Source organism: Ammospiza nelsoni, chromosome 6 (genome assembly GCF_027579445.1).
Source record: "Ammospiza nelsoni isolate bAmmNel1 chromosome 6, bAmmNel1.pri, whole genome shotgun sequence".
Classification (NCBI taxonomy): domain Eukaryota; kingdom Metazoa; phylum Chordata; class Aves; order Passeriformes; family Passerellidae; genus Ammospiza; species Ammospiza nelsoni.
This window is the reverse complement of record NC_080638.1, coordinates 2181227-2325405: the sequence shown is the minus strand read 5'-3', so window position 1 is coordinate 2325405 and position 144179 is coordinate 2181227. Positions and strand designations below refer to the sequence as shown.

General features: G+C 39.1%; 1 protein-coding gene across 4 annotated transcripts; it reads right to left on the bottom strand.

Annotated features, from left to right (window-relative positions):
• Positions 1 to 47575: 47575 nt before the first annotated feature.
• On the bottom strand, positions 47576 to 132210 carry METTL15 (methyltransferase 15, mitochondrial 12S rRNA N4-cytidine). 4 transcript variants are annotated; one of them, XM_059474540.1, is made up of 7 exons: positions 132131 to 132175; positions 131552 to 131657; positions 130447 to 130726; positions 99722 to 99858; positions 58552 to 58743; positions 55821 to 55999; positions 47576 to 48147 (listed from the first exon to the last, which is right to left on the bottom strand). In XM_059474540.1, exons 3-7 carry the CDS (start codon positions 130708 to 130710, stop codon positions 47702 to 47704), a joined length of 1218 nt encoding a protein of 405 aa, XP_059330523.1. In that variant the 5' UTR covers positions 130711 to 130726; positions 131552 to 131657; positions 132131 to 132175; the 3' UTR covers positions 47576 to 47701. The 4 variants fall into 4 exon arrangements, 2 of the variants coding, with proteins under 2 accessions (XP_059330523.1, XP_059330524.1); XM_059474541.1 differs by lacking the exon at positions 131552 to 131657 and having other exon boundaries at positions 132131 to 132210; XR_009418619.1 differs by lacking the exons at positions 47576 to 48147; positions 55821 to 55999; positions 58552 to 58743; ... (1 more) ...; positions 131552 to 131657; positions 132131 to 132175 and adding exons at positions 87613 to 88001; positions 88704 to 88775; positions 116069 to 116109.
• Positions 132211 to 144179: the final 11969 nt, after the last annotated feature.

Sequence of the window (144179 nt, the reverse complement as noted above, 5' to 3'; positions counted from 1 at the left end):
AGTCTCCCCTGCCATCTGCAGGGATGGGCAAAACAAAACAAAAAAGAATTAGTGACTTTCACTTGTGGCATGATGAACAAATTGTAATAAATCACCACTTTCTGAAACATGCATTTCTTTTTTTCATTTAATAAAGTGAGTAATTTACAATTACTGGTTCTGTTTAGTGGCTAGACACCACTATCAGTGCCAGTGTTTAAATGACAGTACCTAGCTTAAAACTGATTCTAAGAATCAATTTTTTAAATTTTTAGCAAAGTGGTTGAAATAGGTAAGGTGCAACTAACGTTAAACATACAAACACAAAATCAAAGCAACACAAGTCTGTCATGAGACCAGTCCAGAAGCCTTAAAACTTGGAAGATTGCTTCCAATGATAATTCCCAGCCTTTTATTGACCAAACCATAACAGCATTCATCCACTTGATACACATTCTTAAATGACATAAAAACAATGAATGCCCAAAGCACTGAATTACAGAGAAATCAAGGGTACCTCTTTTCAAAGGAAAGCAAGAGTACTTTCTAGTCAAATCAACTGGAAAAAGATTCAAACATTGCAGCGAGGTATATTTGGCCTTCAAGGGCAGAGAAGATCAGAGTCTGGCTAGCTGAGGTTAAGGCCAACACCTCGCTGCACAGTCTGCCAGCGCCCCTCGGCGTCGTAAGCCTCGGGCTGTGCTGGTTGCGGACTGGATCGCTGCTAAACAACGAGAAGGAAGGAGCTGGACACTCGCTGGGGGCTAAACAGGTTCATTGGAAAGCCCACAATGTATCAGCGAATGACCCAGAACAAAGGGCGCCTCAGGGTTATAAAGGGAAGAGGTGGACCCGGGAGGGGTTACAGAAGACCAATAAGGGGAGAAGAGGGGATGAGCTTAACACAAATGACATAGTGGAGAGCCCAATAGGTACCAGGTATGGGAGGGGCCCCGGGACCACAGCCAACCACAACCCCCAAAGAGGAGAAGCTTCTGGAATACTGGGTGGAGTGGAGGGGGTGATTGACTTGGCCCAGGGAGGAGAAAAAGCATACATATAAGGGAAAAGGGGAAGGAGGAATTATAGAACCTAACAGATTGATAATAGAACTGGCAGGGCTGTGGCGGGAAAACTGAGGAGAGCAGAACCATTTTACACAAAATGGGAGGGAGCAGATACATAAAATGGGGGAGGAATTAAATGAACTTAACGAACACACTACAACAAAACATGAATATTTTTTGTCAGCAAGGGGTGGAATCAAGGCAAAGCAATGACAACAAACCTAATGCAGCACACCAAGAGGTCAGACATGAGGAGCTGGCCACACACCTAAAGAAAGGGAACAGCCACAGTTATTTCTTCAGTTAAGTAAGTACAGCTATTCTCCAACTTAAATTTCTTTACTAGAACCATCCTGTTCCCATAATAAAACTAGTTATCTGTCTGGGAAACACTGTCTGAGCCAGCCTGCATTTTCTGGGGGCTGCACAAGGGCTGGAGCACCCAGCTGTCTGGATGTCAGCTCTTGCCCTCTCAGCGGCACACGTCCCTGCACAGCCTTCTTCTCTTCCAGGGCTGAGGCACAAAAACTCCAAATGAGTTCATTTCTGGCTCAGGGATTTTAGTCTGAACTTGGGGGAAGTTTGAGGCTCTTTGCTTTGTTTGGCTGGGGGAGCTTACCCTCTCTAAAGCAAAAGCTGCTGTCAAATAATAACCAGTATAAAATTTCACAAAAGCAGTTGGGTCAAAGAAAAAACTTTCATTTCATGTCAATTATTCTCATCTCCTTCAGCTAGCTCTAAGATCTTATAAGACACTCCAGACTCAAATATTTGGCACAGAAGGACAAAGAATTACATTTGACCTACCAACACTTTCCAGACTCACTCCTGTCCTTACTTTTAAATCATTGTTCCCTTATATTATAGTATTCCTACCTAGTTTCTACAAAAACTGCTGCACTGACAGCACCTGGCAGCTGCTCGGCAAGGAATTTATAAAGCCACAGAAAGGAGCCTAGTGCCATCAGCTGTGATAGCTTTTAGAAGGGCAGGCTGCTATGTTAAGCAGAAAAGCAGCTAAGTCTCAGTGGAGTATCTGACAAATATTAACCTTGGTGAATTGGGCTATGGATACGTACATTTTAAGATGCTGTTGGATGTTTTACTGGAGATTTGCATTTATAATACATTTATAATTTATGATAGATAACAGCTCATCCTTAATGTTTTATATGATATTCAATATATACCTTATATATAATAATATATATTATGCACGATATATTATATATTACATAAATATATACTATATAATATTCAATATATACTTTATGATAGATAACAGTTCATACTTGATGTTCAATATAATATTCAATATATACTTTATATATAATATATAATATATAATAAATATATAATATTATATTATTATAACTATGTTACTGTATTAACTATATTATTATAGTTCTATTATTATATAATAATAATATAACATAGTATATACTATATAACATATTAATATATATTATATAATATATAAAATAATATTATATATACAATTATATAATAATATCATATAGTCTATATAATATATACTATATAATATTCAATATATACCTTATTATACATAACAGTTCATTCTTAATGTTCAATATTCAATATATACTTTATATATGTTATATATTATAGTATATAATATTCAATATATACCTTGTTATACATAACAGTTCATTCTTAATCCACCTGGCAATTATAGGACCAAGCAATGATAGGACCAAGAAATAAAAATATAAATTTGCAGTGACTGCTGGCATGTGACCAAGCAATGTAAAAGAAGGAGCCTTGCTAGCAGCAGAAACAGCAGCTCTGGCTTCTCTGCACAGCCAGCAAATGTGCTCTGGAGCTTTTTGTTCTCAGTATGGGACAGGCTCTGCCTCTGCATTCCCCCACTCTGCAATCCCCCTTTTACCTATCTGCCCTGTCAGTTAAATTCTCTGATGCTGCCTTTACACTAATGAGGAGGAGAGCAGCACTTCACGGCTCAGGCAAGTTGGCAAGGGAGTTGGTTTGATCAGAAATACTTTCAAACAAACTGTGAAGTAAATGATCCTCATCCTGAAATAAATAAAATACGGCCTTCCCCTAACACATGTTCAATTGACAAACTTCAAAGCAATTTTGATGTCTTTACCTTAAAGTCTACTTGGATAGTAATCACTATGCTTACTTCTTAAAAATCAGATTTTTTTTTTTTTTCCCAGTTTCGGAAACCCCAGCTGAACTTCAAATTTCAGATTTTGCCAGATTTTGTCCGTCCTTTAAAACAACTGCTAAGGCATTACAGGTGACATCAACCTGCCTGGTGTTTCATTCCTGAGTCTATCTCAGGTCCATAATAATAAACACTATATTCATTTTTCCTGATCATCAGATGTTTTATTTGGACCTACTACAGATCATAGAAAGGCTGACAAACACCTCTCAATTTTTCTTTTTTTTTTTTTTTCCCCATTTCCCTCTGTACACCAGAGCACTCAAAATTGGGATTGCAAAGATGTCTGCTCAGTGAATTGAATCCACTTCCTATGATAATCTGAAGGATTATTTTTGAAGCTTCATTTCATCCCCTTCTGATAGTGATAACTTGCTTCTTAAACTGGGCAAAATACCTCCCTCCATAAAAATAGCACTTACATTGATTTTCTGCCTCTCATTTCACATCTTGTTTTCAAGCTTATGACATGGGAATATAATTTTTCATTAGCCTACATTAAAAATAATCCCCCATCAGTAGAACACAAGGTTGCTGTTTGGTCAGGAGCTCCTTCTCCTTATTTCAATTTCTCCCAAGATGGGCAATGAAGCAGTTCCTACCACACATCACCTGGATTTGGCCTCCTCCATCTTTTGAAGTGTTCCCAGGCTTAAAGCTGTTCAGAATTTGTATAGGCAGGAAAACTCACTGTAATCAATGTGCCAGAGTCAAAAATCAATATTGAGAATTTGAATAAAGATGGTGATGTGGGTGGTGCTCCCACAACCTGTAGTTTTATTCCCACCTCTTAATTGTGGTCACTCCACTCTACTCCCCATCCACACTCAGCTTCCAACTTGTCAGCATCTTAGTTTCAAAAGGTTAGGACTTCAAGGGAAAAATAATGCTACTACTTGAATTCTTTCTAACTTTTACTGTTTAGGTCAACTAAAAAATTGTGTTTGTCTAGCAGAGAAAAGTATTAATTCCAGGAAAGAGTGTAGATCATACAGACAGCTCTCAAACTAGCACAAATCCGTAATTAACAAAACCTCCCCCCATCCAGACTTCCTCACAGTAATCACCAGAGACATGCCCAGGAAAAAACCTTCAAATACAAATGTTCTCCAACAAGAAATCCAAAAAGAAAAAAAATTAATATATCCATTAGCAGAACAGACTTTTACATCACCCATCTTCATATGAAGGAGAAAGGCCTAATGCTGTTTTCAGCTCCTCCTCAAAGCAACCTATTTCCTTTGGTCACTTTAAAAAATATTTTTGATACAATCAAAATTATTTTTGAAGCACAGCGTGCTTCAGCAGGCATTTTTCCAGGTTCAAAAGGTGTCTGCAGTTCAATATTCTGTTATGTAGATGCACCAAAAGTTTGCATTTAATTTCTGCTGCTTCACAGTCTGTCAGAAAGTCAGCGCAGGAAGCATTGTCTCCAGCCAATTAATCCACCACTTACCATCACATTTTGTGTAATATCCTGCAGTAGAAATTACATATACTGGTCCAGCTCCCTCATAATTTTAAGATTTGCTCTTTCAGATACCTGTCAGGAGAGAGATTTCTTAACCAGTAAAGAATACCCATTCTGAAGAACTATGATGCGCTGTCTCCGGGGGGGATTTTTTGCCAAGAGTTCAATTCTTTTTTCTTTTAATTCAAATAGTTATCACTAGACATGCAGTGTTGCACCCAAAGGAGTACAAACAGAAGACAGATAAAACTTTTTTGATAAGCACTAAATGTTTAGTTAGGCCCTTGGTCCTGTCCTACTGTGCTGTGTAACCCTAGATGCAGAGCTTGAATGTCACAGACATATTTTATGAGAAATCCTTTCATTAGAATCTTTTCTCCTGAGAAGCTGAGAGGCCTCAGAAAGTAAATGTAAACAATGATTATCTGCTGCTGTGGAATGCAACAGGTGCATATGTGATTGGTCTCATGTGGTTGTTTTTAATTAATGGCCAATCACAGTCCAGCTGTCTCGGACTCTCTGGTCAGTCACAAGATTTTGTTATCATTCCATTCTTTTTCTATTCCTTGCTAGCCTTCTGATGAAATCCTTTCTTCTATTCATTTAGTTACTTTAGTAAGTTTTAATAGATAATTGTCTTTTATATACATTATATTTTATGATATATAATAGATATCATAAAATAATAAATCAGCCTTCTGAAACATGGAGTCAAGATTCTCATCTCTTCCCTTTTCCTGGGACCCCTGTGAACACCACCACACCTGAGTAACTGCTGTGTAAAGCAGAACAATACATGCCTGTCTCAGCACACCCTGCTCACTTCAGAGAGGGAACTCTTCTGTGCAAAGTCCTCTCCTGACTGAGTTCATCTTGAACTCCCCCTCTCAGAGCAAGCATGTCAGCAGCACTCACAGGATATTGCATTACAGGGCAGCACGGTGGGATCCAAACCTCAATCACCAATGCAGAAATGGCTTTAAGGAGCTTTTCTCAAGTCACCAACATTGTTCTCCGGTCACAGGGGGGAAAACCAAGCTGAAGAAAGGAAATATCATCTCCTTTAAAAGGTCACTCCATGTGTCACTGGCAAACTTGTGCAGACACTTGGGCAGCACCCACTGCTGTGCTGCAGGCAGTACTGATCACGATCACATGGAGAACAGCCTTAGCCATGCTCACCAGACTGAAAAAGCAGTGCTCCCCCAACACAAAAGTCTAGCAGGGAGCAGCTTACATCACAGGATAGGAGTGACTAACAATGAAAACACTGAAATCACAAAAATAGGCTTTGCAGCAATAAAGAAAGTCCATCGATATTTTAACATTCGTGCATTCTACTTGAGACATTTCTAAAAATAATCATACTGTTGTCACTGCTTTTCTTGACTCATGGGGTGCCAAGAGAGACATATATAGATAACTGAAGCATCAGCTGGGATGGTACCTTTAACTATTGATTTGGTATGATTTAACTATTGACTATGATTTGACTATTGATTGGGTGTGATTTGACTATAAAATAGGATTTAGCTATTGAGCGTGATTTAACTATTGAGTACAATTTAACTACTGAGTATGATTTAAATATTGAGTATGATTTAACTACTGAGCAGGATTTAAATATTGAATATCATTTAACTATTGAGCATGATTTAACTATTGAGCGTGATTTAATTATTGATGCATGATTTAACTATTGAGTAGGATTTAACTATTGAGCAGGATTAAATTATTGAATATGATTTAACTATTGAGTACACTTTAACTATTGATTTAACTATTGATGTGTGTTTGTTACTTCTCAAAGCTCACGGCCAGTATTACCCAGGACAGGATTTATCCTGCAGACAAAGTGTAGAAATGTCACTAGTTCATCAGGATCCCTTCATAGCCACAAGAGTCCAACTCAAAATGCTTAAAATTAAGGACATTACAGTCACAATAACTGTTTGTGGGTTACAGATGAGAATATTCATGATTTCCTAATTCCACCATCAAATGCTTTGCAGAGACCTTTGACTATAACTTTGTGTGGGAGTAAACTGAAGAGTTATTTAAATAGCAGTACCAAACTGAACAGCTCAGCAACCTGTGAACATTCTTTAATCTTGATCCAATAGTCAGCTCATGGCCCAGATAACAGCACCATGGGTATATTTTGTATTCATTTAGGGGTTTTACCCCAGTACTGGAACAAAGCCACTCACAGTACTCTATCATCAGCACCTTCTTTCTCTCTTAGTCTCAATGTTCACCTCTCCCAACTCCCTGAATTTCCAGACACAAAGGCAGAAGTTGCATTAGATGTCAAGGGTGAGGCCCCAAAAACCTCCATCTGGTCCAGTGTGAAAGCCAAAGCGATGCTGTGGCTGTAAATAGAAATGCTCAAAGAGCTGATCCACAGAACATAATGTGTTGAGAAGGAGAGCAAGGCAAATACAAAAAGAAAAAAAACCCAAATCAAATAAACCGCCCCCCCCCCAAAAAAAAAAAACAAACAAAAAACCACCCAAAAAATAAACAAAAAAACCACCAAACCCCAAGACCCACCTCCACAAAAATCCAAACGAAACCAAACAAAACCAAACCAAAATGAAACCAAACAAAACCAAACCAAACCAAAAGGTGCTCACCATCTTAGTCTGCAAACAGCAAGGACAGCTCTTCTTGCTAGCCAAGCCTGGCACTTGATTGTGGCTGCTCATGAGCTGTCAGTTCACAGCAGGACTGTGGTAAGTGGCAAACATGGGTTGGTTTATCCCAGCCATGGTGCACAAAGGGGGATCTGGAGCACAGCACCATTAAGTGCACTCAGCAGAACACTGACAGGCTGCTTTTCTCATGAGAAAATGGTGAAAATGCCAGGCCCTAAAAAATGTTCCAAATGGTTTCACTTTTCTTGCATTCATAAGGCAGCGCATCTCAGCACTATCCTATTACATAACAATGTCTTTTAATAGCATCCTCTTGTCCAGCCTCATGAGAAAGGACACATTCCTTTATAGGACAGTGGAATGCCAGTTATTAGCTCACATCAAAACCAAAAGTTGATGATCAGTTGGTAAAAAGCACGTGGCTTTGCACTGCATATATATAAGAATACAGTAAATTAAAGGAAAGGCTGCATTTATTGCAAATGTACTACCCCAGTCCTATTTAATGAATTAGTAATTCTAAATTCTCAGCTAAACTGCAATGCTATATTTCACTGTTCCAGGCCAGATAATCAATATTTCAGAGTACGCACAAGAGATGATGTAATATTACAATACAAACATCTCAAATATTAAGTAAGAGATATACATTTATTTTTATATTACCTGTTTCCATTCCTTCATATGTTTTTCTGCATGTTATTGGAATAGTATTAGACCTACATTCAAGCTTGTCTTACAAAAAATATATTCATTTATGGGATCTAGTTCTTTCAATGGCAACAACCTTTCATGTGAGAAATAAGGGATGTATGACCTAATACAGGTGGATAGGCACAGAAAATTTGAGACAGAGAGGATGGTCTAAATCTGCCTAGCCCCTAATCAAGAATTGTCATTAAATTCTGTAAAACAATGGCTTTGCTAAACAGAGAAATAGAAGTTCCTTTTCTCATGTTCATTGCTCAACAGCAATAAGTTAAAGCATGATACGCAAAACCAGAAAACATTCCCCAGTTTATAGAAACAATATAAGAAAACTTGACATCCCACATGCTTTTGTGTACTGTCATTTTAGCCAGCATTAAAAATCAGTTCTCCCATAAAAGCACTCCACATCAGTGAAAGTCACATCAGTGTTTCAGGTGAAGCTGCATCTCCATGCACAGCCCACCAACACCTCCTGAAAATGAGGAAAATGGGCTATTCCAGCTCTTTCCAAAGCCCACTCTTCCTCTTTGCTCAGTTCCATTTATCCAGGGGCTGCCTGGCAATGCAGACAGGAGAAGGCAAGTGCAAATCCCAGGCACTGCCAACCCCACCTCAAGCACAAGGGAACTCCTCCAAAGGAGCAGTACCTACAAACTGAAAAAAATATCAGTGTATTTCAGCTACAAACTGAAATAAACCCGTGGGAAGCTGCTAAATCAGTGCTCTGAGGAGGCAGGTGTGTAAAATATTGATATAAATAGTCAATAAATAGAAAGGTGAGTGCTAAACTGCTAAATATTTAGAGAAACTCACCTGGGGAAGAGAAGGCTCCAGGGAGACCTCTAGCACCTTTCAGTGCCAAAGAGGGTCTAGAGGAAAACTGGAGAGGGACTTTTGACATGGGCATGTGATGGCAGGACAAGGGGTGAAGCCTTAAACTGCCAGAGGGAAGGTTTCTATTAGACATCAGGAATAAATCCTTTACTCTGAGGTTAGAGGTGGATCTCTCCATCTCCTCCTGGATCTGTGCATCCCCCCTGGATCCCCACGGGCTGGGGGTGGATCTCTGCATCCCCCGTGGGTCCCTGCATCCCCCCTGGATCCCCAGGGGCTGCAGGGGCTCAGCTGCTTCACCCTGATCATCCCCAGGGTCTGCAGAGGAATCCCAGCTCTGCCCCTGGAGCACCTCCTGTCCCTCCTTCCCCACTGCCCTTGGTGTCTCCAGGTTCTTTCCCTCTCGTGTTCTCACTTTCTCCTCCTCCTCCTCTCCTCTGGCCCCCAGCTTTGCTTTGCTTTTTCCTTCACTCTGTTATCCCAGAGGCATTCCCAGCACCTGTCCCTGTCCCAGCATCTGTCCCACAGCAGGGACTGGCTCTGCTGGGCACGGGGGAGGCTTCCAGCAGCTCCTCACAGGAGCCACCTCTGTGCCCCCCACTGCCCAAACCAGGCCATGCAAAACCAACATGAGCATATTTACCTGTAGGACCATGTAGTTGTTGAAAAGCAATATTATTTTAATAAATTTCTTTTTTCAAGGGTAAAATTTGGAACTGAATGCATGTGTCCTTGTTGTTTGCAATGGACTGAAACCAGCCCTGACCAGCAGCCCCAGCCCCAGTTCAGATGGTACCAATGCCTTGTTTCCAGCCCAGGCCCGAGATACTGAACTATCTTACAGGAAACTGAGAGAAGTTCAACTTCATTCCCCAGCACCTTGGTTCAGTAAAGATGAAATTTCCAAAAGCCTGGATTGACCTAACTCCAATCTCACACTAGACAGTATCAGCTATCAGGAATTGTAAAGCTGTGCCACAAAACTGTTGTAAAATACTCAATAAATTTCCCCAAACATACAATTTTACTTCAAAAGCATTCATTTTCCCTAATGCATGAGGGGGGAAAAAACTCACAATCATTATCTTCACAAACTTATAATCATTCTCTTTAAATAAGCAACCAAACTCTGAAAGGAAACCACTGTTTTCCTCCTGCATTTTGTGTGTAATCCCAGGCACAGTTATCAACACATTTCATCACACAGAAGATGAAGAGAATAAAAATACAGAGAAATTCAAATGAAGAGTTTTCAAATTTTCTGTTTTAGAATTTTGCTCCTCTCATGCCTGTGGAAGGTGAAAATAAAAGCTATGTAAAAAGAAAGAAGCTGTTCAGCATCCTCCCCCACAATATGGGAAAATGATATGTTTCTTCTGAGAGCAGTGTTTTAGCACAGTAGGATGTTCTTGTGTTGTGACAAGATAATGTGTGTGTAAAGCACTCCTGTAATTTAGCTGTCACACAGGCACAGCTACTCAGAGCATGTGTGCCGAGGGAGAATTAGCTTTGATCTGAAAAATGCATCAGATGGTTCCCTTTCCTAACACCAAATCAATTCTGCTGGGTAAGAAGTTAATCTGGCCATCTCACACACAGCCCCTGTCAGAGTGTTTGATGATGCTGGGACTGCACGGAGCTGTTTACACGGGGAAAAAAACTCATGTCAGTACAGATAAAAACCACTTTTTAAGGGTTTTTATCTGAGTACTTCCACTTTGGAGCATCCTAGATATTTAAGGGCCATCAGGGTAACAATCTACCCAGTAAATTTTTCTGTGAAGGAAAAAAAAAATGGAGCACTTCATCTTAAATAGATACTAAAGCTGGGAACTGAGAAACACATTTTCTGTAGCTTTTGTAACTTCAATATTAGAGATACAGATGTGAAAACAGAATTTTTTTCACAATTGTGCCTGCCAACATTATAAAGACCGACTGCAACTTGCTGTAGTTTAAAGTGTTAAACAGCACAGCTGGTTTTAGGTTTTTTCACTAAAACAACTCTCCCAAAAACGATTTCACTTCAGCCTCTGAGTTTTTCAGCACATGCCTCTTCAGACAAACAGAAACCAAAAGTAATTCTAATTTCACCTCCTGCACATGCTCACTGGAAAGCACAGAGCCTTTCAAAGAAGTCCCAGAGTTCTTTCTACACTGAGAATGCTTCAGCCTCTCAAGTTTAGCTGCTGCCACAATTTACCTGTCACTTTTCCTTTGCCACATGGGGAAAAAAGGCTAAACACCAGATCAGAAAAAAAATATCAAATAAGGCCTGACTCTCCAGCATTCCTTTCTGCCATATACATCTCAGCTGCCCTGAGTCTCACCTCCAGGCATGGACACATCTTTAATTCAGAACCAGAGACTGCCCACAGCCATTTAATGCAGCACCAACAATGTAGGAGCCAGCACAACAAATGAAAATTGCACCCAAAATCGTCCCTCAGTAAGTACAAGTTCGGCTCTTCCAGTTTCTGACTGGTTTCTGTTTCTAAAGACTGCTCTGATGGAGTGAAAACATCTCTCTTAAGGAATTCAGTCTTTAATGCCAGTGCTCCCCTGCTGTAAATGGGTATCCCTCGCTTGCTTTCCTCAGTTAATGAAAATAAACAGGGAATTTGTGCACACAGATGGGTTATTTCAGTGTTCAGGGCAACTCAGGCAGCAGGGCAGGCCAGGGGGAATTTGCAGTGTTTTTTAAACCTTGCAGCTGATAGAGCAGGAGTGTAGGAAAGAATGAGGGCCTTGGTGAGCAGCCCAAACCAAATAATTTCACAGGATTTTACATCTCAGTATCTCTGACTGTATACATGTATGTGGCCATGAGCTGTACTCCTGAACAAATTACACCCTGAGCACTGAAAGCCCCATACTCACACTGCTTTCCAAGAATTATTCTTGAATGTGGAGTGAACACACATTAATTGGGCAACGACAACACATTGTCTGCGTTTGTCCTTTCAGCCAGAGCAGGGAAGGCAGAGCAGTATTTCACAATCCAGCCCATGAGATTATTTTTCCAAGCCACAGGAATTAACAGCTCTGCCACCAATCCTTCTTTCAGAGGATCAGCTCTTTGCTGGTGTTCTCTAGGAAAATGCCATTTATTTTCCCCAGTGACACCATTTTCTATTAACTACTTATCTGCTTTCCCTCAGGTACCTGTGTTCTTTCTTCCTCACTCTGCAGCAAGAACAACCTCTTTCCCTGCAGGAAAAACAAAACAAAACAAAACAAAAACATTCATATAAGTAAAATAAAGTAAAATTTCAAAAAAAATCTCTGAACAGAAGAAAAAAAGGAACTTTAAAAAACTGTGTATGCAGTAACAGGTGTACATAGAACTATGGTAGAAACAGCTTTTTCCTTTTTTAAAATTTTTTATCTCTGAACAGAAGAAAAAAAAGGAACTATCAAAAAACTATGTATGCAGTTTTGGGCCAGTTAAAAATGTAGCATTTGTATCTCCAAAAGTTTATTCTATATAAGCTGAAAACCAGAAAATGACAAAGTCAGAATCTGAATCAGAAATCAGAATCTGAGTAGGCAGAAAAACCTCACCAGCTCTGTCCACATTAGACATCCAGAAACAGAGTTGTTGTTTTTACCTTGTTGTACAAAGGGTTTAATGGCTTCTAGACACACAGCACTGCCTTGTAATCAAAGAGAATTAAAGTGTAATTAATTACACCCATTGAAATAAATCTATCAGTTGCTCAATGGTACCATTTCCATCCCTAATATTCTGTGAGCTGGGTAACTGAAGCAGGAATTGTAACCCCAGCACGACTTGCTCTATGCACAGTGACCATCAGCTGCCTTTAATGGTTTGCACACCAAGAAAGGGCTGCAAGTATTCAAATAGCACACTACAATGAAGCTGGAAACAGGCATTCCCTGCTCCCTGGTGGAAAGGCAACTGCAGGAGCTGGAGAAAAACAACTTACAGGACAAGAGAACCTGGGCTAACTCACTAAGCATGGAGAACATTCAATAACCAGTGTTTGGTGAAGGTTTGAAGTGACCAGCCAGAAAAGAAACCAGTCATTATTTGCTCCAGAATGCAAAGTTTGTTTACTTATTTTTTTGTTATTTTTAAGTAAAACAACACAAACACTCATGCACACATGGATGGATCTTTTAGAGTCAGTAGAGAGTAAAGGATGGTGTTGAGATTCCCAAATGATAATTCTTATATTAGCAATCTTATCAATACATTCTAAAGCACCTGCTCAAACAACAACTTCAGAAGCAGCACCAATTCTTCCTTGCAGGGAAAGCTCTACCAAGCAGTTTGCAGTAAAACATATCTCAGGAGAGTGAAAAGATTTCAGTGCTCACGAGTGAGGGCTCAATGCTCATTTGGGAGAGCACTGCATATTCACAGCTCTCTGGAACCACCCTAGGAAATTCTGGAGGGCTAATCACATCAAGCATCTCATTTAAACAAGCACCTAGGGAAGGAATTCCTGTTCCCCTGCCCTGGGCAGCTCATGGCAGTGGTGTCCTGCTGAAACCATCACACATCTCTCCACCAAGCAGGAATGGCGCTTGTTTATTTGCAACGTGCAGTCATAACCTCACCAAAAACCCCACCTTTCCTGATTTCCTGTCTTTTGACCTTAAAAAGCCCACCCCTAAAGGGCTGTGGCTATGATTTGGTTATCCACATTACAAAGGACCAAAGAAGTTTCAGGGCTTTTCCCTCTGCCTTTTCAGAGGCTCCTGAAATGCTTGAGCCGATGCCTTGTGTTGAAACCTCACATCTTGAAAAGTTTTGTTTTGTCTCTATAAGTTAAAAGAGTAATTTTAATTTCTTCCTTCCCAGCATTTATGTTCCCTGTCTATTTGTTATAATGGCATTTCAATGTGTACATCAATAGATTAATTTAATTTTAGTGTCTTTCCCATGGCACAATCAGTAAAACTTTGCAGCCAGTGCCAATCCTAGAAAAAACCTGCATTTCCTATCTGGCAAAATTGTCCAATTCCAGGAAGAGCTAAGGGCTTACCACTTAAAATGGGAACTTTTATAAAAGACTTCCATAACTAAACAAAATATTATCTGGGCTTGCTGTCTGCTCCCCATGGCCACTGAAAAAGTCTTCCTGCTTTTGTACTATTTAACTTCCTTTTTCTGAAACAGTTGGGAGAGATCCCTTACCTAAGGCAGCTACTTTCTGTCCCAGGAACTACCAGGGAAAATACTGTCTGAGCAGGCCAAGTAAAACAGGCCAGGAATACTTCAGCAGGAAATAGCTTAGGCAATTGAGATTCCAGTTTTGGGAAAGGTTCCCTGTTACTGCTGGACAGGATTTACATCTTGGCACTGCTTGTAAGCCATAAATCCCCATTTTGTGCACAATCCCTTTCCACTACGTTTTTGAGGCCCAGATAGGCGCTTTTGTAAAACTGACACATGAAATGCTTCTCCTTTCATTAGCATTGCAATAAACTAATATACAGGGGAAAAAAAAATATTATTACTTCCTTTTAAGTGGACTTTTCTCTGGATCTAGGACTCATGAGATCTCTGAACTAGCTCTTCAGATGTGCTGTTTGCAGCCTTACATTATTCTCCGTTATACAGCAGAGCAGCTTGTACCATCTCATTCTTCAGTTACAGCTCTTCAAAAGGACCCAGAAAATTGGGTGGAACCATGGGGGACTGAATGGCAACCAGATCCTTCAATATATTAGCAGCGTGATTTTCTCTGACTAAAGCTATAAAAGACATACATACACACAGATATATAAAAATATATAAATGCATCATGCAAATGCAAATCTTAGCACCAATGAGAACGTTTTTAACCCACTGAGCAGGCATGCACCTGGTTGAGAGGCCCACATTACACATTCAATATTTGGGATCTCCATTACACCAGCACATAACCTAATCCCAATTTTGTTTATAAAACCCCTAATAAAAAGCCAGGAGGTTGCTCCTCTGAGTCTGCTGTTCCACCTTTTATCCTTTCCTCATTCCTCTCACTGCAAGCCAAATAAAGAGCCATGATTTCATACCTGCCTGCCCCTGGTGGGTTGCCACCTGCTTTGCAGCTGGTGGCTCTCTTCCTTTGCATGGAACAGTTCTCAAACCAGCCCTTCCTTCTGGCACCACGAGGCAAATTTCAGTCCCACTACAACTTCGTGTCCAAGTGCCTTCACATAATCACAGCCACAACCCCAAGCCGTCCTGTAATTATTGCAAAAAGACGAAAAACCTGCAGCAGTTTGAGAACCTGCCTTTTTCGTCCAAGATTTAATGGTCTGTTTGCTCCTTCCGGACACTGCATATTGTGACATTTTGCTCAGTCTAACAGATGCTACAAACAACTCTTCTTAAAGCTGTGACCCTTATTCTTATTTACTGCTTTTGCATAATGTGAAAAGACATATTAACAGTCCCTCCAGTAACTGGGAATTACTGCAATGTATTTATTCTTTACCTAAGTGTTTTTCCACATGCACAAATTTCCAGTGAACCTCAGCCCAATTGTAATGGAAACTCAGACTTATACCCTTGTATTCCTCCTGACTGTTGCATGATTTCACTCTTATTTTTATTACAGTCCTCTAACAGCAAATGTATTTTATTTAAGAACCTGAGAGGAAAGCAAGTGTCTTTTCAGAACAAAAGAATAAGGGCATTTCAGAGAAGATTTTACTGAAGAATCTGTTGTTACCATGATTAAACCTTCATTTAAGAATTAATGGGTATGCCAGCAGGACAAGTTCAGATATCATGACATACACTGAGATATTCAATTTCAGTGCATTAAGAGAATCTATATAATTCAGATTTGTTGCTTAGTATGTTCCAGTATGGGGGTCATTTTACACATGATTTCTAAAGTTTGCCGCTAAGATTTTCTTCCTCAAAACAAAACACATTAGCACCTTTTGGATTTCACCAAAGAAATAATTTAAACTAAGAGGGCAATTTAATTGTTTTAAAATTAAGATGGCAAATCTTGTTCCTTGCACAAATGCACTAAATAATGATGTGCAACTTGGACTTAAAAGCACTTTGTAACAATTATCACCTTCAGCCTTGCTCACCGTATTTTGCACTTGTTGCAGCTGAAGTGCTTGAAGAGGCATCTCCAGTTCTGCTGTGATAAAGGCTGGAGATAAAGCTGGAAATAAAGCATGCTGATAAAGGAGGAGAGGTGCTGACACAGCCTGCTTAGCTGATTCTCCTCTCTGCCCCGCACCTGCAGCACCCACTTTATCCAACAAGAAACACCAGACTGGGCAGAAGCAGTCAAATGAAGTTCAGTCCACTGAACTCTTGAGAGAGCAGAGCACACAGCAAAATCCAGCTCTCCATACCTATAAATGTACCCCTTTACCCTCTTTGTCTTGCAGTCTCTTTCCTCTGACAGTGCTGTTGCTAAAAAACACTGTTTTGGTGTGGAATCTGCAGGAAAAGCTGCATTGTGCCCAGAGGAACAGATCCTTGAGCCACAAAAGCCCTCTGGAGTCTCCCTCTGCCTCCTGCAGCACTGAGGGATTCTCCAGAGTCAGCCAGGCTGAGGAGATCTCAGCAAATTTTTGTATTGTACCAACTGCAGCAGCTTCAAGGGGATTTTCATGCTAATGATTCTCTTTAATCTCCATATAATTCAGGCCAGCTAAAAATAGACCTTTCCAAACAATGAATCATCACGATTCCAAGCGGATGCAGTCCTGCCACAATAAAGTTGAAATCTCTGTTCCAGAGCACTTTTCTTCACTCCCTGCATGTAACAGCCACCCAACAAGCCACTGACAAAAACCAACGCAGGTAATTTTTCCTCTCCCCTCTCACTTCAGATGTCAGAGACAAATAAAGAAACAAATCCAAGTACCATACTAATTTGCAGGCTAATTCCAGAAACTAAACAGGACTTCAAATTTTCTTTTAAATTAAGAAAATTAATCATGAGATTGTCAAATCTCACAACAGTAGCCATGGTAATTTCTTTTTTGAAAGGAAAGAAAGGAGTACCTAGCCCCAAAGCAGGCTTTAGAGCCACTTTTGCTGCTGTTTAACCCTCCTGGAATGTGTAAGACCTCTGAGACACACAGAGCAGCTGATTACGTGTGATTAATTAGCATCCATCTCACGTTAATTAGATCTGTCTCACAAGGTTTTGCACTGTGTAAATACACAGATATTCCACGTGCTAAGATATCTCCTAGTGTCTCACTACCAGGAGACAAACAGCTTTGCAAATCTATCTCCAAAGGTCAAGCAGGCCTGTGCAGGAAAGGGTTAATTTTGTATCTGTTGTCCACAGCCCATTTTACTCAAAATACTATCTCCAAAGGAAGCAGAAACAGTCATGTTGAAATCCTAAACACAAATTTAACAGAAATTTTAAAAAATGAAAGACAATCAATTGGTTGCCTTACACAATTATTGTAGATGCTTTGAATTTTGCCAACACCCTTAAGGAATTCCCTTAAGACAAGTGCATAAGATAAAGGATTGAGTGCAATTTTCTTAGAAAGAAGGTGGAATAAATGAGCAACTGCAGAGCAAAGGCCAACTATTAATATCAGAGGTTTAAGGCTAAGGGAGATCCAGGCATTGGCTGATGAAAAGTAAGCATGAGATAAGCTTAAAGATGGTTTCCTGGACTTTTAAAAGCTTTCATGCATGAACTTCTCTGACATTTGCTTTTGGATCTTATTATATTTTATTTTGTTCATTTTCAATGGAAGTGAGCAGTGTGATCCCTGGGTTAACTCATGTACCTTGCTAGCAGTGAGACATATCTCTCAGCTTAGCCAAATTTCAACCTTCATGCTTCTTTAAAGGGTCAGTGTGAAAGGATGCCAGTGTCAGGTTTGGGTAGCAGGGTGGAAACAAACCCCCAGCAGTGTCCTGCAGCCTCTCACACACAGGATTGTGACCCACAGTCTGAGCTGAAAGGGACCCACAGGGACTCCCACAGTGAGTGTCCCACCTGGAGATGGAGCCCACAGCCTGGTGTTATCAGCACCATGCTCTGAGCAGCTGAACTCATCTCAGACTCCCTGCATAAGGAGGAGTTACAGACATTTCTAAGCCCACTCTGTTTTAAAATCACTTTTGAAAAGATTGCATTATATACACCAATGAAAGCAATGGGCACAGATGAAAATCACCAACCAGGAGACAGATGTCACAGCTGTGACACCTCAAACTAAACCAATTTCTACACATTCCTTTGAGTTTTCTTTCTCTGCATTACACATATTATTCACATATAATTCCCAGGTAAAGAAACACATCCTAAAGGACACCAGGAACAGTGAAGCCCCCAAATAGAGGGCTTGCTACATCTCCCATAATGAAAAATGAAGCTTCCTACTGAAACTAGAGGAGGAGAGATTGGCATTCACAAGTGTTAGGAAGAAATTCCTCACTTGTGGGTGGTGGGGCTGTGGTCCAGGTTGCCCAGAGAAGCTGGGGCAGCCCCATCTCTGGAACAGCAAGCTGCTGTGGTGGGTGGCATCCCTGCCCCAGGCAGGGGATTGGAGCTGGCTGACCTTAAGGTTGCTTCTAACACAAACCTTTCTATGTTTCTGTGGTTTCTGGTCAAAAGGAGCCCATTTTCTGCTCAGCCATTTTTCCCAGTCCAGAGCAGAGTGGTCAGGGAGAGGTGTTAAGATCCAGTTGTTCAAATTGTCTCCGCCCAAATGAGGGTGCAAAAAAACCTGATATGCTGAAGGCAATACTAAAGATTTATATCTAACAGTAAATGGGGAGTGGGGAGGGAGTGATAGAAAAAAAAAAAGAGGGGAGAAGAGAAAGAAGGTGACAGAGGGATAATCAGTGGGTCCTGGCCGCATCCCACTGGAGCTTCCAGCCCTCTCAGTGTGAGGGTGGAAGGGATGGTCAGTGATCCACCTGGGGCTGGAGAAGGCTGAAAACACAGAGTGCCCTGGGTTTACACTCACATGGGAATGCCCAGCCACCTCCTCTGGAGAGGCAAGTTCTTCTCTGGATGATTTATCCTTTGGATCAGGGCACACCTGGGGAGCTTTGATGGTCTATGACACCATGTAAAACATTGCAGCTGCCTCTTACAGCATCTCATAGGGGAGCTAAAATAATCCAGCCTGCACACAAAATATTCCAAACCCCTTACGTGCCTTTCCCCTTTGCAGCTATTTTGGCTTTCAGCTTTAGTTTTTTCCTCTTTCCTCTTCTAGTTTTTCCTTTCCAATTATGGTTTCTTTCCTTTCTTCTTACTACCAAACACTGTTCTCTCTCCAAGCCAACAGTTACCAGTTCATGGAATTCATACAATTCATGTCACATTCATAGAAGAATTAACATTGAAGTTTGACTCCAAATTTTTGAGTTCCCCCAGACATTACTGCAGAGAACACCCAAGGAAGTGCAGTCACGTAGCATACCCCAAAGGCCTGAAGTAATCTGGCCTGAAGAATTCCCACTGAAGAATCCTTATTGGGCCTTACTGAGCCTTGGCACAGCCCCTCTAGAAAGGTTGCTCTTACATGAATAGCACACATAGGGACACACATCTCAAAGTCAAGTTCCAGCTGCAGGCAAAGAAGGGTAACAGTGAGTTCCTTCTGCCTTTCTGAAGGAGCAAAGACACCAGGGCTTCACTTTGCTCACCAGCAACTGAAACAAGGATTATGTGAAATGTGGAAGAATTTAAGGGCCACCTAGTGCTTAGATGCACCTCCCTACTTTCAATTTTGTTTGTAATTTCTGAGGACCAAGAAATCCTCAGAAGGTAGGTATTCTGATGGTTTCCTGTTGTGTAAGATATAGGAATAACCATTTACAGAGTATGACCATAGGAATGACTCTTTAGACTCCCTTGGCTCAGACTAAGGATGATAATTTTAAAATTTCCAGATATTATGGCCACAATGAGTCAGAAAAAGCCTATGTGAGGTGGGTTAAGTTGCTTTGTGTGTGTTGCACCTCAAGCACATCAGCACAGGGACCTAGCTTAGAAAATTCTGGTGAGCTACCATGTGCCTTTACCTCAGATGCCTTAATTTCTACATATTCCTTTGAGTTTTCTTTTTCAGCATTACACATATTATTCCCCTGCATTACTTAAACCTGCTTACAAATTTAAACTCATGCCAGGAAAGTCCTTCCTTACAGGTTTTTTTTTCCTTTCCAGCTTTGTGTACTTACCATATTCACACCATGATGTCCACGGATCATGACTGCAGAGATGAGTGGTTTGAATTTACTGATTATTTTCCATAAAAATGAACACTATCCTCATCATAGCCCTTTGGTAAATGATGTTCCATGGTTTTTTTCAGCAGCATACATATCCCAGAAAAACACTAGAACACAAAAGATGCCCATTTCTTTCTCACCTTACATTCCACTTTTCTTTCGTGGCATTTCCACAGTGCTGTAAGAAAACAAGATGCATTTTCCAGATTAAAAATTGTTTCTGAGTTGTGTCCCCCAATGGATGTTCCACTGTGCAATGTGTCACAAACAATCTTACAAGTAGCCCAAGAGAGAGAGAGGGAAATTCTACAGTACCTTTGTCTAGATTAAATTATTTGTAATGGTGACATCTGTGTATAGACCATCTTAGGAAATATTAAAAATCAATCCACTTTGGTGAATTACTAATAAACATAAATAAATTACTCCATTCTAAATGAACAGAAATGCAAAAGAAAAAGGATTAGCCCGCCCTGCAGTACTTTGATTCCTCCCTTGTGCTCCATTGCTACCTAAACTGGATCAATTTAAGGATAAACCTCCTCCAACTGAAGGAAGAGCAAGTTCCTTTCCCTCCCTCTCCAGAGGGACAGCACAGCAACTGTGATGAACTGAACACAGCTCTTCCCACAGAAAATTTTGCTGGACATTGTCATTGATTCCTGGATTTGTAGAAAACCATGGTGCCAAAATAAATCATATTAAATCTGCTATTAAGGCACTTTCACTAGGAATGCTGTGAATCTCTCAGTCCATGGGGTGTAAAGAATAAACTCTAACAAAGATTTCCCAGAGCTGACCAGCAAAGAGGGATGTAATAGCTCTGGGACAACACAAGTAGTCTCCATCAGCATAAGTGCACAAACATATTAAAGATGCCTGAAATATCCCTGGTTTGCATCCATATAGACAATATCTATGTGAAATTATCAAGTTTTTACTTTTTCCTGCAAAAGTATATTCCTATTTTTTTTTTAACATAAGAATGACATTTTTAAGCAATTTAAGATTTTAGGCTTCAGAAATCTGTATTACAAAACCAGCTCACATAATGTGAATGGAGTTTTAAAGCCCCTGATGAAAATTTCATAACTTGATTCCCTTTTGGAGGTGTTCCTACTACGTGCACAAATGAATACTGACAGTTTGATTAAAAATCAGAATAACCTTTTTCAAAGCATTCTGGTCTTAGCAAAGGTGAACAAATGCCTTGAGATGGTCAGAAAGCCACCTTCTTCCTTCTTGTCCATCCAAAATAAATGCAGCTTGCCCATTCTGAGTTTATTTTAATAATGCACTAACAAGAGCACTGGTGTGGGGAGCAGAAGCACAGTTTTGAGTGGTATTTCACACCAAGATACTACTGGTGGCTGTTTCAGATGGCCCTGTTGAGAGTTCCATACACCAGGGCATCTTTATCCGGTTGGCCTGCTAGAACAATGCTATTTCTGGGGGGGGGGAAGGCAGGGGGAGGAAGAAATCTATTTTTCAAGTAACAGATGGATAAACAGATGGGTGGAAAAGTCCACTGAATAGTGTGTTGGCTGCCTGTCACTGCCTGTAGGACAGCCAATAAATATCATATGGATTAAACCTGTAAACTAACATGTCCCTATTTAATGAGTTCTTGCAGAACAGTGGGTGTCTTCTTGCCAATACCCATAGAAATGAAATGCCACCTTGGATAAGGGGAATTTTTGCAAGAAGACCAAACACCTAGGCACAGTTTGTTCTAAGATGAATAACCAAGAGCAAACAGGGAAGGAAGCCCCGTGGTGAAGTGTGTGCATTTTTACAGACTGGCTGTGAGGTGCTCCTTTTGCACATCTGGAACAGATTCCAGCAAATAACTTCACTTTCAGGACACAGTTTATACTTAGCATAATGTTTTCATCCTCCTTACACCTCTTTTTGTGAGGATTTTACCCTTTTTGTCTCAGGCTTGCATGAAGTGTTTAATTCAGTAGCCAGCCATGGAGGCAGCACCCCAGGCCAACAGCAGAGCACAAATTTCATCCTCTTCTGGGAGATTCTCTCTACTTTGTGCTAAGACAAAATTAATGGGAGAAAAGTGCTGAGGTGCCACAAAAATCCAGGTTTTCTGGCACTCAGGCTCCTCAGAGCCCTTGCACTGCAATGATGACAATTTGCTGTGAGGGATGGGTGGCTCCTGCTCACCTTAGAACGTTCATCAGCACGTGGATCATTACGTGTAAGAGCAGCACCTTTGCTTTTCTTCCTGCCTAATATTCACTCAGTCATTTATAGGTCCTCTGAGACACAGCTGATAATTCTTTCCTCATTCAACAAACCATCCCTGATTTTACAAAGACTATCCCAGGCTCAGCTCCACTGGCTGCAAAATGAGAGAGAGAGAGAAAAAGGCTGCACTGGAAAATCTGCCTTGAGAAGGAGTTCAGCTCTCCTGAGCAACGCCTCCCCACATTCAATCTGGTTCCTGAAGTTTTTCAGAAAATACAAAAGAAAACATTCAGGAACAATAACCACATGTGAATTTAAGCATTAACATCACTTTCAGTAATTTTTCATGATTTGCTGATTTTCAAAAGCTTCCTTGAAGACAGTATTCTTGAAGAGAAAGTGCAGGGCTCGTTGGTGCCATAACACATAAAATATTTAGCTGTGCCTAGATGGAAAAATATAGAAAAAGAAAATGCAAAATATTTTTGTTCTGAAAATATAATCTATAAATTCACTACCAAGAGGTGGGGTGAATTTCATTAAAAATTTCTAAAAATGTATGGACAGTTGCAAAATGCTGAGAACAGTATTTTGCAGCACTATCAGATGTGAAACTCTGGATGCACCCAACAGAATGTTTCATGACAGCAGGATACTGATTATTATTGGAAAAGGGAATAAGAAATAAGTCCAAAAATCCTGAATTGGTGATAAAAAAGATTTGACCTAGGGTAGATGTGGTGTATATTATCTTTGAAACTCAGAAGTACATTTTGGCATATGAAAGTATCAGCATGAAAGCTTCTTTGCCTTTACACATCACCTTTTCCTTGAGGAGCTCCAAATCCTGTAAAGAGGTTAACAGCTTTGTGACATTAATTAGTTTAATATTACTCTATTTATATGAAATGTAAAAAGTGTGACATAAGAGGAAAGAAACCATCAGCACTTTAAGACAATAACTTAAGAACTTTTTAAAAAAGCATAAAAAGACCTGATCAGTTTAGTGTCCCAAAGAGCTTGGAAAGGAGAACTGTGAAGAGCTCAGAGGAAGACTTGGGCTCCAGTGTTTGTCCTGCACCATCTGTTGGAGAGCCCAGACAAAGCCAGGGGCTGAGGGGTGCAGCAGAAGACTAAAGACAAAACTGCTCCAAGGTCAGCAGGTTCCTGTTGCCTACAGAACCACAGGGACACTGCCACAGGGTGCCCCTGGATCCCTGGAAGGGTTCCAGGCCAGGCTGGATTGGGCTATGAGCAACCTGGTGCTGTGGAAGGTATCGCTGCCCACGGCAGGGGCTTGGAACGAGGTGACCATGGAGGTCTGTGCCAAGCCAGGCCATTCCATGGTTTTGTGCAAGGAAACACAAAGCACTGAAGTGATGCCATGGGGAGTGATGTGACCAGTCCCTGCTGAAGAAACTTCTCCTGACTCAGGTTCCTGATAAACCATGCTGAGAAAACCCCACATCCCCCCTGCCAGCTCTAAGGCACTCCAGGAGATCTGTTGGGACATTGGGGACTCGGAATTTGTTTGCATTTTTAAAAACAGTCTTATAGGTGCTTTTGATTGTTTTGTTATTTTGCGTTGATTGAGTTGATCCTTCAGAGAAGCTTTCTTAGTAATATAAAAAACAGGGAATTGTGGAGACCCTGGGTGGGCATTCCCTGGTTGAGGGAGACACAAGAACTTCCCTCAAAAAGCTGTTAGACCCCATTCCTTCCCCTGTTCCTATGTCCCTGAGCCACTCTTTCCCTATTCCCTGACTGATCCTCATCTTTGCACTGCCCTGAGACCAGGGTCAGCCCCCAGGCCCCTGGGGAGAGAAAGCTGCACCCTCCTGTGGTGGTGTTCACAGGACTCCCAGGACAAGGGGAGAGATGAGAATCTTGACCCCATGTTTCAGAAGGCTGATTTATTATTTTATGATATATATTATATTAAAAGAAAAAGCTATATTAAAACTATACTAAAGAAAGAGAAAGGAGATATCAGAAGGCTAGCAAAAAAAGGAATGGAATGATAATAATCTTGTGACTGACCAGAGTCCCAACACAGCTGGACCTGTGAATAGTCATCAAGTAGAAACAATTCACATGAGACCAATCAAAGATGCACCTGCCACATTCCACAGCAGCAGATAATCATTGTTTACATTTCCTTTCTGAGGCCTCTCAGCAGAAAAACCCTGGAGGAAGGATTTTTCAGAAAATACGTCTGTGACACCCTCCATGTGTGTGTGCCTTGGACCTGATCATCTCACCACATGGCTGAATTCAACATCTGTGGATACCATGCAAAGGTGCTTTTTGCTTCCTTACCCTGGACCATGCCAGCAGCAATTCAGCCTGCTGCAGTGATGCCATGAGCAAACACATACAGGAGATTTCTGATCAGGATTTCCTGACTTTTCCTCCTCTGCCCCAGGAGCTTGCCCTAAGCAGAGGCAGGGGACAGCAGAGGATTTGCAGCCCACTGGTGCAAGGTGACCCTCACAGTGGTGCTGAGCCCTCAGTTAGAGCTGATGCCTGCTCTAACAGCCTGTGAAAATCCCTTTTTAGCTCCAGAGCCTTGACAGGGCTCCAGTGCACCCCCAAACAGGTAACTCCAGCTTTTAAAAAACAGCTTTCATTTTTCTTGCCTCTTTGGGCATGTGAGGCATGTGCTTGGATCCAGTCTTGCCCTAGGGCTGGAGAGTTCTTCAGTAGCTGGGTACATTTCCTTAGGCACTCCAGCAGCCTTTGAGTGGCTGCACACCTGAAGGGGTGAATTAAAAGTAAAATATTCTCTTTTAGTGGAATGTAGCATGTAACCATGCATCTTGCTGTACATTTAGTCATCCCTCTATGTGTGAATAAGCCCTCCTGTGAAAGAGCTGCTCTACTCTGGGCATATTATTATGATTGACAGGATCTGTCAAAAACCATGGTGAGGTTTTTGGCCTCTTTTCCTTAACTTACATGTAGCAGAAAATGACTTTTTTTAAAGTAGTAGAAAAGTTAATAAAGCCACTAGAAAGATAGCTGACATAAAGAAACACAGGCACTATATTTTACCTCTCAGTACTGGAGAGTCTCAAATTTGGCCAAGCAAATCTTTGTCCAACTCATTCTTTTTTAAACAAAGAAGCTTTACACATCTGAAATAACTAAATAATTCCATAGAAGCTTAGATTAAAACTAAATGAGGCTTAGATATGTTTCTGAACTGATTTTTTTCTCCTCATCTGGTTAGTATCTGGAGTCTTAGAAATGTCCATGTCCCAGTTGCTTAAGGCAATTCCAAGTCCCCACATTTTGACAGCATCCAAGATTTCAAGCCACAATCATAGAGTAGGAATTTATTCTCCTGAATAAGAGCAACATGAAGCAATCAAGTGTTCTCAGCCTGCTGGGTGCATACAGATTTAAAGCTACTTCTGCCTTGGAATTTTTGTGTCCCAGCAAGGATGGGTTATTCCATAGAACATCAGCCAAAGCAGGGCATGAAGAAATTGTTCACACCAAAGCACACACAGTGAAGATTATTGCTAGCCTTTCCATAGTCTTCTCCTTCGTTTTGATTGATTTTTTTTTTCTCAAGATCTATAGCTTTGTTTTCTCAGCTATCAGGATTTTCTCAGGTTTTTTGTCACTTGGCTACTTCAGGCTTACCTTTTCAGCGCATTGGGCGCCCCCAGTTTCTCCACCTCTGCAGCTTTCAGCCCAATGCCTGCTCCCAGCAGATGAGACCGAGATAATTCAGCTAACAGGTGATGAGATTGTTGTACAGGTTGATGCCATCTGCAGCTGAGCTCACCTGTGAAATTATTTCCCCAGAGACGTGAGGAGTCCCTCTGAAACTCAGCCACAGAACACACAGGCACAGCACAATTCACAGAATATTCTGAGTTGGAAGGGACTCAAAGGGAGTCCAGCTCCTGGCCCTAGGCAGGACACCCCAAGAGTCACATCTTGTGCCCAAACACTTGGCATTGTCCAAGCCCTTCCAGAGCTCTGCCAGGCTGGTGCTGTGAGCTCTGCCCTGGGCAGCTGTGCCAGTGCCCAAACACCCTCTGGGGGAAGAACCTGTTCCTGATATCCAATCTGAACCTGCCCTGCTTCCAGGCCATTCTCTGGGTGCTGTCCCTGTCCCACAGAGCAGAGATCAGTGCCTGAACCTGCCCTGATTCCAGGCCATTCTCTGGGTGCTGTCCCTGTCCCACAGAGCAGAGATCAGTGCCTGAACCTGCCCTGAATCCAGGCCATTCTCTGGGTGCTGTCCCTGTCCCACAGAGATCAGTGCCTGCCCCTGCCCCTGCCCCAGCCATCCCTGGGTGCTGTCCCTGTCCCACAGAGCAGAGATCAGTGCCTGCCCCTGCCCTGTCCCACAGAGATCAGTGCCTGCCCCAGCCCCAGCTCCAGCCATCCCTGGGTGCTGTCCCTGTCCCACAGAGCAGAGATCAGTGCCTGCCCCTGCCCTGGCCCTGGTGAGGATGCTGAAGGCCACCATGAGCTCTGGCCTCAGTCTCCTCCAGGCTGAGCAGACCCAGGGCCCTCAGCAGCTCCTCACACTCTGCCCCCTCAGGGCCCTTCCCCATCCTCGAGGCCTCCTTGGGATGTTCTCTAATGGCCTCATCTCTTGTTTATGTTGTGGCACCCAAAACTGCCCCAGCACTCGAGGTGAGGCCACCCCAGCTCAGAGCAGAGCAGGACAATCCCTCCTTGTCCTGCTGGCCATGCTGTCCCTGATGTCCCCAGGTCAGGGCTGGCCCTCCTGGCTGCTATGGACCAGGAGCCCCAGGTCCCTTTCCACAAGGCTGCTCCCCAGTTTACACATCCAGCCAGGGCTGTCCCCACCATGTTGTCTTATAGAGCATTTGTTGTCTTAGATATCAAGGGTTCTATTATCATTATAGTGCAAGGATTCCATATCCTCAGAGTTTTGTACCTCTAGATGTTTCTTGCAGTCATCTCCTCTAAGCACTGACTGCTCATGATCCTTACAGCAGCTGGATCGCACTCTTTTACACCACTGTTCTTATTGGCTACAGGTGTGGCCTGTTAAGATCAGGCCTGCTCCTAATCTTTAGTAATTAGTCCAGCTGCAACTCACTGGGGGATAAGATTACATTCTGTATTACCTTAATTTACCCATACTGTATCCCCCTACACCACAGAATCACAGAAGTTCAAGACTGGAAGAGACCTATAAGATCATCAAGTCCAGCCAATGTTCTAACTGTTCAACCAGATCATGGCAGCAAGTGCCACATCCAGTCTTTTTTTGAATTCTTCAAGGGATGATGACTCCACCACCTCACTGGGCAAATGATTCCAGTATCTGACCACTCTTTCTGTGAAATATTTCCTTCTTAATTCTAACTTACATCTCGCTTGACGCAGCTTGAGACTGTGTCCTCTTTTTCTATCTGTTGTCGCCCGGAGAAAGAGGCCGACCCCCAGCTCACCACAGCCACCCTTCAGGAAGTTGTAGAGAGCGATGAGGTCGCCCCTGAGTCTCCTTTTCTCCAGGCTAAACAACCCCAGCTCCCTCAGTCGCTCTTCGTATGGCTTGTGTTCCAAGCCCCTTATTAGTCTCGTTGCTCTCCTTTGGACTCGCTCAAGTAACTCGATGTCCCACCAGGCGCAGAAATTGGCACTGTCCTTGCTGAACTCCACATGGTTTGTGATTGCCCATCTCTTCAACACCTTGAGGTCTCTCTGCAGGGCGTCCCTGCTTTAGGAGAGTCAGCAGCTCCTTCCCATTGTGTGTCATCTGCAAACTTACCTGGTTTCTCTCCGAGTCCTGTGTGCAGCTCTCCCCAGCACTGCCAGCAGAGGGTCAGGGCCAGGGTTCCACACACACCATCAGTGCCCATGTGGATCCTCTTCATGCACATCTCTCAGCACCAGGCTAGAGCTGACCAGCTCTGCAAGTGGTCTGGAAGACAGACAGCAGGATTTGTGTGTCTGTGGTCACCCTGCTTTTCAGAACCCAGGACATTGCTCTGGCTGCCCTGGAGGACTCGAGACCCTGGCAGGGGGCTCAAAAACCTTAGCATGGAGTCACAAACACCTGTGCCTTTGATTTTAACCCATGGAAACAATTACCAACTTTGTGTGAGGAGTTACAGGCCACAAGGGTTTGAATAGAATGATAGTGAATTTGTCACAAAGTAAAAAAGTAGAATTTTAGAGTTTTAGAAAGAAAGTTCAAAAAGCAAAATAAAAGAATCTAAGTGTCTCCTGCCTTGTTCTTGTCCTCCATCTTCTGCTGTAATGGTGGCACCTTTAGATTAGTTTAAGATAGAGACAAACTATTGGGAAATTATTGTAAATAAAGTACAGTTTTAGTATAAAAAGTTTATAAGTAAGTTTTAGTATAACAAGATAACACTGCCCCAAGGGCGGTCAATGTGCCTCAACCCACCCTGCCAGACAGACCTCCATAAGTCTGAAAAAGAATGTATTAAAGAAGAGAAAATAAACAACCTTGAAAACCAAAGCTGAAGAATCCCAACTTCTTCAGATGCAAAGCTAAGAAAAAAAACTCTTTAATACCTCGAGAGCCACTTCCAGCAATAACAAACCCAAGACCTGCTGTCACACACAACTCCCACCTGAACCTGCCAGGAGTGTCCAGGAAGGACCTGGGCCAGGTTCTGTGCAGACACATCCAGGGAGGCTCCAAAGCAGCAGCTAGATCAGGCACAGCCTCACCACGTGAGGCTCCTGCTGTCCAAACACAGTCTTTTCATGTGTTTGACCCTGAAACATCAAAGCTGCATTGCTGCAGAGACCACCCTCACCAGAATATTTGGTTTTTAAGGTCTACTTTAAACACAATATATGCTAGCGCCATCAGTGCCTTGCAAAGGTGCGCAAGAGACTCTTATAATTTGAATGATCATAAAAAATACTTTCAAAAGTGTGTGTTATCATTTAGGAAAATTTTAAAAAGCCAACAAAACAAAAAGACACAGAAGAATGAGGTTGTAGTAATATATCAGATTATATCATTTAGTAATAATATACTATCTTACCATTGGATAAAATAAAAACCCTGATCAAAGTAGTCTTTGAAAAACACTGCTAAAAAGTTTGGCATTTAAAGTGACAGTAACCCCCAACATTGCTGGTTTTATTCCTACACATTTTTTTTCCTCTTAAAGCCATTGCAAATTTGTAGGACAAGATGGGAAGAACCTGCAGGAAAATACTTTGTAACATATGAGCAATGCAGGCTATGTAGGCTGATTTCATGTCTCTTATTTTAAAAGTCTTAGTGATTCACATTAGATTACTTTCTAAATTTATTTGTTGATAGAAGAAAAGCTAAAAAATCTCCAGAAAACAGCCTGCCACTCAAACACCTAAAAATGAAGATAAGAGCAAGTGTGGATCATCAGGGTATTTAATTCTTAGTTTTTACCAAACTTTTGCCAATAAAATTTTAAAAATTCCAGCTCTTCCTTTATTTCACTTCAGGTTATTTAATGCTGAAAAATCATGACTGGAAGGTTTCATGTAGAGTGTTTCTTAACTTAATCAAATCAGCTAATGAGGAAAACATCCCATGTAAGTCTGAAACAAATTTTTGGGTTACGAGAAGTTCGACAGAAATTTTGAACTTCTGTGGTTCCTGTAAAGCTGAACCTCTGAACGAAATTTCCAGATTACATTTTCAATGTACCAATAACAAATGTGTTTAAAGGAAAGTGCCCATTTAAGAATTGCACCTGAGATTACAAGCACGGTGCAGCGTGGTCTCCTCAAGCATCGCCCCGAACACATCCTTCCCTGTTCCACAGCTTTTCTGAGTCCAAGCTGTGATTCAGAAAGAGAAGAATAGTTCAGGGGCAAAGGCAAGGCCTGAGTCATGCAGGCTCTGTGGAAAGAGTTGGTGTATCATTAAGCAATAGAGGAGGAAAGAATAATTGATACAGCCATGGGAGGACAGAGCCCACATCTGTGCTCTGTGACTCAGCAGCGGCAGCGCTGCACACAAACAGCTCCAAAACAGGTGGGATCTGTCCAGAGGAGATTTGGCAATTTCTTACAGCCCAGAACATCTCTGCAGCATCACTCACATGTCAGGGGAAGTGATTGCACTACAGGAGGGAGTTTGAGAAAACATAGGGCCTCTTTGTGACTTCTGTGTGCCATGCAGACTACAAACTTAGCACTACATAAACAAAAATCACCTCCTAAAGGGGAAAGAAAATTTGAAGCATCACAGACAAAGAAGCTGGAGTTTAGCAATGCCATTTGCCACCTCAGTTCTGCCATTTTAGTTGCAATAGTTCCATTATTTTCTCCACACCCCTGTTCACACATGGCTCTTTCAAACCACGGGCACATCACACGGCAGCAGAAACACAGACATTGACTCATCTTGATTTCAACTAAACATCAGCTGAACATGGACAGGAAACATAACAAACTCCTTGGCTTTCTGGAAAGAAAATGGGTGTGCTGGTTCCCACTATTTTCAAAAGAAAACCCCAACAGAACACGGCTGGGAAGAAGAAGGTGACTCTACCAACATTTTCCATTTCCAGCTACTGAGGAATCAAACATAAATATGGAGGTCAACGCAATCTAATGACCTAAAATGAGAAATTGTCTTCTTTTATTTCATCCCCCTGTAGTACAGAAGAAATCTTTACATGATAGTTGCCATTTCTTCATCAAGTCTGACTGGAAAAGCCACCTATGCATCACCTTCCGAAAAACCTGGGCAGTGACATAACATTCACCCTTACATCTATTTATGCTATTTTTTTTTGCCTTCAAACCACCCCAGATTTGCTTCCATCTCTCTCTTTTTCCACGTTCCAATTATTTCTATTCCAACATCACAAATCTCTGCAATGGTCATTTGTGAGCCAGTCTCTCAGCTGTCACACGGGTACAGGTACAAGACAATATTGCAATAAATGGATTTACAAGTGCAGTCCATTACTGTTGTTAGTGGCTTGTAAGCCCTTACATTTAAGGGCTTACAAGCCACTAATATAGGAACTTTCCTTCATTAGCCTGGCTTCTTCCTCTTGAACTAAGGCCTTGTCTTCTCAAATACCCTAAGGATGGCCATGGTAAATAATGACAGTCACATTCATATTTTCTGAAAAATCCCTTCACCCAGGATTTTTCTCCTGGGAAGCTGAGAAGCTTCAGAGAAAAGGGAAAACAACAATTATCTGATTTGCTTCTCCTGTGTTTCGCTGCTTTGGAATGTGTTTGGAGATTGTTTCATGTGAATTGTTTTGACTCTTTGGCCAATCGTTGCCAAGCTGTGTCAGGACTCTGGAAAGAGTAATGAGTTTTCATTATTATCTCTTTAGCATTCTCTAAGTATCCTTTCTGTATTCTTAAGCATAGTTTAGTTTAGTATGCTTTAATATAATATAGTCTCATAAAATAATAAATTAGCCGTCCAAGAACGTAGCCAGATTCATCATTCCTTCCTGCCACGGGGCACCACACAAATACAACAAATGACAAAATATTTATTTATGGTGTGTGTATATGTATGCACATATGTCTGTATGCATACCACACCTGCATACACATACCATTAGTTTGGGTAAAACAGCACAGATATATGAACTTTGTGTCAGGTAAACAAAAAGTGCAGAATTCATCCAGAAAAAAATGAAACAGAGATGGAGGAATGGCCAAAACCTCCTCCACTTATTTTTCCTGTATCTTCATTTTGGGGTACAGAAAAAAACAGCAGAATTTTCTTTGCTTCTACTTAAAATCTGAAAAAAACCCCATGCTTGTTTTCAAATACATAGGCAACTCTATTTCAGCATTCTGACTGAAAGTATTTCACATTTTCCAATGGTCATCATTTGGAAGAAGTGCAATATTCTCATTAGCGACAAGCTAAGAATTTCCAACAAGCTCTGCCTTAATTCAGTGGCATGAAGGGAAGAGAGAAATAGAATTTATGCAGGGAAAAAGGAGAATTTGAGAAAAAATGCCCTGCCTCTTGGCAGGCAGCAACTAAATGGTACAACCACGTGAAAACTGCTTTGTGTAAGACAAAGTGTTTATCCCCTCAGTTTGCATCTAAAGACTTTAGCACCAATAAAGACTTTAAGAGTGGCAATTAGCATAATTTCAAATGAGTTACTTGAGCTTGCATTTCACTGCCTAAGTGATGCTTTACTCAACAGAAGGTGTTTCATACACACACAAACCAGAGTTTTATTAGAAATGTGGTGGGTGTTTTATATTACAGACAAAGTAACATGCTAATAAAGCTGGAGTTAGAGCTATAATACCATTTTGAGACTGTGCTGGTGCCACAAGAGTTTTGCAGCAGAAACTATATTGTAACTATATTAATAACAGCTCTGCTGTCAGTTAGCTCTCTATGTGCTTGCCACTTGTAAATAGCTGTAGATACGTGTAAGCCTACCCATATTTATGATCACTACATATTTCTGCTATTTACCCTTTTTCCTCATCAGAAATGACTAAAAGGTTAAGGAGATAAAGTGCACCAGAAGTTTCCTCATCCCCCTAATAAACACCGGAAGGTGAGGGAATTTAAAAATACTCTGTTTGCTATTTCAGATAACTCCAGCCCTGTGCAATAATCAGTACCACTTTTAGCAATGCCTCTCCACAGATTTTTTCCTCAATCTGACAACTTGACTTCCCCTGTGAGAGGAGGACAAGCCCCATTACAGAGCACTGGAAATATCTGCAGCAGATGGATTGTTATTAATGGGAAGACCAGAATTTGTTTATACAGGCAGAGGTGGCACAACTCTATTTTTAAATACAAATTTAATTCATTTAGAAAAGAATACCTGAAAGTTTAAAGAAAGTAGACTGCTGAAACAGGTGATAACACTGTTAGTTTTAAGACCTGGAAAACGTTAAATAAAGAAAGATACAGTTACTTAAACTCTGCCAGTATGATAAAAGAAAACAATAATAAATTTCTGCACGAACATATTAAACCCACACATGAACTACATTTCAAGGAAAGGAATCTTTCCCAAAACAGCCACTTAGGTTAAATGGGAGGAAATTATGAAACTGAATCACAAATCTGTAGGCCTCATGTTCATATTAAAAAGAAAAATAATAGGAACCAATCACCCACTCTTTGCTTTTTGTGATTGCTATTGCTTATTTATTTTTTTTAAAACCTAAGCAGGGAAAATTAAATTTTTCTACTAATGAGTATGTGTTGTCTCCTGTGAAACTCTAGTGAGGACTTCTCACAAGTGTTCACCACAGCTATTTTAAATTTACTGCGTGGGCTCAAACATCCTGAATGACCCCTTGAATGACCAATGAAAACACTCATTCTGAAAATACTTTTTAACAGTTTCAGCTTCTGTGCATCTTTAACACCCAGATAAGAGAAGCTTGCTAATAAACCTTTTTCCTTTTCCAATTTTCTCTTCACCAAATGCCTTGCTGTGGGTTGAGCGAATTACTGCCACATTTAAGCCACCTGCAGTACTGGGCTGTACTTGAACAGCAGCACCTACTTACCCTGGCTGTTAACACCACTGAATATCATCATAACGCTCTTGGAAATGTCAGTATTTAACCTAATTTATCCATTTGTGCAGAGATAGAGATGGGGACCTTTTCACAAGTCCCTTTCAAAGACCTGTGTTCATCCCAATGAAGTTTTTTAATTGATTCCCTGCAGAAAGCCAAATAAGGAACAACCACAGGCAAAACACTCACCAGAGCCCAACCTGCATTTTGCAAGCAGAACTGGTTACTTCTAGTAGAAAAATTGGGTCAGCAAAGGTCTGGATGGACAAGGAGAAGGAGAGGATGCCTGGGTGAGCAAAACAGCCACAGGCAGCCTGCAGCGCAGAAAAGAGAGCTCATAAAAATAAAACCTGACAAAATGCATTAAAAAAGGGCTTAAAATTTTAAATAATATGCTTATTTTTGCATGCAGACACACATTTCATAAACTGCTTGTTGAGCATCAGATAGAATCTTGCATGGGTATTGAATTAGATTCTGAATATTTTTCCCTACACATCTGGAACATTTCCAAAATATTGAGATTATCAGGTATATATATGTATGGATATTTGGATATTTTTGCAAGCAGGATTTTCATCTCATTTTTTCTGCATGATGGGCCTTGCCATGGACCCACTGGTGGAGAGATACACCTTCCATTTATTTTTGCAACTTGTGCAGCTCATTGTGACAATAAAAACCAGCACGGCTGAGGGCTTTCATCCCTCCATAACCCTGGGTGGATTTCTCCAGGCCAGTGGTTAATTTTTTTTACTGAGACTTTGATACGTCTTAAGGATCTGTACTTTGTCCCTTAGAAACAGCTTTTTAATTAACTTATTTATTTATTGGTGAGTGTAGATGAGAGGAAAGAAGCAAGGGTAATAAGGGAAGCACACACTCCCAGCCTATTAACCTCTGCTATTGAGAAATGCTCCAAAACCCTCTTAACTTTCATCTTTTCTCTCTCTAGATAGAAAAAAACCAATGTTTTACATTCTGTATGGAGGAGAACTGACATCTTTGCCAGCTAATATCTGCATAAAATGAACCCTAGATCAATAGGGTTTTCTATTTACAGACATCTCTCCCAGATGACTGATTCTCCAGCAGATAAAACTCAGGAGAGATGAGAAATAGTTGTTGAGATGCTGCTGGAGAGGGGCTCCATGGCCATTTCACATGAAAGACTACAGGGTTCTAACAGTCTTTAACCTTCTTGGACCAAGGCCTAAATCCCCGCATTTGCCAAAACTGTGCCTGTCAACTTCTTTCTGATTTATTTTAACGTGGTGCGCTCCTCTGCTGCTCATCACACACTATAAATCATTCTAAATAGAGGGATAGCTGCCATGACTGCTATAAAAAGACAACTGCAGGCATTGCAAAGAAAGCAGTTGAGGATAAAACATGAATTGGTATTTAATGACATTTTGACACACTTGAAAGTCAGCTGAGGAGCTATTTGAGTAGAACATCACTGGTGGAAACCCAAGCTGCCCCAGTCAGGTTAGCCTGTTCAGGAAAAAAAGGTTGTGAGGGAGACATGGTTTCCCCTGCTGCAACATAGCCAAGCTAATAATTTTTTGTTGAATAAGGATTAACAGCTCTGCTTTAACTAAATTGCTCTCATTTCCAGGAGTAACATTCATCTGCGCAGCTTTTACTAAATGAGCTATTAAAACAAATTCACATCAAGTAATTACAGATTGTGTGTATTTAAGATCATTATTTTAAGTGAAATCACAGCTTTTCCTGTCACATTCAGGCATCTCAAAACCCTTCAGGCCTGCCTAAGCTTTATCCCTGGATTTTGCTGCAATAAGGAAAATGTTATTGTTGTGCCATTGCCCATTTTTGCCACCAAAAGCTGTCAGGGCATGCAGTGGGCTGCAACTCCCTTGGGATTTGGAAAGGCAGCAGTGGCCGCAGTGAATGCAAATAGAGGTAATAAGAATTATTAAAGCCAACTGGATACCAGTCACACACATTCTAACATTTCTCAATTTTTCTCCCAACAACACTTGAAAGCCTTAGAGCATTTCAAGCTGCTGGATTTAACACAGGGACAGATCCCATATAATTGCCAACTGCCCACCAGCATAGCATGATTTGGGGGAAAAAATGGCAGCATGACTCAGGCAATTTGAATTCTGTCTCTGGAAGAGATATTCCCAAAGAAGCATCTTTCAAGTGAAACATTTCTCTCCACTGCAGAAGATATACCCCTGCAATTTACCCTGCCCAGGAAAAGCTGAGTAATGGACACAGCTTTTCCTGAGAGTGATGAAATGATCCTCCTCATCCAACAACAGCCCTCAGCCTTCATGGCTACCCAAGGCAACTGTAAATTGCACAATCACCAATTGCACCACGTCCTGCCAGAGGGATCCTCAGCACCACTGAGCAGTCCTGGCAGGCTGCGGCTGTCTCTGGCATTTCCCTGCTTTGCCATGCAGGATTGCTTCAGGGACAGCGTGAGGGGCTGCTCAACTGCAGACCCCAAATCTCCAGCTGTCCCCAAAGCCAGTCTGGTTCTGGCAAAGTGCCTCCCGTTGTGGTCACCAATTGTTGTGGTGTTGCTGAGGGTCCCCAGGACGAGGCGAGAGATGAGAATTGACTCCAAGTTCTCAGGAGGCTGATATTATTATATTATATTATATTATATTATATTATATTATATTATATTATATTATATTATATTATATTATGTTATGTTATGTTATGTTATGTTATGTCATGTCATATCATATTATATCATATCATATATCATATGGAAATGCTATACTAAAACTATACTAAAGAAAGAGGAAGGAAACATCAGAAGGCTGGACAAGAATTAATAATAAAATCCCATGACTGACCAGAGTCCTGACACAGCTGGGCTGGGATTGGTCATTAAGTAAAAACAATTCACATGGAACCAACCAAGGATGCACCTGTTGGTCAGCAACCTCCAAACCACACTCCAAGCAATCAGATAATTATTGTTTACATTTCTTTTCTGAGGCTTCTCAGCTTCTCAGGAGCAAAGGGATTTTTCATAAAATATCACAGTGACATCCTATCATTCAGCAGCCTCCTCTGGAAATGGATTGACCTAGCACTCAAGACTAAGGAAATTGCTCATTGGGAAAAATTGTGATTACAAAGCTGGATTGATAAATCTTTTCACACAGTCCTTTAAATTCAACAAGAACCTTACTAGGATATTGTTGGAGTCTGAAATGCAGGGAACTCTCAGAACTTTGGGCCTGTAAGCCAAAGCTTAGAATTAAACCCAGGATTTGACCTGAGACCTTGGAAAAGGCTTGCAAAGCTTAGAATAAACACAGGATTTGATCTGAGACCTTGGAAAAGGCTTCCAAACTCAGGGGCTGGAAAGGATTTATAATTTAAAGCAGAAAGGTAAGAAGCTAAGTAAAGGAAAATTTAGAGTTTAAGATATAGAAAAAAGTAGTTACAGAGGTAAACAAGGAGTTTAGCACTGTAGGTTTGTGTGCCATAACATGACTGGCTAAGAAAGCTTACACTGTAACATGGGCCCATAAGACGAAATTTTGGTGGATTGGGTCAAAAGTATAAATATCCTTGTTGGCAGTGTTTTATTGATCAATAAATCCTTAAAAGGTCCTATAGCTGAAGATCTTGTGACCTTCTGAGCCATAGAGTGAAGTTGTGAGCCTTCCTGCCTATGTGGAAGGTAAGAAAAATAAATCCCATAATCTAAAAAACTCAGAGGTCCTGTCTCGAATTCTTTGAAATCTCCTCACAGGATACAAAGTATAAGAAATACTTTCAAGGATGCATTTGTAAAGGCTTACATTTAAGAGAGGCTTTTATGCTTCAGAGAGCAAAAATTGGTGTGTTGAAGATGAGCTGATCAGCTGATAAATCACACATAAGCAGGATGTAGCAATGAGCCTTTTTCCTCCAGTTCAAACCTTTGCATACGTCTCCTGGAGTGGAAAACACAGGGCAGGGGAGGATGGAAAATCAGAAGAAAGGGGCCAAAAATCCTAAAAATCAGAATCAAGGGGCCAAAAATGCCTTGGCCATCCTGAGGGAAGCCAGAGGGGATGGAGGGTGGAAAGGAGTAAAGTGAAACTTAAAGGAGGGAAGGACAAAGGGGGAAAATAGAAAAGGAAAATGCAGAAAGATTCTACTTGACTATCACACATAGTTCTGGGAAAGATAAAGGGCTTCAATTTGCATGGTTTTCTCTGCTGCCATGAAGGCTGGGATTCAGCTTTAATGTTTCAGGAAAATTGATATTCTCATGCCCAGGGGAAAATGTGGAGCACCATTAACAACAAAGGTAATGAGTGGTGTCAGCACTGAATCTGATGTGGCGACTTGAACACAGCAACAATTCATAACTTTACATGCAAGAATAAGCAGAATTACAAGTGAGGCTTTTTCTTAGAGAAAAGAAAAGCCAAGTTCAGCACAGATACTGCACAGCATCACTATCAAACAAAGGGGAGCAAACTGTGAGTGCCTGCTGAGGAATGCCTGATATTCTGTAGGCTGTGGGGAGTGCCAGGGATCAATGGCAGGGCAGGTGGCACCCTGTGTGAGGGGGAACATGAATGACAATCACTATTGAGCAGGCAGCATTAATTCTGCATCCCTAATACAAATAATGAATTACTTCAAAGGAGAAACCACAGCACGAATTCTTAGATGTTTATTTCTTCATCAAAGTTAAGAAAAAAACAAAACCCCAAACAAACAAACAAACAAACAAACAAACAAACAAACTAACTAACTAACTAACTAAACTAACTAAAAAAACCCCAAGCACTAAACAAAAATGTGCAAAGTTTTCTTTGCTGAAGACTGTATTTGGAAAAAAAATGAACTGTCTAATTGTCTTTTCTCTGGAAACCCAACCACTTCGTAACATTTTATTCTGTACAAAGAGTGCTCAAATGAAACAGAATCCTGAAAACAGCTAAAACTTGACTAGGTCAAATGAAATATTTGCCAACTGCAACTATGGGAGTGTATAAACTGTGAAAGGGCATTTTAAATATGCTGTTGAATTACTGAGCTATTGGGAAATGTGGTATTTAGGGAGGGCTGTGCTCCCTTTGGAGTACAACTGGATCTAATGGTCACTGCAAGTAGATTCATTAATTATTTTTGTCTCAGAGACAAATGCTGACTGCTGCTGATTGTATCACTTAATTTCAATAGAACAATAGCCAGCTTGCCTGGAGGAACGCAAGTTACCAGGTTCAACCAGCAACCAGAAAATGCCCCCTATGCTGATCCTGCCTTTTCCAAATAATTTGAGATTTATTAATAAAGCCTAAAGTCAGCGCTCTGAAAAAGTAAGATACTGGCCCACTGTAGGGGAGGCTGGGATTTTAATCCCCCAGTCAGTCAGGCAGGCAGTCAGCCATCACACGGATGGCTCCAGCAGTGCTCCTGCCCAGGTGTGCAGGCTGCAGCCCAGAGCTGCTGGGTTTGCTTCAGACACAGACCTGAACAACGGGCAGGGTGCTGGGGAAAGGCTGGTGTGACAAATCCCCAGCCCTCCCTTCATCACCTTGGCTTCTCCAGTGCAGTACAAATACATGGCAGGGCATTTGCCAAGCTCATTTAATTCATCTGCTGTGGTGGTGTTCACAGGGGTCCCAGGATGAGGCAAGAGATGAGAATCCTGACTCCATGGTTCAGAAGGCTGATGTATTACTTTATGATATATATTATACTAAAACTATACTAAAAGAATAGAATAAAGGATTTCATCAGAAGGCTAGCAAGGAAAGGAAAGAAATGGAATTATAATAAAATCTTGTGACTGACCAGAGAGTCTGAGACAGCTGGACTGTGATTGGCCATTAATTAAAAACAACCACATGAGACCAATCACAGATGCACCTGTTGCATTCCACAGCAGCAGATAATCATTGTTTGCATTTCCTTTCTGAGGCCTCTCAGCTTCTCAGGAGAAAAGATCCTAACAAAATGATTTTTCATAAAATGTGTCCATGACAATCTACTATTTTACAATTTCACATCCCCTGTTAGTTTTTAACAGCCTGAGTAACAGTGATAACCACAGGATGTGTGCTGCTGAGGTACAGACCTCATGTTTTTTACAACAGTGGAAACTTCTCCTATCTGTAATAGGTGCAGCAACACCAGAGACTAAATACCCTTTTATCTCAAATAATTTTTCTGTCATACTCCTGCTCTTCCAAAGAGAGGCAGGAAAAAGAAATATACAAGCTTCAATTCCAAGGAATTTTTAAATTATAACTTTCCTAACTTTAGTTTTCTAAAACCCACGAAGCCATTCTAGAATGCACTATACACCTGTGAACCTGCCTCCACATCCAGAACTGGTTCAATTCAGCATCATCACGTTCAGTCACTATCACACACGTGCTGGCAGTCAGCCTGCACTGCCCCATTCTCAGCAGAGTTTGTTTTGCAGAGTTCCAAGTCCTTTCTGCTTCCAGAGAAGCCCAACATCAGCCTACTGACCTTAACCCCTGCTCTGCCAGCTCTCACTGCTCACCAAGGTTCCAATTTCCACTTTAGAAAGAGGCATTCACATTGCCAGGCACTGGAGCAGGCTGCCCAAAGGAGTGGCTGAGGGATTTAGAGACTTGTCACACCTGCTGTGGCACTGGGGGGACACGGTTTGGGGATGGACTGGGCAGTGCTGGCATGACTGAAAGGTCTCCTCCAACCTCCACAGCTCCATCATTCCACAGCAAGGCTGCACCCACAGCTGTGAGCTGTGCAGGTATTGACAGGCAGGCGTGTCTCATTTCTCCTGACAATGTGACTTCTGCACTGCATTTCAAAACAGTTTCATGGAATCTCCATTTTCAGACACTTATCAGCCAAGACTGTCAATACTCATTTCAGTTCTTAGCAATGTCTACAAGAGATGCTCTTCAGTGTGAAACTACTTGATGAAAAAAAAAAAAAGTATATCTATAATTTACAAGAAAGATGTGGAGAGATGAGCTTAAAATACTGTTCAAATTAAAAAAGAATCTTTCCTGGCCTGAATTGTTGATGACTAAGTGATTACTAAGCTTCCACAGATTTTAGTGTACAAGCTATCACGATGCTTTGAGTTTTGTTTTTTTTACAGCTACTAACTTGTGCTATGACCTTGTTAATGCTGTGTTTCTGTGTTAATATCCTTAGTATAATTATAGCTAATAGAAAGTTCTAATAACATGGTAAGTCTAGCAGAAACCTATTCTGAGCTCTGGTGTACCTTCAGTACAAATATATACCACAGACAGATAATATTTTCTATAGTTTTTTTGCCAGAATCACATCCACAGACTGGAACTGAAGAGATGACAATGGAGTACATAAACCCTAAGTTTTTATTTAGGTATTCCAGCATGTATAAATTTTAAGATGTGATTTATTTAGTGTCATTTATTTTCATTCCAGTTTCTGTCATATTCAATAATGTTTCACTAATGTTTGGGCATATTTTTTAAATGAATGGTCAAAACCATGAAATGTATTTGCCACTGTTATGTCTGCAAAAATTGTATAGGCACTAAAGAATAGACAAAAGTTTTATACATACATATTTCATTCTAATAATAATAATCTTATTATAAATTTTGAGAAACTGCACAGGTTTCTTTTTCTGTGTTTTGAATTAGGCACCTCCATTGAAGTATTTTCAGCTAAGAACACGACCCTTTTGCTCTTTTAAAATTCCAGTTAAGGTAACTTAAAACAACTACAAACTTGTAAAACAAAGTTATCCCCATGTTGTTGTCATGTTGGCAATAAAGATGCTCCCCCTGTGACCATTTGCAGGTGCTCTCAAAAGACACCAGAGGCACTCCCAGGACAGACAGAGGGAGCTGTATCTCCAGTTTTCCCCTTTAAAAAGACATCTGTACACAAGCTGTCAAGTTTGAACTTGCAACCATAAAAACAAATTAAAAAACACCCTCTGGCTTGTTTTTCACCATTACAGCCAATCAAATTAAACTTGTAAAAGCAACAGGAAGAATAAGATTTGCCTAAAGATCATGGTACAATGAAGAAAAGTTTAGCTTTTGTAAATATTGCTATGTCATTAAGAAATTTAGACAACTGATGACTTGCTCTGTTTTTTTAGCTTTGATTTCCTATGAACAAATATTTGCCTCTTTTCCTGATTTAATGATGTAATGGCAATACTAAAACACATGGCATGTCATCAGTGAAACATGTCAAGTACAAAAGTATTATCTAGCATTAGTTTGAATAAACTTCTAAGGACAGGTTTTATGCTTCACCAAAAAAAAGAAAAGCCCTTCCCTCTCATTCACCTGAAACAAGCTTAAAGAGGATCCAGAAAGGCAAACACAACTCTAACTACAGAGGAGACAGAGGGAAAACACAGAGATCATATTTAGAAGCATGTATCCCTTGCCACTATTCCATCTTTGTGCATGAGGAGCCATGCTCTGCAGACACTGAGCTCTCCCACTGCTGCTCTTTGTCCCCAAACAGGCAAAACCCAGCAATGAACAGAAAAACTAACAGAATACTGCATATGTGAATTTCTGTTAAAGTTGGAGATCAACCTCATAAAGAAAACTTTTAAAGACTTTTCAACTTTACTGCCTATATCTTTCAAATTCAACATACTTTTCCATTCTATCTTCTACACGGTCTGGGTGAAGGGGAAGGGAAAAAGCTGTTCTACATTCATTTAAATTATTTGCAAGATTCACTTGTAGCAATGAAGTCTTAATTAATCCCCAAAATCCTGCTTTAATTGCAGTATAACTCCAGTGTAAAATGGCCTCTGCATTTAATTATATTTCTGAAAGATTTATAAACTTAATTTCAGATTATTTTAACTCACAGATAAGTTTTAAGCAGGTGCTTTATGAACAAGGAAATGTGTGGATTTAAAGACTGACTTCTATCCTCTTGAAAACCCTGCTGTAAATGGTATTACATCTACTGAAGGGCTCTTTCTTGAGAAGAGCACAAGGAAACCAGGCCTGAGCTCCTTTCTTGCTGTGCTAAAGATGTTAAGTAAGGTGGACAGCAAAAAACTGACTTATGAGTTCATTAGTTCTCTGTTTATTCAAATTTGTCTCATTTTTCACCAGTACTTTTGCACTAAAACCAGTGAGTCACAACTGATTACTTAAAACAACTAAGTTATTTTAAAATTTAAATTAATCAAATCACCAACAATCTGTGTCTTGGGCTTCTTATTGCCACACTCCCACCCCCTGCACATCAAATTCCCTATGCTGCCCTTTCCTGAGGGCACAGCTCTGGTGTTGCACAGCTCTCCAGCTAACACCATGCCTTCGCCTGCACAAAAAGCAATCTCAGAGCAATTAAATGAATCATTAATTACCACAGACACGCTGCTCTAGGAAGCAGAATGCCAAACACCTGATAGAACACTTGCTGCTGGAGGAGGCGCTTGCTGAGGGCGCTCACTGAAGTCAGCATTTTCCCATTTGTGCCCCATTAGGAATCCTTCCCCTCCAGCTTCCATTGCTCAAATACCTCCACTCATCCTCACAGAAACTCACCTTCCAGACTGGGATTTTGTTCAAGTCAAGTGGCAATCATAACTGTAAAAGACACCTGATAAAATACTGAACTGTGAAAGCTAAAAATAAAAAAAACCCAAATAACCCAAACTGAAGAGATATTAATTCCTTCTATTACTTGCATTATGAAACAATGAAACTCATTCTTTTTCTTCAGGAAGCAATAATTGTCAGTAGGCCTTCACTGGCTGTAAATGCAGACAGTTGTGTTTATACTGTTAAATTATGTTTTAAATGTACTGATTTTTTATTTTAAATGTCATAGTCACAGGATAAATGTGCCTACTTTTCAAATAATTATTCTGTGCCAATTTCTTTACCAGGCAGGTACTTCTGATGGCATATCAACTCCTACAATAACTTGGATTAACTAATTAAATCCCATTATCTAGTAAATTCAATAGAAAGCATGTTTGCAATGTATACAAACAGTTTTATAGCTGGGTTTCATCCTTTTAATTTTTTTTTCCCACTCTTTTAAAGTACTAACCTGAAAAGATACACTCTTCAGCAAAGTGCTCTGCATGCATATATTCAATGGCACCAGAGCTGCCACATGATGCTCTCCACAATTATTGCATTTTTCTATATTATAGAATATTGCATATTCTGTATTATAGAATATTGGATATTTCTACCCTTCTTGTTGTGTACAGGACCACATTCTTGTCACATTCCCTGCAAACACAACCTTTTTTTTCTTGATAGATAGATGACCTTGCATTTAGCTGTATGAAAATGTGCATTGCTTAGGTGGGATGGAAGTTTCTAGAAATGATCACCTGTACCTTGACAGCAAGCCTTGGATTCCAGCAAGACATTTTAAAAGAAAATTATATTTAAGGATGCTGTCTCCTCCTTAAATATAATTTTCAACTGTGCCAAAAAACCAGTTAGTTTTAGTAACATGACATTCACACACAACATTAGAGAAATTTAAGGTGTGCTCTGCAGACTTGTGTTCTGCCAGCAGGATCAGTGTCCAATACCCTGCACAGAATTTCATGTGGCTCACTAAGTCACACCATCACAGAGTGGTTTGGGTTGGAAGGGACCTTAAGGATCATCCATTCCCTGTCCCCTGCCATGGCAGGGACACCTTGGTCACTCTGATATTTTCTGGAAAAATCCTCTTTGCCCAGGATTTTTCTCCTGAGAAGCTGAGAGGCCTCAGAAAAGAATGTAAACAATAATTACCTGATTGATTTGGAAGGTGTTCTGGAGGTTGTTTACCAACAGGTGCATCTTTGATTGGTTCCATGTAAATTGTTTTTAATTAATGATCAATCCCAGTCCAGCTGTGTCGAGGCTCTGAGGAGTCACGGGTTTTTTATTATTCATTCTTGTCTGGCCTTCTGATGAATCCTTTTCTCTTTTTCTTTAGTACACTTTTAGTATGCAAATATAATATAATAAATATAATATAATTATAATATAATAAAAGAATATTAATATAATATAATTATAATGTAATATAACATAACATACCACAAACATAACATATATAATATATGCTATAATATGCTATAATATAATATAATATAATATAATATAATATAACATCTCTAATATAATATATGATAATAATAATAATAACAATAACAATAACAATAATAATAATAATAATAATAATAATAATAATAATAATAATAATAATAATAATAATAGTAATAATAATAATAATAATAAATAAATCAGCCTTCTAAGAACTTGGAGTCAGATTCATCTCTCACCTCGTCCTGGGACCCTCACAAACACCACACACCTCCCACTGTTCCAAGCTGCTCAGAGAAACAGACCCTCTAAAGGGGAAAAAATAAAATCAACACATTATGTACTGTCCTGGCTGTGCAACTCCAACCTAAAGGCAAAGAAAAGCCTCTTTTCCTAAATGATGGAGCATTTACACAACCCTGTATGCAGTCGTTCAGTTATCCTAAGAAACTGTGCCTTTGAATTTAGCTGTGAGAAGTGTGGATTTTAAACAGTGTTTTAAGCATAAGGAATTTTAATGTTTTCATATAATTTCTGAGGTATCAATTCTGCTATAATAATTGGATGGTCTTTCCCTGAAGTGTGTCCTGAACAAGGCACAGCATGGCACTACAACTCTTCTGAGCCTATGCTGGAGGCACAATTTTTCAAATCTACAAATGAAATATATTCCAGTATGAAATCTCAGCTAAAAATAGCCTTAGCTATTTATATGTAATGTTTGCACAAAAAAAAAAAAAAATCTGTCTATTTAGGGTACAGTGTGTTGTCTCAAAAATGACAAGAGTAAGCAATATTATTTGAAGTGGAATGTTTTATTTAAGCAGCATGTATAATGAAGCTAGTGGAAAAATATTGAAATTTCAGAAAAGAATGAAATGCCCATCATCATTTAACTGTTATTTCAGGTTTGTGATAGATGTCATGATCTATTGTATTTGGGTGGTGCCCCATGGCAGGAAAGAATGATGAATGTGACTCCATGTTCTTAGAAGGCCAATTTATTATTTTATGATGCTATATTATATTAAAGAAGACTAAACTAAACTATGCTAAAGAATACAGAAAGGCTACAGACAGAAGGCTAAAAAGATAATAATGAAAACTCGTGACTCTTTCCAGAGCCCTGACACAGCTTGGCACTGATTGGCCAAAGAGTCAAAACAATTCACATGAAACCAATGAAACAATCACCTGTGGGTAAACAATCTCCAACACATTCCACATGTGAGCAAAACACAGGAGAAGCAAATGAGATAATTATTGTTTTCCTTTTTCCCTGAGGCTTCTCAGCTTCCCAGGAGAAAATCCTGGGCCAAGGGATTTTTCCAGAAAACATGAATGCCACAATCATCTATACCTAAGAAACACATTATATGACTTACCTTTACTAAGGAATTAAATATCCAGCTATTTCACTATATTGTGTATTAGACAGTGAACCTAAATATCAACTTGTGTCAGTATGACCCAAAAAACCACCAGGAAGTCATCATTTACATCAACACAAAGAGGATGATTGGTCAAAATCAAGTTCAGAATGATCCAGTCAGTTGCTCAGGAGCCAGTGTAGTGGTCATTTAGCTGAGTCAGAAATTGCATTTTTTCATTCTACCAACCAAGTTTCAGACATCACAAATGAAATCCTGGTACCAATTTGATTATTTAAATTAAGACTTTTTCCTGAAGAGATGAGTCAGAGGTCAAAGAAGTTGAAACTTGTACTATTTTCCATTCATTTGTAGCAAATAAAACTAGAAAACCAGTGGCCTCTTAAGATAAAATATAAACCCCAAACTAAATTAAATTCATCGTAACTAAACAAGAAATTATGTTGAATGTTCTACAGCTGAGTATAGCACCCAAACAGAAAGCTAGTGTTAAGAGTGAGCCTTTCCTAAAATAATTTAATACCTACCTCTTAATAAATGATCACCAGCAAAGGAGAATACTTCGTAAGGCCCACAACATTGTTTTTTTGATGGATTAATTATAATTCCATCAGCACCTAAAAGTTTTAGAGGATCTGTGCAAAGGAGTTATGGCTGCAGGAAGAAATTCAGATGATCAAGTACAAATCTGACTGCTTTACTGTAGCATCCAAGTGCCAAAAGTGGATTTTTCATGACCCTTTTTTCACACCCAAGACACATGTATTATTTATCATTAAACAACCAGGTGATCACTCAGACATAAATACTTACTTTAAAAAAGCTAAGAGTCCATTTACAAACTGCTGGACAGAACATGGGACGCTGAAGTCACTTTATTTCAGAATTACCTCTTGTTCCAATGGCATTGATGCAACAAGTTAGCTGGGATACAGAAACAGATATATAAACAATTCTTAGGTTAGTTTAAACTTACTCTAGACTAAACTACACATCTGAATCAGGTGTGTGAAATCCACCCCCATAAAAATATGTCTCAATTAGCTACTGAATTTAGACTCTTAATGCCAGGATTTTGAAATTAATCTAAAGGGAATACTATAAATACATCAAACCTGCAAATTTTATAAACTTGGTGTTTGATGGTCTTTTAAAAAATGATGTCTTTTTTGTATAATTAGTGACACCCACTTATATGCATATAGTTTACATTTTCATGCTCTATACTACTTTCTAAGCAAAGCACAAAGAAGCACAAAGGTAAGAAAGAAAAGTTTTCTCACAGCCTTCCTTTTATTTTTTCAGTTTGACAAATATCAGTTTGACAAATGTCCAGTTAGCATTCTGGAAAACAGAATTTCAGGAAATGATACAATCACATAATCATATATTTTCATTTAGAGTTTAATAGCAGCTCTTAGCTTGGCCGACCTTCCTCTTGGGTTTGTTTGAATATCCTTGGCCTGGGGTGTGAGAACTTTTTTGTGTATAGAAATCCACTTGGAGTTGGATTTTCCACAGGGAGATCCTTGTGTGTCTTCTCCTTTGGAGGCATTTTTCAGAGCCTGTCTGATCTTCTGCTTTGAGCCAAGGTTGTGTTTCTCTGTCATGTCAATGCCATGAAGGAAACGTTTGATGATTCGATCTTCCAGGGAATGAAAGGACAGGGCCACAAGGCGACCTCCAGGCCTCAGGAACTTCTCAGCTGTCTTCAGCCCTATCAGGAGCTCATGGAGCTCATCATTCACAAATATCCTCAGGCCTTGGAAAGTTTTAGTAGCAACATGCACAGGTCTCTGAAGCAAGTCCTTCCGTGCGTAAAGCGCTGATGCTGGAAAAGCACCTGTCACACATTTTAAAACATGCATGTTAATAACTTCTTATTTCTACATCTTGACATCCACTCGTGCAAGATGACTTTAAAGGAAAGCATAGTCAAAACTGAACCTTGAGCAGTGAGCTTCCTTCTTTGTAATACATCTTTATTTTATGTTTTGAATTCATATCTCTGAACATGATGTCTATTAAACTAATATGCTTTGTGGTTGGGTTTTTTCCCTAGAATCTTTTAGAGAAGTTCCTTCTCCAAAAGCATCACCAATTTAAACTAAAAAATAATGGCTGAAATCCAGATAAAGAAAAAAAAAAGATAGGACAGACAAGTCTCACTTTACAGCTCAGTGTAATCAATGTCAGCTTGGAATTTGTGGTTGTGTTACACTTTTAAGGAAAAAAATTAATGTACAATGGACACAATCTTACCTGTGGCTTCCAGATAACTGCATTTCTTCACAGGCTGAAGAATGTCTACCTGGCAATAACTATCTTTCAATGAACTACCTGAAGTTTAAAAGAGGTATTCTTGTTTGGAAATAGCAATTGTTGAACACTACGCCTGTGTTTCTTCAAATGTTCACAAAAACCCCTCGAGAAATTTAGAAAATGCAGCTGACACTGCTTTGTTTTCACGTGCCTACACAGCAGAATGTGTAAAGGTTTGTTAGACCTAAAATCACTAGCTTAAATATTTTTTTATTAGATGCACAAAACTCCCTCTTCTTTTCCTCTAAATTCTTATGAGTCAAGTTTTTGTAGAGACCAAAATTTTGATAGAAATTTTCATATATCAATATTTAATATATTTTAAGCTTGAACTTTCATTATATGGATACAGAACAAAAAGCTAGAGAAGCCAAATTTGATGGATTTTAGAGGAACTAAAGTGCAAGAATCCTGTAAGATCTGTGAAACCCGAGTAAATTTACCATCTATTACCTAAGTGATCACATGAGTCTGGTAAAGATAAATTTAATAAATCATGCTAGCACATAAGTGGACAGTTATTTTTCTAAACAAGAGGCAATAAAATTGGTATGTATGCATTAGAATGCCCCAATTTCATGTCAGTGCTAAGTTACAACATATTGAAGCAAAGAGTTTGAAGTAAACACAGCTCACAATCAAGTAACTGATATTCTACAGAGTGAAGTGAAAGAGGGGAATACTGTACCTCTGAAACTAGTTGTCTAAATTCAAATTTGCATGGGTGATTGAAAAAATTAATAGAGATATCATTATTGAGAGGCTCTCACAGAAGAATTTATTAGTGTAATTCTTGAGAGTTTTAAAGGTAAGATTTTACTTATGTCAGAAAGTGTAAGTGTTCACAAATCATATCACAAACACAAAAGCAATCTCAGTCTTCAGCAAAGACAGAGGAAAATAATGGGATTTTAAAAGTCAGTTGTTATTAACACAGCCATTATCACATATGCTATGTCCCTAAGATATGTTTCTGCATAATTGATTTTCCTACCCACCTTGCTCCTCTGATCTCCAAAGCTAACAGCTCCTGAATTCATTGAAGAGACCCTGTTGTAGCTGTGGCTACTTCCAATCCTTATAGTCTGAATGCTTCAAGACAGAAAGGGGCAACAGGATTGACTTGTCCCAGCCAAGGAGTGCACGTGAATTTGTGGCCTGAAGCTGTCTCACAAAACAATAAATAGATGCAGCCTGCAGGAGTGAGGCTTCTCCATCATTTACCAACTCCAGAAAAAGCTACACTAGCTGGTCAGTGTAATTCCTGTCCCTGAGAACATAACTTGCTGTACTGACCATGAATCACAAACAGAATGTGTGCTCTCATTGATGAGAGGTCACAAAGCTCGTTTTGATGAGAGACCTCAATTAAAAGGAGAGCTAAAAGCCATAGAGCATGAGGAATCCCAAGAAACCCACACCAAGCTCGTGCCTACGGGCAGGCCTCTGTTTCCATGTCTCTTTGCACACCTAAAAATGGGTTCTTTGAAAATGGAGCCCTTGGAACAGCCACTGAGTGCCAGCTGTGTGTGATGAGAACTGTCTGATAGCATAAAGGAAAATCGTGCCAGGCAAAACAAACACAACTTTGTTTAAAGGCCAAGTAACAGCCACCAGCACTGGTGGGATGCTCACAACTATGGAATTAATCAGATTAGAAGAAATTCTTCCCTTTGTGGATAGGGAGACACTGTAACAGGTTGCTCTGTAGATTCCCCATTCCTGCAAATGTCCAAGTCCAGGCTGGACACAGCTTGGAGCTCCTTGGTCTAGAGGAAGGTGTCCCTGTCCATGGCAGGGCAGTTGGAACTGCATGGGCTTTAAGGCCCCTTCCAACCTAAACCATCCTATCCATCTAAATTCAACTTCCAAAGGCTTTGTAAAAATGTAAATGGACATAGTATGCTGATACCTGGGCAGGTTTTCATTGGTCTGCTCATCAGCACTGATATTTTGCAACTGCAGTGCTGAACAGATGAATAAAAGAACAATGACACTGAGGCTATTAGCATGACTATGACACTAACACTTTGGGAGGTTCTTCCACTAATCCTGCCGTGGCTGTTGAGTGCAGTTTCCTCCTACAATAACCTTCTATGACAATTAACTCTGACATTAATTTACCACTATGAATAATTTATCACACACTGAAGAAAAATTAATTAAAGCCCAGATATGTTCTGTAAGTATAACTCAACCTTACATGCCTCAGTTGAATATGCACAAAGAGCACTGCAGCTCCTATAATACAGCACAGAATACTAGTATTCAGGAAATTGGCAAAGAAATGCAGCCACTTTGCAGTTTTATGGAACCAAAACCTCCCAGACTAAAACCAAAATCAAACTGTTTACATGTTCAAAGACTTACTGGTCTACTGTCAAAGACTGGAATTAACTCATAAATGGAATCTCTGGTTATTCCAATCTGGTTATTATTATATATTAAATTTAATTCAGGAAATTGGTAATGTTTATTATTATATAGTAAATGTAATTCAGGAAATTGGTAAAGAAATGCAGCCACTTTGCAGTTTTATGGAACCAAAACCTCCCAGACTAAAACAAAATCAAACTGCTTGCATGTTCAAAGACTTACTGCTCTACTGTCAAAGACTGCAATTAACTCATAAATGTAATCTCTTGTTATTCTGATCTTTTATATATTATAAAATTACATATTAAATAAATTGTACATTAAATGTAATTTCTGTCACACTGGTCTCCAGCTTTTTAGCCAAAGCAATAGATTCTGATCTATGTTCCACAGGTGAAAAATGCCCCTATCACTCTTAATCCTCTAGTTCAGTTAAATCAAAATCTATTTGTGCTTTCTGCTTAGGCGCATCATTTCTCACCCAGGCCCCTCCAGTTACCAAGACACTTAAAGAAAATCCTTCTGGTAACTGGCTGTTCAATGCACAAAAACATTTTAAAAATTAAAAAAAGAATCTGTATGGGAAGCTTGTAAAGTGAATTTCATTCTGAAAAACACCACGTTTTTGGCTAGATGAGTGCTTTGGAATCCCAGTGAGAGAAATATCCATTTTTAGTTTCAGGATGCCCTGATGATGGTTAGCACTTTAAAAAAACAATCTAATAGACTCTCACGTTGAAACATATTGAAATTTGAAAAGCTTGTGAATGGAATTAGCAGTGTGCTGTGCCTGTCAGTAGGAACTATGCAAGTCCCCAGAGTGTGAGGGAGTGGGAGAGTGTAAGAATGAATCCAGAGGCTGCACCTGTTGGCAGGAATTTGTCTGTTGAATTAGCTCTGCATTTAATAAGTTGCTGTGACGCAACCAATGTCCTTTTGTCTGGGCTCCCTCAGCACAGTGCTAATTCTCACCCAGCTGAAATGCAGACAATATTACAAATTCCAAACTGATAATTAAAGCCTGTAAAAGTGAGCCAGTCTGAAAGAAATTGACTTCACCAATTAAAGCTCTCTTTAAACTTTGAAAAATTTTTTAACATGTCATCAACTCCTTTCAAGTTAAGGCCAGATGATCACATGATCTCAAAATTGTCTGTTCATAGATTATGTGCCTTAATAATGCTCAGGAAAAATAAATTTTGGACAAAAATGAATAGAGAAAAAGGTATATTGCCCCCTGAAAAGAAATCAAAATAGACCATTAGTTGTACAGGAAAAGCATATGAAAATTACATCCTAAAAATTTCACCATTTTTAATGAGTTTTCCTGCACATGCAGTCAGAGCTAGTATTTCCAAACAGCTCAATGAAGTACAACAACAGACATGAGGAAGTGCTTCTTAATCAACTTTCCCACATCTATTCACTACTCTTCAGCTAAGAACTACTGATTTTCACAATTTACAGAGCACTCAATGCTGTAAACAGCTCTGTGAAAATTACAAACAGTGAGAAGAGTTCCACTGTGCTGCAGGAAAAGATGCTGTTCCCCAAACTCCTCCTACTGCAGATTCCACAGCTCCTAGAGATCCTATTTAACCAGATCAGAAGCTTTTTGGATAATATTTATAAACACCAGGAGGAAGACAAAATTTTTAATGCTGTTTTGTTTTCTTGGGGTTTTTTTTAAACTACATCCTTCACTTTTATCTCCCAGTGGATTAGGAACTGCAACATGTGTTCTAAGCTTTTAGGGGGTGGTAGGAAAGACCAGAAATCTAGCATTCTATCAAAAGAAATAAAATTTTCCAAGCTCAGGTTAGTCCAAGTCTAGATTCACTGTGATTCTGATGATCAGCTGGACCTTAAGATAAAACTTGGGAGCTCTGGAACATCTGAAGCCACAGTAATCAATAAGAGGAGAGAGAAATACAGGCACTATACAGATTCTCAGATGCTGACACCCAGCTTCATTGGCTACATTGTTTAGCTTGTGTTCTGGTTCCTGTACCAGGCAAAAATGATGACCCTGCTCTGGAAGATAATCAGGCTTGCAGAGAATCTGCAAAATCTGAAACACAAGATTTTTCTCTTCTAATTAATATTTTATTTTTTAAAAGACATAACATTTAACTAATAGGTCACAAATCTTACTCTGGTCAAGTCCTGAATTAGTCAGTGGTTTTTTGGGCTGTGCCATCATGAGGTTTCTGTAGCTGTGGTCTCTAGCACTGTAGCTCTGGCTTATCACAATAACTTCACCAATATAATTCCATGTAAGAATATATGTTAATTACAGATGATAAATGAATCAAAATATTGATTATTTTGAAATAATCAATTCTTTAAAAAAAATATAAAAATTATGAAAAATTTCCTTAAGGTTTTCTCAATCAGCTAAAAAACTGATAGGATCCACCACAGTGTTTCCTTACTGGATAAACCAAATTAAAACTGGAGGAAGTTTTATGCAAACAGGGATCAGTGTAACAGCTCTAAAATTGCTATAATTACATGTGTACTCCCAGAAAAGCACACCAAACATACATATTTATTGTCTTGGATACCTGACTTGTGGATCAAGAAGCTCTGCAAACATAGCAGGGAATTTAAAGGGAGGACAAAAAAAGTCCTTCTCATTGTCAACTGCTGGCTCACATGAAACATGAAGGGATCTCCAATTGCTGCCTTGCATACACCTGCATTTTCACTCCCTTACTTTCAGCTATGGCACCAAATTATTTCAGAATTACTGAGTTGCTTGTGTGTAACAGGTTATCTCTTTAACACAGTGGGACATTTGCTTCCAGCTCAGGGGTAGTACATTGTCTTGTCAACACTATTTCAAAAAGCATGGAATATATTTGACAAAGCTCACAACTGTTATTTCAGGATATTGCTAATGACAACATTAAAAATTTAAAAGCTTATAAAAGCCTCATAGTGCTTTGTCTCTTTTATTTTTTATTTTGTTTTAAGATAGGTTATATTCACTGTATTTACAGCAGGGGCTTACAACAGCAAGCAGTGTCTTCAGGTCCTTTTATCACATCAGCTGAAATTTGAGCCTTGGTTGACTGGGCTAAAGCATCCTGACTTCTACAAATCCAGACTTTCTAATTTCTCCATCGTTAAATTTAAGTGCCTTAGACTTCCAGTTTAAGTAATACAAATTTTTAAGAATACCATAAAATTTTTAATAGTCTTCAGGATACCAATAAAATATTTTACACTGTTCTTTGGCAAATGTTAAATTTGGATTAGAATTTTAAAGGTCTGTATTCAAAGTCAGCAGTTTAGACTTATTTGTGACAAGATGTGGTGATTTTCATCATTTGGGTAAAAAAAAAAATAAAAAACATCCTGATGCTACATATTATGTTAATGAACAGGATTCGCGTGTCTTATGAAAATTTTTACTTGAGAAAACAAACAAAGGTTCTTGATGCAAACACTGCTCCTGCTTAACTGCATTTTCTTTCAGCTGTTTACAGTGAGGAGCAAGGAAGATGAAGTGTTTCAATAGTCTCTTCAGGCTGATCTAGTTGGCATGCCCAAGGTGAAGCAAGCCATGTATTGCTTTGTGCTTACTGATTCTTTAAAAAGACAGAAATGATCTGATTTTACTGGTAATTGGAAACTGCCATGGTACCTCCCCTTAAAATATTAAAATACAGACACTTAAAACTAGGATAGATATGACATATCTGGTATTTGAAAGGATCAATAGCCAGGGATAAAGAATACCCAAGGCTGCTGTCATTCTGTGGTGTATGAAATGATAAATCACTTCATGTTAAATCTATTATTGAACTAATTGTCAAATTAAAATACAAAAAAAAAAAAAAAAGAGAAAAAAAAAAAAAAAAAAAAAGAAGAGATCTGACATCAGAGCAGAAGGGGCAGGATTAGACCCCGCACCACTCCAAGGACAAATAGATCCCTCTGGGACTTGGCAGGGATTAATATTTCCTTCCCTCCTGTGCAGAGTTAACAAGGGTACCTGTAGGGGCCTGAGTAAATATATGTATTGTAAATATATGTATGGCAGTAAAAGATCTCTGTATTGTAGAAGTGACCCTGCCCTGATTCTAGTTATTGTAAATGGGCTGCAGCTGTGATGTGCTTGATGGGGCAGCAGCTGTAGCCCGTGGAGCTAGCTGGGATAAAAGGGGGTGAGGCAGCCAGAGAGGGCTGGAGAGGAGCCCTGACTGAGAAGACAATAAGAATACTGCTGTGAAGATTACAACATCTGGTGACCCCGACGTGATGGAGAACACGCAGCCATAACAGAACACCGAAAGAAGGTATGGGACCCCCTGACATGATAGAAGATAGGACATCTGAGAGCTGTGGCAGCCTGAGAGCTGGGACTCTAGAATATAGTATGGCCTTTGAATCAAGGAGCTGTAACAGCAGAGAGCTGTATGACTATGGCCTTTGAGGAAAAGAGCCTGGGAACATCTAGGGGTTTGTATGTATTCAAGACAGCCGAGAGCTGTGGCAGCCTGAGAGCTGGGACAAAAATGTGTATTGTAATTGTATAATTGTTAAAAGAAAAGGGGGAAATGTAGGGGCCTGAGTAAATATATGTATTGTAAATATATGTATGGCAGTAAAAGATCTCTGTATTGTAGAAGTGACCCTGCCCTGATTCTAGTTATTGTAAATGGGCTGCAGCTGTGATGTGCTTGATGGGGCAGCAGCTGTAGCCCTTGGAGCTAGCTGGGATAAAAGGGGGTGAGGTATTCAGGGAGGGCTGGAGAGGAGCCCTGGCTGAGAAGACAACAACACTGCTGTGAAGATTACAACAGGTACCTGCCACGATGCTGGCCAGCTGCCTGGTGCTGGTGATGGGGTAGATGCTGCGTGCCTGCACGATGGCAGAGGCAATCCTCCTGGCGTGCCGCTCCTCGCCGTACGCCCTCAGCACCGCCGCCAGCGCCCGCCGGTCCAGCGCGTTCACCACGTCTGCGGCCGTGGCCATGCCAGGACACCTGCACACACAGCAGCAATGGGTCCAGTTAGTGCCCTGAGGGCAGCTGCCAGGCACCGGGGTGAGCTTCCATGGAGCCACACACACACACACTGCCTGGGAGGGGTGCACGTTGGAAGGGCCAGCGCTGTGCAAACAGCTCGCGCCTTCTACATCCCCTTCTCTCGCTGGTTGAGGTGGAGTTTGTCCCTTAACTTCAGTTAGAACAGTTTTCATTACCTAGTGTTGTGATAAACCATGCTTGTGCCTTTCAAATCCCTTTTTCTCACTCTTCTAAGTGGAGCTTGTTATTCAACTTCAATTAGAACAGTTTTAACTTCTAAGTTTTATCACAAACCATGCTTGTGTCTTTTACATCCCTTTCTCTTTCTGATCTAAGTTTGTTCCTCAACTTCAATTAGAACAGTTTTCACTTCCAAGTGTTGTCATAAACCATGCTTGTGCCTTTTAAAATCCCCTTTTCTCACTTGTCTGAGTTTGTTCCCTAACTGTTCAGTTAGAACAGTTTTAACTTCCAAGTATTATCATAAACTATGCTTAATAATTTAGAATAAAGAATTAATTGTATGTTTTCTCTGATTAGTAAACCCACAGATGATGTTCATAAAACACCCTGAACTGTTTTATGTAGTCAAGTGACAGAGATATAGATACATAGATTGAAGGCTTACACTGTTTAAATTGTACTGAGTTCTGTAGTTTATATGACTAGCTAATTTCTATTATCTCAGGAGAGTATTTGTATATAGATTCTTATGCCTTTTAGTGAAAAGTAATGTTAAATTAAGAATAAATATATTCCAGTATTGTGCTAGAATAGAAATTATGTGTGACCTTTCTCTTTAGCCAGATTTAGAATATGAACTTGCCTCTTATGGGTTCATTTCAGCCACCTTGCATCATATGTTGTTTTCTAGCCAGAACTGATTTCAAAGATCTTTTATTTCTAATCTCCTGCTATGAAAACAATTGCTAATGAAGATAATTAAGCATTACTTTTCACTAAAAGGCATAAGAATCTATATAGAAGTACTCTCCTTAGATAACAGAAATTACCTAGTCATATAAACAACAGGACTTATTACAATTTAAACAGTGTAAGACTTCAATCTATACCTATGTATTTACATCTCTGTCACTTTGCTACTGAAATAGTTCAGGGTATTTTATGAGCATCATCTGTGGGTTTACTAATCAGAGAAAACATACAAACTACCTAATAAATTCTCTTCTTGGCTTTCAGGCATTTTTTAGTCCCCTGCAGTATCTTACAAAAGATAAAAAAACTTGGAGGCAAGTAGTATCATAGCAACAACCAGAGTGTAAGGCTTTTGTTATGCCTCAGGTACCCTTTGTTCTGAGGCTCCTGTTCTGTGTCTGTTTTCTCATGATGCATCCAAATTACACGTCAGCCTGGGGTTCAGATTCCTGGAATCTGAGGACTGAATCCCAGGAGAAACATGGGAGCATTTTGCACAGGACCAGAAAAAGCAAGTATCATGAAATTTGCTGTGTTAAAATGTAGCATTAATATGGTAAGTTAATTCCTTAGAAATTGAGGCTTCCCATTGGCTCTTGTGGGCAATGAAAGAACAAAAGGCATTTCTTAAGACACCACGTTCATCAAAACACCAAGAAAAAATTGCCCTTCCCTGTCATGTAATGTGTCATACAATTACAGCCATCACCCAGACAAGACAGATCTTTGTTGCTTGTGCAAAAAGCAGAGTGCTGCAGAAACACATCAGGTTGTCTGAAGATGAAAAAGACTGTATAAGTGGAAATTATCACTCCACGACTACTTTTCATGCTCTTGAAAGCACTGAACACCAATCCAAATTTAAATAGAGGTGATTTACTCAGTATCCATTAATTTGACAATTAAGTAAGCCTGATGTGCCTCCTACACAAAGAGAAAGGAAGCTTATAATTTTGCTGGCAGAGCTTACAAAAAATGCATGGCATGGAAGACAACATCACACCAGCAAGCTAAAAGCAATGTGGCTGATTTAAGCTAGCAGATAAAATGAAGAGGATTTTATTTATTAATTTTTATGATGTTCCTTTCACAGAGAAGCAACTGGATCAAATGATCATTGCACAAAAGAGGGACGCTGCTCCTTTCCTGAGGGAGCAGCTGGACCTGCTCAAGTGAAGTTTCCACAAACAGCAAGTGTGGCAGAAAAGGAGAGGGACTGCAGCAAGAAGTTGTGAGCCTGCAGATCAAGTGCAGGTAGAGAAACTGTGGAAATAACAGGCCTCTGAAAGACAGAGGTTCCTGTAACTGTGTACCACATACTCCAAAAATGCTACCATTTAAAGGTGCAGTTAATCACTCACCACTGGAACCTTCCCCTCATCTCCAAGAAGACAAAGACAACCAGGGCTGAGCACTGAGACAGGAAAAAGCTTTTTTGGCAAAAGACAGACAGGACACTCGTGCAATGTGGTTGGAGGATAAGAATTCTCTATTTTAAGAGGCAAGGAAAAGCACAGGGGTTGCACAGCAGGCAGTTTTTGAGGTTCAAAAAGAAGCGTTCTATTATAGTGTACCTGTCATGATCCATCCTCATGTCCAAGGGCCCATCCTTCTGCAGGGAGAAGCCTCTTTCAGGTGTGTCTAACTGCATGGAAGAACAGCCAGCATCCAGGAGAACTCCGTCCAGAGTGCCTGGCTCAACCCCAGATGAGATTAACAAAGCCTCTGACTGGCTGAACCTTCCCAGGAGAGGCTGAAGCTGGTTCCTGTAAGAAAGGAACAAATGAATAGCCCCAAGTTCAGTTATAACCTTGCCCTCTCTCCCCCTTGCACAGCAGGAATTAGATAATAGCACTCAACTTGTCTCAGAAGCAATAATTCTATTCCCCAAGTAATAGTTTATGTCTTTTCTTATGCCAACATTGAAAACTGGTCCAGAACACCCCTCAGTGGCTACTTCAGCTTTAACTCTTTACTCTCTTCCTGCTTTATCTTGAAGTAATGGAAAACTGACTAACATTTAATTTTTTCAGTGAGCAGGAACTCAAGAGGACACCTTGAGCAGCAATGTCCTGACTACTGAAGTACCTGCCCTGCCCAGCAGGGCCCTTAGTAAAGCTAGGCCAAGGTGCAGAAAAAAAAGAAAAGATCTAGAGAAGCAGACAAAATGGAACAAGAGGGCACAACCCTGTGGTTAGTATTTAACTAGCAGGAAAACAATTCCAAGCTCCTGCCATGGGACCAAACACGTTTTTAGTGGCACTTGTGATTTTAAAAATAACTGGGAGAATGAGGTGCACTCAATCACAGGCAGGTTAAACCCTCAGTGCATTTTGGATTTAGGCACCTGATGACTGCAGAGAGTGGTTTAACATGCACTTTTGTGCTTACTGCTCTTTCTTGGATTCAAAGTGGTTGTTTCTGAATGTTCCCATGCTGACAAGGAAAAGAGGAATGGCAAGGGATGAGGGAACACACCTTGGGCACACGCACACACGTGTGTCCAACCACACAGAGCTCAGCAGTGCTGGGACAATGCTCAGGATGGAATTCCTGGGCTCAGTGATCCTGGTGGGTCTGCTCCAGGATGTGATTCCATCATCTCTCAGGTTTCCATTGCTCTCATGGGTATCTAACCCCAAACTTCTGGGTTTTGCCTATATTTAAGGTGGCTTACAATTACGCAATTTATTTTCCCTGTCTCTCAAAATCTAAATGGGTTTCACAGACTTAGAAAGATTAATCAACAAATTGCTGCGTTTTTAAGCAGTACCTGAAAAGCAGAACACGTTTCTGGAAGCCACTGCCTCCCATGTGGAGAGGAAAAGCTCCATTAAAAGGAAGACACTCACGAATCCAACCACATGGAAGAACACTCAGCTAACACAAGGCTCTCCTCATTAGAGCAGGACAAATCCACCCAGCAAACACAGCACAGAACCTGGGAAACAGTGTGAATGGACAGTGTCCACCAGGGATAGCATGATGGAGCACACAGTCTGGAACTGGTTTCTGTCCAGCCCATAACTGAACACAGCTACTCAGCATAATAAGAACTGACAGCTCCTGAAAAGCACAAGGATCCACTTCAGGCACTTAAAACAATTTAAGCTACCTAGTTAGATAGTTTTGAGATTGTATTTCCTCCCCAACAAAATGAGGGGAATTTCCTTGAAAATGCATACTACTTTTTCCAACTGGGCAGTGTTTCTACCTTCCTGACTCGTGCAAATGAATGAACTTTAAAATTCCATATGTGGGAAATGAAAATTAAATGAGACCTGGATAAAACTATAAATTGCCATTGTCCAGTTCCCCAGCAGCCAGTAATCCATGTCAGGGGCTCTGAAGCAGTGCTCTGCCAACCCATCTGAAAAATTACTCTAAACATGTTTTTTTATTGCTATAAATTGTCTTACATTTCTTTAAACAAGCCATAAATATGTGGATAGCTAAGATGTTTGTGACAGCTTTTGATTTGTGATCTGCCAAACTTTTGTGATAAGAAAAGGCTAATTTAAAAAAAGAAGTAAATTTTGAGTAACTAGAAATTTACTCTTTGGTAGAGAGATGCTTCAGCTGAAAAAAAAATCTGGAGCTTGCAAATAAAATAAAAAAAATATTGAGAAATTATTAGGTTGACATTTGATGTCAGTCTTTCAGCTGTGTGGAATTACAGCTTCTGTATATAAGGTGTTTGTTATGCACTGCCTTGTGTGTACCAATGCTGGATACAGGAATCCTGGTGATTATAAATTATAATTAATTATAATATAAAATATAAAATATTTTATTAGCAAGTAATACAATACTAATAAATAATTTATAAATTCTCACTAAAACCAGCTGGTTTTTATGAGGTTATAATGAGTGTATTACAAGGTTCAGGCCAACTCTCTGGATTCCTGTTTCTCTGTGGAACAGAAGACACAGAACAGTTTTAAGCACCTTGGCTCTCTCATACCCTTCCATTAATCAAACCAAGTGCACAGCAATGAAGGATTTATCATCTTATAAAGGGAAACACAAATATCAACTCTCTTTTTGGTCAGACAGTAACTATGATAGTGATGAAAAGGCCTAATCCACTAGATTATAAGCATGACACATTTATTTGAAATAAAATATTTTACCAAGAGTTCAGGACATTTGTTAGAAGATACTCTCCCCTAGTCTACCATTCTTTATGCCTATATTCAAATAAAACCTGCCTGTTACACACAGGATTTTTCAAAATATTCTTAATTTTCCCTCAACTTCCTTTTGAATTTCAGGTTTTTATTTACGTGATCTGTAAATCCACTTTGCAGAAAAATCTCAAATAAATAATAAATGAATAATAAAGGTTACAAACCTTTATATCCCTACAGTCACATGCCTTCTGCTCTACCTAGGTGTGCAGAATTCTTGCCACTTTCTTTTTCAGCCTTCCAATGTTTTCTGTGGTCAAGAGAAGATTTATCTTCTATGACATACTTACCTAGTGTGAAAATCTATTACCATTTCTTGACTTAATTTATTGCAAAACCAGTGCTTAGTGGAAAAAGCAGGCAAGGTAAACCAGTGAACATCTGTAAACACCAAGAAAAACAGCCAAGCTTACAGTTCTGAGAGGCCTGAGAGGAGAGAGCACATCCAAACATCACAGAGCAAGACTGGATGGGGATTTTCACCACTGCTGACACCTTGGAAAGCTGCTGGGACTACAAAGGGTCCCTTTAATCATTTTAGGCAGTCTTAGAAGGTTAAAACCTGACTAAACCAAGTTGCCTGCTGAAAAGATTTAAACTTGGTACTTGAGCAGCATTTTATATATTCAGAATATTTTAGAAACATAAAAAAAAACTATGAAGAGCTTTTAGCTCCTCTCTTATAAATGGAGAAACAAGACTTGTAGAGCTTAATATTTAATGACTTGAAGCTACCACGTAGAAAGCTAAGACAATTCCAGAAACCATGGTCTGAGGATGTAAGAAAGCAGAAAATACCTGTCACATTGGCTCTCCTTTGGGGGGGTGGGTATGGGGTAACAGCATGGCAATTTTTCAGCAAATTCCCAACTGCTACAGTCAAGCCATCTCTAACTTCTCAAAATATTCAACATGTTCACTCCCCCTTTAGTAATCCTGACATTCTACAAGAAAAATGTATGTAAGATTTCAAAAGAACACTGGGAATATGGACAACCTGGGCTGTTTAAAAATAATTAAAAGTTATTCACAGCAACTAATGTTGTGGGGCCCCAGTAGATTTTCCTGTGCAACAACTTCAGAAGCTTGCAGAATTCTTGGGAAATAACACAGTTGGAAAATACTATAGAACCTTCAGGGTTCAGGTCCTTTGTTCAGGTCGTAGCACAGTATTTTATTATATTGTGACACACAGCATAGTAATTCTGCTAGACAGGGCTTGATCCACACTTCTCAAGCACAGGAAAGAGCAGAATGAGAAAGAGTTCAACATCTCCTAAAGTATTTCAGGCTCGGCAGGTTTCAGTTAATCTCTGGTATTCTGCAATGCTTTATAAAAATATTTATTTCGCATTTTACTCAGTTGAGAGGAATCCATACAGCAAAAAAAAACAAACAAGTAAAGCATTAACACAGCTTTGACAAAATAAATGGAATCTTTTCTCTCATCTAATTTCTCTTGATTGCCACAGACATTGACATGACGTCAATCATTCAAGGAATTTCACAGAGATGTACAATGATGCTTTGATGGTGCTTCAGCATTTTTTATGTATACATATTAACACTTGCTCCTGATGTTTCACTATTACTCCACTTCAAAATTCAGTGTATAAACCCAGGCCCACCCCTTGTGAGCAGTGAAAACTACATTTCACCCAACCAGAACAAATGGTTTCTCCAGGAGAAGAGAAAACCAAGTTTTCCAGCCAGCTCTTGGCACTGCACACCAAACAGGGAGACCAGTGTGGTGCTGGGATGCAGTGCCTGCACTGGGATTGCCATCAGGGTGTGACGGTGCTCACAGGGGCTCTGGGATGAGGGAAGGGGTGGAGAATCTCACTCCATGTTTCAGAAGGCTTGATGTATTATTTTATGATATATATTACATTAAAACTATGCTAAAAGAATAGAAGAAAAGGTTCTCATCAGAAGGCTGGCTAAGAATAGAAAGGAATGATAGCAAAGGCTTGTGGCTCGGACAGAGAGCTCGAGCCAGCTGACTGTGACTGGCCATTAATTAGAAACAACCACATGAGGCCAATCACAGATCTCAGCTTCTCAGGAGGAAAAATTCTAAGGAAAGGATTTTTCATAAAAAGATGTCTGCGACAATCAGGGGGTCCAGCAGCCCCAGCTGTGGTGAGGACGCTGGCACAGACCTGGTGTGACACTGCCTCCTCACCTGGCTGAGGTCACCCACAGCTGTCACTCTGCTGCCATTTTCACTCCTGGCTGCACTGCCCCAGGCACGCCCAGAGGCAAACTGTGAAGCATTCCAGCCAGAAATCCCAGCAACTTCCAGCACTCCTGCCTGGGAACTGCGGTGTGTTACTGCACCTCAGTGCAACATCCCTCTCAAAAAGTATACCTGAAAATTGCAAAAATCTTTACACTGCCTTTACCAAATGGAAAACTGGCACGGTTTTCATGCCTGCCAAGTGTATTGGTTTTGCATGGCCTGGTTTGGGCAGTGGGGGGCACAGAGGTGGCTCCTGTGAGGAGCTGCTGGAAGCCTCCCCCGTGCCCAGCAGAGCCAGTCCCTGCTGTGGGACAGATGCTGGGACAGGGACAGGTGCTGGGAATGCCTCTGGGATAACAGAGTGAAGGAAAAAGCAAAGCAAAGCTGGGGGCCAGAGGAGAGGAGGAGGAGGAGAAAGTGAGAACACGAGAGGGAAAGAACCTGGAGACACCAAGGGCAGTGGGGAAGGAGGGACAGGAGGTGCTCCAGGGGCAGAGCTGGGATTCCTCTGCAGACCCTGGGGATGATCAGGGTGAAGCAGCTGAGCCCCTGCAGCCCCTGGGGTCCAGGAGGGATGCAGGGATCCACTCACAGCCCCTGAGGATGCAGAGACCCACCCACAGCCCGTGGAGATCCAGAGGGGATGCAGAGATCCGGGGGGATGCAGAGATCCGGGGGGAATGCAGAGATCCAGGGGGATGCAGAGATCCGGGGGGAATGCAGAGATCCAGAGGGGATGCAGAGATCCGGGGGGATGCAGAGATCCGGGGGGAATGCAGAGATCCGGGGGGAATGCAGAGATCCGGGGGGAATGCAGAGATCCACCCCCAGCCCACGGAGGAGGTGCCCAGATAATTTCTCCTGGTTCTTATCACAATCCATGAACCCTTTGTTAAATTTTCTCTCTTCTGTCCAGCTGCAGAGAGGTGTGAGTGGCTTTTGTGAGTGGCCAGCATCTGGCCAGGGTGAAGCCAGAGCAGCAAGAAAAAAAGGGAAACCAAAAATTGTGGCATCTATCACCTTATAAACCAACCGTGTCTTTGCATTTCTAGTTTTATATAAAATAAATTACAGATCTGTGGAAAGCCCAGTAGCTACTTGACAGCTAACAACTCAGTCTAGGCTGTGTTTTGTGCAACAAAATTATAAACTGAAATCTCAGCCACTGATCAACAGTGTCCTAGGAACTGGAAGAAGCATATATAAAAACCAATTTCCATAGAACCAAGTTAAGATTTTCAAATTTGAGGGCTACAATGACAACTGTACTCTGTCTGAGAATCCCTGAAATGCCATTTCAAGTATTTTTAAACTGGTAAATTTTACTCACCACATATTCCCACTTAAGAGCAGAGAGCATTTAAAAGGCATGCATACATTTGAAAAGTCAGCTACTTCTCTCTCCATATAACCTGAAGACATCACAGCAAAAAAAATCCCAACAAAAAACAATCCCCCCTTTTTGTATGGACTTGTAGAGCACTGAGCACCTCACACTGTCAGAAATGCTATCCCAGGAGTGCCTTTCTGTGCCTCCTCTTGCCAGCTGTGTGTATTTCTTACACCAACCTCATGGACCTGGTTATTTCCTGCTTCAGTGGTTCTCCTCCAGCTCCCTGGAAAATTTCCCCTTCTCCTTTCTCTGCCACCTTCTGCAAAGTGATGCAATCCTTCACTCCTCCTTTGCCATTAGCACCAAATGAGCCCAAAACTTAATTTAGAGGTTTAATGTCAGAAGTTTGTAACAACCTCTCAAGCACATCTGCTCCAAACAGACTGCTCACTGTTTAAATGCTCATTTTCATTTCTATATGAAGTCTGGGTTCCACTGTTCTGTCCACTAACACAACTTCAGCAAAAAACTGCTGGAGAAGACACTGTTCCAACTAAAGGAAAAGATGTAATTTGTAAACCAAGAGCACAAACATCAAAGATGGTTTCCATTGAGTATAAATCCAAAATCTGGCCATATTAGACATCTTCCACAGCAGGTATACTCAATCTCATTAAAATAAGGATGAAAATTTAAGTTCATAATGGACAATGTGTCCTGCTAAATTACAGATTAAGGAGGCAATTCTTTTTCTTTTTCTGGGAAAACCAAAGACTAACAGAAAAAGACAATGGAGGCAAATTTCAAAATTACACGTCCCACCAAAATTTGAAAAAAAAGTTTTTTTAAAATTTCCTAAGTAACATAAAGTTTTGCTGCATAATAAGAGCAAACTTTATGCAATTGCATCTAGCCATTAAAGCCTTTGCTATAAAAGATATATCATCATTATGAGTGACACCTTTACTACAGAATATTTGTGGCACACATAATATGCTGCCATCATTGAGATGTGCAAAGAAAACCAAGCTGTCAGAATGATCTGCCTGTCACTCATAGGACACAACAGTTTAGAAAAGTCCTGGTTTCCATTGGGATCTCAGGTTGGCAATGGCCAAGCTGGAACAGCTGAGTTATCATCATCATCATCACCTCAGGACTCCCAAACACTCAGTGAGCCCCCCTCAACTTTATTGCCAATTTTAACCACCCCAGCACAAACCAGATGAATCTGCCTGTTCTTTCACCTCTCCTTATAAACTACTACGACCACTTCAACAATTACTGCAACAAGTTTTGTTGGCCCTTTCTGCTGACAGTTTGCACAAACACTTTTAAAAGGCGAATATCCAACTCACCGCTCAAGTTCTAAGATTATTTTTTCACTGTAAGAAAACACTGCAAAGCAAGTTTTCTTAGAGCTAATCAATCTTAATAATGATATTCTTTTTCTACTGGCATCTTAAAAGACAGCTGGATAAAAACTGCCTCTCCAGCCCACAACAACCCACACATAAACTCACAATTTCACTAGAGACACAATGGTACTTAATTGAACTCAAAAGCAATGCTGCTACTGGCCATAGAAGGAAGGAAGGAAAGTTCTGTTTAAATCAGTTACCAGTAGAAAACAGAAAGAAATTCTGGATGTACACCAGCAGGTTGAAAGGTACAAATTACCACCAGGAACATAAAAGCTGTGTATGAACACGTTTCAGTCCATGAATGTAAGAACACTAAAATCTGTAGCAACAAGCATTGTAGACAGAAGTTTTTCCAACATGCAGGAAAGAGGCAGATCTCTTTTTTCCAGGTTAACACACAGTCTCAGAGGAATCTGAGAAAATTGTATTGAGTGTTGCAGACTGGAGATAAGGCACAAACTCAGATTCATTACTCAATCAGCTTTACTGATCAGTTACTGAATAATTGAGATCAGGTATGTACAACGACCACAGTACCATATGTTACAGTCTAAAAAGACAAGAACTTGCCTCAGTTTCGTCTCATTTGTTGAATGAACAAAAAAAAAAAAAAGTGTATTTCTCTAGTACCTGCTGTCCCCCACTGCAACATTTCAGTTTCTGAATATGTTTCTGTCTTAAATCAGTAATTTGTCACTGTGATATTTTCTGGAAAATCCCTTTGCCAGGATTTCTTCTCCTGGGAAGCTTCAGCTTCTCCATGTTTTGATGCTTTGGAATGTGATTTGGAGAATTGTTTACCCAGCATGTGAATTGTTTTAATTTAATGACCAATCCCAGTCCAGCTGTGTCAGACTCTCTGAGTCTGTCACAGGCTTTTATTATCATTATTTACTCGCCTTCTGATGTCTCCTTTCTCTTTCTTTAGTATAGTTTTAGTATATAATTTCTTTTAATATAATATCATAAAATAATAAATCAGCCTTCTGAGAACATGGAGTCAAATTCTCATCTCTCACCTTGTCCCAGGGACCTCACACCACCACAAGTAATTAACTATTCTTTCTTTGACAAACCATTTCCTTGTTTGAAACAGCACTTAAACCTCAGAACACTGAGGATAAATACATCCAGCATCAAGAATTCATTTATTACAGATGAAACAAGTAACTTTTTGTTCCTTCCTGCTCTTCTTTTCTAAGCTGAGCCATAGAAGAACATATCTACAATTGGAATTGACTCTCACCTCAAGCACAAAACTTTCTGCCTGTTCCTTGGACAGCATCCCATGCTCCTGATTGTGGGGAGGAGAAATCACAGAGGCAAAACGCAAGAGAAATGCAAATTAGGAAATGAGGCATCACTCAGCCACAACTGCAGTTTGCTCTCCTGTGCCTTGGCTCACACCAAGTCCTTGCCTTGTCCAGACAAAGCAACACGAGCTCTGCATAACATTACAAATTCCACCACATCATGGTGTTAAAAGACAGGCCAGCAGGCAGTATTTGTTCTCTATTCCTTTCCCAGTGGCTTTTAGCATGCTCCACTACCCAGCAGTGAACACCACCTGTCATTAAGGTTCCCAGGACAAGCCCAGCGTCTCACAGCCCACACGAGTGAACCTGACATGTTTTGCCACACCTCTTAACTCTGAGTCTTTCCACCTGCTGCCTTGTGGGGTTCTGCAGTTCTCCAGAAAAAAAAGCTTCATTTTCCCTTTATTAGGTAACATAGCCTAAAATCAACAACAAAAAGCCAACGAAAAGTCAACGAAAAGTCAACGAAAAGATCAACCAAAAACCATGCCACCCACCAATATACTGGCTTATTTTGATAATTGATGAATAACTAAGTTGCATCCTTGTGGCACTGCACTGGTGAGATCATCTGAAATGAGGCCAGAGTGACCCCTATAACCAGGCAGAAACTCCACACCAGAAGATTGCTTTGCTTCCACTACTCACTCTCTACACAACTTTACCTTGTTAAATTGCCCTTGCTACTTCTGTATTTACCAACTCTGAAAATTGCTCCAAAGTATGAAACATTTGAAAATCAAAATTAAATCTATATTTGTTTCTCAGAACATTGCAATCCAATCTTGGGAAGAAAGTAATGTGCTTAATCCTACTAAAGGTTGTAACATGTATAATACTGTAATCATAATAAAGATTATAACATGTATAATAATGTAATTCTACTAAAAATTATAACATGTATAATAATATAACATTACTAAAAGTTATAACATGTATAATAATATAATCCTGCTAAAGATTATAACATGTATAATAATATAATACTACTAAAGATCATAACATGTATAATAATATAATCCTGCTAAAGATTATAACATGTATAATATAATCCTGTTAAAGATTATAACATATGTAACAATATAATCCTACTAAAGATTATAACATGTACCTGCATAGTGAAAAGATGTGTGTAAAATATTGTAAAGTATTTTTTTACAGGTAAAAAAAAAATGACTTGTTCATCAAATGAAAACCTCCACAAAGTCATGATTTCCAAATCCTGCATATGCAAACTTAGGTATATCCCTCAAGAAAACCTCAATTACAACAGTAAGCATTAAATTTTGGAAATTAAATTTTGGAAAACTACCGAGGGTACACAAAAGATTATTATTATACATTACCAACTCTAAGAATGCTTTTGATTGAAAATGCTTTCTTAAAACACAAGTTGGCAGCTATCCACTTCCCCAGTGACCCTGACCCTTTTTTCTAGTTTAAAAATGTCAATTTCAGAAAGGAATCCTAACAATAAAACCAGTTTGTTCAGGAGCCACGAGCATCTTGGACACCACCAGTTAGCATCCACGTAGAATTGTACAGACAATTCTATATTTAAGTCTCATTCTGTTACATCATTTATTAAGTGCCTTGTTATAAGAGCTGGGAAATTTAAATACATCCCACCAGTGACAATCTATTCTGACATTCAGTGTTCCCTGCACTGACATTTTTACTTCATACAAGTCATGAAATGCTGCATTCAAATGAACTTCCCTCCTATAAAATGAACATCCAGAAATTGTGCACATTATCTTTTAAGTCAATATCAGAAAAAATAATTTTTTTTTTTACTGAAATACCCTAGTCTCAACAATGTTATTTTTTCTGCACAGAGACTACATGTAGTCTAATTACTTGCCACTGCAGATTACAACATAAAGTCTGAAACTGTAAGTATTTGAAGAAGTAAGAGAACTTTCAACTGAATAATATTTGCTCCTGAAAGTACACATACAATTTTAAATTACTGCTCTGATTGTCTCTAATGGGAAAATATATTCAACTGAGATACACTGAGAAAAAAAAGAACAAAAAAGCACCCCATTTGTGAAATAAGACAACATTCTGAGGGAAAAATGGAAAAAAAAGAAGCTCTACCAAATATGCAAGGTAAGGAAACAGACACATAATAATCAACAGTTAAATCAACAATCACATAATCAACAGTTAAAAAGACACCTTATAGAAGTAGTAATATGAAAGTATAGAAGTATAGTATAGTACAGTATAGTATAAAGTAGTAATATCGAAGTATAAAAGTGTGGCAGACCATGAGAACAGAAGGTGTTGCATAACCCCACCTAAAGTATCATGAGATATAATTCTTACAACTCCATAAACAAGAAAAAAAAAAATTTGCAGCAAGTTTCTAGCCTAGAAGGGGAAGTGTCAGCCCAGCTAAATTTGTTGCACGTGCCCCCCAGTAAAGGAGGCCAAAGTTCCTAAAAGATTGCAACGGATAGATGTGATGAGCTCAAAGCACCATGCGTAAAAATATGTACTAAATATGTTAAGAAAACCTCTGAACAACTGAAAAAACCCTTGCCTGAGCTGAAAGTTCATCACCTGGACATAAACATGAAAAAAAGGAGCAGCGAGTTTCATTTGGCCATATGAACAGTAAACAGCTGTGAAAAGGGAAACAAAACCCTACAATATGCGAGCCAGAAGTCTCAATTGGAATAGAGAAGTATTTAAAATAGAATAGCAGGACTTATCCAGAGTTTGGTATGACATTACAGGAGCCTTGTCTAAAACAGAGGAGCTCAGAGTGGAACTGGCACAGAGGAGCTGGAACAGGATGAGCAGAAGTGAGAGATTATGAAAAGATTAAAAAACCCCAGACTTGTTTTGCATGCAAAAAAGGAGGGCAAGAATAGATGTCAATATTCTACAGCAAGTATTTTAAAATGCCAATGAGAGAAAAGAGCTAAGAGATATTAATAAACTATTACTTAATTTTCTTCAATTAAAATTAAATTAGGTAACTGCTTTAACTGGAAATTTAAAAAAAAAGTTTCATATTATGAAAAATTAGACTCTGGAATAGCTGGAGCACTGCATATAGAACTCCTAATTACTTTTAAGATAGAGCACAGGGGAGGAGATTAAATTATGCAGTGGCTTATAACACCATGCAATTGGATTCAGTGCTGTCAGAAGTCTCTTACAGCATGTTTATACTTGAGCAGCTATTGTAATTCTCCTCTGAAAAGTTCACCCTGAAAATGTTTATGTAAACTTATCATGACATATACACATTACACATTTTACATGTGTATAAACATACTCCAACCTAAGAATAACTTACCCCTTAGGTATAAATGGTTCCTTTTATTTTTAGAAACCCCTTAACTGGATGCATAAATACAACATTGGCACTGAAAAGGCTTCTTTCTCTTAATTTTATCCAAAACAGTTACTGGGGAACTTTTAAACAAACATAACCTTGATATTGACTGGCAACTGCTATTTTCTGATAGAAAACTCAAAAAATACATTGCTCTCAGATGCAACTTTTTCTAGCATATTTTTTATGCCCTTATTCGGAAGATGAGAAAGAAACTTCCAAATGGAACTTCCAAACCTGCCACAAAAGGATAATTAGGACCCCAAGATCAACAACTTTTGATTGTTATTGAAGGAAGAGTTCAACAGTTCAAAAGTTGAGGGTCTGCTTTTCCATAGGGTGCAATAAAATACTCTAAACGCATTAACTTAATGTGATGTAGAAGGAGATAAAAAAGAAACTCCCAAACAAAATCCCAAGTTACTTTAGTGCTACTTTTAAGTATAATTCTACCCAAATTGAATAAAAAAGAACAGGCACCTCTAAGAACATTTTAGCCCTCTGCTCCATGGCTTGGGACTTTGCAGGCTGTATTTATTTCTCCACGCTCATCAGCAGGTTCCCATCTGTTTTGTAAAGCAGCTGATTGCTCAATTAGACAACTACTTTCTAATATGTCCCTACAGGTTAAGATCCCATAAGTAAAATAATTACTGGCAATTTTCACATCAAGATGAATGCCCTTCCAGGTGCTAGAAAACACAACGTGATCCTGACAGCCTTTAGAAAACAACTACAGCCCACTCCAGCATTTATTTAAACTCAAGTTTTCAAAAACTGGAATTAGGCAAGAATCCATTTGATCCACAAATGCTCAGACTGTTGCAGGGAATTTTTTTCTTTGTGTGCCATCTTTTTACCTAGTGTTTTGCGGAGAAAAGAAGAAAACCCCAAAACTTTGTCAAAGTTGTAAAGCTTGGTATGTTTATTACAGCGCTGGACGCATGCGGAGATTGCTCTCCTCAAAAAGGCATGAGTACCTCTGGGAACTTCAGGTCTCTTTTTATCTCTCTCTCAAATACATATGCATACAGTTTCACAATAGGTTCATACATGTTCATTTTTATGGGTTTCGTGTGACTTTTACCGCTAGTTCCTTTTTATCAGAAAGAATTCCGAGGTCAGGCTGACTTGCCCTTACAGCAGTCCCTGCCTCTCTCTATCATCTTCTGTCTCCCTCCCTTTATCTCTGTCCTTCACTGAAGTAACTTCACTGAGCTTAGGCCTTGCAGTCTGGCTAAATAACTATGGTTTCTAACCACAGACTCAACTCAAAAATGTACATTTCACCTAAAGTAAGATGGATTTTTATCCTGGAAAATCTTCACTTTGCTTCACTAGGAATCACAGATCTAGGAAACAATTTGCCAAAGAGGCCTCCAGAGATGTTCCAGCCCAAAGCTCGGTGCAGACCTAACTTAGGTGGGCTCCCCAGAGCCAGGTCCAGCCGGACACCTCGAAAGATATTCCACAGGAAACCTCTCCCAGTTCTACAGCCCTTCTGGCCCTCTCCTTCCCTGACACCTGTAACTGGAATTTCCTTTTACTCGTATCTCAGAACCCCCACCAGACTCCAGCTCTGGGCCAGCCCTTCGGGCAGGTGAAAAACTCCAGTGCAAATTGTTCACAAAGTTGGCAAAGGGTTTTCAGTCGTTTAAGTCTTCAAAAAATACTACGGATCGCTGATCCTGGTTTTAGTTTTTTTTCCCTAGAATTACCAAGACAAACTTGAGATTAGGATGTAGTAACTGTGTATTTAATCAAAATTATCAAAATCAATTAATACACTACATAAATCAATTTAATAAAAACACAAATTAATAAGAAATTAATCAAATCAAATTAACAAAATAAAATTAATAAAAAATATTATAAATGAGCAGTTTGACATTCCCCTGGAAAATTCATTGTTAGCTGTGTTTTGTCACATAGAAAGCTAAACAGTTACTCTTGAATCATTTACATATTTACTACAAGCAGACTCATTTTCCATATCAGGCTACTAATTTATGACTTAAGAGTTTTTGATGTTGGGTTTTTGGCAGGATATAAAATAATTGCTTATTGTTACCTGATGACATGAAAAATTTAAGAATCAACTCTAAACACAAGCTGGTTTACATCTCAGTATTCCTGCATGTTCCCAAAATAGATGATTTTTCAGTTCTATTATGGTTTTCTTTGGAAGTACCAGTAAATTGAATTTCATTGCTCTCCATTTGCTACATTACTTTAAAAAAAAAAATCATTATTGAGCAGAATAACTCCCACTGGAACAAGGTCTTACTTCTGTTACTATACAAACACATTTCTGTTCCTGTTCCCAAGCTGAACTACTGAAATCATTATAAATACCAATACCAGCACTTCAAGTGGAAAAAAAAGACCTTTTATTTAGAATAAATGCCTCTTTGCCAATGCAAAACCATGAGTAATCCATTAAATCCTTCAGAGTACTGCAGATGGCTCCACTGGTGTTCCCACTGGGTGCTCTGGTAACATTTCAAATCACCCACGGGAGATGCTAAGGAAACACTGTCTATTTCATTTTGGCAATATTATGATGCCTTACCTGGAGAATCTCTTCCCTAAGCTGCCATACCATAAGAGTAAGTATATCTCCATCTGAGAAGCTCCTTTACAAGAACTTTAAAAGATCCCACCTTTCCAACAACAAAATATCAAATGAAACCAAGCAGAATTGCACAGAAGCATCCACTGGAAGTGGTCAATGCCAGGACAAGCCAACCTTCTTCAAAGCATTGCCACCAACTTGCTGCAGCAAATTTCATCCCCACACACCACATGCACCACCACTGACTCTTGTGTCATAGCCACAGTGTGGCTGTGGGATTTGTCACAGAGTGCATGGCTCCATTGGATTTATGAAAGTAATCCTCAAGTGATCCCATCTCGGAATCTCTGCTGCTCAGAGTAACCCCGAGATGTGTTAGAAAGTCTCTTTTCCCAACCCGGTGGTTGAATAAAGCATCAGAACTCTTCTATTCTCATTCTCAAGGTTGTTTATTGTTTCTTATCTATAAAATTCTTTCTCCTGTCCAGCCAAGGTCTGCTCAGCAGGACAGACAGAGGCACTCTGCCTGCCCTCGGGGCGGTGTTATCTTTTTATACTAAAAACTACATGTACACTATTTACCATAACTTCCCAAAATCTATTACCTATGTTAGACAGTGAGCTTCTACTCTAAACCAATCTAAAAATGCCAACATCACTATCACAGACACATTTTATGAAAAATCCTTTCCTTAGGATTTTTTCCTCCTGAGAAGCTGTGAGGCCTCAGGAACAAGATGCAAGCAATGATTATCTGTTGCATTCAACAGGTGCATCTGTGATTGGTCTCATGTAGTTGTTTCTAATTAATGACCAATCACAGTCAGCTGGTTCCGACTCTCTGTCTGAGACACAAGCCTTTGCTATTCATTCCTTCTTTTTCTATTCTTAGCTAGCCTTCTGATGAAATCCTTTCTTCTATTCTTTTAGTATATTTTTAATATAAGATATATCATAAAATAATAAATAAAGCCTTCTGAAACATGGAGTCAGATCCTCGTCTCTTCCCTCTTCCTCAGACCCCTGTGAACACGGTCACACATCACAGCAGAGGATGGAGGTCAACAAGAAGAAGGAGAAAGGCTGGACACACCCAGATCCCTCCATCTTACCCCCTGAATCCCCATTCTAAAAACCCAAAAAAATCTATTTCTCACCCCGTGCCAAACTATTATTCTACTTATACTTTTGTGGCTTTTAGATCTTCATATAAGGCAGGTAATTTGCTCCATGGGTCATAATCAAAACCACAGGGGCATCTTGGGCTGTGTGCCAGCGTCTCTGAGCCCCTTGGCAGGGATCCTGGCAATCCAGGACAGCCAGAGGGATGTCCTGAATTCCAACAATCCCAGAGCTATTGTTCTGTCTCAGAAATTGTTGTAGTGTGTTCGTTAAGTTCATTTAATTCCTCCCCCATTTTATGTATCTGCTCCCTCCCATTTTGTGTAAAATGGTTCTGCTCTCCTCAGTTCTCCCGCCACAGCCCTGCCAGTTCTATTGTCAATCTGTTAGGTTATATAATTCCTCCTCCCCCTTTTCCCTTATATGTATGCTTTTTCTCCTCCCTGGGCCAAGTCAATCACCCCCTCCACTCCACCCAGTATTCCAGAAGCTTCTCCTCTTTGGGGGTTGTGGTTGGCTGTGGTCCCGGGGCCCCTCCCATACCTGGTACCTATTGGGCTCTCCACTATGTCATTTGTGTTAAGCTCATCCCCTCTTCTCCCCTTATTGGTCTTCTGTAAACCCCTCCCGGATCCACCTCTTCCCTTTATAACCCTGAGGCGCCCTTTGTTCTTGGTCATTCGCTGATACATTGTGGGCTTTTCAATGAACCTGTTGAGCCCCCAGCGAGTGTCCAGCTCCTTCCTTCTCGTCGTTTAGCAGCGATCCAGTCCGCAACCAGCACAGCCCGAGGCTTACGACGCCGAGGGGCGCTGGCAGGCTATGCAGCGAGGTGTCAGCTTAACCTCAGCTAGCCAGACTCTGATCTTCTCTGCCCTTGAAGGCCAAATACACCTCGCTGCAAGAAATTAATCCAGAAACCGTGGCCCAGAAACCTTCCACTGTGGGTCTGACTGCCCAGCACCTCCTGCATTTCTGCTGACTTCCTTATCACAGCCCATAAAACGGGTGAATTATCTGACACACAGATTGTTAACACCTTGTGGGAGACACTGCCTGCCAAAAGGGCTCTCAGAGAGTGCTGGTGCCATCAGATGTGGGGGATAAAAAGCCTGTTCACCTCTCTGTAGCTGTTTGGCATCATGCATCTCACAAAGGAGGAGCTGAGCCAAACAGCTCAGGCAAAGGCTTAAATCACGGCAAAACCACACTGGGGTCTTCTCAAAACATGCAGATCACTCTAACAAATATTAGACAAATACTCTCTCTAAAATGGAGAAAAGAGTAGAACCACATTCTGCGCAATAAGGGTGTGGCACAGCTTCTTTACAGATGCATCCACCAGGAAAAAAATGCTAACAACTTCACAGTATAATTAGCAGAAGTCTGATAATCAAAATTAAGTCAGGTAGCCTATGTGTCAGAGAGTAATCAGGTATCACCTCAAGTACTGGGCCAAATTTTACAGCAGGTGCTTTAAAACGAGAAGTCAATAAGCTGAGAAAGATCCAGAGAGCAGCAAAGAAGCAGGCAGAAAACATGAGTCACGTGGAAACACTGGAAGCTGAGATTTTGGTTTGTTTTTCTTTGTGAATAAGGAGGCTGGAGGGGATCTGATGGTTATCTCTGTACCAAGTTACTAAAAAGTTACATTCTGCATGCCAAGCCAGAGCAAGTCAAGGAATGCTTGCCTGAAGTGGCAGAAAAGGAGCTCTGAGCTGGACGTTGGGACAACTTCTTCATGTATAAACCACAAGAAATCACCAAGACATGTTATTTATGCAATTCCTGTTATTATGGAATGCTTCTAGGAAGAGGAAAGGCAAACAGTGTTTAGGAGTTCCAGAAGTACATTAGATTTTGTTCTAATTTTGCAATTTATTGACAGTGCTTAAAGCCCTTGTTTCCAACATCCATTATTTATTTTATTTGAATTTTCTTTTGGGAATCATTTGGGGTTTAAGTTGTTTCATTGCTAAGTTTGATCAGGAAATCTGCAGTTAAATTTCAAGTTGGTAACATCTGATTTCACATCTTTGGAAAAGTGACTGATGAAATTTTTGCCTGTGTCACTCAGGGCTTTCTTTACCTTCCCAGTATTTTTATTTCTTTGTATTACAACAAGGACACAGATAGTTGGCATGCTTGCCCATGGAGCAGGGGTTGGAACCAGACAATCTTTAAGGTTCTCTTCCAACCAAAACTATTTTTTGAGTCATTATTTGGGGTATTTTTAAACAGGTATAACACACAGAACCCATGTTTCTTTCCGAAATCGAAAATTTTGGCTCAAAGCTGAACGTATGAACATAGATGTTACAAAACAAACAAACAAAAAAAATAAAAGTGGGTCATTTCCAGTCAAATCTGAAGGGAGCAGAGTACACTCAGAAGCCTTTTCACTGATTGATTTAATGTTGAAGTGGACAGAGAGGTGCAAAGCCACAGCTCTTTCCATGGCAACTCTAAGGCATGCCACATATGTTTCTGCAGAGCAGAAGCAGCAGCTAGGCTGTAATGCACAACCATGCACAATGTTCAGGTTTTTCCCCTCTAAAAAAACTACCAAAACCTGTCTTTCACTCAATACATCTCCCTGAACTGCACATTCCTGAAGATGTACCCTGAAGCTCACATCGAGCTCTTTTTTGGCTATCCCTGACTTACTCATCAATTTTAACTGCTGCTGTCCAATGGCCAACTGTCGTGGTTTGACCGCAAATGGGACATCTGGGATATGTTGTTTTTGTAGTGGTCACCAATGGGTGTTCTGATTTTAAGATGAGCACCTGGTTTGACCAGTGGGGTACTGGATCCGCCTCTTGAGACCACAAACCCAAGGAGTTAAAAGCAGGGCTCTTCTCCTTCAGAGCCCTCTTTGGATTTCCGGCGGGAAGGAGTTGGGTCTCTCTCCCCCAGCCCAGTTGCTCCCTTTTTGGAGACGGAGAGAGAATGCAGCCCGTGCTGGAACTGTTATCTTGAAACTTGATATCATGTGCTGGCAGCACGGCTGGGAGGAGGGGGGGGGGGGGGGCAGCGAGCAGACCAGTGGCCTGGGAGAGCTTTTAACCCTTGTGGATAATGAGAACTTCACCGAACATTACCTTTCCCAGGAAAGGGATAAGAGTGGAAGATGAAGGAAGAAATAGGCCAGTAAGGGGGTCTAGCAAAGAGAAAGAGAGATGTTGAAGGAATGGAGGAAGATGGAGTGGCAATTTTGCTGGACTCTTTTGTTGTATATCCATGGACTGTTTCCTGGTGATACAGAGGCTGCATTGCAGGGGGAAGCGGAGGCTTGGAGCCAGGAGAGTTTGGTGTTGAGACCCCTCGGCCCCAGGGGGTATAGAAGAAATGGGGGGGACAGAGGTCCCAGAGATGAGACTGTGCTCTGCTTGGAATGAGATGAGGCATCCTTAAAAAGGGCCACTCTGAAAGCAGGCCTCTGCCCCATCCCATGCCTGGTGGTGAGAGCACCTTGGCATGGAAAGGAGACGTCATGAGATAGCAGGACTCCGGGCGGTGCTAATTGTGACAAGAAGTCCGTGGTACAAGGAAGGACTCCGTCTACTCTTCATGAGCTGAAGATTTGATTTTCTAAAGGGTGGTGCCAGACCGAGTGTGGATAATTTTGGGAGTGTGGATAATTTTGGGAGATCAATTGTACTGGGATCTGGAGAAGGAGGGGGAAGTGTTTCTGTGTAGTTTTCATTCTCCTTGTGATTTCTTTTTTTTTTTTTGTGTGTGTAGTTTAGTAATTGTGTGTAGTTTAGTTAATAAACTTTTCTTTATGTTTAAGCTGGAGCCTGCTTTGCTTATTCCTGCTCACATCTCACAGCAGATATCAGGTAGAGGGCAGACTCATGGGGGCTCTGGCTTTGCCAGGCCCAAACCATAACACCAACTGATATTTAATTTCTGTTCTTTGTATTTTGCCTGTCACATCCCATATTTGCACCTCTTCCATTCCTTTTATCTCTGTCTCATAATACTCCCTTCAATCATGAATTATTCAAACCACTTGTTTTCTTGGTATTTTTCTCATCAGAACTTACACATAGCTCTTGTCCTCTAGACTTGCTTTTTACCCTTCAATTGCTCTATTTTCCCAATTCTCCACATGTTCATTCATTCCTTGCTCTCTTCCATATTCTTCCCTACTGCTTTTCTACATCTATCAAGGCAATCCCATAGGCATTCTTGTAACATAAAAACTTCCATGGTCTGTGAACAATGAAGAGGTGTTTACCACAGAAAGCATCACATAGAAAACTTTTTCCCACTTCCTAGGAATAAAAAAATTTGTCTTAGGATGCTTAGTTCTTGCTATTGTATCTAATTTACCAATGTATAACACAAATAGTTATGAGCCAGGCTTCTTTTCCAGTATGATACAGAGAGTGATCAAATTGAACGTATTCATGTTCATTACAAATAAATCCCACCTAAATGATATGAAATCGCTGATATTTTACAGTTCTGCACAAACGAAAATCAGCTTTTTTAGCTCATTAGTTAAGCCAAGTTTTACCAACCAGCCACTGGAGCTGGAGGGCTGAAACTCTGATTTGTAGGTATGATTCAGTTCTTCCCAAAAAGCTCTCCACTACAAAAGCTCACAAACTGGAATTTAAATAATCACTTGTGAATCTTGCATGTCTAGCTCAATCCAATCTCTCATGGAACAGCAAATGTTAAGAAAATTAATCTGAAATTAATTTGTGTATCATCAGTGTCATGTATTAGAGACTTTGTTCATTCCTGTGCCCATGAGAATACAGGGTGACTGAATTACAGATATTCTCCTATACAGGGTAATGTATTGAAGGAGATTAATATTGTCAGGCAGACTACTCTAAGAAGCTAGCATTTGTGATAAAAGTACCTCTTTGGGAGTGGGGAGGAAGAGGGAAGGAATGCTGAAAAAAATCCAGCAATTAAAACTACAGTGAAACTGCGCAACTGCTGCCTGTATGATGACATACAAGAACCTTAGCTCATGATTTTTAAAAAATCTGCCTGTTAGGGATATCCACATTGCAATTATCTGGATTCTCTGCAGGTTGTGAGAGCCTAAACACAAACTCATTTTGACCGGTTAATTCAGAACTTCAGCAGTCATTACCCTGATCTCTTTTTTTACAACACGTTCTCCAAGAGATCTTTTCTTCAATTTTTGCATGTGTAGTAGCAGGAGAGAGTCTACAATCATTATTCAGATATCCAAAAACTACTGTTCCAAATGTTGCCTAAACACCTGCAAGCACCCAGGAAAACCCAGCTGAAATAGTGAATTGTAATTTAAAACTGGATTAACATTAGAATGTAACTCTTAAATCTGAGATTTAAAGTCGTTTTCCATCTTCCAGAAGTAGTCAGCCCTGTATTCACATTCCCAGTCAGGCACCACAGGCAACCAGAGAGCTTCAAAAGGTGACTGTTCCAAGGAGAAAAGGCTGTTCCTACTTTTTTTTAGAAAAAATATTGGAAGGATCATTCAGAAAGACAACTGAAATTTTTGATGTGACAAACTTTCACTGCCAGGGCAATGACTGCACAGCACTGAAAGGAGATTCAGGACAAATGTGCACCCAGGAGGAACCAACAAGGCTTTCTGGGAGACTTAATGCCTCCTCCATAAAATTACCAGACAATTAAATCCTTTTCTCCCTCTCTAATTGCCTTCCTGTTTTTCCCAAAGAAACTGGAAACACTTCCTGCAGTTTTCCTTCTCTTCTGGAATATTTTCTCCTTTTTGTTTCAATGGTCTCCAAATTTTGCCATCTCCTGGGCAGTCCCTCCATTCAAACAACCCCTTCTGTCACGGGCCTCACAACTACTTTCTTCTACCTTCAACAATTTTCTCAGCCACAAAGAAAATGTTTGTCCCCATTAACTTGGTAAGGTTACAGCTTGGTAAAACACAACAAAAGCCAGGTAAAGAAAAAAAGACAGGTAAAATCTCTGAGGTGCTGCACCCAGAATATCCAAAACACAGCAGTGAGGGATGTCAAAGGTTCCACACATGCAAAATAAAAGAACCAGGAACAGAATATCCAGAAAGTTTCCCTCTCGTGGCTGCTCAAAAAACAATTGTTGGCCTGGAAATCACATTACAACTAAATTACACTTAAATGCAGATAGCTGATACTTTAAGATCAAGCAGCTTCTATTTGCTTGGAAAATCAGGATGTAGCTGCTAAATTTAGATTGCAGCCACAACCTTTAACACAACACGTTAAAGTTGCCCTCTTAAAATAAAGATCAGAGCCTTGAAGAGAAGCAGTTTTTGCAGGGAACAACATACGACAAAAGCTGGTGATATTTTCACTACTGATACAAAGAACACAGTACCATTAATAAAGTGCAGGAATGGAATAATATCCTTATATAAAAGAGCATTCCCTTCCAAACAAATCCACAGCACACCAGCAAAGCAACGAGTATAAACAAGCATTTTGTAACTTCAGTCAACAGGCAGCTCTGAATTCATGCCTGAATGCTCAGTGCAGATCACCAAGCCCTCAGGAGAAGATCACTGAACATCACACAGAAGGAAAACACATCTGGTGTTTTCCAAGTCCTGCTTGCAGACATTTCTTATGCAGTGAACCAACAAGGATGAATCGCATTCCACAGCACCTTCTCATGCAGCTGCTCCATCCCTCTTGGCGTGTAGGGTCTACAAAGTTGCTTAAAAAATATGCTACCAAATGTGCTTTAAAAAATATGCTACAAATACACGTAAAAAATATGCTACAAAACCTCTTAAGGGCTGCTAAAGTTTAGCTTTTAGAGGAAAAAGGCAGCATCAGAAACCTCCAGTGGAATTGCTCTCCATTTGCAACCAGCCCAGTGCCTCCACACCTCCTGCATTGTCATATTTTCTGAAAAATCTCTTTGCCCAGGATTTCTTCTCCTGGGAAGCTGGGAAGCCTCAGAGAAAAAGGAAAACAATAATTATCTCATTTGCTTCTCCTGTGTTGTGCTCATGTGGAATGTGTTTGGAGATTGTTTCATTGGTTTCATGTGAATTGTTTTGACTCTTTGGCCAATCAGCGCCAAGCTGTGTCAGGACTCTGGAAAGAGTCAAGAGTTTTCATTATTATCTTTTTAGCCTTCTGTAAGTATCCTTTCTGTATTCTTTAGCATAGTTTAGTATTCTTTAATATAATAATATAATAAATTGGCCTTCTGAGAAACATGGAGTCACATTCATCATTCCTTCCTCCCAACAGCAGGCGACCTCACAAATCCAAGATTGCATCTTCCCAGTTCTCCCTACCTGGCCCCTCCAACATCCTGCTGGAGCTCCCAGGCTGAGCTGAGAGGATGACTCAGCTGCAATGACATTAAATCCTGATGATGAAGGCTCCTGCCTCTGCCAGGGCTGGACCCCTGCCTCCCCAAGCACACGTGTGCAGCCAGCAGGAGAGCCCAGGTGTGGCCCGACAGAACCTTTTGGGAGCTCTGAGTGCAACCATTCACTCTTTTTTTTTTTTTTTTTTTTTTTATTATGTTGTTTCTGGAAAGCTGTATTTAGTAAGTCATAAAAAAGATCCCTTCCCTTATTTCTATCTTGAGAAAGGATCCTAACTGGCTAGAGCCAGTCATAAAAATTTAACCGTGTTTCTGAAAACACGAGTGCCAAAGGGTAATGCATCTCTAATGGTTGCCAATGGAATAAATAGCAGTTCTGACGTCAGAACTTTGTTACACTCCAATAACTGGCTCATTTGGGGTTTCAGGTACAGCAAGTTACATGTCAGTTTTAAATAAAGTTATAAAAATAGAACGCACAGTGAACCATATTGCCACTATGCAGTCTGAAACTACATGATTTATGTCTAATGAAATATTAACAAAGGTGACAGAGGTTATAAAAATAGTATTTTCTGTCTCATAATATCCTATTACTTAGATTTGAGAGGGCAAAATGAGGCAGATACAATTTTTCTTTTGTTTTTCAAAACATATGGCCGAAACCAGAGTAAGCAATTTTGAGTGAAAGTGACATTTAAAAAGTATTTATAGTACCTTTACCCAGAAGACAGCATAGTAAAACCCAAGTTCCAAAAATCTGCATCTCTGAGTCCTGCTTGAATAAACACATTAGGCAGCAAAGAAGCTTTGTCTTTTCATTCTTTCTGCAGTGCAGCAATTAAACAAATTACCCTTTCATTGTGTACAAGATGACACCTTGGGCTGTGCCTGTACAAATAAGAGTTTAATGGTTCAGGGATTCAGCCACCCAGCTGATGGACAAAGCTGTGGTGCATGGATGGAGCTGAATATTTCAGTTTAGGAACTTGAACACACAGTGCTTAACACTTGGAATTAGGGGCGTGCTGGAGCTGGCAGTGCTGGGTTAACAGTGGCACTTAGAGGTCTTTTCCAGCCTAAGTAATCCTATAATCCTTTACACAAAAAACAAGAAAAGTTTTAGATGTGCCAACATGGCTGCACTCACAGGGAAGGAAAGGACAATACTCTTAGGGTAACACAGAAAGCCAGAAAAGTTTGAAGAAATCACATTAACTCCAGAGCAGTGTAGTAATAGATAAAATTGTCATTTTTGACCTGTAGGCTCTCCAACGTTCAGCTCAAAGATATTGAGACATTTGTACCACTCCATACAGCCTCCAGAGCAAAGGGAATTCAAGGAGCCCCCAGCACTGCAGATCAGAGATCACACACATGAAATCCCACCCTTGTAAAACACAAGAACCAGAACATCCAAAAAGTTGTAAAAGGCTGCTGAAACACTCACAAGTTACCTACACTGACCTAATCTTTGGGCAGGAAAGATTTAGTAATTATAGGAGCCTGTAAAAGAATGGGAGTAAAGTGTGGCACCAACTGAAACAATCTGCATTTGTAATCAAATTATGTAAGTAGCAGAGTAGGAAATCTAAGATAAAAATTTTGGAGTGAGAAAGGAAATTTTGCCACAAGTCTTCTTCAAAAAAACCCAAGATTTGCCTTCATATAATTGAATGCAGTCAGGTAACCTGGAGGGGAGCGTGGCAAAAAAAAAAAAAAATTTAAAAAATCCCCTTGTTTCACATACAACAAAACTTGGTCTCTTTCAAAGGCACTAGCTATCATTACTTAAAGGTTTACTAAATATTTGCTCTGATTTGAAAGGATCACAAGGTTTAAGAGAGAAAGAGACCAGAAGAAACGCTACCCTTTAGTCAGAAACCTTCAATAGGTCATAGAAACACATGTGCTCTTCTAGTCCTGAAATATTTGAAATATTAAATGCCTTCCTGCTGTAATGGCAATCTTCAGAGTGACTTAGAATTTAGAGAAAAAAAGGAAACAAAAATTACACAATACTAACATCCATTTGAGTGGATGTTCTTGAGCAAAAGCAATGCAGTAACATTTGATAAATTGAATAATTTTTGCATTAAATATAAAGAGGAAGGTTTAGGTTTTACATGAAATTACCAACAAAATATCTTTATTTGAATTGGTTCTTTGTATTCCTTACAAGAAAGCAATTTTTTATAGTATGAAGTGCAACCAGTAATACTTATTTTTGCTTCTACAATTTATTTTCTTTGTTCATCAGCATCAACTGCACCTCAGGCTCCTGCTGCTTATTATCCTGGTCAACTTTAAGCCCTTAGGTGACTTGTTAGCAAACGATTTGGAAATAGAAGGTGACACAAAGGCCATGTAAATCCTTATTAATTATTAACTCAAACTCCAAACCACCTGCAGTACCTCCTAAAGTTGATTATGGGGCAGAAAGACATCAGAAAGCCAAAATAAAAAGAACATTCTGGTTCTAGTTAAAGGGTGCACAGTTCTTTTTCATACAAACTCTTATTGAAATTGTCATTCAATCAAGATTAAAATATTCCAAGACGAAAACGCATTGGATATGTGTATTAAAATTGTAACAAGCTGTGACTGGATTGAGCATTGCAGATGAACTGTGTTGACTTAGGGTATGAGTTAAACCAGTAAATGATAATTCCCTTTTCTATTTAAATCATTTAACTCTAGAATAAAGTCAAATACAAGTATGGAATCCCTCTTAGCTCAGGTGAGAGCAGAGCCCAAGACCATGTGCTGCTTTCAGAGAGGGGCTCCACCTCCCCATGCAGAAATGCTTGCTAAGAAACCCTGAACCACAACTCTTTTTTCCCAGACCTTATCACAGACAATATAGAAACAAAGTTCTAAGATGCCATTCATTCCCTGCTTGACTTTTACACAGGAACCTTCCAAAAATCCTTCCAGTGATTCAAAGGAAAAAAAAGTCTTATTTAAACATTGTAATGTTCTTTGAAAAAATGACTTTGAACCTATCATCAAGTTGCTTATTATTTACAGTACAGGTTTTGCTTTTCATTGGTTTGTCTTTGTTTTTTTCTTTAGAAGGCATAATCAAACAGCTTCAAGTCAGCTATAATTATTAGAGGGTTTGCCATCATTTATATTCACAACACAAACAATATTTTTAAAAGAAATAGAAGCTAAGTCCAACTTCATCTCTGACAAGGATAATGCTCTCTGATGAATTTAAACAAAGCTGTCAGTGATACAACTGACTGAAATTCATCTAAAGAGATCATTTTTGAAATTCATCTTAAGAGATCATGTGTTATGCAAGTTACGTTTCTCCTCTGCAGCATCTTTCAAAGACAAACAAATAAATGACAAGTTCTATTTCTCAAAAGCACTTGAAACTTTATACTACTAAGAGTATCAGAAACTATATTCATATTATAACTTAAAAATGGAATTGAACACTTAATGAAATGAATCAGTAAGAAATTGCTAAGCCAGGTTGACACAGGACAAGAGGGACCACTTGTAGTAAACTACACAACACCAAAAATAAGGAGTTGGTAAAAACCTTCTGGTTTTAGAAACAAGTATTCCACAAAAATTTGACACCTCAGGTGTCAGAGCTCCTGACACAGCCTCAAACAGATTTTGGAGGAATAACAGTGAAGGGTGCATCAACAGATTCTTTTTTATGGAAGCAATACAAGAATCTAATAATACTTTTGACCATTGATCCTAGATACAGTGCCACCCTGCAATCCAAGTCTTGAGGCAAAACTGCAGAACTGGTGATGGTAGCAGAGGAGACAACAACCTAGAAACCACAGGATCCAGGATGTGAAAAATGCATATTTTATGATTGGCTTTTCGCAAATATTAAAATGAATGTTATATGTGTTGTGTTAGAAAGTTATGACGCATTAATTCCCTTAAGCAGTGTGTTAAATATGGTTTTAGCTTATAACATAATGTTAAAATAGAAACTATGCTATGTAAGATACTTTTTTAAAGGAAGGACTTAAAGGAAAGCAAGATAGCAGCCACGGGACACCTCTCACTCCTTCAGAGAAGAGAATTTATTGCTCCATTATCAGAAGAAATTAACTTCTTCCTGCCTTGCTCAGCCATGAAGAGCTGTCAGGATTCAGAGGAAGAAGCTGGCACTGACCAGATGGAATCCTGTGTTTGAATGGAATTTATGCATCATGTATGAGGTGGATGAATGTGCAACAGGCTGTTTTTTTTAAAGGTTAATCCTTTGTTAATGGGTGCCCTTTTTCAGACTCATGCTGCCCAGAAAAAGGTACCCAGATCATCTGTAACTCTTTGTTTCTATTGTCTCATATTGTCCTTATCCAAATTGTCCAAATTATTATTACTCTAATTGTATCACTATTTTTATAACCATTTTATTACTATTAAACTTTTAAAATTTTAAAAACAAGTTTAGCACACAGGAGACCTCAGCCTTTTGAGGGAATAGGTAAACAGGAGGCCCTTCCTGGCATGAGAAGGAACTCAGGACAACAGGTCAAAGCCCAGGAACAATTCCTGCCATGTGCAAGGGAATCCATATGAATCCACACCCATATGAAAACAAAAAGATGCCAGCTTGGTTGAACAGGGAAATGCTGACTCTGTCAAAGAGAACAGGGCCAAGAGGAAGAAGCAGGGCGAAATACTTTCAGAGAAATCCTGAGCTGGACTTAAGAATACTTTGAAGATTGGATTTAAGAATGGGTTTAAGAATCTGTCTGAAGCAGAAACTGCAAATGGACATACCGTGAAGATCTCGAAGAATGGCCCAGACGACCCAGTAATTAACTTCAATAAAAAGGCTGAGGCAATTAAAGCTTTGGCCGAGTATTTCCTGGCAAAATGTGCCCACTGTCCTTGCCCAGGAGGGAAATGTGCAGCAGCACAGCACAGGAGCGCCAGCGAGCGTCACACAGAGCAGCTGGGCACGGACACCAGGCCAGAGCGTGTCAGGAGAGCCGGCTCGTGTCACAGCTCCGCCAGCTTCTGGGCAAATCCCTGTAACTCTGACAAAGCCACTGCCATCCTAACTCCAGAAGAGCATCAAGAAGGATTTTCCAGAGAATCACAGGCCGGCAGAGCTGCCTTCATCATTACACACTGCATGAAGTCTGCATGAAAACTGTTACCCAGAACTCGAAGAGCAAGATGAGAACAGGCAATATCGGAATAAATGAGGTTTATCCAGGAGTGTTTTACCTTAAATAAATCTAACAGGCAATATAGAAATAAATGAGGTTGATCCAGGAGTGTTTTACCTTAAATAAATCTAAGACAAAGTACCTGCCTCTGTAGGTAGCAGATAAACAGTAGATTTAATTCCATTTTAATACATTTCCTCTGTTACCTTGGTAGGCAATGTTAGACCCACAAAATATGGGCAAAAATCTTGATTCAAGGACTGTTGGTGCATTGGATCAAGGTGTGACTTGGGCCTCAAAGTCTGGCAGGAGGAGAGAGTTTCCTTCCAGAGACAAAAACCTGCCTGAACGATCCAGTTTTGAGTTGACAACTCAAAAGCAAGATTCAGTAATTAAAGGGTTTACACTGCCTCTCTGAATGTAGAATTAATGCATAAACATTTTTATGTACCAAAATTTTATTACATATTTATCTATTTCTATGAAATGTGCAACACCAAATCATTGAGAAGCTTCCAGATTGGCACCCAAGTATGGACATTTCTTCCTATAGTAATGGAGATAGGGGAAAACAAGACATTTTTAGTTCTGCACACTTCTATTTTTCAATGTTTAATATCTTATTAATTATGATAATTAAAAATGGAAAAATATTCCTTTGAAAGCAAGAAATTCCCCTGATTATACAATGAGATTCAGTTCTTGTTTTAAGCCATGAAGTCATTGCACAAAAGGAGTAGTGAATTTTAAGTTTTTAAAATTCAGTAACATTTTTTATTCACAGTTCTTGCTACGACAGATCTGAATTTATAATAAACTAGTATCTCAACTAAAGAGCTATGAAAAAAGACATCAAATTAACACCAAAAGCCTACAGAGATTTCCTTTTCAGTCCATCTTTTTAATCTGCAAAATATCCAAGGAAATACTACTCAAGATTTCCTCCAGACATAGTTTTGGTGCCCTGTCCATCAAGTACGTGACCCTGCAAGACAAAGAAACAGATGAGACCAAGAAAACCAATGTCTGCTGCTCTATTCTGCTAAATTCCCCCATTTTCTGTCACCAGAATAACTCAAGAGGTCTCATCCACTTTGTTCTACACAACAAATATTACAACCAGCTCAAAGCCTGGTTTTATGACAGGTCATATCATCTCCTCATTATTACCAGCCATTTTAGCTAATATCTAGTTAATCTATTTGAAAGTTTAGTCTTTTTTAATCTTATTTTTAATCTTATTTTTAATCTTATTTTTTAATCTTATTTTTTAATCAATTTGAAAGATTTAAAAGTCTATTTCAAATATAAATTCTATTTGAAACCCAATGGGTTATTTTGAAGGCAAAAGAGAAAGCTATTTTGATTATGCATTTTATTTTGGGAAATCTAAATATTTTTCAAGGCATGGTATGCTTTCCAAACAGGCAGAAATAAGATGATTTAAACCACACAAGTCATACCATAACCACATATAACACAAAAATCCTACCTTAAGCATACTGTAAAAGTAAACATATTTGTGGGGTTCCCCCTCATTACCATGATAATTACCATGATAATAATTTCATTACCACACTAGCATTAACCTTTGTACTCAGCCTTTTCTTAGCTGCTAGTATTGACACATATGCCAGATTAACCTGAAGGACATAAACTCCTGCATAAGAAAATTTCACTTACATACCCAGATTTTGTTAGCTTGAAGTAAGAAGTTGCCCTTTATACTCTCAGAGCAGTATCCAAGATGGCCAGCTCACTGTGAGTGAAATAAGATTTCTTGCAGCATGAAATTTAACAAAGTGACACCACTGATTATTCAAAATGTTCACACAACATTCAATATTCACACATTTTTGGTCCTGCTATTTGGAAAAGTAACAAACTACACATTCAATTCTGCCATGACACATAATTTTTACTTATCTATAGAAAATTAATTTTACGTATATAAATTTAGGACACCAAAATGTAATAGCATAATTTCCTGCATCACCAGATTTTGGCTTAAACACTACTGAATGCCAGAAGGTATTTAATTTTAATATTGTACTCACTGGGTGCTAACATCCACCTAAAAGCAGAATGCAGAAGGGGTGGAATCCACTCACACATCTCTCCAACCTCAGTCCAGGCTGTAGTGCAAGGAACCAAAACTTACCCTGATATACTCAGGTGAAGGAGATTTTAAATATTTAAATTGCAGTAGCCTCTAACATCTCGTACCACAGTGACACTGACAGAATAAACAGCACCAATAACACAGATTGTTTGTGCTGGTGAGATTTGACACCCCTGTTATTCCTTACAAATCTCTCTGTGTCAACACCACTCAGTCAATATTGGTCTCAAACATTTGCACCATTCAGTGGCGACAAGGCCACAGGAAGCTTCCATTCCAAATTGCTGATTTTGGAATTTTACACCGAAAATCTTTTGAATTTCACACGGAATTTCTTTTGAATTTCACATGGAATTTCCTTTGAATTTCACACAGAATTTCTTCTGAATTTCACACGGAAATTTCTTTCGAATTCTACATGGAAATTTCTTTCGAATTTCACACAGAATTTCCTTTGAATTTCACACGGAAATTTCTTTCGAATTCTACATGGAAATTTCTTTCGAATTTCACACAGAATTTCCTTTGAATTTCACACAGAATTTCGCTGGAATCCCTCTACCCAAATCTTTGCTTCTTGATCAAGCTAAGCTGATGTATTTTTCAGGCAGCCAAATACAAAGCAGCAATTAAGTGCCTGATTTTACTTTCAGCCCTTTCAATATTCTGTACAATACTTGGCGCAGCTGAGTCACGAAGACTAGAATCAAATTAAAATGCAAATTATGTTTATTATCATGACAAGGAAAAACCAGAATTATGTATTCAAAGTAATTCATTTTTATGGTCTGTGTCACCTATATGCATGATCCTGATGCTTCTAAGAATAACAGTATCTGAAGCCCAATGACTCAATCAGAAAAATAATCTGAATTTCTCTGTACGGTTTTATATTTCATAGTTAAGTGTGAAGCTCAGTTCTGATACAGAAATCTGTTTACAAATATTTTCATTTAGTTACTTCTTTTCCTTTTTATCAAGTAGAAGAAATAAGATTATGAATCAGAGACTATCAGCTTTTTTCTTGGGTTAATTTAGCCACTTAGTAAATCATATGTTTATCTTAAATACCAGCATGACTTGACCTTCTCTCAGTAAGTGACAAGCATCTTTTTGTCCACACATTTATATAATTTATATAATTTCCACCTTCACAGGAAACTGCTGCTGTCTTCCATCCCCAATGATTATCATCTATCTACTGATGAAACCAACTTTTGTCTGTATTGTTTGATACAAGGAGGAGTATTTTAAATCAGTTTATGTCGTCTTGATTTGTGCAGAGTGCTTTAATACCTCCCACTGTCAGTGTGAGCAAAAATAAGCTAAATATGCAGCCTGGTACAAAATTGCTAAGGAATATGAAAATAGTATTTCCTTATCTAGACAAAAAGATATGTAGATAACCAGCCACAAAAACCTCCTGATTGGAAATTATTGCCTTCCTCTCTGCCTTCCCATCAGAAAGAGTTTTGCTGTTATGAAAAACTGAATTTCAGAAAACATGAAAGCAGCACTGTGTCAGCGTCCTTTATGAAACAAGGATTATTTTCATAAAAATCAAACTGTAAATCCTTGTTACTGTAATGAAAATAAACCCAGAACTCAACTGTTCATCTGGAAAAAAAATGCTTCAGCTGTTTACACGATATTTCTAAATATTTTTGAAACATATGTTATAAAGTGTTAATAATTAGAATTTAAGTTCTAATAATTAGAATTTAAGAATTTTAGTAATGAGATAGTTACAAAAGCAGTATGAAAGTCCTTAAGTCATCCAAACACCTATATGAAACTTTATCATCAAAACCAAGGAGGAAAATTGGCTGAAAGAAAAAGCTGATGTCTCCTTTACAGATCAAAAAAATGCAAAGATTATTTCAGTATGGTAACTATTTACTTGATGGGTATTGAAAACACTTCTTCCTCTTAGAAAAAAAATCTACAAGCCAAATTAAGCCTCAGAGAACTGTTCTTAGAAATACTCCTAGTTTAAAAGCTGTTAGCAGTAAGCTCTAAAGATTTCCTGAGCACTTTCATACCACACTGATAGAGATGACTTAAAGAATGAGAATATCTTGAGTATGTCTGAAACTACCACTGGTTAAAGCAGCACTTGATATTGCAGTCCATCAAGCTGAGCTAACAGGTCTTTAAAAATAAATTAGGGATCTGGACATTTGTAGCAAAAAGGAACTCAAATTACTCACATTCAGCTCCATCTCCTTAACCAAGACACAGAAGGGTTTGCACTTGTTTGAAATTATTTCTGAGACTTTTACCCCTCTCTTGTGGCCACAGCTCTCTCCACAGAGAGCAGCAGGCACAACTTCCCAAGGACTTCTCCTGGAGAAGCACAGAGAGAAGAAAACAATTCCCATCTCTATTCAATGCTCCTGTTGTTTGGCACGTGTGGAAGGTGTTATGGAGATTGTTCACAAAGTGATTTGTCAACTGGATTCTGCTGAGGGTTGTTTGGATTCCTTGGCCAGTTGGGTCAAAGCTGTGTCCTGGCTGTCTCAGACAGTCATGGGTTTTTCTCTAGTATCTCTTTTAATATAGTATCTCTTTAATGTGTAATTTATTATAGTATTACTGTAATATAATATATTTTAATAAAGCAATTGTACATAATAGAATAATAAAAAATTATATATATAATATATATAGAATATTATATTATATTATATATTAATATATAATAGTATATATTAAAATGATTACAATATTATATAATATATAATATATGTATACATTATAAATATATAGTTAATATATAATATCATATAAATATACAATATTATATATAATATATATACAATATTTTTATATATAAATATATAAAATAAAGTATAACATATTTTTATAAAGCCTTCTGGAGGGAAAGACAAAAAAACAGGTGGAAAAAGCTACCATTTTCATTGCCTTCTCCGGAAAAAATCCTGGGAGAGAGAATTATGTCTCTCTCTCTTCAGAGACTACGAATACCACATTCTCTATTACTTACACGATGGTTCTGTCATTCTGTAAGGGTTAGAACCCTAAATACTGAGAATTTTGAGCTTTCTGTGCTGAGAGGCACAAACTCAGAAGAGAACATGACGTTTAACCTAAAGCTACAAAGGAGGCTTCCAAAGTTGGTTAGTGGCACTAGGATTATGGGTTGTAGTTGGTTAGAAGTGGATAATGTCACAAAGTAAAAAACTTAAAGTTTAGGGCTTTAGAATTTAGTAATAAATATGAAGCAAAACAGATGTTTTAAAACAGAAACAAATTATTCTTCTTTACTTTCATCTTCCTTCTTCATAAGTTTAAATAATATTTTATAATTAAAAAAGTCTGCATTGCGGACTTCAAATAATCAATTAAGTTTAAAAAAAATTAAGTATAATTTCTTAAATAACTTAACTTTAAAAAACCTTGTAACAAAAAGAAATTCACTATTTTATATTTTACTAATGAAAAAACTGCAGAACTCACTGCTGTAGAACTGTAACACTAAGAAAAACAATAAACACCTAAATCTGTAAACAAACTATGATCTCATACTTTCAATCCTAAACCCAACTAAAATAAAAGAAGTAACCCAACAAATAAAAACCCCACATGTAAGGAGTTAGCATTTCAGAGTATTCCTAGAAAAACAAACTGTGATGGAAGAAAACCAACTCATCGTCATGAGTGTTCCTTTGTTTCCTGATCTCCACCTGTGCTCTAAGAAGTGCAGCCTCTCCAGCCAGACAGGAATGGAGCTGCCTGACCTGTCCCTCCATTGTCTGAGGACATCTAAAGCTCTCCGGGATAATCCAGGTCCATGGGCAGATGGATCACACTGATGGGGCTGATGTGTGAGGCTGGACCAGACCACATCCTGAGCTCTCTCCCTGTGGGAATGGTTTTGGGATTGTGGCACAGTTTGGGAATGGCACTCCCCACTTGGGTGCTCCAAACCATCCACTGCTGGCTGATGCCTCAGGGTTCAGCTTTTATAATTTCACATTCTGTGCTGCTTCAGTGTGTGGGTCTGGGCTCCACATTCAGGGATGGTGAGCTCTGTGCACAGAGCAGGGAGACAAAACAATTCCTGCTCCAGCTGGGCACCAAGGACAAATGATCCCAATCTCAGCCCCAGAGCACAAACCCCGTGGGCTGCAGAGAGAAAAACAAGCAGGCTGGGAGTGCCTGGGCTAAAGCTGCAATGGGACAATGAACTGCAAGGTGCAAATGGAGCAGAACTGATCCCAGGGAGAGAGCCCGGCAGCGCTCGTGCATTTTGGGGCCATTTTGGGTCATCTTGGGTGCAGCCCTGGCTGGGCTCTGGTGCTGCCCAAGGTGGATCCATGGAGGAGATGCTTTGAATCAATCCCTGCTTTATTCTGTAGCTCTGTCCAGCCCCTGCAGCCTCCCCAAGGCATCACTGCCACCCCCTGTCCCTGCAGCAGGAGGAAAAGGAGAACTGGAGGCACAGCAGATGAAGATCACAGGCTGGGCTGAGAACAATTTACTGGAAGCAGCAAATTAAATAAGAAAATGAGCAGCACTGGCAGCAGTCCCAGTGTCAGGGTGCACAGGAGAGGTAAACAATTCACACACAGGCGTTTGTGACCATGTGGAACTCCACAGGCTCCCCACCACCCACCCACACCTGGGGGAGACCCCTCCCCACCCTGCCCAGGATGTGGGGTGCTGGGGAATCACATCCAGGTCCTGGCCATGCCCCTCCTTTGGCAGCTGCCAAAGTTAACCCTGCTGGAACCAGGATATATTGCAAGAGAAACTAAACCAAAACTGACAAATGTCAGTTACCCACAAAACTAAACCTCGCTTGATGTAAAACCTATCTCTTCTAAGATTTTTCTACCAAAATAATATGATTAAGCAGCTTATTCAAAAGCACTGAGATCAAAATGACATTATGTTTTGGTACAGAAATGTGTTTGGCTTTCCTACTCAAATGTTTTGGGAAACAAAATAGAAGCCATTAAAGTAATATTTTAATGTTAATGGCATTTGAGGGTCTTTTAACTACCCTCAATTGACTTTTTCCACTTCATATTTAAGGTAGCTCACTTCTCTTTTTTGCCTGCATTTGGGAGACAGCCAGATGTTGACATACATGGAGAATTCTTTAGAAAGAAATAACCCTATAAATATTTAAGTTATAGTTATATGCAGTCAAGGCACCATTATAATGAATATGCCTTGATTGCAATTAGTTGTACTCCTTATACAACTACAATTAAAAGCTAAATAAAAATAATACATAGTAAGAGAAGCACCAATGTATGATACTCAGCTGCGACTCATAAGCACATAAAAAAGCTTATCAAAATTAAAAAAACCCCTGTTTTTTCTAGAACTGGAAAAAAAAAATCTATTTTCCCCAGAGCATACAATGCCCAGCTGATCTATCACTTCTTCCCTGCAAACTTTGTATAATTCTGAAAGCAAAATCCACAAGCACGCCCACACCTCAAAATCACTTTACCTTAAAAAATGGCACTTAAATTTAATGATGAATTCTATACTATTTATCCATACTTTTGGGGCGCAATTTCTCATTCTGCTCAGAGAATTACAAAGCACACATTTTTTTCCCCTCTGCACGAGTTCCTCATACTTAAAAATTTTCCATGCTGTTGGTTAATGGCCAGATTTCAGCCACCTCTCCAGCCTCTTTCAGCCCTTTCAGTGGGCGTGAAAGGGTTTATTTGGAATATCTGGTGCTACTGCCTGAGTTTTACCTTCTTCTCCTGCATCCTCAGCAGCAATTCCCAAGTTGGTGGCTTCCCCAGAAAGCACGTCAAAGGATTCCCACCCACACACTGAATATCTAACAGACCCTGACCCATTTTTGCCTTATTAAAGCAGCACTACATGTTTAAAAAAAAAAATAAAAATAATAAGCAGCAACACCAAATGAATGTGAGAGCTGCAGCTGGAATTCCTCTGCCCTCTTCAGATTTCAGCTCTGATAAAACCGCTAGCAAAAAACAGAGGCACATTTAAAGTGCAAACATCAAATGTAGTTTTCCTCAGTTTTCTCCTCCAGTGACTTATTACTCCAGCTGTCTTTCAGTTAAATATATGGAGGATTTCATTTATGAGTTCTGAATATAGAAAAACCCCTTAATTTAGCCACATTTATCCACTGTTGCCACAACGCCTTTGGGTTTATTTCACAGAATCACAGAAATAAATGCTGAGGTTGGAGGGAGCTCTGGAGACCACCCAGTCCAACTGCCCTGCCCAGACAGGCTCACCTGCAGCAGGTGTGCACCCCCAGTGTACACAAGTTCCTCCTCCTGTCCAGGTGGCACTCGCTGTGCTTTAGTTTGTGGCCATCAGCAATCCAAGCCACACAGTGAGTAACCATGGGAATTATGTGATTTCACTAAGATTACTGCCATCTAACCAGAATAACCAATAACACACGCAGCATTCTGGTTTAAGCAGGGAAAAAACGGCAACAGAAAACTCAGCTGAAGCATGGCTGTCAGTTTGCCCATTGCATTCACAGCTTCAGCCAGTGAGAATCAGATTTTACTGGTGATGGGTACACAAGAGCCTCTTCCCCAGCTTGGTGCTGTCATCTCCAAAGCACAGGAGCACTTGAGCAAGTCAAACAACCTCTTCCTGAACAGGAGTGCCACAAAGAGGAGGTGGAGAACTGTCTGGAAAGTGGAGGATGTTTCCAGCCCTGTGCTGCAGTTTTTCAGTGAGGTACATGGAGGGCACTGCCTCTCACAGAGGGACAGCCCCACATTTCTCTCAGACTGCCACTGCCATTCCTAAGGTAGCACAACTATTTCTGTGGCTCCCTGGTGAGCCAGGCTGCTCTTTCACCTGAGAACAGACCTGACCACACACAGATGTCACCTGGATCAACTCCCCAAGCTTTTGATGCCCATATGGATTTGAACTGAACTGATGCAAGGTTTGTTTCTAACACAGTGCAGAAAATAGACAATAAAATCCCATAATGTTAGACCAACTATCTTTTAACAAATATTGAAAAATATCCATTTATTAAAGCTCTATATCTCAGAAATAAATCCCTTATACTCAACTAATTTGTAAGCAAGCACCAGCTTTACCTGTTTATAAATTATATCCTTATGCCTCCTTTCTCCTCTTAATTTTACAATGGTTTATGCAACTGACTTCCCAGGGAAAGCAAGTTTATAGTTAGCACATATAGAACATTGTTGTGCCAAAAATTCTAACACAAACCATTATAAGAAAAGATAGTATTTACCTTATGAACAAGGACTCACCTGTTCTTTCCAATAGGAAGGACAGAAAATGAGGGAAAAACACCAGAGCAAAGAAGAATATGGCTTATATTATTATATCCAGGTGACATGCAGTCATCTTTCAATGATCAAGACTTTTCACCAACACCATGTTATTTAAGGATCCACTTCATTCTAAGGATAACTTGCATCCACTAAGGTAGACACCAGCATCAAAAATTAGACCCAGACCTCCTTTGTCTATTAAACCATCATAAGTTACATCAACTGCTATGCAAAGTTCATCTTTTCTAAGCAAGCAGAAAATTACTGGAGTCAATTATTGTCAGAAGAGCACCCAACACTTGTCAAATGTCCTCATCTATCTGGAAAATGAACGTTTCACATCCAGGTTTGCAGAGGGTAACCTGAGATAAACTTATACCGACTCACAGGACTGTTCATTGTTGGTTTATGTTGTGGTAATGTTTCTAAAAGACTGGGGGTTTTTTTCCATGACACAAAGAACAGAAGACTTTACAACTCCCATGACACTTGGCAGAACATGTTTTCAGGCTTAGCTTAAAAGAAAATGGACTTTACTTCACAGAATCACAGAAATTCTAGGTTGGAAGAGACCTTTAAGATCATCGAGTCCAACCCATGTTCTAACACCTCAACTAGATCATGGCACCAAGTGTCACATCCAGTCTTTTTTTAAGCTCTTCGAGGGATGGTGACTCTACCACCTCCCTTGGTAGATGATTCCAGTATTTGACCACTCTTTCTGTAAAAAACTTCCTCTTTAATTCTAGCCTGTATCTCCCTTGGCACAGCTTGAGACTGTGTCCTCATGTTCTATCTGTTGTCGCCTGGAGAAAGAGACCGACCCCCAGCTCACCACAGCCACCCTTCAGGAAGCTGAAGAGAGTGATAAGGTCACCTCTGAGTCTCCTTTTCTCCAGGCTAAACAACCCCAGCTCCCTCAGTCATTCTTCATATGGCTTGTGCTCCAAGCCCCTTACCAACCTCGTTGCTCTCCTTTGGACTCGCTCAAGCATCTCAACGTCCCTCCTAAAGTGAGGGGCCCAGAACTGGACGCAATACTCCAGGTGAGGCCTCACCAGTGCTGAGTACAGGGGAAGAATGACCTCCCTGCTCCTGCTGGCCACACCATTCCTGATGCTGGCCAGGATGCCATTAGCCTTATGGCCACCTGGGCACACTGCTGGCTCATATTCAGCCGACTGTCAACCAGCACCCCCAGGTCCCTTTCCACCTGAGCACTGTCCAGCCACACCGTCCCCAGCCTATATCGGTGCAGGGGGTTATTGTGGCCAAAGTGCAGGACTCGGCACTTGGACTTCTTGAACTTCATCCCATTCAATTCTGCCCATCCATCCAACAGTTCCAAGTCCCTCTGCAAAGCCCTCCGTCCCTCTAACAGATCAACGCATGTTCCCAGCTTAATGTCATCTGCAAATTTGCTAATGAAAGACTCTAAACCCTCATCCATGTCATCAGTAAAAACATTAAACAGAACTGGCCCCAGCACAGACCCCTGAGGGAACAATACTCTCCACAGCATTCTGTCAAAAAGAGCATTCTCTGGAGAAATAACGGAGGGGAGAGGCATTCCACAAATTTGTAAGTATACACTGCATGTCACTTCAGCCCAGAGAGAACTGAAAATTTGGAGAAATAGATGCAAGTGGTCTTAGAGAGCAAGATGGCTAGAAAATAAGCTATGCTGTCCTAGCACATGCCTGCATTTCTCCCACGGGGTCTCTGTCCAACACACTTGAAAGAAATGCATAGTTTAGCCCTTTATCTTAGAAAAGCTGAGGAACACCTTCTGCGTGGCTTAAATATTACTGCTGCCCCAGAACTCCTCTTTTTGTGGGAAACATGACTGAAGAACCAGGTGGTTTTTCATCTGCCTCTTCCAGATCTCTTCTCACTGGGAATATTGCTTTTCTTCATTTTAAAGCTCATTTTGAAATAACGTTTTCAACCTGACAGTGAGTATTCTCTCCTTACTACCTCACCTAAATTTCTCAAGTCTTGACTACTTCGCATTATTTGATTTTGTATCTACACATTTTTTCAGATCTGAAAATGTCGCTTTCTGAAAAGCTCACATTCAACTCCATATATTGCACACTTTTGCACCAATGCACTGATGTTCTGACTGGGTTCTTTCCTGAATTAAATAAAGGAGCTATAACTTTGCATAACTAAAAAAGATGTGAAAATTTGCACTTAGCAATTGTTCATTTAGCAAATTCAGCACTCGTATTTAAAAAGAAAATTGAAGCATAAGCTATACACAGAAATTGCAAAGCTATACACAGAAACTACTTATTAAATTGTTCAGTAGTTTCTCAAGCTGGTGGCAAAATACTTAGCAAACCCAATACTGAATTACAATTATTTTGAGGTTTTTAAAATTAAAATATTCATAATCCATATTTAAATGACCTAATTATTTTAAGACCTATTATTCCATCATTTTTGTGAAATTCATACCACCAACATATGTTTTTGTGCTATTTGCAATCAGAACCATCTCAAGGCAAACAGAACACATGAATCTTTTTAAAACCCCCTTTTAAATATAAAATCAGCTACTTGATGCTTGCTTAAAATGAAACCCACAAAACACACCTTGAACTCCAAAACCCCAAGAAGCAGCTTCATGCTCTCACAAACAAATTGATTTGGATCATCTCCTATTCATCAGGGTGCACACAGCACAGAACACTATTCCACAACAAGACATTAAAACTATAAAATATATAATATATATTTTATATATAATATATATGATACTATATATTATATTTTATCTACTATATTTTATTACATAATATATAAAATAATATACATATATATTATATTTAATACTATAATAATATTATAAAATTATGTTGTGTTATGTGTTGTGTTATGATATGATATAATATATTGTATTATATATTATATACAGTTATAATATAAATATATAATATATAATATATTATATATAATATATATTTTATTATATAAAATATATAATATATATTTTATATATAATATATATTATGCCTGTATAATATAATATATATATTATAACATAACATGTAATATAACATGTAATATAACATGTAATATAAAATATATTATATTGTGTAATATATAATATATTATAATTATATTATATAATATACTGTATTGCATATTATATTATCTTTTCTATCACATATTATTTTATATTATAATATATAAAAATATATTAAATTACTGCTAAAACACCCAAGTACCAGCCTTATCCCAGCCATTTTTATAGGACAGGAGGAGATAACTCACGGGTAGGCTGCTGCCAGCTGCTGAGCCATGCTGTGAGCTGTGGGGTCCCTGTCCAGGGCATACACTGTGATGTCTCTGGCTCTCTCCAGGAGAGCTGCTGTGTGACCTCCAGCTCCAAATGTCATATCCAGGAAACACTGGGGAGGGAAAACACAAACACTTTCACCTCAGAGCACTGACAAACTGATGGATGGTGCAGAACTTAAGTTTCAAAATCGCCCTCGTGTACTAGAGGAAAACACACCGTTGCCTTTCTGGAATTGTTTCTTGTATTCTGACATCATTGCAATTCTGCAAAAAATAATCTCTCACCGTAACAAAACTAAAAACAAAAAAGAAAACCAAGCACCCACAGACAAACAAAAGCACCAAAAAAAAAACCAAACCCAACAAAACCAAAACAAACTAAACCAAAAAACCGCCCCTCCCAAAAAAATACCAAAAAAAAACCCAAAAACACAACAACAAAAATACCCCCAAACCTCTTACTGGAATTCTTTCGTCTAGGGAATACATACTAGCAAGAAGAAAATAAAAGGATTGTTATTGCTTTTGTGACATTGTACCTAAACCAAAGTACAAATGTCACTGCCTCTCTGCACCTTGGTATTGCCATAAATCTTTTCTCTCAGCCCTGATTGAACTGACCTCTGTTGTTGAGGGAAACTCAAGCTAGACCTGAAAAACAAATTCTCCATATACTTGAATATTAATATTTGCATGGGGATTTTTTCCCACTTCTCAGATTATTTTTTTATGTGAAACAGTTACAGTTACCAGTTACAATCATATTCTGCAGAAATTGATATGAACTGAACTTATTCTCACAAATTATAGGGCCCAAGGGTAAAAGCATTTTTTTAAGTGAATTTTTTTCAATCTAACTCTTGAAAGAACTAAGATTCAACCAAAAATTCCTTTGGATAAGAACAGAAATTTAAAGGCAATGAAGAAGAACTAAGAGTCAACCAGAAACTCCATTGGATAAGAACAGAAATTCAAAGGCAATGAAGAACAACTAAGGTTCAATCACAAACTCCATTGGACAAGAACAGAAAATCAAAGGCAATGAAGATCCAAATATCCAGAACCATTTTTTAGAAAACAAAGACTTCTATATCAAATTCCCCTCCCCAAAAAATAAGACACTTATGAGACTAATAATCTAACTCTACTGTGCCTGAAACAATTATTTAACACAATTTCTTCATGCTATACTATCACATTTGCTAAGCTTATGTTCTAGAAGCAAAAATTTCCTACAATATTTTACAAACTTAATGAAGGAAACAAAATTTAGTGGGTGATCACTCAATATTAAGTTGCATCACTCATATGAAGAAATAAAGCACTGACCCATAATTTTTTGTAAACAGTATCTGTAAGACAAATCTGTGTTACAGAGAACACATCATCCATTCTAAACAATCTATTTAAGCATTCTGATTTATCTTCTGCCAAAACCAAAAGCATACTCCTTGAAACCAATTTATAAACACAAAACTGATGCAGTTAAAAAATGTGGTTGTTTCTTTAACTCAACTGAACATAAGAATTTAGCTAAATTTTAAATATACTTGCATATGCTAAAAACTCCAAGCATATTCTCTATAAGTTCTCACCTACCTGTAAGATTCAGAGAAGCTTTCTTATTAAAGACTCCCATCACTCTGGGTTTTCTTTGCATTGTACTGTTACTTCTACTACACTCATAAAAATGCAACACTGGCTATTGAGTGGGATATTAAACTAATTAGCTACTTTATTATCTTCCTTCAATGAAAATGAATATAAGAATGTAATTTTTCACTCTGCATTTAGCTTAGCGAATTGTAAAAATGAACATGCATTTTAGAAAACTAAAATAAGAATCCTAAAAATAAACTAAAATAAAAATCCAAAGTAGCTAAATATCTAAAATACAAATTCTCCTAAATTACTTTTAAAATTTCCAGGGTATATATGTTATGCTTTGATTTCCACTCAAGTTATTTCCATTTAATCCTTACCAGAACTAATGTACATAAGCAATAAACCTCTAGCTTTTATATTCTAGTTCTGTAGGGAAATCCATTTAGAAAATCCCTTTAGAAATATGTGGAGGAGCAACAGAAAATTAAAACCAGTTTTTTTTTTTTTTTTTGCATAAGATTAACCCACTCAGAAATGCACTCAAAAACTTAATCACAGCAGTCCCAAGTGTCATGTAGGATTTCACTTATTGTGCAGCAACACATTACAATCAAAACCAACCTAAACTACATCATAATTCCTCTTGGAAAAAAAAAAAAGTTTCATCAGCATGAGTCACATCTTCATAGCTGGGTTTGGTTGTTTTCTTTTCTTTAAAAAAAAAACAAACAAATGCTCTTGTTCTTTATCATATGTACAAAACTAGGATGAAAACTTTGAAAAAAAAATCAACATTTCCTAAAACAGACCTACAGTGTTGGCAGGAAGAGTCATGGAAGGGATACGAAGTGTCAGAAGACCTACTTCTATCTTTAAAATAAAATACATTGAAATAATAATTTTATTCCACCTTAAACTCACTAGCAAATTGACTTTCCAGAAAATAGTCTTTTCCCACTAATATGTTTAACTACTCATTTATTTCTTGCATGCCTGTTTGTCTTCTAAACATCTGACTCTTCTTTTGTCATCTCTACGAAGTACTGAACAAATGTGATGCTTCTTTCACCACCACTCTTACAAAGTCCTTGGTTCCATCAGGTTTGAACAGCAGAACATGAAAAAATAAATTAGGGACCTTTTTGGCCAAGCTTCCAGACAATTTTGCTTTTTAAGCAACACGTAACACAGAGATTTTTATTTCCAGATGAATTTTTGAAGATGTTTACAAACAGGACAGCACTGCTGTGAACGTGCCTTGAGCTGCTTTATTTTCCAGCATCACTCTCATTCCATGGTTATGACAATGGGAAGATGCCAGCAGCTCACATCCCAGGCAGCAGAGCAAGAACTTAATGCTACAACTCACTTTAGAAGTTTTTTGACCAACCACACAAAGCAAAAGCACATTGACAGTAGTTCTATCCAACCACTATAAGCACACGTGCCTTTGGTTAAACACTGCTTGCTTATTTCAAACACAATACCTGCTTGTAAGCCTTAAAACACAATGCACAGAGCGCCATTATTAAGCTTCAAACTTCCTAATACCTTCTAAGATCAACTTTTCTGTAGCTTGGGGAGCTTTTCTAGACAAGCATTAATACACAGACCATCGTTCTATTTGTCCTTGCTTTTCTCTTTGCTTTTCTCCTTACATAATTTTTCTGCTGACCAATCTCATGGCTGCTGCTTAGCTCCAATCAGAGTTCTGCTGTCTCTGAGGCCTGCCTTTTGCAGCTTTCCCCAAAAACCTCTGATTTTATGGATTCCCACAATGTTCTAGCTCATTCAAGAACACTTATATTTTGTTTAACAGTCTTACCTTTCCTCACAGACATCTGCTTCTGCTTTAATTAATTTTCAATTTGATACACTTTAAGGTTGACAAGCCCTTTACACACCCTGCTTTTTAACAGACCACACAGCACATGTTGAAGATAAACCAAAATAAACATTGGCATTGCAAGGTGGAGAAGAGAGAGGATGGGGCGGTTGTGCCATGGCACAGTGACAAACTCCCAGCATTGTGACAGCACTGGGAAGCTTCAGTGAAGAACCCAAGCTGTGAATGAACACAAACTCACTGAATTCCCCTTTCTGGAAGAACCAACACGCACCACCCCAAACCTTTAAGCAACACCGGCCATGGTCTTTAACCTGAGAGCACCAGATTTAATCCACATCCACTGCTGTCATCCTATTGCAAAAGTTCCATACCTCCTTGGTGATTTCTCATGGGCAACTCCTCACAGCACTGACTCCAACTCCCTTCACAGCACAACCAGGAAACTACAGCTCCCTTCTCACCCAGCTACCCCACTCTTTCATAGCACTCATCCTCACTGGACACAGCTGTGGCCTGTTAAGGGCAGGCTTGTTCCTAATCTTTGGTAATTAGTACAGCTGCAACTCCTCAGGTGTAAGACTACCTTCTGCACTATCTTTATTTTCTTACATTCTATCCCTCCACAATCCACCTCCTCATAATCCAGCTGTTCCACTCAAAAGCTACACTCTGCATCTAGGATCTGAAAAAAAAAACCAACAAAAAAACCAAAACCAAAACTATCACCCTAAGTTATCAAATAGAATGATTATGGTATTAACATGACCATTTTGGAGCATTGGTCAGATTAGAAATTAATCACTGTAATATCCTGCTCCATAATATGCTTCTTACATATTCCTTCTATCTTTCACGCCTGAAATAAAAGATGCATCATTTTTTTCCTTCCTCTTTCTCTCTTGCCTACTAGTTTTTAATCAAATGAAATTAAATGACATTTTATCCTCCTGGTCCTATAAATACTGGGAAAGATTATTACATGAATTTCTCCTGCAGTGACTCACCATTCCATTGTTAAGTTATGATAGTCCCATCAGGGTCCCCATGGGAATTTCATAATCAGTTTGTGACTGCAGGTTTTAGAAAGCATTTGGCTCTTTCATGACACACAGAGAGCAACAAACTAAAATTTCACAGCTTTCATTTTCCAGCTAGCTCTACTACAGTTAGAGAGACACAAAGAGTTGGGGCTCACCATTTTGGTATACAAGACTTGGTACAGAAAAGCTCTCATAATAAAGACCTTTTAAGCATTTCATTTTACTATGGCTGATTTGGAATTCCTGTAATGATTATGTTCCACATGTGATAAAGTTTACTCCACAACACTTGACAGCTTTTGTGACTTTGTGATTATTTTTTCTTTGCTGTGTAACAAAATGAGATTGCAGAACTTCCACAAAATTGAGACTCAAACGTGACACATAAATTGAAACATCATAATGCTGGTTTTTAAAAGCTCACAATTCCAGTATTTTCCACTCTCTTCTTTCTTTATGTTTTAAAGGCAAGAACTTTATATTCTTTTTTAAGTAATTTGATCCTTTATATGTATGACTTCATTTCCCCCTAATTACTTCAAGCATTCCACCAGATGATCTTCCAAAAAGTGTTTTTTCTTCCTCTGACAACCCTGACGTTGTCGGAAAGAGGACTCTGACATATTGGACAGTATCTCCAAAAGATTGTGGCAAATTGTACAAACCCCCTGAGACATGCTGAGTTAGGATACAGGACATGGCAAACAACCTCCTGTCCTGGGCATCAGTGTCCCATGAGCAGCCTCTCTCTCCCCATCCCGTGGGACAAACTCCTGCCATTCCTCTTTTTGTCCAGGCAACCTCTCTGGCTCATTAATACATTGTGATAAAGATCATTAATACATCCTGATAAAGATCATTAACACATTGTGATAAGCAAGCACACATAAGGCATTTTCCATGGCTCTTTCCAATACACAGAATTAATTTCTTCTAAAACCAGAAAGGCTGTTATTGCCCAAAAAGTGACCTTGCACTGCGTTACTATTTAATTCTATTAACAGAATGTATTTAGTTCTATTAATTCTATTAATTAATTCTGCTAACTGAATGCATTTAATACTACTAATTCTATTAACAGAATTTATTATACTAATTCTATTAATAGAATTTATTTAATTATATTAATAGAATTTATTTAGTTCCATTAATTAAATTTATTTAATTATATTAATTATTTAATTTGGTTATTTAATTCTGTTTATATTATTCAATCCCCAGTCCTGTTTATCCACTTTTTTGATTAAATAAAAATTAAAAATCCATATTGACAGTGACCATCTTGGGCGCCTTCAGCAAGTGTAATCACCTAAACCATTTTACCTCCAAGTTCTTTCTCTGATAAAAAAATAAAATAAATAAAAATCAGTCTCGAAAGAACTTTCCCAGAAAATGCTGATCCTTCCTCCAATGGTTTAATACACAACCACAAGGGACAGCCCCACAATTACTGCCCTCTGAAGCTCCTGCTGTTGGCACTTGTCCCCTTCTTGCCTAAAAGAAACATTTCATTGAACGGCAGCCATTCGAGCACAGTGAGTAAAGCATTTTGCAGTACTCCTCCCAACTTAAATGCTCATAAGAATCATCCAACAACATGAATGCCATGTTTAAAATATGAGCAGAAGAAAAATTAGCTTGCAAGAATCCCACCCTTAGGCAGTACCACATCAATGCCATAGAGAACATTTTAATTTAACAGTGATCCATGCCTAATGGAGGATTTCCATCCAGAACTGGGCTGCACAATTGAAGAAACCAGAAACCAGATTTATCTGAAAAAAATCACAAACTAGAAACCCAGAACTTAGTTCTGGGAGAAAATAAATACAGCCACAAACCGTGCTGCAACAGCTGAGAAAACAGCCCCAGCACCCCACCACTCATTTTTCATCTCCCAGAAGAGTCACAAAGAACAAAAATGATAAAATTAGTATAGTTTCAGTTTTAGCAATGATGAAATAAGTATAGTTTCAGTTTTAGCAATGATGAAAATAGTATATTTCAGTTTTATCAATGATGAAATGAGTATAGTTTCAGTTGTATCAATGATGAAATAAGTATAGTTTCAGTTGTATCAATGAAATGAATATATTTTCAGTTGTATCAATGTTGAAATGAGTATATTTTCAGTGTTAGCAATGATGAAATTAGTATAGTTTCAGTTTTAGCAATGATGAAATAAGAATATTTTCAGTTGTACCAATGACGAAATGAGTATAGTTTCAGTTGTATCAATGATAAAATTAGTATATTTTCAAGAAACTTGCAGAACATATTTGTTTTGAAAATGGCACTCTTACCACTTTTTGCAGGATTGTAAAAAACACCCACAACCAGAGTACTGATTTATTTAAAACATACTACGAAGGAAAAACTAAAGAACAGCTAGCCAGCATCCAAGCTATGCTGCCTAACATTTCAGCTCCCTAGAAGAAAAGGAAATACCTGGAAACTGCAGCCTGAAGAAAGAGAAATGAAATGGAGACTTTCATGCAATTGGCATTCACGCAAATGTCGAAGTAACAATCTTTTTTCTTGGAGTATTATTATTATTATTACACTGAGTAGTCTAACACAGGAGAGTGCACAAAAACACGATGAGAGAAATAGGTTCTGTAGTATTTCTGTAATATTAAAGCCACCATCAACCAGTGTATTCCAAGCCAATCAAAGCTAGATCACAGTGCTCCTCTCTGATTTTACTGATCTTTCTCAGTGGGATGACAAGCCAACATTTTTCACAATAATAATTTTTTCATACTTGAAATGAGAGCTGGTGTTTGCTTGAAAATGCAAAGAAGGTCAAAGTAAAAGGATGTTTGTTAAGGCTAACAATAAGTATTTATTACTGCATTGCCAGCCACTGTTGGTCTGTATTAAAGTTTTTGTTCTTATTTTATTTGTATCTATTCCATCTCTTTGTGGAAAAAAAATCCTGAGAGCAGAAAAGCAATATAAACAAAACAATCAACACGTTGCAAGATGCTTTTTGCTGCTTCATTTTTCTGATGTTCCTACGATGAGTCATGTTCTCGAAACTCGCTGTCTGGATTTCCTTGGTATTCACAACAGAAATTGGTCATTGTCACAACACAACTTGTTTTCCACTCTGCTTTATTTTCCAAATATCAACTCTAAGTGCAATAAAAGACATCTGACCTCTTGTTCAACACCTTGGGTTTTCTACAGCATACTATTTTAAGGTACTCAACTATTTAATATACACCAGGCAGAATGAGCTGAATTGAAGTGGGGAGCATTGACAACAAATTCTATAGGAACTTTTTCTAACAGTGATTTTTTTTTTCCCAAGAAATAGTTGATCTGCTTTATCCTTTTATTATTACATCTTTCACAACTAATCACTGCAAAGGTATGAATAGAGACATGGTAAAAATAGTTACTGTTGTCAGTGTTTCTTGAATAAAGTACACAGACTATTGTTTGGGCACATATTTAAAGTCCACTGTGAGAAAAGGCAATCTCTTCTCAGTCCCTCAGGATTTTATTTTCCTTCTGCAAACCTCAAAATTGAGAATTAATGTTTAGTGCTGGCCTTTGTCAAGACCAACCTCACTGAACCTATAGCTTCAATAAACACAGAGAGAAAATTAACCTGAAGGACAAATGAAATCTATACTCTTTTCCTTCTAAGAGTAAGGAAAAATACATCCAAACTTCAACCTCTTTTCTTCCAAATTCAAGACCAATTTCAGCTCCAGTGGATGAGCAATGATTTTTCATCCTAAAACACATCAGGTCTATATGGCAGCAGATAGGAACAGAAGGTCTGTTGCTTTGAAATCCATAATTTTCACCCAAATTCAGTCACTAACATTTCATTCAGGCCTTTCTAACAGCTATTCTTTGGGAGATGGCCAAAAGGATTTGTATATTTCTGAGGTTTTTCTTTAATTCCACTTCTTTATTACATCATCAAACCACTCTGGATTGACCACGATGCACCTTAAAAAGCAGGAATCTATGGAGATATTGAAGTGCTTTCATTTTAATATAATTGCCCAAGTGGACAGAGAACCCAAATTTTTTTTCAGAAAAAAATTTCCCATGTCACTGCATGCGGCAACATCCTACATGACAATTCTAGGAACAGAAAAATATGATTATTCCCTTTTTTAATGCTATTTGAAATGCACAAGGAGCCGATATAGAAAGAGAGTTCTGTTCAGGACATGCTTACCAACAAACACTAAAATCACCATGTTCAGTAATTTTAAGTACCATGTGATGATACAATTACAAAATCAGTATATTTTCAAGAAACTTGCAGAACATATTTGTGTTAAAAATGGCATTCTTTCCACTTTTTACAGGATTGGAAAAAAAAAAAAAAACCCAACATATATTCCATATTTCTATATCAACAAAGAAAAAGCAGACAAAACCATTTTGTCCAAATTAATTCACAACCACCAAAACCCCAAATTCACAACTCCAAAAGCCCCGGAAGAGCAGAAATGGGGTCTTTATGGCCGTCAAGCCAAGCAGGGGCCAGCACACTGAACTTCTGAGCTTTGGGGCACGAGCACACAAGTTCAACAGGATGAATTCAATAGGATGAATTCATCATAGGATGAATTCAATGGGATGAATTAAATTTGAATTCACTACAGGATGAATTCAATAGCATGAGTTAAATTTGAATTCAACATATGGTTAAATCAATAATATAAATTCAATTTGAATTCATCCTAGGATGAATTCAATGGGATCAATTCAATGGGGCCAATATTAACCTCCTCTGCCCAGGGAGGGCTGAAGGCTCATTTGAATGGTTATGCAGGATGTACATAGGGACGTGCCAAGTGCTCAAGGGGCAATGTCTGGCAGCAGAAAATGCGTTTTAATTAACAGAAAATACATTCTCAGAGGATGCAATGCTCTAATTCAGACATTTTCACGAGAAATTAATGAAAGGAAAAAAAAACTTGTTCTGTAGCAAAGTGTTTTAAAAGAAAGCAAAAGTATCATGTTTATGTATTTTCACCCTAATAGCTGATCTAAACCTCATTTGCTGCTGAAGTTGTTCACCAACAAAATGAACACTACATTTCTCCTGTCCTTTTTCTCCAGGTCACCTCCAAGGCATGCACAACTCAAAGCTACAATCCAGATTTCCACAAACTGCTGATTATAGATATATAAATATATATATATATATATAAAAATATATAAAATATGTCAGTGTATATATACACACACATATATGTCAGCATTATATATATAATATATATAAAATATAATGTATTATATATATTATATATATTATATAATATATATAATATAGTATATAATAGATATATATATATATAATATATTATTGAAGCTGGAGCTCTCTGACATGGCACACATGTCAAAAGTATTGTTTAGATATGCTGAAAACAGCAATTGAACAATCAAGTTTCGCACATTAAAGAAAAAAAAAAAATCTAAACGTTTACCACATATTCAACATGTGCATTTCTTACAGCACTATATGTGCACTACACATAATTCTGTCCATCGTTTCCCACTAAATCAGAGTCACCATTTCATCTTCTTTCTTATATGGACTGTGAGCTTTTTCAAAGAAATGTCACTATCAGTTTTTGAAAGCACAGCAAAACACGTGAGTCTAAAATTATTATATGAGATACACGCAGAAAATCTTGGTTCTGCAGCTCATCACTTTTGAAGCCACATGTCTTGGAGCAGTTTGGACAGATCATGGCCAAATATACCAGAAACAAAAAAGAAAAAAAAATTGGGACTGTCTTTTCCTAGCATATGCTCTGAACAAGTCCAGAAAATTGTAATAACCAACAGGAAGCTAAATTTTAATTGTATAATAACTGTAAGGTACAATTCTGTCAGAGATAGAAAGCGAACCATTCCAAATCTCCTCACATAGATTCTATTTCAGGCATCATTTTGCATTTTAAGTTGCTCACAATTATTTCTGAACAAACTTTAATGGTCAGTGTGTGCAGCAAATAAAAGAACTTGGCACAAAAGGAAATTTGAACCACTCCCCTAGGTCGCTGTGAACATATTTATGTATGAATAAAAATAAAATAAAAAGCAATTATTTCAAAACCTAGGTAAGTGAACGCTTCCAAACCAAAAAACCCCAAAGCTATTAATTGCAGAGGCAGTGCAAAGTCACAGCCAGGTAAAGTCACTGGCAGCAGCTCAGTTACACAGGGCTCAGTGTTGGCTTTGGGACACCTTATTATGGGAACAAACAATCCATGGGAGAGAGACTAATGGAAGTGGGATCACTTTTCCTCTGAAAGACACGTGGAGTCTTTTTTCTGTCAACTCAAGTTCATGGCTGGACTCAGCTTACAGCTCTGATCAGGCCAGCATCCTTAAAACCTCACAGTGTGTAGGAACCTCACAAATATTCTCCTGCCAATAGCTAAAAATTACCTTTATTCTAAATAATGACTATAAAAATAACTTTATTATTTATTTATTATTTTAATCATCATTATTAGTTCTTCTCACAATTTTCAATTTATTTGAAATGTAACAGCGTAATAAAGCTCCAACCAATTAAAAAAGAAAATCACAAACACACAAAAAAATCCCAACCCTCACCCACGGGCCTCTCCAGAAGAACACATTCTGCTTGAAAAATTATGTATTTTTACTGTTCATCTTGGGCTGAAGTGTAAATCCAAGATCATAACTTGTACAAAGTTGCCAATTCAATTATACTATGACTCAAAGTTGCTGTTAAGAGTAATTTGCCCTTCAACATCAAAAAAATCTACTCATCCAAACATTCTAAACAGTTCTCTCTTAGTAATATTATTTCACTTAACATTCCCTACTGATTAAGTAATGGCTATTAAAAAAAATCCCATAAAAAACACAGAACAAAAAACCTCAGCATATTTTCAAATAAATTTCAAATACATTATTCTTCTCCAAGAGAAAGTCAAAAGGCAGGAATTTGGGAATAATTTGCAATTTGATTTTAACATATTTCATGCAATAAGTTTAAGTGGTTTTCCAAAAATCAACTCAATGAATTCTTTTCTCTCTCCACTTATTTTCGTTCTCTGTAACTCATGGAAGAATACAGGTTACATTAGTTCTCTTTTCCAAAAATTCATAGAATATTTTTGCACTATGGTAGAATTCAGCCATATATTTATGAAATACCGACAAATATTTTCAAAGGCTTTACTTTATTTTGCATTAAAATATCTCAAAATAATTTACAACAACCTTATATTTTTTGCAATTCTATAGTATATTTTACAGCAATTGTTTACCATATTGTAAAAAAAACCCTATAACCTTACTGATAAGGTAACTAACTATAGCTGAACACAGTCACTCTCTAAAACAAGTGGCAGCACAGCTCATTTTTCATTATTTAGAAATGCAGTGCTACCAAACTTCATCCAACAGGGAAGATTTAATGACCTCCAACACACTGTAACTGGAGATGCTCATATTCTCATCCAGCATGCAAATACTATACACTAATACATAATTAAAGAACAGGCAGTTACTGATTTATATTTATGTGAGATCAGCTTTACAAAAAGGAACATACTTCAGGCTCACACGCAATTAAAACCAGATTAATTTCCTACCACAAACATGAGTTCCAACTCCTAGTGAGAACAGCAGGACTTATAATGTGCTTTTATACCCTTTATTACATTAATACAGCAATCAAAACAAAAACTGTCAATCACCCCTGACAAAAATACTGAGAATACAAACCTTGTAGAACTGTGCAGTATAATCTATATAGTATATTCATATTTATATTTGTTTTCATATAATCTATTGATTAGATAAGTGATCTATTGATTACTTGGCCCTTCAGAGCATAAAATCCAAGACCAGGAATTCCCAGCCTCTTGTGGAAATTGCCCAGGTGGTTCAATAGTGGCATAAAAAGTCTCAGCAGAATGCAATTATAGCAATAAAATATCTTTAAAATGTTGATGTAAGCCAGTGGAAAAAAAAAAAAAAAAACCACAGGCATGCACAATCTGCCATCTGAACAAGGGTCCCTTTGCTTCCATTTTAAGGCAAAAACATCCTCAATTCCACCAGCTGTGCACTTCAATACAGAATGCCATGGTGCAAATCCCAGAATGCAATGGCATGACGAAATCAAGCAAATTTTTGGAGTGGAGGATTTATTTTCTAAAAAAACAAGATATTCAGCTGTGAGTTACAGAAAGCATAAAGAAGTGGATTAAGAACATATTAAATCACACCTTGGGCTGAAGCTGTTGAGCTAATGGGTTGTTTCCATGTGACAGTGAGATGCTATCATGAACCAAAAGCTGAGCAAACTCCACTCTCTGATAACACTCTTTGTTTACCAACAGAGCACTGCCTGTGGCAGCATGCTGCACAAGGAGGAGCTGCTTTGGCTCACACCTGTTGGTTCCCAGTGGCTGAAACAAGGATTACATCTAATTACACAGATTAGATAGAGGCAGTATTTTAATCAGCTGGTTCTAACGCAGCAGTGCTGCAAAACTCAACAAACGAGCCCAATGACACTGAACACCCTACTGTAAAAAACTGCTCTAAAAATCGCTAGGAAACACACAGAAAATAAGACAGCTTTTACCACAAGAAGAGTATAAATGCAGTAAACTTGCTTGCTCCCCTTTGTCTGGTATTCATTGCCTGCAAACAAGTTGGTTTACACAGTTTTTTATGGTGATGCTTGTATGCCATGATCCTTTATTAGAGACCAAAGGAATCATCACTAGCAAAACCAACTTGCTTTATGATCTGCACACACAGAGGATGCAGTTCTTTTCAAACAAACCTGTTATCTAACTCAAGATCAAGCAAATGAATATGACAGAGTAGGGAAGACCATGCAGATAACAGTATCAATTCCATGCAATTACAGATAAGCAGTTGCATCCTTCAGCACAAAGCAATTAAACGTGTTGATTTAACTATCTTGGAATCAACATGCACAGATAGATGGGCCTGTGAGTTTTGTAACTGTTAGCTTTACCCTGTATTTTCATCCAAAAGTTAGTTACACAAGAAGAGAATAATTAAATAATTATAGTTTTAAATCATCTCGTCAACAAGCAGAACCTGAGCCACCAAGTGTGCTCCAATCCATGTTAGACATTCAACAGCTCCAACAGGACACAGGTTTAAGAGTTTATCTTAGTGGGATACATTTTCTTCCTATTGAACTTCACATAATTTCTTATGTTATTAAGCTTATTTTAAGATGGGAGCACTCTTCTGTTCTGAACACACAACATCCTCATGCAGGTGGGTGTACCCAGGCACTCTGCCTATACCAGCACCACACAAATGAGGGCACACCAGAGGTGCTGCTGACCCAGCTGAGTTGTCTTCCACCTCCCTTCCATGAGTGGAACCACTCAAGAATAGTCATGTCTACTCTAAATACATGTCATCACCCTAAAAATCTCTGTATGGAAAGGTTTAATGCCTTAATGCAAAACCCAGCACCATTATTGCTTTTCTTGTTTTTCTTTCAATGTCGTTGTTGTTTTTGATAACTTGGCCCTTGAATTCCACTCTTTGGCTTTCAGCATGGATATATTTTAATATACTACTCAAACAGAAAACTAGCAACCTGACTTGCTGAGCAAAAATAATGACATTCCTAAACTGTATAGGAAAATGCTTTACAGAACCATAAAAAACATAGGACTGAGAATACGTTTCCAAGTGTACTTAATGGACTGCTTGATAAATTATTTTAACTATTACAGTATTTGAAACTATTCTAAAGCTGGTACCTTAATTGTTTCATGCCCTAGTAGGTGTTAAAATTTATTTTCTGGATTTTCCAAATGCCAGGTTCTGAGCACTTATTCGTGCCCACTCAGAGCCAGGTCAACAAGACAGAATTTTTTATAACCTTTGCTGAAATGAAGTCTTGAGTCTCTAATTATTCTCTCCACCAGCAGATAAAAGACTAACAAATACTTCCAAGACTGGTGCTGCTGATGCCACTTAGTGATTTAAATTTTTTCCCTTCCTGCCCGGAAGAACAAAGTAACCCACTAGAAATTTTGTGCAACATTTGTAAATTTGTAAAAGCAATCCATTGACCACAGCAAGGCAAAACCACTGGCTGTGACATGCAATGTGTCCCTGTACACAGAACACAACCTCTGAACACTCAAGTGTTCTACTAAGTACATCATCAGCATTAATTTGGTGGTGTTATGAAGAAAGCATTGTCCCACACAATTCAAAGAACATTGTTTGTTAATTAGTGTACATAAACACTCCTGAAAAGTTACTCCACCTAAAGCAAATGACAACCCCACTACTGGTGAGATTTTCCAGACTTTTGTACTGAGATACAAAAATCCCATTAACAGGTGAGGAATCTTGTTTCTTTATCTCCAGTACTCCAGCTTACAGCAGACTGATTCTGCCAAGCAAATTCTGCCTAATCCAAAGAATTTTGAAGTGCTAAAACCCAAAAAATATATGTGCTAATGGTGTGTGAGAAATGGGATGAGAACAAATAGATTATTATCACCACTTTTAACTCTATTACCAGGATTACATGAGTAATATTTTACACATTAATCAACTTTATCACCAAAAGTACTGCTGTAGCTTGTACTACTGTACGAACCACAATGCAACAGTTCCCAAATTATTAAATTCAAAATCCAAGCTACAACTTTCCACCACAGCAATCTTCTCTTAAATCTCCTACACAGAGCAAGAAAAAAAAAAAAAAAAAAAACCAAACTCTTCCATTTCAGCTAAACTTATCTGATTTTACCTAGAAACAGAACACTTCCAAGTAGAGCTTTATTCTTCTCAGGTGAATGCTTTGCTTTAAATCTTTACTGCTGTCTTTCAAATTGAAAAAGATGCTTTGAAATATGCTGCATTTTACTCTTCAAGAATTAATTCTATTGCTAGTCTCTCAGACAAATATGATTTTGGTGACCATATTCAAAACATCTAAGCTTCTTCACAACTGATGAAATAGAACTAATACCTACATGACAGAGTTACAGCCCTAAAACTACTCAAAAATTTAGTTTTTAAAATGTAGCTAACATGCAAAATCAAAATACTAAACACTTTAACAGAGAATAAAACTAAATTAGGGAAACATAAAAACCTGTTAGAAAAGGAGCAAAACCAGATAAAACCAAGATAAAGATAACAAAGGAAAAATGCAGGAAGAAGGAAATAATTTAGAAAGGAGGGAGGCTGAAAAAGAACTGCACCAGTAAAGCTCACACTCCTAGGAGAAGGTTGGTATGAGGGAAATCTCCAGTCCAGAAAAACAATAAGATCACATTCAAAGAACAAATTTCAGAGCCAACTGATCATTTCAGGAGAGAGCAGAACACCTTCCATCACTGCTGCTTTATATAAAACCAGGCTTAGATGAGGACAAGAAAGTAGGAAATGTGGAAAAGAATTCCCTTAGGACACATCTCTCTTCTCCAATAAAACATCCAAAGGCTCCAGCAGTTTTCTGTTGAGGACTATTAAAATTGTTTTTATACAGCTGCAGCAGATGGTATGATTCACTTATCTCAAAATAAAAGAGCTCAGGGAACTTGATGATATTATCAAGCATCAAGTTAGAACAAATAAAAAAGTGCCTTTCATGCAAATATTGAAACCATGAATAATGTGGAGAGAAGTCCAGTACGTAACACACTCTGTAGAGAGATGGAAGTAGAAAAAAACCACAGTGCCAGTGACTGTCCCAGCACATGTCACAGTCAAGAGGGCCACAATGCACACCAGAAAACTTCAGAAAGCTTCAACTCATAAAAATAAACACCTTACCTTTTCAGGAGGCTGCAAGGGTCAGTCCATGCAGAGTAACACCTCACCTCTTCAGGAGGCTGCAAGTGGCTGCGCTTGGTTCTTCAGCCCAGCCTTTTATGCCCTCCTGTTGATGCCCTGCCCCTGCGTGCCCTCTGCTCCCTGTGTGATTGCTCAGCACCCCTGGGCACCCCATGGCTCCTCACCTTCAACAGCATTCACCTGTCCTGCACAGCTGGAGACACTGGGGATCAGCCACAGCCCCACTCCCAACCACCACAAACTCAATTCCTACAACTTCATTCTAGTGAGTGCACTAGTAATTAACCAACACCAAACCCACACTGTGGAGACCTGCAATCTATTAAAGCATTAAAAGAAATTTAAATAATTAAAATACTTCAAATACTTGCTTTTTATGTACTCAGCCCCACGCCCAATCATCACAAACTCTGTGCCCACAAATGATATTACACAAGTACAACCCCCAGCCTTCCCCCTGCAAGGGAGTCCTTCCATGACTGTTGTCAGGTGAAGGTAGCACCAGGAATAGAAAATAATCATTCTCTCCCTTCCCCTTTTCTCAGGCTTCCATCAGCAGCTGCAGCAATGGAATTTTGGAGTGCCAGGAACTGGACACTTGGCCAGGTGCACTCCTGATGTGAACCAGTGCTGTGGCACTGATGTTCCTGTGACTCAGCAGTGTCCTTCCATCTAAAGAGCTGCAGTGAGAAGAAAAACTGTTCAAGGGAAAAAGAATTTATCATCAAAGAATCTTCCACCTCCCTCCAATCTCTAGAGAGGCCTTTGTTCACCATCCCAGCTTCAGCATTCATCACATATGGAAGTCGTACAGCCTTTCTTACAGATCAAAATTATTGTCTCAATAGCTTCTAGAAATAAGAAACTCAGCTGCAACCAGCCATTCATGTTCTCACTCCTCTGCTCTCAGTGGGGACAAGCAGGAGTCTTGCACAAAGCCTGCAAGGTTTGTTTTCTCTAATAATGCAAATGACCAAACAAAAAAAAAAAAAAAAAATAAAAATAAAAAAAAAATAAATATATATATATATATATATATATATATATATATATATAAAATCAAACCTTGCTTTCCTCCCAATGCTTTAAGGTAGTTTTATTTTCCTTAACGAAACAGCTTCAAGACATGTCCTGTTGTCCCATGTGCCCCATCCAGCCCTTTGCCTCAAGCTGCATGGTGGTAAAAACCACACACACACAAAGGAACTGAAGAACAGGAGAAAGAAAGGCTCAAATGCTACTGGAAAACACTGCTCATTACCTGGGGATGGTGGGCTCACACATGGACAAAAAAACCCCATTTATTATTATAAACCAGGGCACAACACAAGATGAACACCAAACGTGAAAATTACCAACACTGAAAACGTAATTGGCAAGACAACACAAAAAATATATTTATTTTTTAAGTTTGAGTTTTAAAAGGCCTTGAATGATGCTTTAAAGAGTTTAGGAATAGTGAAGAAACATCAATCAGTACTAATAGGACAGTTCTTAATGACTTAAAGTCTAAAAGGTCCTCAAAGGATTCTAAACATCTGTAAGTGCACAGGCATGGTAAAAAGCATAATTACTGAATATGTGACCTAACAGAGAAAAAAATCCAAACTGAATACTATAAAAATCAGAGAGGATAGTAAAAGATAATGGCAACAACAGGGCTATTCAACAGAAACATCTTACACCACACAAACTTTAACAGCAAAGAACAATTAATCCAAGTTGCTAAAACCAAAATACTTCAGTGGGATGGCAGTCAGTAACCCAGAGCTGACAACTGTGCTTTAATTACATTTGAGACTGTTACCAATTAGTTAGTCTGCAGCACTACAGGCTTCATGCTATGACTCAGTGCACTGACTCATTCAGGAAAACTTTCCTACACAACTACCCGGGCACCCACAAGGATGCAAGATCAAAAGGAAAGTACTTACACTGACCTTCTTAGCAAAAGTCTTGTTTTAAATTTAGATGACCAAAAGCAGATAATGACACAAGTGCTCAAGTAGGCTTTTTGAAAGGGAGACTTTCAGGAGCACTGTTTTAACTCCATTTCAGATCAACATCTCAAAAAATCAAAGTACAAATAATGCTTTGTACAGTTTGAGGCTGAAGAAGCACATTCTAAATCTGGTTTGGTTTTTTTTTTTTTTAAGATGCTCAAGTAGCATTATTTACTATTAATAAAAATATCCACCATCAAAAATCCTGTTTTCTGTCACTTAAGAGTCCTGGCTGATTTGAACAGTTGAAGGCTGAAATATTTTCTGTGTTAGAAGTTGGAAGCTGATGGAAGGGGGTGGCAAAGAGTGACAAAAAATGTCTTCAGCCATCTCCTTGTTTTGGGGAAGAAAAACAACCCTGTGGTTAGATTTTTGAATTTGAACAATTCTACCATTGCACTAAACAGTATTGGGATTTTCAAGTTTGGCAGTGAAAACAGGAAGATAATCCTAGGTGAAAAATTCTTCTATTGATATTCACACAGACCTCCAAAAACTTGTTAAGATTTCCAAGTAAAACTTCTGTGCCAGGCTCTGATGCCAAAGCTGCAAGTGCAGGATCCTGGAAAAGGATGTGTTAATTATTCTCATCTGATCCAAGAACTTGAGAGTTTTATTTTAGGCCTGGAAGGAATTGGAGGAAGAGGTAAGGCTCTTGAGGGTTAAAATGAGCATGAATATTGCAATTAAGAAATATTTTTAAATTAAAGCACGTTTCCTCCAGAACTACACTAGAACCTACAAATCCCAGTATTTAACATGAGGTTTTAGCAGGTGAAAAATCTGTAACTCAGAATAGGCACATGTCACCTTCTCACAGCAAAGACAAAGAGGGACAACTTACCTAAGATTGGAACTACACCGATCAGTTGGACTACCAAGTCGCACAAGATGGGAAGTGGTAGGCGTAGGAGTAATTAGGCATTATTTTCTCCTGTGTGTTTTCCCTTTTGCAGTTAATTTCTCTCAGCACAGGTGTTTACTGTGTACTTTCACAAGCCAATTAAACTCAGCAACATGGCCCAAAAAAAGAGAGACAGAGAAAAAGCTGCATTTTTTTTCTGGCATGGGAGTGTGTTCAACTGATGTGCAGAGGACAGGGAGGGACAGGAGCTCAGGGAGTGTTGGGACCCAGGACATTCCTCTGGTTGCCCAGGAGGACCCTGGCAGGGGGCTCAGAGACCTTGGCACAGAGTCACAAACACCTGTGCCTTTGATTTTAGCCCATGGAAACAATTACCAACCTTGTGTGACGAGTTACAGGCCACAAGGGTTTGAATAGAATGATAGTCAATTTGTCACAGGGTGGAAAAGTAGAATTTTGGGGTTTTAGAATGGGGGTTCAAGAGGCAAGATGGAGGAATCTGGGCATGTCCTGTCTTTCTCCTTCTTGTCCTCCATCTTCTGCTGTGGTGGTGGCACTTTTGGATTGGTTTAGAGTAGAGACAGACTGTCTAACATAGGTGATAGGTACTGGAAAATTATTGTAAATAAAGTACATGCAGTTCTTAGTATAAAAAGCCAACACCACCCCAAGGGCAGGGACTGTGCCACAAACCAACCTGCTGGGCAGACCTCAGTGGGTCAGAGAAAGAATGTAACAGAAAAGAGAAAATAAACAACCTTGAAAAGCAGAGCTGAGGAATCTCAACTTCTTCTTCAGTCGCGGGGCTGGGAAAAAGACTTTCTAATACCTCAGGAGCCATTTCAGCAACACAAAACCCCAGAAAGGAGGTGGTGACACAGGGGAGAGCAGGGACCCTGGAGACCCTGGACCTGTCCCCTTCAGTGGCATCACTCCACTGCCTTTGTGCTCAGCTTGGCTCCTCCAGCAAACCCTCAGGAACAATGCATCACCTCCATTCCAGCTTTCTTTCCCAAAGTAACACTGGAAATGGCAACATCCAGGCCAGTAACTGAGAAACGCAGCCAGCTGACAGAGGGACACTGGAACTTTGGCCACACAGCCCCTGTGACACTCAGGAGGTCACCACACCAAGCAGGTAGGTCGTGCTGCTCCTCCTTTTTCTGTCTGTAAGACGAACAAACTCTGGATCTGCTTCCCAGGCACGCTGTGACCTCACCAGCTGCAGGTGGATGTCCCTCCAATGTGCAGCAAAGCTCTCCACCAAAATGCTGACCACCTCTTGGAAAAACCAGGCAAAGAGGCATGTCTGCTCAGGCACCCAAAGCACACTTTCAGCATTGCTGCCTCTAAATTCTGCTAAGTGGAAGCAATACAACTGTGCTACTTTATAAGAGAGCTGTAAACATAAATTCTGTGTAATGAAATTGAATTAATTCATCTATAAAGATAATCTGTGGATGATTCGAAGGTTGTAGGGATATAGTTTAAGAAACAGAAGTCTAAATTCAAAGTAGAATTTGAACAGTAAACAGCATATAAGACGTGTCCATGAACAAAATATTTTGTTTGGCTCTACCTACCTGAACAGGCCAGTGGCAGGAGAGTCTCAAAGGACAGAACCACTCTTTTGTCTGGGCCGCTGCACAAAGGCCAGCAGGTTTTACTCCTGATCATTTCCAAGGTCATTTTCTTTTTTTTAAAAGTGTCCCTAGATTACAGTTTGCTTATAAATTCAATGCCAGCAGAGGTCAGCATTCAATCCTGCTCAACCATTACCCACGTAAAAAATTCTTCTTCAAAAAAAGGGAGAAGTCAAACAATATATACAAACAAAATACACACTATGTATGCTCACGCCCAAACTCACAATTAGAAGATTTAGCAATTGGAGGTCCTCTCCTTCTGAGCATTTCAGTCCCCATTGTAGAAAACGGAGTTTCCTTGGAGCTTCCTCCCCTTGTGCTCTGCCAGTCAACCCTGCTGAATGAACAGGGCCTGTGTAAGCTGAAATACCTGCAGCTCCTCACAGCCATTGAACAAGGACTGCAGGCTAAATCTAACAACTCAAAGCCTGCCCATCCCTGGCCAAATCATGTGTCTACAAATTTCCATTACGTTTCTCCATCCTAAGCACTGTTTCTTTGGTTGACTCAAGATGTGACTTAAAATGGGTAAGTATTCCGTGTCCTCCCAATTTATCTCAAAATTATTTATTGCTCCTACCACTATGTCCTCCCCAATGCATGCGCAGACTGACCATGTAGAGAAAAGTTTCTATTTTAATTTTTGCATAACAACCCGAGAATGTGTCTTCAATTTCCATTAAATATACAAGAATTAAAACTGTATACTTGTTTTATATGTCTGACAACAGGCAGGGTTTTTAAAATTACATGAAATAAAGCAGATTGTTAAAAACCATTGGCATTGTGAGACATGATACATAAATTACTTGTGAGAGAGCAACAAAGATTTGTTAGTAGAGAAATGTACTTTTAGAGAAATGCTGGAAGAGTTGTACTGTTTTTCCAAATGATCTAAGACACTACACACACTCAAAGTCTCAGAAGAAAACATTATTAAAACATACCTTGCTGCTATTCACATGCAAAAAAGAAAAACTATCGCAGAACTAAGAAAATGAGAGGTCAATGAGACCAAGTTATTCTTGCATTTTCATACTGTTTTATTCAAATTTAGTAAAGCAATATTTGGGCTTCAGCATGCTAATAACCTTCGCTTTCTCTTAGGAGAATTCAAAATATTTTGCAAGTAAGTTCTGTGAAGTAAATCAGACATAGCTGTTTTTCAACTGGAGCACTTTGATTTTTAATCACCCGCTCAAAATCAGAAGGGAAAATAATATTACAAATCCAGTGAATCACACACTGTCCACAGACACCTTGCTGTGCTATGCTCCCATCTTGAGCAGCTGTAATTTCCATTTGCATTCTGTTACTTCTGTAAGAACTCTAAAAATGAGAGGTGACGTTCTGATGTCATCTCAACGTCAATCAGTAACAGCACACTGCCTTGCTGCAATAAAATTCCTTAACAATAAAAAGGAGCAAAAAAGGAACTTCTGGAAAATAAAAACATCTGCAGCAAGAAGTGGTTGAGGTTTCCCTGTAGAGCAAAGCCTCACTACAGGTTTCCCTGCAGTAAACTGGAAAATGTTTTAAACCTATACAAGGTAAACAAGCTTTATACAAATCTCTAGACCCAGAACCAATAAGGTGCTTTAGATAACACCACCATGAAAATTATCAGCAGCTACTGACCTTTACAGGCATAATTCCCATCCAAAGCTTGCTCAAGTATCCAAGAGCTGAACTTGTCAGTGAAAATATTATAAAGGGAATAAAAGGCATTTTGCAGGATGACATGGCCTGCCAGAAAATAAAGTTGACCAAAAAAGCAAAAATTTACAGTTCTACGTTTTTGCTAATGGTAATAAATTACACCAAAAAACCTGTTTTTTTCTAGCACCTATGAAAAGGAAATTATCAAATTAAGTACATAGCAAAGAAGAATTTTGGTTGCAAGCAAAAGGTGTCTCCTATCAGTTCTATACAGTTCATGTCTTTCACCTATGTAAAAAGTTATCACTTGTATTTTCAAAAAATAAGGCCTGATAGGTAAAACATAACCGGACTAATTTTTCTCCACAAGTAATTTTTGACAGACTATGAAATGATAAAAAAGTTGTTTACACACCAAGTCTAACAACTTACATCACAAAGAGAATATAAATGAACAGTTGGCATTTTGCAGGCAAACAGCCTCCTCAGATCACATATTAAGTACAATATAAAATGATTTTCCAGTATCAGCAATTCAATGTAATGCAAGCATCAGTTCCCATTTTCCCCATTCATCCCATTGGTACATCAACAGAGGATGCTGCTAGATTATATTAGTGTGCAGCTGAAATATCTGTAACATCACTAAGTAGGCATATCCAAGAATTTCAGAGACTTGCACCATCAACCATCTCTTCATCATTTCACACAGAGAAAAAAAAGATTCCTATGGACACATTTTGCAGCACCCATCAATCATACCCACTTAATGCCTCAAAATCATTTCCAATGTATTTTCTTCACAAGGGTTCCACTTTCTGATAACAGCTAAATATGAGACAACACCTGAACAAAAGTGAACAGGTTTTGTATGAAAACACAGAAAAAGGCATTTTACCTCTGTTTTGTTTTGCACTTCCCCCTTGCACAAGAGGTAAGAGAAGCAAACAAAAACCACCACCTGCCTCTGCCACCTGCTTTTAGACAGCACTGGCAGACCTTGCCTCACTATGCATTATTTACTTCACTCATTTTCCTAAGAGTAATGTTGTCTGGAATTAGATTTAATGACGTTATGACTCAAACACACCATTATTAACATTTCCATAGGAAATTAAAATTTCAGTGTCTGAATGACTTTAGATAATCATCAGACTTAAAAAGAAAAAGCTGACTTCCTCTGCCTAAACTCAGAAGAAACTTCTTTCCTCAATTATAACCGAGGAGATATTGAAGATGTAATGAAAATTTTACAAAGGCTCAAGTAAAAATCTAATTCTTTATCATTAATGGCGAGCCAACCCCAAAAATGCCATGGATGTGGTTTTGGTAAGCCTTGGCTGCCAAGTTCCTACAGCAATTTGACATTAAATAATACCATTTTAATACAGAGTCAGCCTGAAACAATATTCATTTATTTCAGGGACATTATTAACACAGATGAATTTGTCATTTATTAAAACAGTTATTAGAAAAGTATTTTCCCAAGATGCTGAGCATCAGCAAACATCACTGGAATGAAGATAACATGCTCAGGAAGTCTGGGAAAAAGAAAAAATATTTAAAAAAAATCAGATCACATGTGTATATGCACCTTCAGATACCTGTTTAAACAACAAATTTAGTAGCTTAACCTCTTAATCATCTCTTTACCCAGGTTAATTCTGTGCAAAACTACTCCCAACAGTATAAAACACAAAATATGAAAACAAAACCTGCAGATACCTCCCATGCTCCACCTCTGATCTTCAATCGCTGGTAATATTCTGTGTGATAGAAAAAAAGTCTGCATTTCTGTTTGCAAACTCAAATTCAAATATTTAATAAGAAAGCTTAGCCAAAAGGCTGACTAAAGACACACAGTACTAGATGAGGAGGAAATGAGTAGCTACATATATTAATTATCACCCTTTCTGAGAACACAGGCTCACTCAAGTTAAAATTTAAAGGGCTTAGATTACTTTCTGGTGAATTTTATTAGTTTTCCCCAAGAGGTGCAAAGACTAATGCTGTCACAACAGCCAAGGAGAGCATACACAGCGTCACTGCAAGCTGAGTCACCCCAAAGCACTGAATCTTGCTTTATTATAACACAGCATCTTAAACAGCCTCCTGAAGGGCTGTCATTTGTTATGTGTAGAGCAGGAACAGCAAACGAACCCAGCACCACCACCAAAGCAGATGTGCACATCTGCAGAGCTGTTTGCAGCAGGCAGCCCCTGCTCCCTTGCTGGTCTCTCTGGATAGAGCAGCTGCAGGCTGTCCTTCCTTCCTCTACTGCCACAGAGAAAGATGCAGAAGCAAGCTGGTGAGGTCTTGTGCTTGTGGCTGCTGGTGACATTTGGGTATGCCTCCAGAGAGCCGGGATGCGGCTGGGGAGATGAGGAGGTCAGGCAGATGTGCAAGAACTACAACCTGAACATTCTTTTCTCTGCAGCTGTAGCCATCAACTTACTCTTCCTCTCATCCAAGTATTCTAGTTACTTCCTCTCTGAAGACCTAATTCTGGAAGGATAAAAAAAGTAAAACCTGAAGGGACTTCTTCAGCATGCCTCATTCGTATCCTGCCATCAGTCAGCTCCAAACCCACGGACATGTTTAATTTCCTGGTACCACAGTCTCATCACTCAGCAGTACCAGCTTCAACACAGAGAGCAGTCATGCAGTGCTCTCAGATAAATCACACACGTTTTCAGTCACCTGCCAATATGGAATTTAAATGCCTGTACTTCTGGAGGGCCCACTAGGGAAGTCAGTAAAACAAGCAGTTGAGGAGCGAGACCTCCTCTGCCTCCTCAACTGGCAAGCTGTTCCTGAGTGTCACCTCCTGTCCTGTTCTCTTCCCAGTCCCCTTCTGTCCTCTCTCATGCTGGGATGGCGCTCACACAGGTGCAGATACTGTAAAACACACATGACATTTGTTGCCATTACACTGTCCAATAGCACTCCTTCTCCCTCAGCACATTTTGTTTTGCCTGCGTGTCACAGCAGAGAGCAATTGGTTCAAAGTCAAGGAACGTAAGCAAATGGGGTCTGCTTTTCCAAATCTGCATGCATACACTACCATTGCAAAAACAGACAATATCAGTATTTAAAATAATAATAAATACCTGAAGCACTATCTCTTGCACATCTTAGTCAAAACTATTTTGAGAATGTTTTCCAATTTCATGCACTAACTTCAAATGCTAACTTCACTAAAATCATCCCTCTTGAAGTATGATTTTAGCCAAGTATTTTAAACAGTGCTATCTGATGAGAATCCATTTAACTTTCTTCTAAGTAGACACATCCAAAAATAAAGATATTTTGCATAGATACACATTCTATTGCACGGACATTTTATTACACACTTCCACACACGGCTGTGACCTGAAGCCTGGCTAGCCACTTCTGTAAATTTACAGTGTGTGCAGCCAGGACATCAGGCAAGGTAAGAGTGACAGAAAAAATACACAGGAACTACATGATCAACTGAAACAACTCTCAATATGCCCCAGCAACACCCAAGCACTGCAGGAAAAAAGTGTGTTCTGGAATTCCCAGAGTATTTTCAGAATTACTCTATGTTAATTTATTGACTCGCAAGTTTCTCTTACTTCCTTTTTTACAACAATCACTACAAGGCTCACTGTGCTGCTGACAGAGAAAAATTAGCCAAAAAAATTTGTGTATGGAAAGATATTTTCAGCATGCTTCCCATAAAAAATAGTGGTTTCTACAATAAAGAACATTATGCAATTTGGCTGCTTTATGTCACCTTATTCATTTTACAAGTCCAGTGAAAAACAGGCTAAAACAATAAAAATTTTTACTACATCCACGTGTCTGTAAAGTATTAAATACTTGTTTTCCAAAACAAGTATTTAATAATTTACCTCATGATGCAACTAATATTCCCTTCCAAACTTGGTATTTTGGCTGCACTTCACCAAGCACTCAAACAACTTGAGAAGTCAGAATTAATTTTTCCAGATCCCTTTTCAATTCCTCTTTACTTTGGGCACCCAGCAGAAAAGTTCAGTTTTGAGCACCTCTAGCATAAATGGCTCACTCCAGTTAGAAGTGACTTGCAGATGGCTTGGGAGGTGCCGTGAGAAGCCTGGTCACCAGCACCACCTTGTAACTATTTATACAGCACAACACTTGGAAAGCTTTGCCACAGAACAGAAGTCCCCTCTGCAGGGTGCTGCACAGAGAAAGGTTAGTTCTGCCTCCCACTTCCACTTGGTACAAGGCAGAGGGAATACTGATGTATGGACAATACACAGAAAGTAAGAGAACAATTCCAGAAGTGACTCTGCTTTCTCCCAGCAGCAGTGTCCCTCAGCTTCCTTCAGGTGTGTTCTATTGCCTGATTAGCTCTGCAGAAAAGGAAGGAAACAACCATGCTCCAGATCAAAACCCAAGAGCAGCAACAGAACCTCCAGGATGTGCAAAGCTGCCTTCAAACCTGAACCCCAGAGCTCCAGCAGGACCTCACTCACAACAAAACAACGTCTGGCTGGCAGCAGTGTCTTTTCCTGTTATTTTACAAGTCCATGCTCAGACTCCTTCTGAAAAGAGAATAATTTGATGTTTGGATGTATGAAAATAGTAACTATCCTGAAAACAAAGCAGTATGTACCTGAAAGAGGGAAAGGAGAGCTCATGGCAAAGCTGCATGTTCTCAGGAAATACTTGTCTCTTTCTGGAAACCAACACATGATTTCCAAGACAAAGAAATAATAACACGGGGACCAACACGTGATTTCCAAAATAAAATAACAACACGGGGACCAACACGTGATTTCCAAGAAAGAGAAATACTAACACAGGGAACCAACACAGGGAACCAACACATGACTTCCAAGACAAAGAAATAATAACACAGGGACACACACATGATTTCCAAGAAAATAAAATAATAACACAGGGACCAACACATGATTTCCAAGACAAAGAGGATACCTCCTTCAATGAATGCCAAGTAGCAAAAATAATCTGAATAACATCATGGAGAATCAAAAGGGAAATACCCCAGTAAGTCCTGGCTAACTCAAGATGATGTCAGATGAGATCTCTTTGTGGAAAATTATCTGCCTTCTTGTTTTTTTAATACAAATTAACATCATGAAGTAATCATCTACTATTAATGGCTTAACCACTCAAACACTGGAGGAAATGGAAAGGTCTCATTCATTATTTCTCACCTCAAGTTTGACCACCTACCATTTCATTTACAGATACTAAAAAAAGCCCAGCTTCTAGAACTATCATAAAGCAAATCATACTAGCAGAGCTTATAGTATCTCCATTATAGTCTCTTCTAGATCATACTCAACCATGGATAAAATCAATCACATAAAACCATAGATGTCATCAGGTTACAGGCTTCCCCATATAATCTGAATAAGGTATAATATTTGCTTCTCTTCTAGTTGGAGTTTAAAGTTTATATATAGAAGTATTTGTTGGTGCTGGAGCAATATAATTTCCTAGAGCTTTGCAACTCAAAAACCTTGAAGATTCTCATAAGAACAGTTACAATTTCAGAGTTTCGTCCTCTGGCATTCATATTAGAACTCATTACTATTGAAGTTATTTTACTTAACATTATAGCCACAGTATGTGGAAAAGATCCACATCTCTAGTTAAAATAAACATGAGTATTGCAAAGGAAAAAAATAGGAAAAAGCAGGTTGAAAACTGGGGAAACATGCTTCTGGATGTCCAAACATTGATTCAAAATAGGTTTGGTTCTTTAAGAGAACAGAGAATTGTCCAGACTACTGCAAAACCACTGGTCAGGTACTTGCAAACAACACCCATGGACTGAGAAGACGGAAATGTAGTGTAATCAATACAGTAAACTTAAAGAGGAAATCACTTATGTGTGGACTGAGTGCAACAGACTTTTCATTGAGCACTGAGGTGGATTGGTGAAATCTAATTGGTAGTCCTTGCCTCAAAGACAGGACTACTACAGGGACTTGGTGGAACAAGGCAATAAATGAAAATTCAAAGATAAATGGAAGTATTATTGCTCCAACTCCTGACACACAGATTCCCCAAAGGAGACAGTCAACAAGAATATTCAGTGGGAGGGCACTAACATCTTTATCTCAGTGGTGACTCACACTTAAGTAACATTTCCTTTCTTAAGAACCTCTGGAAGTTAAATGAAAATCCCATTCAGTGACCATAACTATAGAGAGAACATCATCTTTCTAATTAGATTTTTTTATATTGGTACCTCCTTGTCTTAAGACACAAGAACCAGAGGCCCAAATCAGCTATTTTATAACAAAGAATATAACTCTATTAAAGCTGAGCAAAGGAAATCTTTATGTGTGAGGAGAGAATAAAGCAGAAAAACTGAATTCCAGATCAGAGCACTGCCTTTCCTGCCCACAAAACAAAGTGTTCATAGACTTCCTGTCATGACTATAACCTTAAAAATATAAATTTCTGTGACCCTCCCAGTTGACATGCATGTTAGCACAAACTGATTACCAGCACTAGGGTTAGTGAGGAACTGTCTCAACCTGTGTTCAGACTTTTGGTGACACTAGCAAAACTCGGCTGACACACTGCATCCTTTTTCACACTGCTTATTTTTCAAGGCTTCAGACAGTGCTGTGAATACATGCAGAAAAAGAAAACCAGAAGTGCAGAACAGTTTGCAGTTGCAGTCCTGCTGAACAGGTTGGCAGCATTACAAATGCTTGTGTTTGAGGTAAACACACTTGGGCTCTCTTATAGCAGTCATAAGTAGTTCACTGCCAGTTTAGGAATCTGAAAAACCTGTACACACAGACCTGAAAAAAATCCCACCCCATAATAAGCTATTTTACAACCATAAATATTTAAATTAGAAAAAGTCTTGACGGGCAGTAATAGTTACTCTCCACAGTTCATAACCTTGGAGAGTTTCTGTTACAAGTTCTGTTGCCAAATAAGATTTTCCACATCAGCAAAGAGAGTCTAATGGATACTGACTTCATCAGGCTCTTCTTATCAAAGTCAAAATTTACACAACTGGAAAAAATATTTCACACAGTGTATCACAGTTTATGTGTTCATTTAATGTGTGAAAATGTCATCACAGTTCTGACATCACAATGAAATCTGAACTCCAAGTTCCTCACATATTTCTCTAATTTAGGTGTCTTCAACAGCAGAACACATGCAATTAGAGCAATTTGCATGCTAATGGGTATCAACACTATTTGCATTTTCAGTGCTTCTTCAAAGACTTAAAATTGATACACAAGGCAATACAACAAGATTTGACTCCAAATTTTTGATCACTGAATCCACCTCAAACTTGCTGTATCACTTTGCCACTGTTGGACCGTGCTGTTCCCAAATAAAAATATCACACTTGGACCTTTCTACTTCTGTGCCTATTGTTCCACTCTTTGTAGCAAAACTGATAACTGTGAAGGCAGTAAACTTGAGGCAGCTCTTCAGTTTCACATTTCTGGACAGTTTGTTCCTCTAGTAAACATTGATAACCCTAAACTAGTAAGGTTCTATGAAGCTAAGATAAGCACTAAAATCACAGATCAAAGTACCTGAAATGTAAATGTTATTTAAGAATTTACATTATTCAAGAAATCCTTTCACATCAATACTAAGACCACCCAGACAAAAATATTTCCCTGGCTATAATTTTTTTTTTCCAATTTTTTTCAGGTGTTACCATTTACTACCCCACATACCAAAAGCAAAGCACTCACAGTACCACCCAAACCAGAAGGCTTGAAACAGGTTCTTCATGCCAATGAGGCTAAACAATTTTTAAAACTTACATACTTACAACCTCTTATCCAGGAGGAAGAGGGCTCTTCAAAAACTGATGAGATAACCACACATGAGAACTCTCCTCTGAGTCATTTACATAACCTTAAGAACACACAAGTGCAACTCAGAAAGACAAGCACAAAAGCAACAGAAGAGTCAAATATGACAGATTTAATAAACACCACCTACCTGGGGATTCAGGCACACAGACACCAGAATTTTATTAGTTTGAATACAGAGTTTCAATGTGAACTTCAAAACAATTAAGAACCTTTGAAAGATACAGCTGATTGTTTAGGAACATCCCTTTATTCCTCTAAACAAAAGTCCACACTCCACGAATTTTTCTGCTGCACAGTTAATGGATCAGAGATGTCAATTAATCATTTAACTCACCTGACCAGGCTGAGGGGATAAACAATTAACAACCTCCTCCAGCATCACTGGTACGTGCAATCTTCCAGAATCACTGTTCTCTGTATTTTGAGGCAGCTCTTCAGATTCACATTTCTGGACAGTTTGTTCCTGTGACTCAGAGTCAGAAAGCTTTTGTGATGAAGAATGGATCCTTCTGGCCAAACCAGCCACATTTACTGAGTTCAGTTTCAACTTACTCAGAAACAAACATTTGCAAAGTTGGCACAGATTTTGAGGTACCATTTTGGAGTTGATCAGCCTAGAAGAGCAGTAGATGTTGGGAATTACTTTCAAACAAATATTTGTTTAAATAACATAGAGGAAATGCTATAGGCAAAGCTATACACATTCCAAGTTGGGCAGCTTTATAATTATGTCACATCAGCAAAATGTTCTCAGAACTTAGATTATCCACAAATCAATCATGTTCAAGCAGTGAGCAGATTCTTTTCACCATCAGATTTTACTTTTGTTGAATTGCCCTTGCCAGAGGCTACCAATACTTTGCCTGCATAAGGATATGCTGAGAAAGTTACTCTGCTGATCATTTAGTCTTTAACAGGGCAGTAATTCCCCCACCTTAAATTTGAAAGTGCACACGGCTAACTTTGAGCAGACACACAGATGTGTGCTTTGCAACACTCCCCGGTGTGCCTACAGAAAACGTGCAGAAAACATGGGCATTACCACGGTGTGCTCTGCTGGCTCTGGCTGGGCTGCAGTTCATTCCCTCCCCAGGGGCTGAGCTGGGGCTGCTTTGGGTTCCTGCTGGGCACAGCAGCGAGGAGACACAGCTGGGGCAGCGACCCGGGGGACTGAAGGGATTCCCCAGAGCAAAGGACACCGTGCTCCAGACAGAAAGGGGCATGTTGGGAAGGATGAAAGTTTGACAAGAAAGTCTCACAGATATGTGTGCTTAGCAGAAAGATTTTTAAATGTAGAGTCTGATGAAGGGATAGAGATGGAAGCAAGTTTTGATATAGAAGAAAGGAATTGCTGAGCCAATCTTACTGGATAACAAAGGAGGCCGAGGGTGTGTTAGTTAGAAGGGGTTTTTATGGCTTAGAGAAAAGGATGAACCCACCTCAAACAAGAAGATGTTTTTACCAAGCAGAAAGACAGCACAGGCAAACAAGCCTGCTGATGGTGCAAGTAGAACAAATGTCTCAGAATTTTCCACTGCAAGAAAACTGAAAAACAATTTCTAGCTTAAACTGTAATGTACTTTTAGTGATTGGAGAATAGTAACATGAATATGGAAATTACAGTAGTTATGATAGGTTATAGATAATAGTTAAGGTATAGATTGGTTCTACTGTATGAAGATGCTCAGCAAAGAAAAGGATATAATGCATTGTAACCTAAAGAAAAGTGTGTAATGCATTGTAACCTAAAGTATATAATGCATTGTAACTTAAGAAAAGTCTATAATGCAGTGTAACCAAAACCAAAGGGTCTCAGGCCTGCCTGCAGCTGGAGCTGACAGCTGTGGGCACAGCTCTGTCACCCACCACCCTGGACTGCTGTAGCCTCTTGGGTGGAATGAACTGCATTTTGGAGAGCCCCTGCAGTCCCACATCTCTCATTCAGGCTCTTACAGGCGCAGAGCAGGATCGGGGTGGTGGCACCGGTGTTCCCAACCATGGTGACCATTAATTATCACCTGAGATGGGCCCTGCTCTCCGGAGATGGCTGAGCCCACGGGAAGGCTTTCCTTGCTCTGCCCTGCTTGTCTGCACAGCTTCTGACTCTCCTGCTGAATTCTCTCCATGGCACCGCTGAGTTTGTGCCTCCCGTCCCTTGCCCTTCCTTCCCGGCCGTTCTGCTGAGGGCGAGGAGCGGCTGAGCCCCGGCCGTGCCCCCATCCCTGCCCTGCCCTGCCCTGGGGGAACGCGAGGGACGCTGCCCACAGAGAGCCCCCTCCTCCTGCACCCCGGGCATCTCCTCCTCACGGCGAGAGCACAGTTCGTGTTTTATTTCATTTCACACAGCGCACGCCCCCAGGGGCAGCCTGAGGGGCACGGCTGCAGGCCGCCACCTCGGGCCGGCGCTGGAGCAGAACCAAAGGCGGCGGGACAGAAACCCCAGCCCGAAGCGCTTTGGATCGGAGGCGGCCGGAGCAGCGCCGCGAGGAGAGCCCGGGGGGCTGGAGCCGGACACGCGGAGCCACAGGCGCCCCTTCCCCGGCAGCCCCGGGAGCGCCGCCCTTCCCTCACGGCCGCCCTCAGTCCCTCCGTGCTCCCTTCCCTCCCGGCCTCCCTTCCCTCAGCGCTCCCCTGCCCTCCCCGCGGGCCCCGCCGCCGCCGCCCGCGCCCCTCAGACCCCGCGCACGCCGCTACGCGCCCGGCCCCACGCACTCACCGCCGGCGCCGGCGCTCTGCTGACGTCACGGCGCACAGCCAATGAGGAGGCGAGGAGCGCGGCATGTCCGTGTTTGAATTGCGCGTCCGGTGGATGGAGGTTGGTGCGGAACAGGGACCGAGACGAGTGACGGGGAGAGACCGGGACTGTGAGGGCACGGCCGGGGGCTGACACCCGAGAGGGGCCGGGAGAGCCGGGAGGGGCTCGGCTGAGGGAGGCGAGCCGGCCCTGGAGCGGCAGCGGCGGCGCTGGCAGCCCTGCTCGTGTCCCTGCCAGGGGTGAGCCGGCAGCGCGCTGCCAACAGCAGCAATGGGCTGTTTGAAGGGAATTCCGCTTTGGGGCCGGTTACTGCATCCCCTGCGGGGCACGGTAACGCAAATCCCGCTTTAACTCTCTTGAAATGTACGCGCGACGTGCCTGGCTCAGTCCGGGGAGGGCGACACGGGCAGCTCCTCTTTGTGCTGAAGGACAAAAAGACTGCTCGCCTTGGTCCGCAGAAATGCGGTGTCTCCTCTGAAAGCTTGGTCTGTATGAAGGGAAGCCTGTAGGCCAGTTGGTAGTTTACATTCTGAAATAAACTCGAGAATTCCCTGGGGCGGTGCTGGTTGGTTCCTTTCTGGAAGCTGCGCTGAGTTCAGGCACCTTTCGGTGCATCGCGGAGTTCCCAAAGTCTCCTTGGGGCGGCCCTTGGGCCCGGCACAGGGGCCCGAGCAAACGGGGGAACTGCTGGGAGGAGTGAAAGGCTCCTATTGCAAATAAAACCTCTCTTGTCTGCCGCAGAAAGGATTCGGCTGCTGGACCTGAAAGAGCGCTGGGAGCGGAGCTGGGGGCAGCCGGGATGGCTCCTGCCAAGGAAGAAGATGTGTGCAGCCATGTCAAAGTGGTGGTGCGAGTGCGCCCGGAGAGCCAGAAGGAAAAGCAGGGCAGCTTCAGCAGGGTGGTCCGTGTCATCGACCAGCACGTGCTGGTCTTTGATCCTAAGGAGGAGGAGGAAGTCACCCACAGGCACAGCTTCAACAGGATTGCACCCTTACACATGAGGACCTGAAAGGACCATGCAATTCCTTCCTCCTAAAATGCTCCAAAAATGCAGGTTGTGTAGGGGACTATCTACACGACATGCAGTTCATTCTAAGGCTATACTGGAAAAGTAAAATCTTTCTTTTTTAACTAGGAAAGAGCCAGTTTTATAGCTATAATGGGTTCCCCATAGAGGAAACAGTACTGTCAAAGTAGGAATAACAAATGGAATATTTGCTATTTCTTTGCTTTACTATGAATTCTTTACATTCCCACAGCCTGAAAGTCACAGCCTGCCTTCAAATGTCTTCAAAACTACAGGAACAATTTTGTGAAACCCCAACATGTGAACTTGGTGTCTTCTGCATACTTTCAAGGCCTTTCATGTATATATCTCATCCATCCATCCACCCATCTTCCTCTTTTCCAGAGGAAAAAGTTTGTTTTTCTATTCAGGTGATAGAAGCCAGCACTCTACATTTAGGAATGTAAGAGAAGCCATAACACAGAACTAAATAAATGCAGACAGATTTTAAAGTATTTTAAAGTTACAGTATTTCATCACCTTATAACTTTTTAAGGATAATGATCTAAATCTTTAGAAAATTTAAAAATTAAAGTTACAATTCTCTTTAACTGCGTAGAAATCAGAATCACATAATTTGTTGAGGCTTCCAAACTCTTAGAGCTGCCTTATTTTACAAGAAAAAGTCATGAATTGACCACATGAAACTTGCATTTAATGGAAATAGAGACTGACTCCTAATTGCCTGTTGCAAGTGAGCACTAGAAATTGGATTTATTTTTGCATATTGCAATCTAAATACTGTACTTTTTGATATTACTTATTTTTATATATTATTATATATTATATAATTATATATTGTTATATATATATTTAATTTATTTATTTATATTATCAGTTTTTCTAATAAAAATATCAGAAAGTATGGAAGAAGACTATTTTTATTTTTTCATACTATTTACTAGCATTATACTATCAATATTTCTGGTTTGTGTGTTCCCAGAGTGTTACCATGTTTTAAAATGAAGCAAAAAAAATGGTATTATCAACTCCTAGCTCCATTAAATGAACCTGAACTTGAAAGAACATTCTGTTCTCTAAAAGTGAACAGTTTTAAGTGCTCAGGAAGCTCCTAGTGATAAAAAGCTTTTATATGATACCAATGAGTTAGAAACTAAACAGTGTTGACTTTGATTTTTAGCAGCCCAGATAAATTTTGTTTTCATTATAGAAGTTGAAAGGATGATGAACAGATTTTGCTTCAGGAATTTTCTATATTCCTTTATATTGTTTCTAGTAGGAAGAGAGAATTCCTACTATATTCTTCCTATTCTACAAGTCAAATCGTCTTTCAGAACAGAGAACATCTCATATTGGGCAAATCAAATTACTTTTTTTCCCCCATTCTTACTTATGGTCTCTGAATATTATTATTGAATTATGGTCTCTTTATCATTATTATTATTATTATTATTGACTTTTTCACAAGCATGGTCCAAACCCTACAGATCCAGGTGCAGTCAAGTGCCAACAGTTTGCACATGGCAGAGAGTGGGAATGGATTTCACTCACTTATTTAACTATTTCTGTGGCCAGGGGCTGGGACATGCTCCTGCAAGTCTTGGATTTCTGATCCTTACTGTTTTCTGCAGTGACTCTGTGTTGCAGAATGCCTGCACAAACTGCAAGATACAGTACAGCCCAAGGTGGTTTCCTTCCAGATTTGCTGGGAGGCAGTGGGCATTTTGTCATCTTTGAACCTTGTGAGGAGCCTCATGACTCTTTGTAAAAAAAAGAATAATTTTTCATGTTGAAGAAGCTTCTTTGGAAGTAGAGAATCTCTCGCTTAGCAATTTTATTTCCAAACAGTAATAATAAAATAATAATAATAGAATCCTTGTTTTTGAAGGAAGCATGGAAAGGATTGGAAAAGAGTGTTTCTCAAAGCACAGCAAAGTATTTTTAGAAAATAAACCCAGAAAGAGAACTGGAAAAAGCACATAGGCAATGGGTTTAGATGCAGGCATCTCAATTCTCATTTCTATCCTAGACAGCTAAGGCCTTTACCAAATTTGCCCTAAACACCTGGATGATGTGTGTCAAGCTGGAATTTAACAGGGCTGGGAAACAGGGCAGAGGAAAACAAACAGAAATTTATCAGGAAGCATCAGGGGCAGGGCAGAGTGTGCCAAGAGCTTTCCTGATAAAACAAAAAACTACTGTATTCAGGCCAAAACATATGGAGCAAGGAAGAGGAGGAGCTTTCTGCAAGCCAAGCATAAAGAGGCACTGCTCCTGAACTTAAGGAACAGCAGTAGATGGGATAGGAATTAAAATGACTTTTCCTCTGATAATTTAACTAATATTTGCCATGATCTTTCTCAGAGCAGAAGGGTTTATTGGAAGAACACTGTGCTCAGTGTTTCTTAAGAATGATTCCTTTTTTTTTCCTATTCTGATGCTATTTTGGCATCGTGGAAGGTACAGCTTGTGTTCAGTCTGTAATTTCTGCTGAGCAGAGTCGTGAATCTCGTGACAAACAGCAGCAATCAAACTGCCCAAATGAGAGTTTCTACCACTTATTCAACATCCCTAATTACCTACACTAGGGTCTGCAGACAGCCCCACAGCACAGGACTGAAGCTGAAGGTAAGAGATCCCAGGTTTGCTCGGGAATTTGGCTGCAAACATCATACTATACATACTATACTACACATACCATACTCCAATCTGCTTTCTATTACATTTTATTGTGCTTTGCCTCTCACCATATGGATCTGGCTGACATCCCAAGGAACACAGAATGATATATTTAGGTATATGGTGAGGTAGCTTCATTGATGATGGGATATTTTGAAATTAAGGTGGTCTCAAAGATTTCCACAATTTGTTATTTTTCTGGAATATATAACATTAAAACAACCTTTGCCTGGAATACCTTCATGGTCTCCACATTGTTTTTAAAATGTTTGCTTTATGAATGAAAATTTAACTGTTGTTTTTTATTTTTAGTACATCTAAATTAGCTTGTTAAAAAAAAGATGACTTACTTGAAATTTTGACTTCTTTAACTGCATATTGCTGTGATGCCCCTTGTGAAAGAACCTAAGTTTTGAGAAAACATCTGCAAGCCAGCCACCTCATAAAATTGCTGAATTTCACTTGCTGATGCAGAGCCATGAAAGAGCAGCACGCCAGGCGAATCACATCCCTCCTAGAAAGAACCAGATGCATTTTTAAGCCACTGTGGCAAAGTTTGCAATTCAGTTTATTACCATCCACACTCAACACAGGACTGACCTTCTGTTAAAGCTTTGCATCCTTGACCATCACATTCCATCTCTTCCTCATGCTCTCCTGTTACTTTAGATCACTTTGGTTTTCCTTCCAAAAGCTCATCAGCAGTAGATTGAATGTTTTCAGTAACCCAGATGTGATAAAGCTGTAGGAATTTCTGAGTTGAGCCCCTGCTTGGTCACTTCTTGGCAGCTGGGGCTGTGACAGGAGTCAGCACAGTTCTCCATGAGCAAAAAGTCCAATTCCTTGGGATGACTTTTTCTTGCAGCATCCCTTGGGAGAAGTTACACTTTTCATTTCCAGCTCTAATAAACACAGCCATGACGTGAGTGTTTGAAGAGAGAGAGCCCTGCAGTGATGCAGGCAGAGCACAGGAAGGGCAAAGAGCTCAGAGACAGGGCTGGCACAGAGTTATTGTGGAATTCACTGTGCAAACAAGAGATGTGGGGCAAAAAAAGCCAAATTTATTGAAGTGTGTGTATGTGGGGAAACTCCCAGCTCCAAGAGTGGCATATTAGAACAAATTCTACATGTACAATGGGGAATAAAAGCCCCAAGGTAGTGATTTCTGCCTCTTAATTTTTAGTGTATTATGTGGTTTTTTCCCCTTTGGTTGAAGGGGTTTTTTTATTTACTGCATATATGCTGAAATATGTGTGTACTATCTAATGTGCTGTTTCTCTCAAAACAGTAATTTAAGATGAATCTCATTAAAGCCCTTCTTCCTGAGCAGATAAACAAAGTGCTAATGTATTTTTAATGAGGTAAGGTGATTTCTTGCTGTGAAAATGGGCCTAGACCTGTAAAAACACCATTTTCTTTCCACCCAATGAGGATAATGATGAGTTTTTATCAATGCATCATTGTCCTATTTGCTGCTAAGACTGACCTAGTGAGCTACATACAAGAACTCGGGACTCCTCTGCCAATAAAAAATTCATTGTTGCCCTTCTGAAATTGAATTGTTTCGTTGTTTGAATTGCTATGAAGCCATTATCATAAATTTCCACAATCTTGTTTGAATTACAGATTACAATTTGGTGATGTTTCTTTTTTTTTTGTTTTTAAATTTAAGTTTCCCAGCTATTGTTGCTGATCCCATTCAAAGGGATGCCCACCAGAACTGGGGGGCATTTATTTTTGGGGGGTTTTCTGTGCTCTGAATAATTTCTTGTGGTTGGAACAACATCTGACCCTTTCTTTCTAAAAAAAAAAAAGCAAAAACATTTTGTCATGTTGAAGAAGCTTCTTAGGAAATACAGCATCTCTCCCTTAGTAATTTTATTTCTAAAAGGTAATAATAGTACTAGTAGTAGTAATAATAATAATAATAATAATAATAATAATAATAATAAATCCTCATTTTTGAGGGAATCTTTGGTTTTTTGTTCCCCCTTGAGGGAAGCATGGAAAGGATTGAAAAAGAGCATGCAGAGTGTTACTCAAAGTACAGCATCACAGTATTTTTAGGAAATAAACCCAAAAAGAAAATGGAAAAAACTATGTGAAATGCCACTCCTGAAACACAGAAATTTCCCCACAACTGACTAAAACCAAAACAAAGTCATGAAGTATATTTTACCCTTTATCCAAAACCTTCAGAACCTCTTTGGTGCCATTTAATACAGAGCACTCTGGGTACTGTGGGAAATTTATCTTTGTATATCTGACACTTCAGATTGCATTAAAATAACACAAGGGAAAAAAAATCCATGATTTTGTGTATTTTTACATTATGCTGAGGTATTTCAAGTTTTATTCTCTGAATTAATTAAATTACTTTCTGACATTTGTATATTATTATTACAGTAACGTTTTGGGTTTGGCTTTTGTTTTTTACCTTTTAGTCATGTTAACAGATATGACAGACCTGTTGCAAATTTGTCTGTGGGGACTATCCTGTCTTTTACACTAAAAAAATTTCATGTGTTCTTATAAATACTAAATAATATTATAATAAATTCCATAGTCTTCTTATTGCCTCCCTAATTTTTAATTTATGATAATCATTGGATCCTTGCTATACCTAAATCTAGCAAAGCTCTGAAGTATAGAGCTGTCTAATTTTACACAAGGCATTGGAGAAGTTCAAATTTGAAGTAAAATCTCTGCTTTTTGTTACAGCCATAATGTAAGCAGAAACTTCTGAGGAAAAGATATCCCTTCACCAAAAGGCATTTAAATTAATATCTAAATGGTTAATGTGTGTTGCCTAGAAAAAAAAAAAATAGATCTGAGACAATCTTGGAAACTATTTTCCTTTCATTTCTTATTTGTAGAAAAACTGCATCCATAAAATAATTATTGGCTTCAAATTGAACCTCAACAAGTGGCAAGAGTAATTGGTGAATTATTGGCACTTCGGTTTTTTCCATTTGGGACTTTTTGTGGAAACATAGATATTTTTAGCAATATCTGAGGCCAAATTATTACTTGGTTGGTAATGACAAATACTGATCTAAGTGTGCAGATTCTAGACAAAGACAAGGGAACTTTTTTAGGAGCATTTAATTTCAATGAATGGAGATTAGTTTTGAAGAAAATTGAGCAGTGCCATCTTTTGTTGGAAGAGACGAACTGCAACACTCAAGTGACAATATTTGGATCAGTTTTGGTTTGTGCACACAAATCTCTTTTTTTTTATCACTAATAGGACAGATTTTTTTCTTACTGAACACAAGAAAGAACATTTGCTGCATTTGGCGATTTTTTTCTGAGAAGAATTCAAGAACAAACACTGCTACAAATAAAATAATACTAGACAGGTATCCTTCTATAAATGAAAACATTCAGGTCAAATCCATAGGAATTGGTTGTGTCTTTTCTAGAATAAAGACAATGCATTCGAGTTGGCTGCAGCTGACATTTCTAAGAAAGGGAAATAAAATAAAAATACTTACCTGTAACATTTTCTGCTGCTGAATCACACTTTTCTGAGAAGAGAGATCGAGTCAAGGGTGCTCAGAAGGTCTTGGCTTGCTGTTGTGCGGCTCAGGGAGGAGAGAGTAAAATGAAAAATAGCAGGTGAAGAACACAAAAAACATGGAAAATATTGTATATCTGGTTTTATCCATTGTGTGTGATGGGGACTTAGCAGGGACTGGTGCTTTATGAGCAGTTTTTAAGCAACTCAGGGAAATTTCTTAGTGTCTTTCAAAACTGTGAGTTCTGGTTTTTTTTTTTAATCAATTCTATCAATTCTTCATTTCCTTAAGCATAAACACATGTCAGATCCATACTTAGTATTTTTTTATCTATTTTTGAGAATTTTTACTTTCTTATAATACTCCTGAGAGTTCTTTCTGTAACTTTTGTAGCTGGTAAAACCAGGACTCCTAAATCTGGATTTGACAGTCAGTCTCTTGCTGGATTACCTACAGGCCTCTGCAGCTGGATTTCAGTACCTCAGCAGGAGAAGAAGAATGTTTTTCAAAAAGAAGAGTAGAAGAAGAAAATTCTTCAAAAAGAAGAACAAAAGTAGAATATTCTTCAAAAAGAAGAGAGGAAGAACATTCTTTAAAAAGAACAGAAGATTATTTCTCAAAAAGAAGAATAGAGGAAGAAATATTCTTCAACAAGAAGAGTAGAAGAAGAATATTCTTCAATAAGAAGAGTAGAATATTCTTCAACAAGAAGAAGAGAAGAATATTCTTCAAAAAGAAAAGAAGCAGAATATTCTTCAAAAAGAACAAAAGAGGAAGAATATTCTTCAAAAAGAAGAAGAGAAGAAGAATATTCTTCAAAAGGAACAAAAGAAGAATATTCTTCAAAAAGAACAGAATAAGAATATTCAACAAGAAGAACAGAGGAAGAATATTTTTCAAAAAGAAGAACAGCATAAGAATATTCTTCAAAAAGAAGAGTAGGAGAAGACTATTCTTCAACAAGAAGAATAGAGGAAGAATATTTTTGAAGAAGAATATTTTTCAAACAGAAGAAGAACGTTCTTCAAAAAGAAGACTAGAAGAAACGTGCACATTTACACCATATGTTAAATGGATTTATAGTACATACACTGCACCACAGTGGTCCTTCCTTCCCACCACAGAAGAAATTCCCACGTGGAAGTGCAAGATGATGGAAAATGCTGGTGGGAGAGGGAGAGAAGTACCAGAATAGGGGAGAGCTCTCAATAAAACCCTCCTCCTAGGCTTGAACCATCCTTTCAGGTGAACATCCAGTATTCCAATATATTCAGTTATTCCAATACAGCAATTATTCCAGTATATCCAGTGATTTTTCCTGAGCTGGGAGAACTGCCACCAGCCATCACAAACTGCAGCAGGAAGCACAAGACTTGGATCATCCTCTGAATCTGTGGCTGTAAAAATTCCTGGATATTCTCTGTCCAGATGCTGCCTGATCTTGAGCACTGAACTTATCTGAAGTGACAGCCACAATAATCCTGCTCTACCCAAGCCCCAGATCATCTAATTTCTTAGGGTTTTTCCCCCCCCCACTGGGAATGTCCAAATCTTTACTAGAAACATGTCACTTCTTTACAAACAAAATGGTTTCACAAACCACTATCAATACTTTAATATAAAATATATCTTCCCTTGGTGTCTCTAAATTTACTTTCTAACTTACAGTTCTTGACAAACATTGTTGAAACTGATTTATTTAGTTCTTTAGAAATGGTCCACTTCCTTTAAAAATGATAGCATCAAACACTTCTTGTTGCTTTAATTAAATTTACACACATAAATTTATGTGCATATATACACACATATATGTATATATACACACATATAGATTTAATATTTAATATATATTTTGTACATATATGTGTTATATGTGTTAGTATATACATATAATAATGTATATGTATACATTATTATATGTATACATATACATTATTTAATATATATAATATATATACAAATACATATATATTTGTGTATATATGTATATATAGGTATATATACATATATATGTATATAATACATATATTATATGTATTATAATATAATATTATGTTATATATTACACATATATATGTATTATATATATTCTATTTAGACATATGTATGTATAAATATGTATGTAATTATGCATCATTGTAAAGAAAATAATTCATCATTTCTACAACCAATAACAAACACTAGAGTTTATATATATAGTTTATAGACCTTCATTTTTTTATCTGTCAAGGCCCCAGATTTAGTTATATTCCAGTAGCTTTTATGAAGCAGCTTTGGAAAATGAATTATTTGCCACAGCTCATCTCATTAAAAAAAAATCTTGTAAAAATAGATATCAGAGATACAATATTTAGATAAGACCTAGACATATTAATCTTGCTTATTTCAAAATCCAAAACACGATTTGCAGAATAAATCTCTCCCTCTAATTCATTTTGATAAGAAATAATTCAATCCAATGTGTTAATAAATAATTAACATATTAATATGTTAAATCAATGAAATGATAGTATAGATTTTATTCTTGGTTTTCCCAGCAGGCTTTGCTGATTACAGTTTCACAATCTCAAAAAATGAACTGCAAAAGATTTCATCTGCTTCTAGGAGTAAGAACTGTACTCAAACAGCAAAATGTTAATGAGCACACCCCTATCAGTCTGTGTCTTTTGTGGACAGAACTTGTTCACAAGGTTTCACATGGTTTCCTTATTTCCTTGGATATGTGAGCACTGAATTTGGAAAGATCTGAGTGCCACTGATTTAAATCTTCTCTAAATAACATCTCTTAGAGGTTTGGCCATGCCAGTGCTTTTATCAATATTGGTACAACCACACATCGACAGAATGCCCTATTATTATTTTTTTTACCAAAATAAATTTATTGGAGGTAGAGTTTAATACATTCTGACTTTCCAAGCAATTTCTGCATTACATAGGGTGGTGATGTTGGTGGTCTTTAACCTAAGAACATAAACACATTTGAGTGATGTAGGAAAAGTATTTTTGTCCGCAGTCAATGGTCAACTAAAAACAAAACAAGCAAGCAAGATAAAAATGAAAAAAAAAAAACAAGTTTGTGCATGGAATGTCCCTTTGTAGAGCAGGAAGAGTTATTTTCCTCTTCTATAGAAGAATAGAATTTTCAGGGGGGAGAAAAGAAAAAACAAGAGCATGGTAAGAGCAAGGGCTGCCCAAAAGTCCTGCCCACTTTTGGGGTTACCATGAGAATGGTGATGCCTTTCCTGCTGAAGTGAGTGACAGGGGGCATTGCTGTCCCTCAGATCAGTTTTTCATGCAACAAAATTTGCATTAAAGTTCCCAGCTGTAGTTTGTTAAAGGTTCCCAGAGTAAAGTCTTAGACTGAGGGAATGTTCTGGGCATTTTTTTTTTTTTATTTTTTTTTTAAGAAGTAAAACCTCATGGTTTTTGACACTGAATAGAATGAGCTGTTCCTGCACAATGCAAAACCCTCCTTATAACAGCAGGTACATGAAAAAGCAGTAAAATCAAGCAAAAAAAAAAGATAGCACAAATATCTTTTTCAACAATTCTAATGTATTTCCTTTCAAGACTGGAATTTTCAAGCTACCCCTCCATAAACACTGTTTTGAGAGGCCAAGCATATCCTACCGTGCTTCCAGAGCATCCATGGTCTTGCTCTGCCCTCACTAAGTTCCTTTTCCCAAGTAATTAGGTGGTACCTACTTACATGCAGCAGACCAGCCTCTGTCTCACACATCCATGCCTCATTTCCTCATTTACTGCTCTTTGCAGCCTTGTTATTTATTTTCTTTAATATTACACTTCCAGCTCTATAGCCAGATGAGTCACACTCATTGCCATCCACAGCAGCGCTCTCCAAGGCCTGTGGAACAATAAAGTCATTTATAAAAGCTTCTCCAACAAAGTTACATACAGGGAATCTAACCTTTAGTTTAGTGGCACTTGAATTATGATGAAGCTCCATTCAGAAAAGATTATTCATAATAAGAAATAGAAGAACATAATGTGTGTATACTATTAAAAAAATTAAAAAGAAAAGAAATGAACCCACAACACCACAACATAATGGTGTGAGACGCAGA

Excerpts from the sequence above, each read along its gene's own strand:
- METTL15 (XM_059474541.1), bottom strand. The coding sequence starts at position 130,710 with ATGGTACCTCAAAATCTGTGCCAACTTTGCAAATGTTTGTTTCTGAGT. Across the intron at positions 58,744-99,721 it reads CAGCTGGCAGCAGCCTACCC|GAACCAGCTTCAGCCTCTCC; the intron begins GTGAGTTATCTC and ends CCTTTCTTACAG. Across the intron at positions 48,148-55,820 it reads GCTGGCCAGCATCGTGGCAG|GTGCTTTTCCAGCATCAGCG; the intron begins GTACCTGTTGTA and ends AATGTGTGACAG.